Source organism: Siphateles boraxobius, unplaced genomic scaffold, assembly GCF_051911475.1.
Source record: "Siphateles boraxobius isolate OS27281-9 unplaced genomic scaffold, OSU_SipBor_1 12, whole genome shotgun sequence".
Lineage (NCBI taxonomy): Eukaryota > Metazoa > Chordata > Actinopteri > Cypriniformes > Leuciscidae > Siphateles > Siphateles boraxobius.
Genome location: NW_027508722.1, coordinates 27584526 through 27728704, shown reverse-complemented (window position 1 = coordinate 27728704; position 144179 = coordinate 27584526). Strand labels below are relative to the sequence as shown.

At 38.5% G+C, this 144179-nt stretch overlaps 8 protein-coding genes across 15 annotated transcripts; 1 reads left to right on the top strand and 7 right to left on the bottom strand.

The window, feature by feature from the left end:
• Positions 1–8439: 8439 nt before the first annotated feature.
• tent5ba (terminal nucleotidyltransferase 5ba) lies at positions 8440–14411 on the bottom strand. Of its 2 annotated transcripts, XR_013197307.1 has the most exons (3): positions 14006–14394; positions 8862–10114; positions 8440–8824 (listed from the first exon to the last, which is right to left on the bottom strand). XR_013197307.1 is itself a non-coding variant. In XM_077217248.1 (2 exons), the coding sequence occupies exons 1-2, from the start codon at positions 14159–14161 to the stop codon at positions 9089–9091; spliced, it is 1182 nt and encodes a 393-aa protein (XP_077073363.1). In that variant the 5' UTR covers positions 14162–14411; the 3' UTR covers positions 8440–9088. The 2 variants fall into 2 exon arrangements, 1 of the variants encoding a protein (XP_077073363.1); XM_077217248.1 differs by having other exon boundaries at positions 8440–10114; positions 14006–14411.
• Positions 14412–27619: 13208 nt separating this feature from the next.
• zdhhc18a (zDHHC palmitoyltransferase 18a) lies at positions 27620–38435 on the bottom strand. Of its 4 annotated transcripts, XM_077217243.1 has the most exons (11): positions 38352–38430; positions 37493–37757; positions 37110–37270; positions 36870–37019; positions 35989–36126; positions 32498–32549; positions 31960–32062; positions 31737–31846; positions 31413–31515; positions 30514–30581; positions 27620–29775 (listed from the first exon to the last, which is right to left on the bottom strand). In XM_077217243.1, exons 2-10 carry the CDS (start codon positions 37732–37734, stop codon positions 30540–30542), a joined length of 1101 nt encoding a protein of 366 aa, XP_077073358.1. In that variant the 5' UTR covers positions 37735–37757; positions 38352–38430; the 3' UTR covers positions 27620–29775; positions 30514–30539. The 4 variants fall into 4 exon arrangements, with proteins under 4 accessions (XP_077073358.1, XP_077073351.1, XP_077073343.1 ...); XM_077217236.1 differs by having other exon boundaries at positions 37493–38435; XM_077217228.1 differs by lacking the exon at positions 30514–30581 and having other exon boundaries at positions 38352–38382.
• A 943-nt stretch (positions 38436–39378) lies between these two features.
• On the bottom strand, positions 39379–41673 carry pigv (phosphatidylinositol glycan anchor biosynthesis, class V). The gene is made up of 3 exons (XM_077217215.1): positions 41313–41673; positions 39965–41110; positions 39379–39883 (listed from the first exon to the last, which is right to left on the bottom strand). Exons 1-3 carry the CDS (start codon positions 41400–41402, stop codon positions 39581–39583), a joined length of 1539 nt encoding a protein of 512 aa, XP_077073330.1. The 5' UTR covers positions 41403–41673; the 3' UTR covers positions 39379–39580.
• A 414-nt stretch (positions 41674–42087) lies between these two features.
• arid1aa (AT-rich interaction domain 1Aa) lies at positions 42088–75369 on the bottom strand. Of its 3 annotated transcripts, none has more exons than XM_077217192.1 (20): positions 74161–75369; positions 62939–63136; positions 61073–61705; positions 60169–60279; positions 58525–58732; positions 58164–58253; positions 57885–58055; positions 56952–57288; positions 48937–49085; positions 48707–48810; positions 48412–48621; positions 48104–48308; positions 47473–47605; positions 47236–47399; positions 46952–47093; positions 46720–46842; positions 46528–46624; positions 45598–46432; positions 45369–45499; positions 42088–45283 (listed from the first exon to the last, which is right to left on the bottom strand). In XM_077217192.1, exons 1-20 carry the CDS (start codon positions 75058–75060, stop codon positions 43346–43348), a joined length of 6879 nt encoding a protein of 2292 aa, XP_077073307.1. In that variant the 5' UTR covers positions 75061–75369; the 3' UTR covers positions 42088–43345. The 3 variants fall into 3 exon arrangements, with proteins under 3 accessions (XP_077073307.1, XP_077073313.1, XP_077073319.1); XM_077217198.1 differs by having other exon boundaries at positions 47236–47393; XM_077217204.1 differs by lacking the exon at positions 62939–63136.
• A 6509-nt stretch (positions 75370–81878) lies between these two features.
• On the bottom strand, positions 81879–85225 carry gpn2 (GPN-loop GTPase 2). 2 transcript variants are annotated; one of them, XM_077217190.1, is made up of 6 exons: positions 85151–85225; positions 84213–84679; positions 83971–84127; positions 83717–83877; positions 82183–82313; positions 81879–82082 (listed from the first exon to the last, which is right to left on the bottom strand). In XM_077217190.1, exons 2-6 carry the CDS (start codon positions 84630–84632, stop codon positions 82010–82012), a joined length of 942 nt encoding a protein of 313 aa, XP_077073305.1. In that variant the 5' UTR covers positions 84633–84679; positions 85151–85225; the 3' UTR covers positions 81879–82009. The 2 variants fall into 2 exon arrangements, with proteins under 2 accessions (XP_077073305.1, XP_077073306.1); XM_077217191.1 differs by having other exon boundaries at positions 84213–84651; positions 85151–85218.
• Positions 85226–85588: 363 nt separating this feature from the next.
• Positions 85589–91220, bottom strand: snip1 (Smad nuclear interacting protein). The gene is made up of 4 exons (XM_077217189.1): positions 90901–91220; positions 90592–90721; positions 88617–89188; positions 85589–86416 (listed from the first exon to the last, which is right to left on the bottom strand). Exons 1-4 carry the CDS (start codon positions 91059–91061, stop codon positions 86161–86163), a joined length of 1119 nt encoding a protein of 372 aa, XP_077073304.1. The 5' UTR covers positions 91062–91220; the 3' UTR covers positions 85589–86160.
• A 571-nt stretch (positions 91221–91791) lies between these two features.
• dnali1 (dynein, axonemal, light intermediate chain 1) lies at positions 91792–93820 on the top strand. The gene is made up of 6 exons (XM_077217188.1): positions 91792–91970; positions 92106–92242; positions 92704–92873; positions 93001–93179; positions 93476–93640; positions 93716–93820. The coding sequence occupies exons 1-6, from the start codon at positions 91890–91892 to the stop codon at positions 93755–93757; spliced, it is 774 nt and encodes a 257-aa protein (XP_077073303.1). The 5' UTR covers positions 91792–91889; the 3' UTR covers positions 93758–93820.
• gnl2 (G protein nucleolar 2) lies at positions 93821–109401 on the bottom strand. Its single transcript, XM_077217187.1, has 16 exons — positions 109188–109401; positions 107798–107882; positions 107343–107437; positions 107052–107191; positions 104201–104385; positions 103988–104054; positions 103725–103883; positions 100505–100618; positions 99650–99778; positions 98042–98146; positions 97792–97950; positions 97352–97459; positions 96578–97047; positions 96388–96467; positions 94398–94474; positions 93821–94302 (listed from the first exon to the last, which is right to left on the bottom strand). Exons 1-16 carry the CDS (start codon positions 109249–109251, stop codon positions 94168–94170), a joined length of 2172 nt encoding a protein of 723 aa, XP_077073302.1. The 5' UTR covers positions 109252–109401; the 3' UTR covers positions 93821–94167.
• Between the last annotated feature and the right edge of the window lie 34778 nt (positions 109402–144179).

The following is a 144179-nucleotide window of genomic DNA, read 5'->3' as shown; positions in this document are numbered from 1 at the left end:
TTGCAGGAGAGAAAACCTGTGTCTCGCGTGTTTTGCTCCTGGTCACTGGAAGAAGGACTGTGACAAGTATGGACGGAAGCGGGTGGGCCAGGCTGATGCCAGACGAGGGCCGCCGGCGGGAAACTAGAGAGCCCACACTTGGAGAGGGGCAGTGTGGGGGATCAACACGAAACCCTCATTGAAGACGAGGACTTGGAGCTACTTTACGTTAATGTCTGTTCGGCCGTACCAGAAGGTCTTCAGGTCGTGGTTCAAGGGTCTAGAGAGGTGCCAGCTTTCAGTGAATTATTCTAAGTCCAGGTTGTGGTTAATGACAAGGTGGAACTGAAGGGCATGATTGACTCAGGATCCATGGCTTGTACGATGAGTGAGGAGGCTGAAGCATTACTCAAGGTGGCAGGAGTCCTTATTAAAGAGCCTGAATCAGCCGAAAGAATTGTGCTTGTGGGTTGTGGGGGAAAGCAGACACGTCCCAGAGGTGTTTATGACTTGACGCTGTCTGTGTATGGAGTGAAGTGCGCTGTTCCTGTTCTGCTTGTGCCGGGCCAGCGTGATGATCTCATCATCGGTTCAAACGTCCTCAAGCACCTCGCACGTACCATGAAGAACGATGAAAACTACTGGAGACTCATATCAGCTGGAGGCAAGGAAGTACCGTCAGACTGTGACCTGTTCCTTGATATGCTGTCCTGCTCCACAAGATGGAAGAGTGAGGATGTCCCAGACAAGATCGGCCCTTTGAAGCTGCCTCATGCTGTCACACTGGAACTGCAGCACGAACACCTAGTGTGGGGTAGGCTGTCCAGCAAGGTGCAGATGTCTCCAGGCAGCACAGTCATTGTGGAGCCATGTGGTTCCAGGTCAGGTCCACGGGATGTCCTTGTGGGTCGTGTCATCACTGCGGTGTGGGCTGACAGGTGGGTGCCCTTGAAGATGACGAATCTCTCGCCGAAGCCAATCACATTGAGACGGAATGCCATCATCGCTGATGTGTTCCCGTGTCTTGCTGTGGAGGACTTCAACGTTCAGCAAGGTTTGTGTGAGATGGAGGGCTTGGAGCCAGAGAGTGTTATAGTTTCAGCTGTCACGGATGCTGACCTCAAAGAACGCCTGTCCAACCTGGGGTTGAGCGATTTGGACATTGACTCATGCCAAGCCAGCTTTTGGGCGAAGAAACGTCTTGTCGAACTGGTTCAAGAGTATGAAGACATCTTCTCCAGACACTCACTTGATTGTGGCGAGGCGAGAGAGTTTGTGCACAGCATTTGCCTGACAGACGATCGCCCATTTCGCATGCCATACAGGAGAGTCCCTCCTGCACATTACCAACAGCTACGACGCGTGCTCTCAGACATGGAGGAGAGGAGGATCATCCGCAAGTCCATAAGTGAATATGCATCCCCTCTCGTCATGGTGTGGAAGAAAGATGGGGGGCTCAGAATCTGCACAGACTTCAGGTGGCTGAATGCACGGACTTTAAAAGATGCGCACCCACTGCCTCATCAGGCCGACTGTCTAGCTGCACTGGGAGGTAATGCTGTTTTCAGTACAATGCATCTGACCTCGGGCTTCTATAATGTTCCGATGTGTGAAGACCACAAGAAGTATACAGCCTTCACGACACCTGTTGGTTTGTATGAGTACAACAGGATGCCGCAAGGGCTTTGTAACAGCCCAGCATCGTTCATGCGTATGATGCTGAGCATCTTTGGTAGCCTTAACTTCACCAGCCTGCTCTGCTACTTAGACGACCTACTTGTCTTTGCGCCCACTGAAGAGGAAGCACTAAACAGGCTCCAAGTGGTCTTCGGTAAGCTCAGAGACAACAACCTCAAACTGAGCCCCAAGAAATGCCACCTTATGATGAGGTCAGTGAGGTTCCTTGGTCACGTCATTGACCAAAGTGGGGTTGCGGTGGATCCCAACAAAGTTGATGTCATCTACAAGATGCCAAAGGAGGCTTTGATGGAGGAGGATGGTCGTACCCCATCTGTAAAGAGGCTGAAGTCATTTCTTGGCATGGTGTTCTTCTACCAGTCTTTCATTCCTGGCTGCTCAGCCATTGCCAAGCCCCTGTTTGCTTTGACGGCAGGCCAGAAGAGGAGAGGCCGGACTGGTCGGAGTGGTGGAGGTGCGGGTATGTACAGGAAATTGACTGCAGCGGATTGGACTCCTGAATGCGAGAAGGCTTTCCGGAAGCTCAAGACAGATCTGCTCAACTGTGTTGTATTGGCCCATCCTGATTTCTCGAGACCATTCATCCTGTCCGTTGATGCATCCCTGGACGGGCTCGGGGCTGTGTTGTCTCAATTGCCAGTAGGGGAGCACAAGGCTCGCCCCATTGCTTTTGCCAGTAAGACCCTCAGCAAGTCACAGCAAAGATATCCCGCTCATCGTCTTGAGTTTATGGCACTGAAGTGGAGCGTCTCTGAGAAGTTCAGTCACTGGCTGAAAGGGCATGACTTTACTGTGTGGACGGACAACAACCCGCTGACCCACATCATGACCAAGCCCAAGCTCGATGCATACGAACAGAGGTGGGTAGCCAAAGTGTCTTCATACAACATCGACCTGAAATACATCACAGGCCCAAAAAATGTTGTAGCAGACGCACTCAGTCGGGATCCCTTTACCACTTCAGTTAGCAGGCGTCTGATCCAAGAGCCATATGGTAGCCTAGTGCAGGAGGCTGAAGGTGCAGAGGCTGCGGAGGTGCAACAGACATTCAGACTGGGCGTCCAACACCTCCAAGCGGTTCAACAGCACGAGCCACCACATTACACTGCAGGCTCCTACAGTGCAGCTGAAGTCAAAGCTGCTCTAGCCTCTCACAGCTCTTGGAGGAGTGGTGTGGAGAACAGGGCTCTCTGTCTTGGCCAACATGTCCAACAGCTGCAACCTGCAGGCCAGTGTACCCTGCCCTCGCTCACTCTGCGCGAATTGGAAGATAAGCAGCTTCACGATCCCACGATATCTTCGGTACTCCCGTTTGTGGTCCGCAGACGTCGCCCATCCAGACGAGAAAGGCACAATATGGGCCCCAGTTCGTTGGCATTACTGAAACACTGGGAGAGGCTAGTCATTCGGAATGGTGTCTTGTACCGAGAAACGAAGGACCCTGTGAGTAGGATGTGAAGATTCCAGTTGCTACTGCCAGCCAGTTTGAGGGGTGAGGCCTTGAAGGGAGTTCATGACTTGGCAGGACATCAAGGACAGGCGAGGACGCTCCATCTGGCGAGACAGCGATTCTTCTGGCCCAGTATGGAGAGAGACACGAGAGAGCATGTGCGATGCTGTGAGAGGTGTGTACTTGCAAAATCTCCGGAGCCCTCAGCACGAGCCCCCTTGGAAAGTATTAAAACTTCCGCTGCCATGGAACTGGTCTGCATTGATTTTTGGTCAGCAGAGGATAAGAACAAGAACTCTGTTGATGTGCTGGTGGCGACTGACCTGATGTTAATCTCCTCTGCCCAGTCAGGGCGCTGAGAGTTTACATTACGCGCTCCGCCCCTTTCAGGCGCGCCGAGCAGCTTTTCGTTTTGTTTCGTTTGGTGGGCGCACCAAAGGTCTCGCTGCCTCGAAACACAGTCTATCCAGATGGATAATAGATGCGATTGCAGCTGCTTATACAGCAAAAGGTCTGCAATGCCCCTTGGGCGTCAGGGCTCATTCTACCAGAGGCGTAGCCTCTTCGTGGGCATGGTCCAGTGGAATTTCTATCCATGACATATGTGTGGCGGCGGGCTGGGCCTCCCCGTCCACCTTTGTCAGATTCTACAATCTGGAAGTTCCCGCCCTGCAGGCGAAACTACTATCAGTCTAAGTGAGAGGTCAGTTCTGCCCAGGTACTATCGTGCGCAAACTACTCTCATGTGATTAGCTCTTCTGGTTGAGCTGCACTGTATCAGGTTATGTGCTATGCATCGCCGCTCTGTATTCCCTGTGAGTGCTTTTACTGCGCTTATATTACATGCGCTTATTCCCGCTGATCTGGGATCCCCGTATCTTTCTGTTTCTGGGACTCATAAGTGGATGCTGGCGCGCGCAGCGTAACCTCGGTTCTCCCTGGAAGAGGGAACGAGTATTGCGTAACCTGCCGTGCTTGCGCCACGAGAGTTTTTTCGCTTCAGTCAATGAAAACCAGAGAATTCAGCCTCCGAGCCTGCTTATATACGCTAAGCCACGCCCATTCTGGCGGGCTTCGACGCTGTGAAGGCGCGAGCGCCCTTCGTTGGACGTGACGTCACGTCGGGCTCAGTGGAAGGCTGCAGCAGTTCCCGCAGGGAAGCCTATGAGCACGCTAGACAGCCTGCTCAAGGTCTGATGGCTGCGGCACTGCGTTGACAATGGATACAAAAATTAAGGATAATTTTTTGGCTTCAATATCTCGAAAAGATAAATCTTTCCCGTAGCGTAAGCTATACTTACGCAACACTCGTTCCCTCTTAGAGAACCGAGGTTACGTTAGGTAACCGAGTACGTTTTATTGTAATGTAAACATTTATCTTTTATTTCTTCAGTTGTGCCATGAAAATAGCATTTGATGCTAATAGGGCAGTAAAATAAATATGATCATTGCTCAAAAAATTTAACAAGAATCTTCTGACATTTGAAAATCAGATTACACCGATTAAAATGGAAAGAAAAAAGGAAGAGATACTTCATAACTTTAAGGAACACAAGAGAGAGAAAAAAGGTCAACGAATTGTAATGAGTGACCTACCTTTTGTGGTCTGCACATCTTCAAGTTACAACATTATAGCATTCCTTCAAAAAATAGGACTTATTTGGTTTCTTCCTATTGAAAAGAGGCTCGCCCTGTTCATTTTTCCATTCTTTTCTCTGCCCTGATTCGAATAACGAAACATGTGATAAGTTTGTCTTTCCCCCCTGAGGCTTCAGTATCGTGCATTCCAGTCATGAATTTATGGTTTCATCGTGCTGTTTTCCCAACACTTTTCTGGATACTTATTTCAGTGATGGTTGATTTATAACAATGGTGTTAGATTTGACACAAAGATTTAATGTCAAGATACTCCATATCGAAAAGAGCAGTCGTGCTTGAGGGAAAACTTGTCTTGATTGTTTGGTGTTGAACGTGTGTGATCTTTTTAAATGAATTGGGAACCGCATTGTGTGCTACATACACTTTTTAGGATGTTTTAGACAGGTTGTAATTTAAAATCCTCATTTATTGAGATTGATTCGGCTATTTTGTGTTACACACCATCAGAATCATCCATCTCAGGTGCTGCATGAATGTTGAATGTTTCAGACGTTTTAATTTAAATGGTCCATTAATGGAGATTGAGTCATCTTTTTAGTAACACATGATTAAAACCATTAGTTTAATTTTTTATTGACCTAAATTTGGTATGAGATCACTGTCAACAGGACTGCACAAGATCAAGAAATTATCCTTGGTGAGTATATGGATGAGTTCTCTGAAATAGAATAAACACATCTATTAAATTCAAACTTAATTTGTGCTCCTTCCAAATGTCAGCCTGTCAGGTTTATGAATACCATGAACCTAATTATCTAAACAGTGAATATTGCACTTTCCCAGTGTTGCGGCAGCGGTCCGGTTGACCAAGGATCCTTGTGTGATTCAAGGATGAAGACAAGGAGTGTCATTGTTCCAGGGGAAGCAAGACAGACAGGTGTGACTCACGCACATAGATGTTATTGGCATGGACAGGGGAGACATATTTCCCAGCCCAACCAAAATATTAAACATTAAATTCATTTTCCTTTAAAGCTTTTTTTTTTTTTTTTTACATGAGCCTCACACTTTTTGCTGTGCAGAATGTAGGCCTACAATTGACACAAAAAGTATTTGGACACTTTTGGACATTCAAGTCTCACAAAATATTTAAATATTGCATTGGACACAAAATATCAAACAAATTTGACATTTTATTTTAAATAACTGATGTCAAAAGTGATTTTTATTGGATTTGTTACACATGATCCTTCAGAAATCATTCTATTATGATAATATGCTGCTCAAGAAACATTTTTTAATATTATCAATGCTGAAAACAGTTGTGCTGCTTAATACTTTTGTGGAAACCGTGATTCATTCTTTATTAGGATTCTTTAATGAAAATAAAGTTTTAGCAACAATGTAAAAGTCTTTACTGTCACTTCTAATTCTAATAAAAGTTGTAACCCCAAACTTTGAATTGTAGTTCATCTACACTAACTAAAGCTGTATAATATTTTCATCTTACATTTGAACAATATATTTATTGTTCTATCATTTAAAACCAAACTGGCTTATTTTTTTGTTAAATGATTGCTTGAAAAGTGTGTTTGTTCTTTACTTTTAAGCATTATCTTGGTGTCCAAACTACTTTTTGTGATTGCTGTATCTTTTTAGCCAAGGTTTTTCATAATAACATCATATATGACATATTATATTACCATTTTGTGCCATGAAATGACATTGTCATGAAAGTAAGCATGAGGTGTTGACCTCAATTTGAAGGCTGGCGTATTAAGTTACTGGTTACATGTTTTGCATTTTATGTTCTTTTGTGAACACAATTCTGTTATGACATTTTCTATTTTTGTTTTTCTGAGGTCAAATACTGGTTTCATCTGCAGTTACACTTGAGGAAAAGGGTAACGAAAACTCTCTTACAGATAACTGGTGCAGATAACAGAAAATAGCTGATATAAATGAAATCATAGCTTGTCCCCTCTTGTCCAAAACGTGTCTCAACATGTTCGAGCATGTCCTTATATATCCCTGAATGTCTGTTTCACAACCCACTGAATGAAATAGCACTACCTCATCCTAATTTTTTAAGCCACTGTCTGCAGTGTTTCACTGCACTGGGCCGGGACATTACACATGGTTTACCAATGGCTGTGCTTTTCTTTAAGGTTCCTTGGTCATTTAACTAGGCGGGTATATTTATATCCTTATAATGTGAGAGCTAACATGAGGGAAGTGTATTATTCCCCTGTTGTTCTACTTCAGCTTGATGGTGCATGCTCCACTGATGCCTTTTGAATAGCATGGGCCAAAAATGTCTCTCCCTGACACATTGCAATGAAATATCACCTTCACTTCACAGGGTTAGTTCACTAAAGGATGTACATTTAACCATTATTTATATACATGTTCTTAAAACATCATACATTTACTTGAGAATCAAAACTGTGTACAATAAAACTTGTTTTCAAAGTTTAAGTTTGATATGACTTTTTTTTATCCCATTGGCAAGTGTCTATCCCATCTCTTTAATGTCATAAGAATATTAAAATCTTAAATTAAATAATAATAATAAATACTTATAATTAATTTAAAAAAGCATATTCTCAGAAAAAAAGCTTTAATATTTTTTAAGGATGCTTTTTATATTCCAAAACTGCAAGAACATAAATCAGATGAGCTCTAAATAAAAGCAAAACATACATGTTCTAGTATACTTCTAAAAGTTGTGCGGAAGAAAACAGTTTATATTTTTTAACCTATTTAATCTCAGGGATCTTTTTAATTGGATGAATTTTTAAATAGACACTTTATTGATTGATTCCCAAAAAGCAATGGCACAAAAAGACTCAAGAGCACATTTTTTATGGAATTTATGGATCATCCCACTTCTCTGAACCTATAGTTACCAATCCTGACGATTAACTACTATGCTAGCAGCACAAGAAATCTGATTTAGGGCTCTTTAAATTGACCCAAAAAAAAAATGAACCTGTTGCAGTGACAACTTTAGAATTAAATAATTAATGCCAGGTTTCACATCAACACTCAGACTAAAATTTATGTTTTTCTGAGACACATTTATACAAGCTACTTAAATGTCCTAATTTAACTATGGCCTACTTCTGGCTTTATCTAAGCCTTGTATGTGAAACCCAGCCGAAGACTATTTAAACTTTGAGCATAAAGCAATTCACAATGGTAAATTACAGTATATATTATTCGACTAATCAGTAGTAATATTTTTAACATCACATCCCTTGATCAGTTAGCTTACAATGCAATACCAGCTCCTTGATGTTTACAAAAACAATGACATGGATATGGATTTATGAAAGGAAATAGGATTCTATGTCCAGGGGCAGCATGGGTGGGTTAACAAAACAGCCTTTGTCTGTTACCTTTAGTGTCACACTAAAAGAGAGGCCATTGTGCTTTAGAAAAGATCCTTATGGTTCATGTTCTGGAACTGCAATGGATCCATTTCCTCAGATTAAGTCAGCACACATTCAGACCACAACAGTGCTAGACTTGAAGTTTCATCACTGACCACTTTCACCTCTGCCCTGTTGATATGGGAAATAATGTCAAATGGTAGGGATTTTCTAACACGAATTGAAATATGCCTATAAATATACACTTGAATTATAATAATTACAAAAATGTAACCACTACAACTTCAAAAGGTAAAAGAGGTCTAGAACACATGAAGATGGGTTTTGTGCTTTTTAATCACATGGAAATGACATGCCTCCATCCCTGAAAATAGTGTTTTACAATTAACAAGGAGACTGAAAAATGGTTTTAGAGAGAACAGGTCTCACTTTTTTTGTACAATGTTTTTAGGCACTTGGAATTACAACAGCAAACATTCCGTTTTTCATGACAAAAATAAAATGTCTTTGGTCCTTTAAAAAAACCAAAAAGCAAAACAGAGGTTGATTGAAACCACAGCCTGGCATAAAAAATCATAATTAAAAAAAAACATATAGCTTCATAACGCAGAACGCAGTCTTCTCTCCCCACTTACATAACCTGCAAAAGTTTAACTGAATCTATAATGATTTAGAGAGAAGAAAAAAAAGTTTTTTCCCCCTGCTACATGTGAAAAAGATCTTCGTTCACTCTGCAGAACAGAAAACGCAAGGATCGGCTCAAATTAGACATACAGCAGTGAACAGTCATTCTATATGTCACATTTAACAAAAACAATTGCCATTGTTTTGTAAAAGCTCTTCTTAAACGTCCATTTTTGTGTTTGAAAAAAAAAAACAAGCTTATATATTCACTTGCATATCGTCTTCACCACATGGGAAGGTACAAGGGCTGAAGTCGATTTTTATCAGATGTCCTCTGCAGGGGTCAGTTGCAGGGCAACCACGTTGGGTAGGAACTACTGCAGGTGTGCACCAGCGGCTGCACGTGTGCGATGTAGTAGTTACTAAAGTTGATGTCTCGCACGTAGGGTGCCGGCTGGTAATAGCACGTGACGTTGGTAACCGTGGGGATGGCGTTCTGTTCAGCCAGCACCCTCAGTGCGAGCATGGAGATAAGATTTAATGTCTGCCGTCGTTCGTGTCCCATCAAGCAAACCGTACTCTCATTGACCACGTGGTATAACGTGACCAGACAGTCATACCGTTTGTGCTCCATTCCGGCGAAGTGATTCTGCAGGTACGCCTCGAGCTTTCGCTGTTGCTCGCCTATGTCTGGAAAGTCAATGAAGAACCGAGAGCACATGTACCGCTGGAGCGATTTCATCTCCGATTCGGAGGTCGGCCGAAACCCTCGCACCAAAAGGTGGCAGTATTTTAAGAGACCACCTCCCCGGATCTCCTCCGGGTTTCGTGTTGCGATGACCTTGTTGCACAGATGGCCGAGAGAGTCCTCAAAGTCCCCGTACATGCTCTCGCCCAACACCGTCGGATGGAAGCACTCTGACATGGGTGTCTCTGAACAACGGTCGAAAAGAAGAAGGGAGTCCAAGACTATGTGGAAGGAGTCCACGCTGAACTCAAATTGCCGCCTCAGAGAGTCTACAAACTTAAGCTCGACGTTCTTGCCGGTGTTGTTGGAGAGGGAAATGAGGCTCCAGCGGTCGGTGTCATTGCAAACCTTCACCAACTTCTGCACATAGGCCTCCTTCAAAGTAAGGGGTGAGATTCTTTCCTTGCTGACGCCCTCGGGTAGGAAGTCCAGAAGGCTGTCGAGAACCACATCCTTAACCACACGGAAAGCCTGATCATCTGACAGTGAAACGCCAAAAATCAGGTCCAAGTCCTTGTATCCGAGCCCTGTGTCCTGGTGCAGAACGTGACTGGCAGCAGAGCCGTTCAGCCTCACATCTCGAACCGTGATGCCTCGCTCCTCCAAACGCGCTCGAACCACCTGCAGGAATAGGTTAAGATCAGAGATTGTTTCATTTATTGGTCAATATTTAAATGTACATATTTCCCCCTATTTTTACATTTAGATCACCTTTGCTGTCATAATGCTCACTTCAAGTTACTCTTTAAAAATGCTAATAATTTAATTTAATCTTTAGCAAATCTCAAAATCATTAATGTTGTGATTCCTACACACACTTCATGTAGCTTTTAAAACAATTGATTTTATTTTTTATTTATTTAGAAAAATATAGAATTTTAATATCAGCCAGGTAATGGTTATTCACAATAACATAAAAATAATTTTCATCTTACATATCAGCCAAAATTTAAATATCACTAATTAGTACCATCTAAGAAGCACTATGTGAACACGTAAACCCTGGAAAACGCAATACCGCACCAAGTACTGCCCTTTTTGAACAATTTGAGGATACTTTGTTCTGCCACCACTGCTATTAGATAGTTATCTTATTAGCTAAAAAGCCTAATAAGACAAGCTAGGCTTCAATGTTGTATAGTGTGTGGACTCACAGATTTCTTGTATTTTTCCCCCTCACACTGAGAACAATCACAGTTGGTCTATAGTCAGTGATCAAGAACACAATTCACTAGTTTGCAGCCGCTGTCATTTTTTCTCTTTGTTGCTGTGATTCAGGCTGTCGAAATGTAGAATACTGACAGCCATATGCTCCAACTAAACCACCCCTGAGAGAATTTTTGAACATGCCACATACGCACATTTGAAGTTATTTACTATATTTGGCCTTTTAGTGTTAATCTTCTGTACTGAATGCATTTATTTGCAAATGGGAAGTTATTATACGTAAATGCACTTCAAAAACAAAAAAACTAGCCTACACCTCACCAAATTAACAAAAATCTTCATTTTACTTTTCACTACCAAGCACGTTAATAAAGTTCCCAGTATACATTAGACAACAGACTACAGCTGAAGCTGATTGTAAAGACCAGTGTTAATGTATTTATAAGGAATGTGCACTGACACATCTGTGCATCGGCAGGAATACATCCACTGAAACTTGGAAATATACACAACTGTGTAGGCTACAGCTGCACATTATACAACACTACTCGCTTAAGAATTCGTGAAACTACAGAGGCAGCTGTAAGATTTCACATTCACATGAAGGCCTTATAAATCTTGAATGTGAAATTGGAAAACGCATTCATAAATGCCTAATTCAATAAAGGCAAAAATGTTGATTTTGGCACGGACCACATTTTATGCATGCCAAGCAGATTTAAATGCTTTTTATATTGTTCCGCAACCATTCAGAGATTATAATGTGCTTAAATCAAACTCATTATCTCCGTCCAGAATGCACGTAACCTTTTTCCACAGCTCTGTCGGATTAATGTCAATCAGCGCACATACCCTCACTCCTGTCAATCAAATCATTAGCCTTCTATTTTTACACATTAGGTCAGATTGCAGCAATTGACCAAGTGAATGCAGTGTAACCAAGCACACATGCTGAGAACATATTACACAGTTATACATATTTGAAGCACAATTAATCAACAAGCAAATCGCAATAGGGCCAGTTGCAATTAATTAAACTACAAAGGGTGTGATTTATTTAAACAAAAAGTCAGTTTACTTTATTTTATAATGGACTATTGTCAATATGAACTTAAGTCAATAGAGATGTTGCCAATGCAAACAGAAACTCAAAGGTTCTTTGAAACTCAAAGTTTCCACCAATGGATTGAGGGTTTAACCAGATCGCCTTGCAGTGCATGTGAATATTATAATATTAAGATGATGCCAAGTCAGGTTCATAATTGCATTCAAAACCTACATTTTATGGTTCAACTGTACATCACAGCCCAAAGCACAAGGTGCAACTGTGCAATCATGACATGGTTATGATGATAATGAAAACAGCCACATAGTCCATGTATCGACATCATCATGGTGCCGTGGCAAATCATTAGGGTTAAGGAAAACGACTAACAGTGAATGAGCGGCCATCTTTTGTCAATTTTGCAATGGCATGTGGAGGCTGTGCAATAAAACATCAAAGTTGTTTTTTACAGGTTTTCCATTAAATATAATGGGCTTCCTAGTTGGGTTTTATTGACAGGACATTACTATCTGTTCAAACCCCGGCAGATGGAGTATTATGTAACAGAGATTGTCAAAAGCTTGACCATTTATCACGGCCCACTCCATGAGGAGCAAAACTGGATCAAAGGAGGGAAAACTGACTGATTCCACAGTTCATAGTTAGTTTCAATCTTCATTTAATTAGAACCAATATGGGTGAATCTTAGGCCAGTTTCTAAGATCTAAGAAATGTCACTGTATAACGCATTTTTGAGAACACTGAAATAAAAGATGTCAGATGTACATATGTTATTAACGGGCAACTTCCCTAAAACTGCTTTCATATGGGATCATACACATGAAATGCTGAAACGTACACATTTACTGTTCAACTGCAAGCACATTCTCCCTAAAGAACTTAAAACAAACCCTCTCTTGTTGGATGAAACCATACTACAGGAAGTGATCTGGAGAAAAGCTCAATATCTGCTTGCATGTGTAGATGCAAACCACCACTGCTTGTGTATGAGAACAAGAATTCTTTTCATTAAAAAGGGGGGCATTGGTGCTGGTTATCACTGGACTACCTCAAGTAGTGTTACACTGCATGGGATTAGGGTCGGTTATGAGTCACACTGAGTGTAGGATTCGTGAGAATGTCCAAGTCATTAACAAGTCACTTAAATTTGCTAAGTGCACAGTTTTCTGTATCTGCTGGAGGGCCAAAGGCTAAGAATGTTTTGCTTATCCTAGGGGGGTTGAGACATTAGACATCAACTATATACACCAATAGTTGGCCATGCAGTGACAGGCCAGAGATTGAAAGGGGGGATTATTTATTTATTCCTTAAAATTAACTAGTATTTATTTTTCTAGGACTACAACTTTTTTCTACAAGTAATCCAATAGTGACTAGCGTATTTTATAATTGCACTTGTTTTTTTAATTATACTTCCACATATTACTTGGCTCCTAAACTATCAGTATAGTGAAAAATACCTATTCCATTACACATTTTTGTCACTGAATTCTGTGTGGATCTGTGATTCAGATATTAACTATTCTCTTTCGATTAGTAGTTAATTAGGTAAAGAAGTTTGGTAAATAATTTAATTAGTAAATTAGGTTCTAGTAGTCCCCGTTGTATTATCTATTCCAGCTTTACTAGTATTTATGATATATACTAGTATCTATCCTAGTTATAAGTAGTTGCTTTTACTTTATAGTTCAACAAAACATCTTACAAATCGGATTTAAATGTTAGTAACACTTTAAATACGCACTAGTGTCTAATAGAACCTAGTGTATATTCATTTAGTACTGGGGCAACTACATTATATATATTAGTTACTACCATAACTTAGTTTACAACTAAGAAATAAATACTATTAGCAAATGAAAAGTTAGTAGTAGCCTAAAACTGGAGGGTACCGGTTATGTCCACAACACACTAGATCTAAACGAATAGCTGATATTGACTTGGTATAGTGACTAGCAAGAGTCCTAGTGACTAAATGAATAGATATTAATCACTACTGGAATACTTAGTATCCGTATGTAATGAAGAATAACCAGCGAAACAGAAATAAGCAATACTAATCACTTTTGATTACTTGCTAGTAATTCAAAAATAGGTAAGAGCAACATAAAACAATAGCGTGCTAGTTTTAAATAATACATTTTAAAACATCTAACCATATGTAGTATCATTATAAAAGTGAAATGTTATATAGAAACGTAAAAATGTATATGCCTAAATTAATTAAACTATAGTAATGTGCAGAAAAAGTATTCAGAGATATACGCTTTCATAATAACCTGAACAATCTGTCGCGGTTTCACCGAAAGCGTCGGGAAGTTTCCACGTCCGTGAACGGGAACAGTCTCGCCAAGAATAGAGTCCAAACGTTGCACCTGCTCCCAAGACAACACGCAAAACCGCCGACACTGCTCTGACACATCACCGGAGGACATGTCGATGGAAAGAACAACTAGCTTTAAAAAGGCAAAAACTGCTATACTCCCGCACAGATATCGCTGTCTTTCCAAACAGATAAAGCTCCAACGCAAAATCGTCCGTGAAAAGCTCAGTTATTTCACAGTTGCCCTCGTTATCAGCTATTTATAAATCGAGACGGTTCGTTATGTTATCCAGCTGCGTTAGTGATTCACTTTTCCCAATCTACGCACAAGCAATAGCCACTGTAAGTATTGCAGTTATGCTAGAAACGCACCATCTGAATGGTATTTATACCTATTAGATTTGCATACATGCGTATTATTGGTTGAATATCTGCTCATGAATAATGTTATAGCACCTTTGGATTGGATTGGCGGAAGCGTGGAGCTGTGACACACCCATCGGCCTCGGTTATCACATCAGTGCGTATGAGCTTTGTAATAGTCAATGACTCACTTTTAAAGAGATGAAACAGAAACAAAACAGCAAAATAGAAACACAAACACACACACTTGTAACTTATCTGTATCTGTGAATTTTAACCTAGTCTTGCTTGGTACATTTATATTATGCAAAATTGGTAAATTTATATTATGTTGTAGTCAAAGTAGGCCTATGTTTTTTTCCAGCAGGAGAGCTTATTTTTTTGCATAGTAAAATAAAATCTGTAGCTGTAATGTGCTGAGTAATTTTGTCAGATAATTACTTTAACCAGGTTTAACAAGTGTTTTTTTCTTCCCTCATATTTAAAAAATATATAAAATATTCTGGAGGTTTTACTGAACTTGTAGGTCATTAGAAAAAGCAAATATCTCCACTGGACATGCCTTTTGGCCACTACTCTTACCATGCATGCCTTTAGGCCATTATTAACTATAAATGTTTTACATTTTATTTTTTTATTATATAAACATTTACAATTATTATTTTTAATGATATGAGCCAAAGAATTGAATTAGCTTTTTTTTCACAATAAAATAAATTTGACATGCTCCAGTGGCATAAGCAAAGATTGTAAGATAAAACAGGATTTTTCTTCACTGGTCCCAAAATGAAAAGAAAAGAGAAAACATAAACCCCATAAATCAGGAGGAAGCATCTGAACAAAAGGATGTTTAGGGAGCCAAATCAGACTCAAACATCTAAAAAAAAAAAAATACATCTGGAACCATAAACTCCTACTGATGTTAACTGCAAATACACAGCTTATCACAACTGGGACTGTCCTAAATCTGAATTTATGAGTCTACTCTGTTTTGGTGAATGACGAATACATGGTTAAATATGTCTTAATTCCCAATTACATAATAATGATTACTGTGTAACGTTAACTGCCTGGTGTGAACTGCCTAAGAAAACACCCAAACATCTGTTCAGATTGAATTTATTTGGCTACACAGAGAATGAAAAGAAAGGCTGCTACGCACGATTCTCTGCAGCGTGGCATTTGTGGATGACTCACAGCTCGCAAGCTGTTGATTAGTCTTGGGGGCAACAGCAGCGGGGGTTTGTCATAATAGATGAATGTGTATGTGATCAGAGAGCTGAACTACATACCATTTCAATAGGGGACGTCCTGACGGTATGTGTGTGTGATGTCAATATCAGTTCCCCTGGCAACAGCATCCCCCGTCGCCAGGCAGCACGGAAGAGGGAGCCCTCATCTGTGTTCTGAGCGAGTGGTGATATGAGACACCTGCGTCATTGGCCTAAAAATAGCTTGCCTTAAGGTAGGAAAGCATTGTTGGTGAAAATCCAGGGCTGGAATGATTTAGAAGGGTCACAGAACATTCAAAGTGAAAGCTGGGAAATACTTTGAATTCACCTCGTCGTCACCGAAGGCCCTGCTGGGTGGACTGGTTCTGTAATAGTAATCTGTGAAGCACACTTCTGGGTGTATCCATTCTGAATGTAGACAAATACCTTTAGCTTAAGAAAAGTATCTTTTTTGCAAACAACCAGATAGGCTGTTCCCAGTTTCACACCCAAGTAAGTGTGCATCTAAATCCCGAAAATGTTTATAAAGGATTCACAAGTAGTCTTTTTTTGTTTGGAAAGCATTCTTAACAACACATCGCCCATGACAGCTTAAGGTCATATTGAATTTTACAAACTGCATTCTGGTGTAATTGTGCTTTTCCGGGTAGGTTCTGACAATGACTTTGTCAAATCATCAAAATAATAAACACAAAGGGCTCAATAAAGCACCATAAAATGTGTTGTACCATAACTAGTTTGCAGTATGGAATGCATCAGACCACATCAGTCACTTGATTGGTGGATTGATTGTCATTACAAGCGGCTGATAATAAAGAGAGAGCATAAATAAGGCCATTCTTGAAGGCAAAATGCCTATAAAAGAGCATACAGCTCCCTCACTAGAATGACAAATCCTAAAGAATGTCACAAGACTGACATCTCAATGTGACTTAGCAGGGTTTGACATGATGCTAATGAGTACATTTTATCTATATTTCATTAGAGCTCGGGTGAGGCATAAGGCTTTGTGAATAGGATAGAAACAACAGAGTTATGACGTACATTAAATAACACTGCAAGCTAATAGTTGGCTGAAAGAAAGAAATTCATACAGGTTTGGAACAATTTGAGGGTGATGGATCACATGATCCTTCAGATATTATTCTTATATGCTGATTTGGTTCTCAAGAAACATTTCTTATTATTATCAATGTTAAAAACAGGTGATAAAACAGCAAAATTTGAAAATGGAAATCCTTGCTGAATAAAAATATTAATTAATTTAAAAAAAAAAATCTGACTGTCCCCAGTAGAACAGTACTGTACTGGTGAACATTAGTGTTCTTTTTGTAGATTATTGGTGCAGACACTTTTACCTCTGAATTAGGTACCTGAGAGATTCCCTATGATGACAATGCCGTTTGTCTTTTAGTTTTGGTGTTACTAGGCAATTCTTTTAACTATTGTAGGGCCTGCTCCTGTTAATGTTTGATAGGATCCACAGGTTCTTATCTAGAAGTCCCATGAGACTGTTCAATTACTGGAATCACGTTATGTAAGCTTATCTGTGATGTAAAACATCCTTGCTGACTGAGGGACTTTCACGTAACATAACCATGTAGTTTAAGTCAAAGTGAACACATCATTTTTACACATTTGCTGCAGAGCTTATTATGATCAGTTTGAACATGTATCTTATCTCAGGTTTGCTTTCATTTCCATTTTGTTACATTTCCAGATGTCATAGCTCATTGTTGCATAAGTACAGGACACAGGCCTCTTGTCTACCTGGTCATGGTGTACAAAATGCTAATTCTCCATTAAACCACACAGACAAAGGAACAGCCCAACCCATGATAATCTCCCTTCAGGCCCTGTAACACTTTGCACTTAAAGTGGACACTCTATTTGATTGATTAAAAGCTTATTTTTTGTCATGTTTGCTTTACATTTGCGTCATAGACAACAAGGTGTGCCACCTGCAAACTTCCTTCAATTAACTAATCTTATGTATTTATTTATGTAACTAAGAATGATTTTCTTCAATTAACAGAATGCTTAGCACTGGTTTTATAAAACATTATAATTTGTAGTTCAGCCCTATATCATATTCAGTTTTGGTGGGAGGGGTGGATGCCTTGTAACAGTTGCTCTTTTAAGCACAAGTGTCAAATTTACTGCAGGCCACTTGTTGCATAAGGATATCTGCATTTGTCACTGGAGAAATGAAAAGTGTGGGTGGATATTCACAGATGAAAAAAACTACTGGATTTATGAGCATTGTTTCTCTCTCACGGCAAACCATATGTAAAAAGATTGTTTATGTAATACAGTTTAGGAATCCAACTGGTTATATATCATTCATAAACAGTGAGACTGCAAATCTCAGGAGTGACATGAATTGATTTTGTACCACATATCACATTTGACAGCACACTTCCTAAGAGAGAAGGAAAAGCGAACCTAAGATTACAGGACCTCCCCTGAATGGAACATCCCAGATCAGGGAGAGAACCCCAGCCTTAAAAGGAATATCAGAGTTACACAGCAAGCACACATCTGTCCTCATGTATTCAAGCTGGTTCTCTGTAGCCAGCCTACCTCATCAGTGAAACGGAAGAAGCAATGATGCATACTAAAGGCCAGAATTGTGCCCTGACACACCAGAGGAATCCTCTAGCAGGCAAGAAACTCCGGCAACTGTCACTGCCAGTCCGGACGTCATGTAAGCTCCTATCTCAGCAATATTGTCCTGGTATGGTGCTATTAGATTAGATTTGGATGGATGGATGGATGGATGGATGGATGGATGGATGGATGTTATTTAGTGTTTCTCCTCAGATCCTAAAGGGCACATCCATCTTTGTGCAGCTTCAACTCTCAACGCTACTGCCAAAGTCCATAATGACAACGCATTGTCTTCCAATAAAAACAGATGCTATGATTATAGAACTAAGTTCCATCTTTAGTGCTCACAAGTAAAGAGCAGTGACAAGAGATCCAAGAAAAACCACAATGATTTACAGCAGTTGCTTGGCCAATTGAATGCTTAGTAAATCTTCATAAGGCATCTATTTGTGTAGTTCTGTGCTATCCATTCCTGAAATCTTCAACCACCATGGATTGAATAAATTAGATAATACATACCTTCATAATCTTATTCATGAAACCATGAGCTTTCCAAGACAACAGAATATAGATTTCTAAATCAGAAATTTTGACTTTAGTAATTGGCTCTCAAGTAAATGTATCTTATTTTCGGGATTTTAGGGATTTCTACTGGAAAACGAGACAAAAACACTTTTTGTTTTGCAGTGAAGTTTCAGGTTCGGTGAAACTATGGTAATTCTGTTGATAATTTTATACCATGCTACAGTCCCCAACCTACATCACATCAAATTTAATCAGGAAGATATGATTATGTGACTCAGAATCTGTTTGCTATGCCATGAGGTAATTTTATGAGTCCTGGTAGACATGCACTCTATTTAGATTCATTTAGCATCTTTGCTGGCATATGAACCTCTGTTTTGAATGAATCAGATACTGTGTGCATATACACAAATAGAGCTAAATACACTCACCATGTGTAAGACATGTGGTTTTACGTTTTTTTTTGGGATATTTGTTCACATATTGCACAAAGGGATCCAGCAACCACATTACTGGACGATAGCCTAAATCTCCTGTTACCTAGATAAACACAACAAGGTGTATGGAAACACTTATCAGGCCTTTCTTTATTGTTATTGTTACATAACCTTTAATGTCTCTCTTCATGAAAACATACCTCTTAGTCATTGTAAACAGATGTGCTGTAAAAATTATTTTATCGCATATGTTCTTAAAGTAATAGGGAAATAACCAGATAAACAATGATGCCATAATGCACGTTGGGGAATTCACTCCCACGTACACAATTGTTTGTGGACACTGACCTTTTAACTGTGGTTTTATGGCGATTTTACATGGTTTTATAAAGATAAGCAAGTTGGTTTGGACGTCAAAAGGACGTCAAAAGTCACTACGCTCTCAGATTTATGGGTTCTCATCACAGAACTGTTTCTGTTCTCCATGAGAAAAATTCAGGAGTTTATCATCCTGATCATTTGCCGACAACATCTCGCACCCAAAAATGAAAATTCTGTCATTTACTCACCCTCATGTCGTTCCAAACCGGTATGACTTACTTTCGTCTCTGAATCACAAAGGGAAACAATTTTAATGTGCTGGGTGCCGTTTTTTTAAATAATGAAAGGATGTGAGGGGGTATGAAACTCCAAAAATGACAAAAAATATCTCATAAAAGTACCAAAAAAGTGTTCAGAAGTCATTTGATAGTTTTGTATGAGTAACAGACTGTATAAGTACCAAGTCAGGTTGGGAACAAAAAGAAAAATATGACAGAATGTTCATTTTTACATTCAGAGACACAAATTGTAACAATTGTATTTACAGTTACCGTGCAGAGAAATAAGTGCTAATGAGTTCAAATGAACGTTTTACCAGGGATATTAAGCAATGAACACATTAGAGATGGAGAGAAAGCATATCACCAGGACTCTGATAAGATCAGACCTGCTAACAAACCAAAGGTACGAAGTCACGATTCTGCTGAGAGTCCAGTACAATGGATCACGGAACCCTTTGTCCTTAAAAAAAGAAGTTTGTTCAGTCTTTTTTGTACTCGTTTAAGTAAAATTCCACAATCTATCACAATTTATCACAATCACAGATGATCGAAAGGCCATTTAAAAATATTCACAGTGTCATCACACAAAAGCACTTCAAACAGTAGTACACTTAAAAATTAAAGGTTCTTTTTCCACTTTCGGGCTGAACGCTTCTAAGAATATATACTCAAATTTCTACTAAAGTTTGGTTCAGCAATGCACGATTACAAACCGTTCTCGGCCCAATTGTCAGCGAATCATGCTTGTAGAATGCGTGTAATGACATCGGCACTCAGGATTGGTAACTTTTCTTTTGCTTAGCTACCAGTTTATCTGTAGCTGGCCAAAATTGCTATTTTAGCAAAGTAAACAAGTTAATAATAAAATTAAAATAAATATCTGATCATCTTAATGCAGTCACTATTTACATTTCATACTGTCTGTGAACTCTTGTGTTACACCAAGGCAACAACTGATGCATTTGTATTACATTTCAAAGAGTTTTGTTTTCAGCCCCACAATGAAACCGGATCGGCACAGAATAGAACAGTTAAAGGATTTGTTCACTTCAAAATGAAAATTCTGTCATCATTTACTCCCCCTTAAGTTGTTTCAAACCTGTATGAATTTCTTTCTTCTGCTGAACACAAAAGATTTTGAAGAATGTCGGTGACCAAAAAGTTGATGTACCCCATTGACTTATAGTATTTTTTTCATAGTATTTTTTTTTTCCCGTACTATGGAAGTCAATGGGGTCCATCAACTGCCTGGTTACGGAAATTCTTAAAAATACATTATTTTGTGTTCAGCAGAGGAAAGAAATACATAAAACAACTTGAGGGTGAGTACATGATGACCAAATTTTCATTTTGAAGTGAACTATTTCTTTAAGCAATGAGAACAGTTTGGCCCTGGTGAAAAAGCAGCTTATGGTTCCATGAAGGTTTAGCATCAATGGAACCTTTCCATTGTATACAAGGTTCTTTATAGTGAAAAAGAGTTATTCAGATTATTAAAATGTAAAAAAAAAAAAAAAAAAAGTGTATGTGGTCAATTTAGTCCAAATCTTTGAATAAATCTCTTGATGTACTTACGGAAAAGAGCAGCATGAACATTCTTCAAAATTTGAATGTTTTGTGTTCCACACAGTTTTACAACTGTTTTTGAATGAACAAATGAGAATGTTTTAAGAGAGCTAAAGAAAAGAGGTTACACTTTATTTTAAGGTGTCCTTGTTACAGTTTACACATTTAAGAGTAATATTAATTAATAACATGTACTTACTATTGGGTTAGGATTAGATTTGGGTTTAGGGTAAATTGCATGAAATGATGCATAATTTGCTGTTATTACTATTACTAAGTACATGCAGCATGTTCATATCAGGTGAGGACAGTGGAGTCAAAACCTCAATGTAATTATTTGACTTAAAACAAGCCTGGAACCTTCACCCTTGAACAGTATGTCACAGCGGCATGTGTGTACATTGTGTGTGGGTGGTCTATAGCGCTACAAGGAGTAAAGGGTTCACATTTGACGCATCATTTGGGAAATTTATCAGTGATTCATGGTGAATTTATTTGTTAACACAAGTTTTTCATTAACATCCAATATTATTTAAGGGTCTGTTCAAGTTTGATCGTCACTGCAACATTAGAATGCAAATGATAACTAATTGCGAGTAAATGCAACTCACTGTCTATTAGCGAGCTTTGTCTAATCCTTCACCTGTCAGGCTACTGATCCAATTACAAGTGACGGGTAATTTGGACTTACCTTTTCCCCATATCTTGTCCCATTGATTAGCATAAACAGCTGATTGAGCAGAGACTGAACGACTTCTTATGGAGGGCACAGTAAATGTGAAGTGAATGAAAACTGATAAGAGTAACGAGACCGTATTTGCTTTCACTGAGGAGAAAATAGAATTAGGACCATTTTCAGTGAATGATTTGATAAGCAACGCAGTGGCTGTAACTGTGAGGAAATACCATAAGCACACATTCCCTTTTAATTTTTACCATGTGTTTGAAGTGAGTGCTCTCCAAACGCTTTTAACACGTGAACACACAATGAAGTGATACTTTACCCTTCGGTGATTTATTGTATTTCCCTCTAGGCACTCTCACTCAGGGAAACTAATTTAAAACTCTTCAGAAAAAAACATGCCTGAAAGCAATGGTATAACAATATGTTGCTACAGTAAATGAGAGGGTTGTAATAGTTTTTGAGGTTCTGGCAAGCAAAATGCTTTCAAACAAACAGTTTTACTTTAAAATAAATAAAAGCCTCCTGTTTAAACCATGAACATTCTTCAGAATTGTGTTCCACAGAAGATATGATTACAGTTGAAAGGACATGGTTGGTGTGACAGAATTTTCATTTTTGGGGCAATTTTGAAATACACCCTGCCATTTTCATAAGCTTATAATTTATGTAATATGTCACGACTTTGGATTTCCTTCACTAGACTGGCAGCTGTGCAATATTTTTTGCCTCTTGTTTGCATGAAGTTCAATATGTTCTAACTTTTTGAGGAAGTTTAGGGGTCACATTTTTTTAAAAGAAATCAATTCTTTTATTAAGCAAGGGCGCTGTAAATCGATCACGTGCAAAAACCCAGAACCTGATTTCTCCAAGAAGTACAACATGTTCCTGGATCAACATCTTTGTTGATATTGGAACAACATTCCAATCCACCAATCAGATTTAAGGGACAAGTTTACAGTTTATGTCAAGTTTAAGCTTACAATCACTCTGGGAGTGGTGCTTTGTGTGTCACATCAGTGTTATTCACCTATCATTTTCATCTGATTTTAGTGTAACTTATGGGTAGGGTTAGGTGTAAAGACATGGTTAGGACAACATTTTCAGACAAGGGATGTTGAATGAACGCAAATGCTAACTCTGCAAAAACAGGATCGTGCAGTAAAACAGTAAAGATATTTCTATTGTATATTTATTATATATGTATATTTCTATTCTATTGATACGATTTCTAAATAAAAATATATTCTTTTGAACTTTCTATTTACCACAGTTCCCGCAGAAAAGCATAAAAAAACTACTACTAATATTCAGACACATAAGCCATGTCTAAATCAATGCAGGCCTGTTTTTCTGGCTCAAAAAATGAGAGCATGAACTCAGGTCTTTGAAGAACTATACCTCCAAACCTCTGCATAGGACAAGATGTCCATCTGAAGAGCATTATGTTTTTACCTTATCAATCACTGGCCTTGACATCTGCAATAAAATCTGCAATAAAATACTGCCCTCTTCATCTGACCTGTGCCAGCAAACCAGTACTCAAAAGACTAATACCATCACGAGATGAAGCATAAAAGCACTGGTATATGATGTCTTGACTGTTGATTAACCAAGAATCACCTTACATGATATCCGACGTATGAAAACAGAAGAACCACTCGCAATGACAAAGTTTCAAAAATGAACAACTCAAACATAAATGTCTGGTGCATGTTAAATAATTATATTCCAAATAGAATTCAGGGGCCTTACTGGCACAATTAAGCTAAACTGACACGAGAAACAAAAAAAAGAATAAAAAAAAAAACAGGAAGAACACAAAAATAAAATATGCAAAGATTAATGCAAAAAAGGCTCTTCGTCAGATCAATCTGACATGTAGCACTTTTAATATTGGACACAGATGCTGACTGCTGAGAAACCTTGGCTTCATCTTCTTAGATGAATAAACCTAACCCAGACTAATAAATCTAAGACTGTAAACCTGCTTTTAGAGCTAAGGTAAAAAAGAAAAAGAAAAAAAATAAGTATGACATGCTTCATGGGGTGAGCTTTTGAAGTCAAAATTCGAATAAACAATGCGTCACTGATACAAACACTGACATGCCAATGAGATTCGTAATTAAAAACAACAATGAATAACCTTTAATAACAAACTAGATTTGTACTTGATTGCGCAAAACTCACTACCACAATGTTAGGGAGTTGTTGGTAGTTGCCAGGGCGTGGCTACGGTATTCTGGGTGATTTAGTGCCTTGCACGTTTACAAGACCAAAACTGTGTTCCGGTTGACAGGGTCCCTACGATGTTCACTGCTCCCTATTCCCCTACGCAAAAGATATCGCATGATATCTAAAGTTCAACTTGTCAAAATTCGTTTATTCAGAACACCCTGGAACATCATCCTACACAGATGAGGCTACAGTATAGTTCCTATTAGAGGGAACATGTTGCACCTATTCTTGCAGCTCTCCATTGGCTACCTGTGAAACAAAGAATTGATTTTAAGGTTTTAACTTATGTGTTTAAAGCTCTAAATGGATTGGCCCCTATTTATATATCTGAACTTTTAAGTTTATATTCTCCACAAAGATCACTTAGATCGTCATCGAAGTTATTATTAAACGTCCCGAAAACCCGCCTAAAAACAAAGGGTGATAGGTCTTTCTCAGTTTATGCGCCAAAACATACACTTCCACTATCGATTAGAGTTTCCCCTATACATTAAAAGTTTTTAAAACATCGATTAAAACTTACCTTTTTGCACAAGCATATTAAAATGTGTCTAAATGCTGTATGTATTTCTGTAAAGATTATATAATTTGTCCTTTTTTAAATGTTGCTACTAGTTTCTTATTTTATTTATGATTTGTGTGTTTTTTGGTTTAAATTCTTTGATATGTTATGGTTTACCTGTATGTGCAGCTGTGCTGAGACTGTGAAGCACTTTGGTCAACATTCGTGTTGTTTTAAGGTGCTATAGAAATAAACTTGACCTTGACCTATTAGAGTTTGAGGTATAATGACATAATATGCTTATGTAAATACATGAAATATAAATTCCCATGCTTATTTTTAATATATATGAAGTCATTATTAATTTTTAATAATATAAAAATCGTCATATTTGATAGCATTAAATTGATTGATAAATGTATGTTACTGTGATTAATATGAAAATAAATGTCATTTAGTTATGTGCATTTTATCTTTTTTTAACACTAATCATGATAGCTGCGCTGCAACAAACACTTGTGACCAACCCTGTACAAAACACCTTGGACTAATAAAAAGTGGAGCCTCAACTCATTTTCAATGAGTTCATTTTATTCAAACCTCTTTAGTACCTGAGAGACGTGCAATGACTAGTGGGTAATTTCCCCTAAGCCAGTCGAGCCCGTTCTCATCCTTTGGCGGCATATGTGACGCCATATGACAAAACGGCGAAATACTACGCACATGGCACCCTTTAGCGTGAATATAACACGCGAACCCAAGGCGTCATAAAGTTGACTGGCATCCTTTAGCGTGAATATGAGACGCAGACCCTACCCCACACCCTAAACCTACCCATCACAGTGCGTGTTATATTGACGATAAAGGGTGCCATGTGCGTAGTATTTCGCCGTTTTGTCATATGGCGTCACATATGACGCCAAAGGATGAGAATGCGTTAGCCAGTCGCAGTGCCTGTCATGTGGTTGAAGGAGAGAACCAAAACGCAGACGATATGCAGATACACAGGATTTATTGAGGCACAAAACAGTAAACAAAAACCCACAAGGGGGCAAAACAGAACTGAAAGGCAGTACACCAAGACTAAGACAAGAAAATAAACTAGGACTAGACACTGACTTGAAGACTGGAACAAAAGAAACAAACAGCTACACAAACTCACAATACTTATCACGAGATTCAGACAAAGTACTCACAAAGAGTTACACGCATTGGTTGACAATGTACCGACCCTGGACAGCAAACACAAGGGGATTAAATAGGGAGAAACTAATGAGGGGAACAGGTGACACAGACTAGGTAAGGAAAAGACAAGGATAACAAGGGGGCGGGGTATCTAACGAGACAACACAAGCACATGGCCCAAACAACAGGCCATGCGCTAGTACACAAAACATGGTTCTGTCATGATCCTGCCACAAGACTAGGAAAATCAAGAACATGATGGCAGAATCATGACAGTATCTTTCATATTGGAATCTCATTTAAGATGGCGAAAAACCCAGTGAGGGCCACTTCGCAAGGCACTCATGGTTGATTAGAAAGTGACTCTAGTATCTAGTCCCTTCTATGTTCCTTAAATTTTTCTTGCCCATTTTATCATCTGTCAAATGAAAACTGAAATGTATCACTTAAAAAAGAGATTGCAGTCCAATTTGAGATATAAACACCTGTAATTTCCACAATATTAAAGTGTCTGAGGAAGAATGTTTTGCGTCTGAGATGCAAAAGAAGGTACAAATTACTACATGCTGACAGTGTTCATTTTTGCTTAATTGAAATCAGCGTAGGTGGAAAAATAGCAACTTGTTATATCTTCAAGCCAATGTAAAGCGGTCCAGACAAAAGCTGCCGTCTATGTGATGCTTTTGAATATCTTCCAGTTGGATAAGATGATGTGGTCTAGGCCAAACACCATTTCATGGCTTTGCAATGACAGACACTTTTCCTTCGCTATAACCACATTTGATGTTATTTTTAAAATTGTCAATCAAAATGAGTGGATATTTTCTCTGTTTAAAGCAAATTATTCAAATACAATCTAAATGACTTGGACTGTTGTGTTCAAGTTGTCAACAATTAATTCTATATACAAAGGAAGAGCTTCTTAAACATGCAAACCATAGTCGCTCCAAATGACACGTAACAACAAAGCAAACCTCATATCAACTTCTGGGACATGGGTACATTTTCATCTGGAGCCATTTGGTTGAACGATGGGTTGTTAAATTTGTATGATAGAATAGAATCTAACAAGCAAGGGTTGCATGATTGTAATTGTGGTTAATGCTGGGCTAAATGTAAAACACTATTTAAAGAAATCGGGATGCTAAATATCAATAGAAAGGTAAGAAGCTCCTTGTACTAGCTGCAAATAAGAAAAAGCACTGCTTCAAACTCAGCTGACGATTTTGTTCTTCTCTATTGTTGTTGCCACATCTTTTTGTAACTCTAGACTAGCTTACACAAAGAGAGAGGATGCAGCAACCCCGCTATTATGCATTTCATCATTTCCCATATCCAAACTAGAATGTATGTCAGCTTGATGGCACTGTGGTAAAGCAAAATATCACATCCAAAAAAGCTCCAGTACTGTGAATGCAAATCCTTGAATCAATCAAACAGGTAATCAATGCCTCCAGGAGAAACAAATTCCTCATCTCATGCATGCAAACAAGAAGTGGAAAACTGTGCCATCTACTGTTTAAATGAATGTGCCCTGTCTGGCATGCAGCAGATCATAGAAGGCAACAAAAGATGTTATGATTGTGTCCATCAAAGATCAAAGCATTCATACAAATAAATAAATAACATTTGGAAAGAACATTTGTTTATTACTTTAAGTCTTCAGGTGAAAAAGGATAGTAACACAAAACAAGAAAAGTTATACATTCTTTTACTTTCCCTCAAACACTGCTGGCAGTGATAAACTTCTATTTAAGGTCTAGTTCTTAGATGTGCAAGACATTTCTGCAACTTATACAGTCAACTTTATTAATGTGCCAAACTCTTTACAAAAAAGATAATGATGATGTACATGTAAATGACTCATAATTCATCATTAATTAGTCTCAAGGCAAAAGGTTTCAGTTATAACAGTTCTTTGAACAAGTTTAGTAAAAACACTTTAATAATAACAATCAGAAAACAATTTTTGACCCACTAATGAAAAGTCTGAAATACTACAGGGTTTTTCCTAGATTAAAAGTGATTTTCGGTGACATCTTACATATACATTTGATTGATTACACTAAATGCAAATAACTAATTATAATTATATACATATATATACACAAGCATCAGATTCTAATTGTTATTATATTTACATAGGATATAAGAGATCTAAGCATCTGGAAATTCATGAATTTGACAATTTTCGGTGACACTTTAAAACAAGGTTCAATTTCTTAGGCTTAAAATGAAAAACTAATCTAAGTTGTAGTTAATGTTTGTTCATAATACATTAACTAATGTTAGTTTATACAACTCAAAATGTTTAAGTATTATTATATGTAGAATTTAACGTAACAAATGCAGTACAAATATTTTTCATTGTTAGTTCATGAGGCACTAACAAATGAATGCATTATGTAAAACTTAACAACAGAGTGTTACCAATTTTCCGACCTCAAAATGCTCTGGGAAGTCAAACTAAAGTTTAGAACTTTCAGAATTGCAAGAAGGAAAAAAGTTTACTTCCACATTTGTATGCCAGAGATTATGGATTATGAATTTAGGGCTAACTAGTTGTTTAAGGTGTTTGACTCCTCAATGGGTCACACAGGTTTTATGGTCTGTGGCTCATGTTGTGCTGTTACACTTTCCATTTTAAGACGTAGAACTCAAAATAGAGAGACAACGATCTTATGGGGAAAATACCACATCAAAGGCTAATAGAATTTGCTTTAGGAAATCCAAATTTTCACGTGGGTGGCCACCGAAACATTTTCAAAGGAGGAAAAACCCTGTATTATAAAAGAGCATAAAATAAAGAGAAATATAAAAGTTGTTAATTCACAAGCTGTCTGAAAGTCACAACATTATACAGGAGATGATACGCTCTGGATCAACAGTAACAGTGTATCAAGTACATAGATAACTCTATAACACTCAAATCCTGAGCTCTCCGATACTGTTGGTGCAAATATTTTTAAACCAATGACTTTATTGTAGGAGGTCTTTAACACCACACAAAATAAACAGAAATGAAACCAGTGACTCTGAAGTAAGGCTTTTTAAGACCCAAGTGACCTTTCAAAGCATATAATTATTGCATAAATGGCAAAAGGCTGAAAAAATGGCTTGAGGTTCTGTAAAACACTGCTCATCTGATATTTCTGTGCAAAAGGACTGAAAACCAAAACCATCTACTAAAGATGCTTTGCAGTTCTCTTCAACAAGTGTGTTGATGATGACAATGGAACAAAAATCTTGAACTACCTGTTATTAAAAAAAAAAATAATAATAATCAATGCAGGCTTATTCTCATTTGTTGAAAGATGGCATGTTTCCTGAGAGGATCCTGAGTATAGTACGTCACAGTTCTTAAAAGGTGTGACTCTGTTGTCAAAGTGATAACAGAGAGGAGAATATTTGCACAAGGCTGCTGGTGGCAGAGATACTGCGCTCAGTTCAGTGGGATAAAGCCCATGTCGGGAGCGTCACTAAAAATGAGCGGACTGTGGCCGAGGGAGTACGGGGAGCTGGGTAGATGCAACACGGGTTTATGGGTGTGAAGAGCAGCCCGTTTGTTCCCTCTCTGGGGGCAAGGCATGTCTGTGGGGCGTCGGGCCTGGCGGCCTGAGCAGCCGGTAGAAGGCTTGCTGGGGGGAGAGACCATGATGGAGACGGTACTTAATAGACTCTTTTGGGTAACCGGGGCGGTTTTGGGTGTGCCCGGTGTGCAGGTGCTCTGGATCACTGTAGAGTGTGCCATTGATTCTATAAGCTCCTTTGTGCCCTGTGAGCACTGCAAAAGAATGGCAACAAAAAAGGGTAAGAGACTAAAAACACTAACATATTAGATCACAGTCATACTTATGGGGTACGCAAGTGCGAACTGATGTTAAGACAGCAGAGCGAGTATGAGAAGCTAGCCAAATTAGAATAAAGATAGGTTAGTACTGCCAGAAAAATTATGAGAAGAAAACGTGGAAACTAAGCATCTCGTTTTACGGTTTCCGATGAGCTCAGGATGAAGCGGTGCAGCTGATTTTATAAGGGGTTCTCCAGGGATCACAAAAGGATGAAAACACCTCCTTAACATCAGGATAAACATCCATCATGAGAAGAGGTGGAAAAGAACACGTGCGCATGATAACTAGCATGACCTCAGTCGACAGAATCCCAAGACTGGATGAAAGTGAGATAAGCACAGACGAATCTTGATGATGATCATTAAGTAGGAAACAATGACATAATGGAGGAAAAACAAAACAACTGCAGACCTCTGGTGAGCACTAATATATGAACACATGACCATTATAAAATGGAGTAAAAACAGAGGTCAGCTAAAACACTGAAGAGCTCATCCAGGAGAAAGTAGGAACAGAGAATGGACGACGATATTAATGATTTCCGCTCTCATGACGGACATGTTTTATGATAGTGGTTTCAAGGCAAAGAAATGGAAGCCAAGCAGACGGCCAACGAGTCATGAGAAGGTAGTCACGAATGGCATGCAAGCAGCCCCATAACACACCCTTACCATTGAACGTCACTGAGCTGCAGGATTCAGGCAGTGCAGGAGAGAGCAAACTCCTGACAGTTCTCCTCCTGTGTAAGGTTTATAACTTCAAACATCAGGGCTTGATGCAGGTCAATATAAAAATAGCACAATAAAGTAATATAGTTTGTATTTGTGGACTTCAATATTTTCCAAGCTAAAAGCATTAAAAACATACATTTTTACAATACTATCCTCCTAATTTACACCACTCTAGATTTGTAACTCAAGAGATTTTTCCATGTGCACAATCATATCTTCACACAACAGGTGCAAGCCTCATTAACTGTAACTCTTTCCCAGCAAGACATCATTAGCCAGGGTTTACATTAAATATGATTAAAACTGGATAACCTCACATGCATTTTCACATGCTTTTCTGTGTCAAACCTTAGGTTTCAGATCTGTTAAAATCGTGGTTTCTGTTTATATTTGCACTACTGTTTAAAAGTTTGGGGACATTAAGACTATGTTTTTGAAAGCAGTCTCTTATGCTCACCAAGGATGCATTTATTTGATTAAAAATTCAGTAAAAAAACTGTAACTGAAAGATTAATAAAATTGAAAATTAGTATTTAAAATTAAATTAGTAATTAGTATTTCTTACTCCAGTATTCAGTGTCACATGATCCTTCATAAATCATTCTAATATGCTAATTTGGTGCTCAAGAAACATTTATTATTATTATCAATGTTGAAAACAGTTGTGTCTGTTTATTTATTTGAAATTCTATGTAAAAAAAATTAAAATTAAATTAAAAAAAAAAAATGGAACATACAGCCCTGGCTACAATGCTAACTATTAAAAAAATCGTCTATGTTATCATGATTTTGGAACTAATGCTCCGACTTGAAGATATCACATGACGAGGCACTCTTACCATGTTTGTGTCATTCTTGGCCATGAAAGGAGGGAGCTCAGCATCAGAGGTCACCGTTTGAGGTGCGTCATCTGGAGGTAAAAAGCCTCTTCGGTCAATCAAGCTGTAAAAGATGAAAAGGATGAGTGCGTGACCTATTGTGAAATGACTTTCAAAACACAGCATAGACTGAACTCGGAAAGAAGTCAAAGAATTGCACAATTAACATGTCATAGCTGAGAAACTGTACATCAGTCTGAAGCTGAATGACAAGCAGTTGACATCCTTCACTTACTCATTAACAAACTCAGATATTTATCGTTTTTAAACATCTGCGGTACTTACCTGGGTGGCATCGGCCCACACAGCACCACACAACAGTTTGTGAAGATGTTGTTATAGGTGTAGGGATTCCCTGAATCTTCCCCTCTTTTACTGGACCAAGAGCCTTTGATCTGCATTGTACAAAAACACTTATTTAATTGCAGTGTGACTGCATTATTAAATAATTAATTATATAGCTTTTTGATATTATTGATTAAATTTAAGCATTCATGGTGATATTTACATCTTCGTTGGTTGTGAGGTTGGAGGCCACAAGATAAGTATGGAAACCTGACAGACCCAGAATGGACCAGATGGAGAAGAAGCAAATGACCAGCTCCACAACAGTGCAGGAAGGGTTAAGGGTGCAAATCTGTTGTAAATGTGTGTCAGTGTCCAGATAAACATTATAAATGCCCATCCACACCAGCAACAAGATAATATTGTTTCGTTTATTCTAAGCATGAGCAGCAATTTTCTTTTCTGTCTTTGTTTTTATCGTTAACCAGTTGAAAAAAATTATTTCTGAAAAATTATTTCAGTTTCTCTTTCCCGATATCATTATAGGTGTGATGTAGACTCTGCCACAAACTTAAAAGGGGGCTGCATCTAGCGGCAGCGGTTGGTGTCCTGACAGGAAAGCAGGGCGTGGTGGAATCCTTGAGCCAATTAGGGATGAATGGGATTAGGAAATAGGCGGAACTAACGGCAGTTTAAACATATAGTGAACTCTGTCAGCCATGCTATTGTGTGCTTACTGTTGCCACAGTAAAAAAGGATATCTGGCTGGCCTGTCCTGTATTGCCTGGATGATACCGCCTCCAACTTGTGATCCTGTTGATAAGAGTAACTGATCAGAGAACAAAACTGCTTCAAAATTGACTCAGAAAAAGTCAGTCAAAACACAATCTCTAAAATTTAACTTGATCCAAAATACACTAAAAACAAGGGCTGGGTATTGAGTTTGATACTTTTTAGGCACCCACCGAATTGCCTTGATTCCACAGAGTATAACAAAAATGTCAAGATTTCGATACCTGAAGGCTATATCTTGTCAACATCAGTGAAACAATAAGCATGCAGCATGTATGATGTGCCCAAATCAAGTGCTGGTGATTGGCTGTGGCGAGGCATCAAAGAAAAACACTAGTATATTCGACTCGATAGCAAAAGCGCGCAATGCAATGAATGGCACAGACGAGCACCGCCGTTGATTAACACAAAGACATGCAGAAGGATTCATATTTAACCCTTCGGAGTCTTGGGCTATTTTGGCCGTTTTTGAGTACTTTTATTTGTTTTAAATTTTGCAACATAAACAAATGTTTACCATACCAATGTTTGGTATAATTTTTTTCAGCACAACATCACCTATATAATCAGACAATTAGTTTTTCACTTTGATGTACTCTATCAACATACTGGACCCAAAATCACACAAAAAACACAAAATCCAAATAGAAAAATTATAGCTTTTCTACTACAAAAAACACAAACATGCTCAATGAAGCATTTTAAAAGGTTTAAAATGTAAACACAAGTTGTAAATGTCAACATATACAGGTACAATTCAGATATAATCAACCTATATACAAAAAAAATATGATTTACAAAAAAAAGGGGGTGTAGCCATAGGCTTTTTTTCTTTCTTTTTAGCTCAGCCACTTTTTAAAAAATGTTGTGCACACAATTATTCAGAGAGCTATATTTAAGGCCTTGCATTCCCAGAGTATGAGGGTTCGCAAATAGTGCAAATACAACATAAAAAATGTAAAATTGAGATAAAATTAAACTATATGCAGCAAAAAGCAGGTGTGGCAATAGGCGTTTTTTCTTTTCTTTTTTGCTTAGAAACTCCACAAAACACTTCATGTACAATTACACAGATAGCTACATTACAGGGATTTCATTCCTTGAGTAAGAGGGGTTCCTCAATAGTGCAAATATACCATACAATAGGTAAAATGAACACAAAATCAAATTATACATACAACTATTTACAACAAATATCAGGTGTTTTTTATTTTTATTTTTTATCTGTGCCTCTCCTCAAAACAGTTTATCTAAATCTACTCCTAAACTACCTAAACTACTCCTAAACTACCTAAACTATCTACACTACTCCTAAACTATCTACACTACTCCTAAACTATCTACACTACTCCTAAACTATTCTCAAAATCTACTCAAACTCTTCCAAAAACTAGCAATAATCTCTCTCTCTATATATAACGTATATATGTCTCTCTTTATCAACTCCGTAAATCCTCTGCCTTTCAATTTTGCGTCTTAGCTCAGTTGGCTCCTCCTCCATTCCCTAAAATGTGCAGCCTGAAGAGCAGAGTCAGCAGATTCACACATTTTTCTCCGTTTTGTTTTATGACAAAAACCGACGAAGTTATTAGAATAAATGCAACGCCTGTCGCATCCCATCTGGCGTTCTTTTACGAACGCGTCAGTATTTTTTTATATAAAGTTTAAATGAGCATATCTCCGTTTTTACTTTGTCTATCAACACAAAACAAAAAGTAAAATAGAATTTCAAGCCAGCACTTTCGACAGAATTGGACAGCAGCGCTCAACGTGACTTTGTTTTTATGCTTCGACGTCTTAAACTGGTCATGTAACTTGATCACGCCGGCGTGATCGGCGACCCCGAAGAGTTAAATAGTCCTTTTGCGGATTAATATTCTCACTTTGACAACATTTCATTTGAGAGAAACTATCATCACATCACAGAAGAAGGTCTACACGGCAACCAGTCAAAATAAAAGTTTGGCTTAACCTAAATGGCAATAGAAATATATTACTCTTGTACAGTATAATGTACAAATTTATGTACTACTACTACTACTAATAATAATAATAATAATACAATTATTTTTAAAACAAATTTTAATGCTACAGCCTCTGCTATAACATAAAATTGGTATCGAAAAAGGTATCGGTCAAGAACCGGTATCGATATCTTTTTTTTTTTTTATACTCAGCCCAAATAAAAACTGTATAACGTGATATATTTTTGTATAGAAAAATTTCATATTATTATCACTGTTGAACAACTGTTAAACAGCTGTGCTATTCTTGTGGAAACTGTGATGCATTCCTTTCTATAATTCTTTCAGCCGAGCAAGTTCAAAACAGAGGAAGTTCAAAAGAACAGCTTTTTTAAATAGAAATGTATTGTTTCATCATTAATGACTTTCCTGTCACTCTTGATCAAATTAATTTGTCCTTGCTGAATAATAGGACTGGGTAAAAAATATCGATTTCTCGATTTTAATCGATTCTCATTTTTACGAACCGATATCGATTCTTAAATCCCAAGAATCGATTAGTCATCCTGTTTTCAGTTGATGAATGAATGGAACATTGTAGCACACATAATCTTCTCTTCCGCCTTAATATTACCAGTTACAGCGTGAAATAAACATGAATGAGCATCTGAAAGTGTGTTAAAAGATAGAGTATAACTTATCGAAATCCTTGTTGTCACATGGAATCGCTCAATCATTGTTTCAACCGAGGAAAGACGTCAGTGAAACAGCATGTAAACAATGTCATGTAACGTCACATTTACCTCAGAAAAACCATATCCAGTGACCATGAACTCGTTAGTCAGCTAGAAAAATTAACTCTAGAGAGGAGCATTTTGCTAAATATATGCACCATATTACATATGCATTTTATGTTATTTTATAATTATTTTATGTTTTTCAATATTTAATGCATGTTTGAATAAATCTGGCAAGTTTTTATGACAGCCACCATTTAAATATTTATATTTCATATAACTTTATTATTAGAAAAATAAATAAAAGTGTAATTGTTTGTATACAAATCAGTAAATCTTTACCTTTAATATTAGGCTATAGTAGGCTAATGAAACAATTTTAATGATACAACTGACTCCCATAGTTTACAGCATTGGTTAAGAGATTTGTTTTCCTTGAGAAAATTTGCCATGTATTGTACCTGATATCCAAAATAATCAATATTGAATCGAATCGTAATCGAATCGAATTGCAAGCTTGTGAATCGAAATCGAATCGAATTGTGAAATTTGTGTCAATACCCAGCCCTACTGAATAACAATATTAATTTCTCTAAAAAAGATTTTTACTGACTTAACTTTTGAACAGAATTGTACATTATTTGAACAAACCCGATTTCACTGTAGAGGCATGCATTCAAATCACATCTCCCCACTGACAAATATCATACACAATCACCAAGGCTGTTTTGGAGTGAAAGTGACTGTGGTAAAACTTACGTAAAGTGAGGTGAGTAATCACACAGCCAAAGATAAAGGAGGTCAGAAATGATAGTGACACTATAAAGGCATAGAAAAAGCGATAGTTGCGCTTTCCAACACAGTTCCCGACCCAAGGACAGTGATGGTCGAACCGCTCTACAAGGGGAAAAGAGGCAGAACATTCTGAGAAACAAGGCTTACAAGAAACCTCCGTGCATTCTCATGCAATGATTATAAATAAAGGAATTTGTGTTATGGGTTAAACTATTACACATTCATTATCACAGCAGATGCAACATGACATTTTGTAGCATTTAAAGAAAGAGTTCACCCCAAAAAAATCTGTCATTATTTACTCACCGCAATGGGTTTTCAAACCAGTATGACTTCCTTCCATGGACTTATGAGTTTATAAAAGTATATATGAGTTTTTAAAGTTCAAAAAAGAAAAAGCACAGTAAAAGTTTCATACAAATTAACCATATGACTTGTGGTTTCTTCGTTTTTTGTTTTGTTCAGCACTTTGGTCAGCTGTGTTTGCCGTTTTTAAATGTGCTATATAAATAAAACAAACTTTAAAAAAAAATATTCCATGGACAAAAAAACAAAACGAAAAACACAGAAACTTCTCAAAATATCTTCTTTTATGTTCCCAGAGAAGAGAAAGTAAGTCATACAGGTTTGGAACAACATGTGGGTGAGTAAATCATGACAGAATTTCCATTTAATAACTGCATGACAAAACAGCAAACAAGTCATCATGTCATCATTTCATTTGGGGTTTAGAATAAAATGCAGGTGAATGTGAGATAACATTTGAATATCTCAATGAAATAAAAAAAATAATAAATATTATTATTTAAATGCAGAAACTTTGTATGCTGAAACTCCTGCCTTACCGACACAGTTGTCACACAGGCTGCAGTGGGATGTCCGGGGCGGACGGAACATCTTGCATGTGAAACAATATTTAAGCTTTACCACCTGGTCATTTATAAGGATCTCTTTAGTGCGGGGAGGTGGACGATATGTTGAAGATCCAGAATTATCTTGGAAGAAATCAACAATTTTATTAGAAACATACACAAGTTAGGAGGCAAAATTAGGACAAATAACAAAGTACATATTCAAAGCCTCACCAATCTGTCTCTCGATGTCCGCAGCCTCATCCGGCAAAGCCCTGGGTAAGATCCCTGGGTCTGTAAAACTGGTTTGAAGGAGGGTGAAGATGACAAATACAAATAACACCCCACCGATTACTGGAATGAAGATTGTGAGGTGATGCACCAGAAAGGGGCAACTGTTATGAATCAAGCACAAAGACAAGGACAAAGTTATCAGCTTATACAAACATGGTTTAAAAAGCTTACTTTCTGATGAAAAACCATGACCATGTGGATTCAACTCTTTCAGATTGACATGATGTCAAGAAGGGCGGTGGAGATGTCTCTATTGTCAAAAGTAGTAGTATTGTCTAGCAGTGTGAACACTGGTGTCTCTGTGAGTAGTGCATTCTACTCACTCAAATGTGAAGAATAAGCCACTGGTGATGACAATAAGGACGATGGTCAGCGGGAGCACACCGCACTGCCTGGCCAACATAATACGACCATCACAGTAGAAGCGATTTTTCCCAGGGAAAATCTCCCATTTTCTCCTCAGTCGCTGGGAGCTTTTCCTCCCACAGGGCAGGGTGGAGGACGTTCGGGTGGTTGATGTTCTGAGCGCTCGTGGGTCTATTTGTTGATACTCACAGTTTTTCATTTTCAGAAAATGTAACTGACGGTCTAGAGTTCGGAGAGTAGATGTAACCTTAAGAACAGGTTAAGTTAACTTGTAACAAACCAAGCCCTAACAACGAGGAAGCTAGATCGAAACTATGTATCAGCTGTGAAGCTCCGCCACATATTACTAAAGATACCGTCAGAAATGTTCTGACAATTCACTTGGGCGCTAATATTAAAAGGTCAACACAACTAACTTACTTAACTAATTTATGTTAACGTTAACTGAAAGTCCACAAAGCACATAATACGTTGCTCAATGCATTTGTTTGCAACTAAACATCCCCTATAGGGATTATACCGACGAACAATTGTTATATTATCATGCCATGTTGTTGCTTTCAATAACTTAGAGGAGTCTTAGCTAAGCTAATTACGTTAGCTTTTTGACTAACGTTAGCTGTCTCAGCGGACGTCATTAACGTTACTCCTCACGCGCTGTTCAACCGTCATTTGTACGATACTCGGCTCCTCGCGCTGCCCAACCGTAATGAGTCTGCTGGCAATTGAAAATTAGATCAGACCATGTTGTTTATAATTCTCTAAGAGCTAATATAACCCAGCGCTAAGCTACGGTTGAGATACAACAATATTTACCTCAGGACGCTCACTTCTCTAGCCGAGGACTACCTGAAGAAAGCGACCAATGACTCGTAAGGGATGCGTCATCTCAGTCAGACCAATGAAAGATCACTTCCGAGACACTACGCCACATCCTCTGTTGTTCACACAAATTTCAAATGTACCAAATATATGAAAAATATCCACAATATGAATGTAACACAATATGTATGCATTAGGGGGAGAACATACAAAACTTTATAAAATATTAAAGAAATAAATACATTTTAATTACCTTTTGTGGGCCAAAGTGATCGAACTTGGTGTTCTCCTTTTTTCTTTAAAAAACATTATAGCAAAGAGCACTTCTTTTTTTTTTTTTTTTTTTGTAAAGCTGGTCCAGTGTTGGCATTGTTAACCAAAACAAATGTTTGTGTATATATATATATATACTGTATATATATATATATTTTTTTTTTAAGTCAGTAACTTGAAATAAAATCTAACTTAAATATTAGATGGGGAAAAAAATAAGCCTAAAAAACATTAACGATAATTAGAAATGCTACTTTGGCAACTAACTGGAATAAGTTTAATTTGAAACACTAAAATTACTTAGAAAAAATAAAGCTAAATAGAAATAAAAAAACTATTTAAGATGGTATTTACTAAACAAAATTACTAAAACGTACGAACTAAAAAAAAATAGAAAAAAATAAAGGCCAACTAAAAATATGAATCAATACTATAACAGTAAAGAAATAATATTAAAAATAACATTGGAGCTGTCACAGACTTATTTTAAATTTTTTGTCTGAACAGACCACTTATGACACTTTGTACCCACTAGATGGTGATACAATACAATATAACAGGGGTCTTGTGATGTGACCACGTGCAACCTTTTTTTCATACAAACTACAGACCAATTTAATGAAGGTCTATTATTTTTATGGATATCAAAAGTAACGTAGCATTCAAGCACAGCATATAGTTTGGCTAAGGTTTTTTTTTACCAATGTTTTTTTTTTCTGTAATAGAAAAGAAAAAAACACAGGACTAATTTGTAAATGATCCAATAAGGATATTTATTAAATATTTATCCAATACAAAAATATATATTAGCCCTTTAAGGAACACCAGAAATGTCTTAAAATAATAAAATGCATTAATTACAGCATTTGCCAAGCAGCAATAATATTATTCAAAACCAGGCCAGAGGAATGTTATGAAGACTGAAATGAGCTCAATGTATTCCTGTAAAGTTATGTCCAGGGAAGGAAGTTACAGTGCAGAGCCAGACCTAAAACCCAGTATGATATGAAATACCCTAGGATGCATTGTGTATAAAACGAGCAAGACTGCCATTGCATCAAGAGGTAAAGGACTTGATTATTTCTGCACATTCCCACAGCACATCTTAGGCAAGGTTTGTGATCCTTTTGTTGTTGTATTTGGTCAGGTCTGAACAGCCTCTCATCTTGCAGCAGAGGTTCATACTGAAAAAGCAGGTGGCCACTGATCCAGTAGAGCACAGGCGAGGAGGAAGCAAGAAACCGTGTCAACACCTGAGAGGACACAATAAAACAAGGCATGTTGAGCAAGTATACCACACGTCACATGATAATGATCAATTTCAAGAATCTTACCTGCACATGCATAGAGAAAATTCCAAACAGAAGAAGGACAGAGCTGTGCACAATGTAAACAAAGACTTTTGGGTTACAGAAGCCATGCGTTTTTCTGTCTTTTCCTCTATGTCCCAAACCCAAATACATACAAAACACTGGGTTAGCCAGTATGTACATATATGAGGCGATGAATCCCAGAATTGCAACAGGCAGCGCCAAAATAAAGTTAGGTATCTGCTTCCATTGAAAGTATCGAAGGAAGCCCACATCCCAATAAGCATCTTGTATGTACAAATACAAAAGTGGTATTCGCCATTGGCACCATCTTGGTGTTGGAGATGCTGCATCAGCCACACGGTATCCTTTGTCCCGGGCCAAATTAAGCAGCACTGGGGGAACTTCAGTAGCAGTTGGATGGCAAAATGTTTGGTAACCATAGAACTGAAACAGGCAAAAAGGCAGTGCTACAAGAGCTGCATAAAATGCTCCTGTGAGCACAAAACGAATAATCTCCCAGACATAGTAATTATATCGAAAGCACCCTTCTCCTTTGCTAAAGGCCCGGGTACAGGCAAGACCCCATTGCAAAGAGAGATACAGAAAAAATCCAGCATTCACAAGCCCATTGGCACGAGCACCTGTAGCAAACCCCAGCAGAAGGCAAGCTCCTATTGTGAATCTTTTCTCTAGTAACCAGAGGCCTGAGAAAGTAAGAGCTGCAAAGAGAGTCTCTGAATAGCCTGCAACCATAAAAACATTAGCTGGTGTCAGACAGTACATTAACACTGCAACAATGGCATGTTTTCTGTCCTGCACCACCAAACGACTCAGTTTGTATAGTGCCACAGCACTTATGACAAAAAGAATACTATTCCCTATAGCCACAGCTAAAAGTAATCGGCCATGCATTGTGAGAAAACCACACAAAGGCCACAGAGTCGTGGCTGCCAGTAACCTCAGGATGATAGGAAACAGAGGAAAGAATGCAAAATTGTGTTCATATAAGTATCCACGTTCTGCAATGAAGATGAAATGCTCTGCATCCCAGTGACTAAGGCCGCCAAATAATGCTTCTATGACAGGGTCAAGCAGGAGAGGGGTCTCTGATCGCGGAGGGCTAAATGCATCTGCCACATGGTCTGGAATCACTGCATTCAGTACAGCCTGCAAAAGGGCACAAAATAAACAAACAGCAATTTTTCATATGCCCAGTTCTACAATAGGTGTCATTCTAATCTCAATTTCGCAAAAAGCGCTAGCGCTTATTTTATATCAATAAGTAATCAAGGAAGACATCATGCAGAATACAAGTACAAATACATAATTTTATTCTAGTTTATTTCAGTCGTTCATGTCAGTTGCTTACCTGTAAAAATAGGGAAAGCAGTCGCGTGAACGACGCAAACTGTACAACTGTCCATACGTCTTGATTTATACAATTGTTTGAAGGTGACATGTTTTACAGAAACTTTCATGAACGAAAACAGAACATTTCCCTCACTGAAAATAATTATAAAAAATAGGCTCAGTAAATTAGCAGATAAGTTACGATAAGCGAGGCATCCATAAAACAAAAGGAGTCAAAAAAGGCAGTATTGTTTTTTTCATTGAGTTTGTAACAACAGCAAAAACATCGCTGTCGCAGTCGAATAACAAAAAAGTAGATTGTATTCACGGTTTCCAAATTCGTCTCATAAAACCACTAAATGGAACGACAGGAGACACGAACTTCCGTCATGCAGTCTAATAAATGTCAAAATAAAAGTCCCATTATCTTAACCAATACAATAGACCTGCTTTATATAAACCATTATATTATATTACTTATCTTGCCCTGGCAATGAATACCTTCTAAATAGTTAGCTATTCAATTATTTTTCTACTGCATAAACGCAGGAAATATTTATATTTTGCTTCAGCTTTTCATGGTCTCACTAAATATTTTCATTCCTTTCAATTGATACTGTACTATTAAACATTAGTATTAGAATAATATTGAATCTTGCTCATTAAACTAGTACAAAGATGTTATATTCAAAAAAAATGTAAACTTTGAATTGATTTAACCTTCCATTCATAATTCTATGATAAATGGGTATTGAATAAAATAAATCATCTAAATGAAAATAATCACAAACATCTTACCAAGATTTAATGTACATTTATTCTTACCACGTGGAACATATAGTATAAAGATTTCATAGTGAATAAATGATATTCATTGAGCCAAAAAGGGGGGAAAAACAAGGAATTTACATTAAGCTACATAGTCTGAAATACAAATATGCAGAATTCATATCACTGGAGAAAAAATATCTCAACTGTGTTCTTCATCTAGAGTTATTTTGTTGTACCAGGAGACAAAATTAAAATATTTCAGTTGTTTGCTGCACTATATAGGAACCGTGGAGGCCAAAAGATGGTTCAGTTTATATACCTAGGGATTTTGATGCAATCAACCCAACTTAAGTGTCCGCTCTTATTCTTCAAGGATAAAAAGGGATAAGAAGCAATAGTGTGTGAAAGATAGAGAGAGAAAAGGAGGTGTAAATGTACAACATCTTATATACAGTACAGCCTCAGCTGCATCTTAAGTTGAAAACCAGTCCTAGGAGGTGATTTCTTTATAGGGGTCAATTCATACAATCAAGGGTTAAAGAGAAGAGGTCAGGGTGTTGTACGTCCTTGATACTTTGGGGGTTATTCTCCTCACCAGCAAACTAATGGTTTAAAAACGGTTTAAAAACGGAGCTGACTGAACCAACATTTTCCCCATGTGGAACAGTGCAGTACGTTTGCAGTATGATTACAATTGTGGAGTAATGTACAGAAAATGATAACTCATTTCTGCTGTACACGCCAGAAAGTTTGACCGTGTAGCATCAAAATACAACCACCAAACAATGAAGAGTCTACCTGTTAATGTGAACAAGAGCTGTGTATTATTTGCACCCTCTGGGGGAGAACAAAAGAACAATTAACCCCAAAACTCACTGTAAACAAGACAGTAACTTTGGTAAATAGTTTGTTTTTTCAAGCTATTTATTTTATTCATTTATTTATTTATTTTATTATAAAAAGTTATTTCACCTCAGACAAGGACACAAAAGTTGGGGTCCCTGTCCATGTCATCTAGTTGGCATCAGTATTACAGATTGTGTCAGTGTGTTGAGGCTCTGGTTCATGAACCACAGCAAATTTGTGACAACCTTCCCAAAGTGAGACACGGAGAAAAGGGGGACCAGTGGGTGTAATATGAAAGGGCTTGCATAAATTAAAAAAACAAAAACAAGAAACAGTCAATTTTCTCTGCTTTCAATCCCCACTCGCAAATGGGGAGGACAGGCAAGGGGGAAGTACGAAAACCAGAGAAGGTGGAGCCATAGCTCCGCACAGCTGTCATGACTGGCCTATCAAAAAGAGTACATCACAGATGACATGGGACACCAATGAGTTCATGAGTGGGGAGACAGAAAGGTCCAGTAGCCGCGATTCATAGAGCGTAAACTCAGAGTGGTTCTCCTCCACCTTAGCGAGGGCAAGCAGAGCCCGAGCAGCCCGCCGCATCATGTCCACACTTGTTGGCTCAAAGTGTGACCCCTGCATGTGCAGTAAGGAACCTTGGCTCTGCTGGAACTGTGTAGCCGCTAAGCTGTCCTCCAAGAAACCCAACAGATTCCCTACACTGGCCTTCTGTACCGCAATGGCACGGGCCGCCAGGCTGTCACCCTGTGCAAGATTGGCCAGCAGCACGACCGCCATCTCCCGACAAACAGGCACCTTTCGCTCTCCAACTAGACGCACAAGGTTCCCAAAGAGCTTCTCTAATCTACTAAAAGGTGGCGTTGCCAGAATTAGGTCCACATTGTTGTCCTGAATGCTGAGCTTACAGAGGGTCTCCAGGACTAGTCTCTGGGGGGACAAGGCGCCATTAAGCCCGAGACTAGGGAAGGGGTCTAGGGCTTCGGCTGACGGACAAACAGCCCAATGTAGCAAGCCATCCAGCAGAGGCAGGCAGATACTCTCAGTGTAGACTGAGAAGTCAAGCTGGCCTGAGATGTTGGCAAGAATGACTAAGCAATTTTCCCGCAGTAGCTCCAGACAGTCCCACCACCATTCGTCTTTCTTGCTACCAAGACTCTCATCCACCTCTTCTTCTTTTTCGTAGGTTAAAGGCGCCTGCTTTCGCTCTGGATGCAGATGGTGGAGAAGCAACAGGCGGCCCAGCAATAGCAACAGACCTGGGTGCTTGGACATCTCCGAGTCATTGCCCGGGATGAACGAGAGACTACGGACGATGTTGGAGACACAAAGGCAGCGACGGGCAAGGGAATCTTGCCAGTCTGAGAGCGTGACAAGAGGAGCTTCATCCTTGCTGTGTGGCTCATCTTCTAAAATGGCAATGCAGCGCTGACCCTGTAATGATGGGCTTGGAGGTGCTGGCTTAATGTTTTCTGGAGTTGTCGCCTCTGACAATTTTTTTTCTTGATCTTTCTCTAGGTGTGATGTCCCCTCAGAGGCAGTTTCTAAGCAGTCAGCAGGTCTGTCCTCCCTCAAATCTGAAATTCCGTTGGTCACTTTCTCAGTTGATGACTCTGGAGAGGCTGCCGGATGACTCTGCAGAGACTGCCGGTCCACTTCTTTTTGGTGCTCTTCACTGGATGAGGGAAGTGAAGGTGCCTGGCTGTCCTTCTGAGCTCCTCTCTTCCTGTCTGGGACCTGGGCAGGTAGATTCTTCTGTTGGTGCAACAGGTCCATCTTGCTTTCAAAGTGGGTCTGGATGTGTTCTGTAGTATCACCTCCACCGATACTCCAGTGCAGAAGGCCACTGTCAAATTCCTGTAATCGGCCAAGCTTATTAGAGAAGTCCACCACAAACGGATCCTTCTTTCGCACAATCTTCAAGGGAAGCTTATCAAACTTGCTAGCCTGTTTAGGCTTCTCTTGAGCCACAGCCAACTCGAGACAAGGTGGCTCCGAAGTCTTGGGTTCTGCAGATGACTCCCCTTCAATCCCATGGCAATCTTCTTTCTTCACGGAGTCATCAAGCATCCTTGGCTTTTCTTCTTGTTTTATCTGGAGCGGTGCTGAATGTTGTTCTTGATGTTTTAACCTGTGCATTTCTTCTCCTTCATCTTCCTCCTCTGTTTCTCCATCTTCCTCCATGCCCTCCACCAATACCTCGTCATCCACAGTGTCTTCATCTTTTTTGAGCACGCTGGGATCCAACAGAGCTCTTTGTCCTGGACTACCAACTTCATATTCCCTCAGAATCCCAAAGATCTCAATGAGACAACGGCGGAAATACTCAACGATTAATTCCAGGAAACCAGGGAGCTACAAAAGAAAAGATGAATATGTTATTTAGGATGAAAACTTAAGTAATGGAAAATATATTTGTCATTTCCCCAAAACGACTCACCTGTATAAGGTTGAAATTCGAAATACTATTGTCATCATATAACAAGATGTTGATGGTGTCTAAAGCCCATGTGCTCTCTGCCAACAGTCCTGATTTTAGGGACATCATGACTCTCCATGCTTCTGGAGTGCCTACAAAAGTTGTATACAGTTATCTTTACATATCTCACAGGTCTAAGCCATATAAATGACAAAAATGTAATTCACTACAACAAATAATGCACTCTTACCAATTTCTTTCATGGTAAGACGCCTACGTGATTTGAGAACTGGCGGCGTAGCCTCAATTGATCCTGGAGGGAAGGATAGGTCTCTTCTCATCATTGGAGGCTGTACTGAGGGAGGTACAATGTGAGATGCAGGGACAGGAGGTCCCACCTTCTGCATTTTGATATTGCTGGGCATGTAGGGTGATTTGCTGGGGGAAGTCCTACTCTCCATGGGGCGAGGCATGGGCGTGGGGCTTGACACCTGTGGAATGTGATTTTGCATGTTTTGAGGAGACTGGTAGTTGGACTGCAAGGGTCTGCTCATTGGTGGACCTGCGCTACCAGGACCATATGGGGGCTGTCGTGGCCCAGGCCACTGCCCATCATGATTCATGCGTGGTTCAGACGACATCATATCTTCAGATCGGTTCATTGTATGGTAGCCAGGTCCCTGGCCAGGACCAGCAGGTGGTCCTTGACGGTTAGGGTAACTGTAGCCCATATCACCTCGGCCCGGCCACATGCCAGCTTGAGGACCGTCAGGACCAGACTGCATTGGACTGCCCATCATTTGAGGTGGAATGGAACCCTGGGAGTTTGGGCCTGTCCCTGCTTGCATCCGATCTCTTACAAAAGGGAAAGTGAACTGATTCTGAGGACCGGGTGGACGGCGCTCTGAACCAGGGTAAGAACTGTTATACTGGTTAAACATTTCCTGCTGACCACTTGAGGGACCACTAGGGGGAGCCTGTGTTGGTGGCTGTGGCTGCTGAGTATTGTATGGCCCACTGAACATCTCACCATCATGATGCCGTTTAGCTGGTGGGTAGCTGCCATCACCAGGCCTTTTGTAGTTCTAAATGCAAACAAATTATATAAAATATATGTCAAGGCTTTTAGTTACATTTATTCATTATACTAGCGTCAAAAAGAAAAATAATGCTTTCCTACCAATTGTTGTTGCGCGTACATTCCAGGCTGCTGATTCGGATAGGAACCACCAGGAGGCACACCCTGCCCAGGATACTGATTACTATAGGAATCATGTCTGCACAAGCACCATACGTAAGAGAAATCAGTATAAAAGATATAGTAGATATACAAATACAATCTCCATAAAAACGAATGGAGTACTCGACTGACCGCTGCTGCTGTGGAGGGTAACGATTTGGTGAGTACATCCCAGATTCAGCATTGGAAGGCATTATATTTGGCTGTGGCACTCCAGGCCCCATGCTGCCATCTGTGCCCATCCCTGACTCTGGTCTACGCAATGCAGGAGAGGTTAGAGTTTATTGCATAATTTACATAGCACCAAAAAAAAAAGGGGAAAAAAAGGATGAGTTTATATACAAAAAGTAAAGATTTTGTATACCTTCTGTCATAGCCGGGGCCATATGGATACTGGTGCCGTTGGCCCATAGGTATGTTTCCCATAGGGCCTTGTGGTCCCCGGTTGCACTGATCACCGAGACTGCTGTTGGGACCCTGTCCACTAGACATAAACTGTTCTCCAACTAGGACCACAATCACACAGCTCATTACACCATGTAGCTAACCATGAACTACAATGCCTTGTGACCCTATTATACGATATGAACTGATATACAAGGTGTACAGGACAAATTATGTAACAGAAATAAAACAAACAATACAAACCTTTACGCATACCACTGAAGTGGTCTTTATTGGGTTCATAGGGTCCCATGCGAACAGGCATTTCCGGGGTGCTCATGCCTGACTGGTAGCCAGAGTTTGGGGTCATAGTACTTCTCCGTGAGAAGTCACTATCAGCAAATGGATCTTGCAAGTTCACACTGCTCCTAAGAAACAGGTCTGATAAGAAGCGGTTCACAGTCAAATGACACAGGCAGTAGACAAACAAACAAAACTCACCTGCCACTTGGCATTGGGGGCATCTGGCTGTGTGGGGTGGAGGCAGGAGTAGGGGGCTTCAAGTCTCCGCTTTCCGCCATGGAGCTGCTGGTGGACTGTGGTGTCTGGGGCCCCTGGAGAGAGCCAGAACCAGCTGTGCCATGCAACAAAAAAAGAAGAGAGGTTTTGGAACATTATACTTTTATTTTCTAAATTTATATGCAAGTCCTACAACATCAATATTACCACAAAACTAATTCTTGGGCGGGATAGTGTCAAAAATGCTCCAGTTTCATAAAGGATTTTTCTCACAAATAATGTGGAGAAATGCTCAGAATCTAATGTTGTAGACTCTTATTCTCCAACCTGCAATCATATCTGCTAACATCAACAAATAAAAAAACGTGTTTTAAGGTTTCATGACGCTTTAAAGGTATAATTTAAGACTTCTGCTACCGGTCATTAGTGATAATGCTTAAATACATTAGCTCAAACAAAGAGCTTAATTGAACCTGCAATATTAATTGATGAACTTATAATGGTGCTGCTTCAATGACAGTAATTTTTTAAACTGCTGCAGTTTAATTGTTAAGATTTACCTGTACTTGCTTCAATACATGGCATGAGACAAATCCAAGTCACCAGCACTCACCTGGGGAGGGAGGCTGAATTTTGGCCTGGTTCTTTTTGCTATCTCCAGACATAATTTCAGGTGGTGGGTCCTCTCCACGCTCAATCTTACATTCAAAAGCATACAGACATTGGATGTACTGCTTTTTCAGAGAGCTGGCGGCACTGCTGGAAGTCCCCACATTTAGATTTGTGGCCAGCTCCCTCCATTTTTTGTTCTTATTAACCTGCAATTACAAGGATGCCAAAGCATATAAGCAAACACCCTTGAGAGAAAATAAGTTGATACCTTCAACATTATCAAAATGTGTATGGTCAAGCTGTATGTACCTGTGTAAGACCTCCAATCTCCTTGACGGACATGTAAAGGCGGAAGAGATCAAGGGGCTTACGTCCCACAGCTGGCAGGTTACTCATGGCCATGGCTTTTTCCTCTATGAAACCCAAGTAACGGTCTACCCACATCTTTCTTTCTGGCTCTGGGCCTAGCTCATACAACCGAGTGATCTTCTCATTGGTAGTTGTGGAGGAACTTGACTTCTAGAAAGAAGCAATTTATATGGAAGGAATTACACATGATTTCTGCTGTAAAGGCATTATACTTCCATCTAAATGTTAAACTAACCTTGGATTTTGATTCTGTCTTAGGTGTACCCTCAACTTTGTTATTTATTTTCTGGGCTTGGTTAAGTTTCCCATCCATAGCAAAATCTGGACCAGGGGACATGCCTAGGAGAGAAACAGATATGTTAACTGTGATTTTAACCTGGCATAAGATTTGACTTTACAATTAAAGTAGTTTAATTTCTGCAAGGTTATGTAGTAAACAAATATAAACTTTTGTAATTATCTTACCACTAGTGTTATTAGACATATTTCCACCCATAGGGTAGGGAGAACCCTGAGTGTTCATCATCCCAGGCATGTTGTTCATAGAGGAGCCATACGGAGGTCCTGAGCCCATCATACCAGGACCAGGAGACATATTGGTGTAACCTGGTAGTCTGTGAGGCAAAACACAACATTTCAATTCAAATAGACTCGTACCACCAGTTTGTATAAAAAAGAGAAAAGGCTAACAAATCACATTTAAAATATAACGGTACATGTTTTCGTCCCGAACTGTCGCGGTTCGGTGCATACAGTCAGACGACGAATACAGTCATAGGCGATCCACACTCCAATCCAGAAGGGGGCACGTGCAGTAGTGCAACGCTGTTTGCTAACCGCCACAACAGGAAAAAGACCAGAAGAAGTGACGATCTATGCACCAACCCAAAACAAGAGTTCAGATGCCAAAGAGCCTACTAGTTGCCGATATGTGGAGGTTTTCCTTTTTTGTGACACGTTCCACAAATTTCAAGAAAAGAAAACCGGGACGACAGAAAGCAAAATCCTGTTTGCTTTCTTTATTTTACAAATGCACAATGTTTTGTTGTGTTTTATTGCGAGTACACAAAAACTTTAGTTTCTAATGAGGTCTTTCTCTTATATGTATGACCATAAATGAGTTTTTTAATTTGTTTTTGCTGTTATAATGAGACAAAATCATTTGACATTGTGCCAATTTGTGTCGTGGAAGCATTATATTGAACTGTGCATCCACCATTGTCACCGCATGTTAATGAACTCTCATGTGTAAAGAAAACTAATCTCTGCGCAAGTTTTATTTTTCATTATTCTATTTATTTTGTACTTTTATAACACAAAGAGATTCTTTACAGTTTCTTGATCAGCGGTTTATTTTTCCACCTAAGATTGCCACCACTAACCTCCGACCAGATATTGTTTTGTGGTCTGGATCAGCACGCATTGTAGATGAGGCATATGAGAGGAAGAAACTGCGGTATGCTCAGCTGGCCACTGAAGGAGAACAGCGAGGATGGAGAGTCGGGGTTTATCCAGTGGAAGTGGGTTGTCGAGGATTTGTGGCACACTCTACAACCCGGTTCCTCAGAGACATCTGATTCAGTGGCCAAGAGTTGCGTCGCACAGTAAAGAACTTATCTGAAGCAGCAGAGAGGAGCAGCAACTGGCTGTGGTTGAGACGGAAAGATTCTGGCTGGCTGTGTACAGGCCGCCACGCTACGGTTTCGAAGAATTCTTGAAAACTCGAAGAGTCTGTTGGTTTATTTGTATAGTTAGGATTGTAATATTATGTTCCTGTGTATTTTGCGTGAATGAGGATTGGTGTCTGGACAGGTAGTATGCCATACGGAACCGTTGCCACTGAACCTGCTTTAATGACGGCAGTGGGGCTCGACAGCCTTAGTCAAACGGGTTGGCGCGTATGGTCGGGTTGCGGAGAGATTGTGGTTAGATCACATGTGAACTATGAGGAAGGAGCAACCTCAGCAGCAGGAGGGAGGTAAAGGTCAGTAAGCTGGGCTGAGTTGAGTGGGGGACGGAGGGGGGTGACTCTGGGTGAGTCACTGTCGAGCCCTCTTGAGGTTTCGTAGGATAGTAGACTAAACACTGAGGACGGAAGGTGCCCACTTGAAGACCCTAGAGATGTGCCCTACTCATTGTTGTTATGGGGGGACCGCACTGTGGTTGCAGCCGTTGTGCGCAAATACACTGCAGCTATTAACACCAGACAGAAGGAGATTCACATCAGCATATGGAAAGAAGCGTAAATGGATGGAGAAGCATAGGTTACTGTAAAGCCACGTCTTAGTTGGTGCTTATCTTGGCGAAAGCGGAGTACAAATCAGCATGAAGTTTTAACATCTACTCTCGTCTAATGGAAATCATGTTTCGTAGCTGATTGTGAATTTTTGTTTTTTTATCAGCCATACAAAAAAATAGGACTCAAGCAAGAGTGCATTCTGTTTACTGCTTAGTACTTAAAGTACAAAAAATCTGTTTATATTAATGTTGTTTATATGTCTGTGTGGTGTTTTTAATATGCTTTCAGACATGTACAAATTCATAAGTCAACATCATTGCTGAGTATTTCCTCCTTAAAAATGCAGTGCATCAAAGACAGTCTTAAAAACGCGGTTTGAAATCACTGGTGTTTCTTACGTCACAAACTACTTTGTAGCCAATCACGTCAACGTGTGGGCGGGGCTATATCATTAACTATGCTGCAAAGCAGGGGAGTCTCAAGAGAAGCCAGGTTATCCCAATATATTTTTCTGTTGATATGAAAAATTGGGTACTTTTAGCAATATAGTGTGTGAATTATGTATATGATGTATATTATGATGTTATGATGAACTATATGCCTTTCTCCACTGACGTTCTAAGTTCTTCAAAGCGTTTCTATTTTTAGAAGGCAGCTGTCTGACTCTGAGATGGCGAAAGGGAACATGGTTTGTGTAACATTAGGAACACATTATTAGCTGTTAGATAAGGTAGTCAAGTAAAAAAGGCTAATCATATTAATTACCATTATGTGTCCGGCATTCTAAGAAGTGATACCAATGTGCAGCGTTTACTATAGTTAGTTGAGTAAAGTTACGAGTAATGCGAGTGGATCTCTGAGCTTTTGTGAGTGAGTGGAGGCAGGGCTAATTTGCATATTTATGGTTCCACGCATACTAAATGAAGCAAGTGTTAATTACATTCAAGCTATTTTAAGGCATGAAGATTTTTTTTCCAGTGGAAAATAAACGTTTAAATATGTCATTTCGGTGATCAAAAATGAGTTTTAAGGGATACATTTATTGACTACAGGGAGATATGAACACACTAAAGGAGGCTACCTAAGGGGGAACTAAATGCCGCTAGGTGGAACAAACTGTAATTTGTTTGCACAACTGTCTGTTCAAAATGAATGAAAAGAAACCTAGCATTGGGGATTTGTTGCTTTTTCCTGTTGTACCGAAATTGTATCGAACCGTGACCTCAAAACCGAGGTACAACCCGAATCGTGATTTCTGTGTATCGTTACACACCTAGTATTAGTACTTAATAATATTGTGAAACTTCAGTCAGGGTTTTCCGCAGCACTTTGAAACTAAGGCGGCCGCCTAAGCAACACACGCCTGCCGCCGGGATCTTAAAAGCATTGAAAAATAATCTCAAATTAAGGCCTTAAAAGCCTTGAATTTGGTATACAAAGTCTTGGATTTTGTTACAAAGGTATTATATATTTTTTGCTTTTACTAGGATTAAGTTCATACCATAACAAAATTAACTGTTACTAATGCAGGCTAAATAAAAATTCATACAACGTTGAGTGCACCTCGCACTCCACGTCATAGCAGAAAGCGCAAAAGCGTGCGCACTGTTACTATGGTTACTAGGCAAGTGAGTTACAGAAGAAGATAGTAGCCAAGCGTAGTTTGTTGTCTGAAATGGGAAAGTTTCAGTTTAATCAGCTGTGGCCACAAATGCCAGAATTCAATAATTTAAACCCCAAATCAGAGCTTTTCTGTTGAAAGAACATGTTTTCTACCCGGTCTTTTCAATAGTATCTAGCAACCATGCGCGGGCGCTCTCTACACTGCTCAAGAAGCACGGATGATCTGAAAACACAGACAAGCTGGAGATCAGCAATCTTCATTTGAGATTTTCAACTTAAATTGAAGTGTCATTCAGTCGGTCTATGTTGTGTCACGAGCCGCTTGCGCAGTTTGTCGGAACAAAATGCAGGCTGATATCCAGCAGTGTTTTTTAATGTTGATGCAATGTTTCCCGAACATCCACAAGATTTCAAATGTGACATTGATTTTATACAACAGTTAAAAAACAAAACAAAAGGTTAACTAAGTGATTTACTACATTTAAAACAGTATAGTCAGGCTTATTGCTCTATTTTGCGACGAAATCTGTGACTTTGAACGAATCGTGAGATTCAATGAATGACTCAATGAATGACTCGATGACTCACACATAAAGACAATGAGTTACCGCCACCTACTGGCAAATTTTAATATAATATTTTTATTAATATTAAACGATTTTTAACATTGCCTATTTTTTGAACATTGGTCTATTTAAGCCATTATTTATTTTTTAAAGGTATTACAAAAGGTAAAAAATTGAATGGAAAAATTGATTAAAGGGGCAAATATTGTCCCTTAATGGAAAAGGTGTGACTGCAGTCTAAGTGGAAGAGAGGGGGTTCCAGGGCGTACAGAACTAAGGAAAAGGGATATGTAGAATACAGGGCTCGAGACTAACGCCGTCCTATCGTCCTGGGGACGATAGAAAATGTGTTTAGGACGAGCAGAAATATTCTCCAGGACGCCTACAGGACGAAAGACATTTTTGTATGTGTGTTCATTTATTACTATCCTATTAGGCTAATTTACTTAGAAAATGCCAAAATTAACCGACCAAACGCTGACTAACAGTTACAACGGAGCGCGTCTTCTCATGCTGTTACTATAGTTACTATCACTGGCCGCTACTCACCCGGAGACGTGTTCCGCAGTACCGGGTGCATATGGGTGCATCTATCAAATGACCTAATGACATCGCAAATATGTTGCGCTGGTTAAACAACGGTAACTTTAAACAGATTGCTTTGCTTTTCATATTTGCTAAATAATAGCTACCGTCTGTGTCCGTCTCAATGGGGCTGTTTACACCTGGCCACTTCATGCGTTTTCTCAGATCGGATAGCTATCTGATTTATCAAAACGATTCCATTTACATCTGGACACACAAATGTGTTTTTCACAAAACGGAAATAAATCCGATCTTCAATTCCCGCGCTATATGCAGATTTAATATAGTTCACGTCACCGAAAGCAACAGATATGAGCTACATTTTATTGATCATCAGCTAAAATCAAAATCAAAGACCGCAATGAGAGAGTGGCAACAGCACTGGTGAGATTATTCCGTTTCTTTACTTTTAATGAAGATGATTATGTCTTAAGCGTCTGCAACTTTGATTTGTGGTAATTTGCACGCTGGCTCAGGGTTCCTGCACACTTTTTAAAGTCAAATTTAAGGCTTTTTAAGACCTTTTTAAGACTTGAAGAAATCAAAATTAAGACCGTACATTAGAGGTGTGCAATATTGACAAAAATATATCTCGATATTTTAAACGTTTTGTTGATAATAATTAGATGATATTTTACTGATTGTGTTTTTGTGCTGGTGCAATGGCTGGTTTAGGCCTGTTGTTGACAGCAGACTCACGAAGATATTCATATTTTTCATATTCTATGCAGTGGTCAGTTCACAGCAGTGACAGAAAGGATTAATTAACGTGCAATATTTGCCACCTTAAATTGATTTCCAGGGGCATTTTCACCTACATATGGACATTTTTTCTAAACTTATTTAGAGTTCTGCATCACCTTTTATGTCAAATACTAACATTCAAATTATTCAAATTAAATTATACAGTAATTAATTATACTTATTTATGCAATAATACTTAATTACACAATAATTATACAGTACCACCGTTACCAGTCAAATTAAATCATTCAATCAAAATCCATCTTTGCAGTGCAGAGGTGACACAGAAGCAGCATCATAAGAGGCATTAATATTTACACTCCATTTACAATTGCATAAATAAAGCTATGAGATAGTTTAAAAAAAAATCCATATTCAATATTTAAATATGAAATGATTTCTAATTTTAACGTTTTAATTAAAGGGTACTTTAAATATGAAACTAAAACCGCCAGTAGGCGTTCGTTCATTCACGAATGAACGAACATTCGTTCATTCAACCGATTTGTTCAAACGGCTGATTCATTCGGGAAAGAAACAAGTGATTGTTCATTGAATCGTTAAAATGACTCGTTTAAAACGTGGATTTCAGTCAAGAAATCATCGGTGTCTGTTGCATTGAGACTCTGCTACGGTTTCATTTTGAAATTCTCGTCAGCGAAATAAAGGAAAAACAAATAATATTGTCAATATGGTATCTAAAAAGTAACTCACAATGTTAATTTATTTTTAATTTAACTATTGTATAACAAAATATCACACTTGTGCACGGGAAAACGGCACTCTTACTGATGTGATATTCTAATATAAGAACATAATATAAATATAAGACAAAAACTAATTTGGGGACATAGGCCTACCTATAACTGCACTGACACATCACGCAGTGAAAGCACGAGAGACAAATGCGATGTCAGCTCACAGTGCCTCGTACATCGTTAAAACAATGATTACAATATCATAGTAGACAATACACATCGCACACCCCTACGCACAAAGAATGAACTTACTACTGAACTGACATTTGCCAACTTTCTTCTTCTCTCCTCTCTCGTGTGCAGGAGACAGACGTTATTCTGCCGGCCGCGAATGTGATGCGCATTGTCACGTGAACAAGCAAATCCACAAAGATAGAATAATAAAAAATAATACTACGCTAATTAGATAGTTTTAATTTGGAAAACATTTAGATATGTCTAAGTCGAAGTGTCATCTAAAATTTAAGACCTTTCATAAGTAAAAATAAGACTTTATAAGACTTTTTATGGCCTTAAATTTTAAAAATCTAATTTAAGACTTTTTAAGACTTTTTAAGGATCCGCGGGAACCCTGTGGCTTGATGAGCAATTTGCACACCGCTCATCTGCGGTGATGCTGAAGTAGCGCCGTCATATCTGGCTATAACATGACATATAACCTATCACACGTTTATTTTTTAAGCATGGTTGAGAGGAGTTAAATCTACATGTGCTTTCAAAAACCAGATGCATTTACACTTGTCCAGTTTCGTCTGGAATGAGTCTCAGATCTCCTCCTGAAGTGGTTTGAGTGATCGGATTTAAATCCGTCTCGAATGCGTTTTGGAGGGCATTTACAGCTGGTCTTTTCACGATCGGAGAGCTATCCGATCACAGAAAACGTATGAAGTGGCCAGGTGTAAACAGCACCATAGAGCTTGCTTTGAAAAGCTTGCGCGCCAACGACATTCATGCCATTGGATCACTTGTGGTGACGATGCAGTGTGGGCAGGCTTAAGAGTCCACACGTGGGGTAGAAGCCGCTGATTGGCTGAGAAGCTTTCACTCAAAGCTTTCCTCAGGCTGCTTATTGGATGAACTGCTAAAATGAAAATGACTCACTAGTCACCATAGGCCTGGGTCAAAATGGACGAGCCCAGTATTTATTTGTTATTGTTTAATTCAACCAACTCAAAAACGTTTTGAGCTGTATGTATTTTTCTCTTAATTTTTGTATATGTAAAAAAAAGAAAAAAAGAAGAAAAAAAGATTTGTTCTGCATGAATACAAAAAAGCATTTAACTCCTGATATTTTTTATTAAATCTGTTTTTTACCTGTTTACAGATAACTACTTTGAATGGAGCTAAATAAATATAATAATATATATCATAAAGATGGTGTTTTTTAATGGTGTTTTTATTATGTGACTAACAACTATAGACGATAATAACAAAGTACAGAAACAACATTTTGATTTTGGGACGGTTGACATTCACTTTAGGACGGTTCATATTGTTTTTCAGGACGGTTCCAGGACGTAGGTGAAAAAAGTTAGTCTGAATCCCTGGTAGAATAGCACAAGTGCTACTGCTAAAGAGTGCAATGTCAATAATTTCTCAATCTTAATGGAATTGGCCAAAAGAGAATAATTATTATGACATTTTCTCTCTAAAGACTACATATAAAATAGCTACCAAAAGTAAAGTAACTGAAGTTTGGCTAAAAGTAATGACTAAAAGTTGACAAAAAATGCAAAGACTTTTCGTCAACTAAAACTATGAAAGACAGAATGACTCAAATGTGACTAAGACCAATAAGCATTTTCGAGCAAGAAATATATACTATATTGTCTTTGTGTCAGGAGTTATGCAATTCCAACCCCGCCCCCCCACACACACACACCCTAACCCCCACCACCACCACCACCTTAACTAACACATTTTCTGTGAGAAACCCTGTTCAGTTGTATTTCATTTCTTGCGTACCTGTTGTGTATCGAGTTGGAAGGTCCGTGCTGCATTGCTGCGGCCTCCTGCGGCTTTCTGTTGAGGCCTGGAGGTGGGCACATCCCTGTTCCCACTTGAGGGGGTATGTTGCCCATATTAGGGCCCATACTGGGACTCATGTTTGGACCCATGTTGGGACCCATGTTGGGGCCAAAGGGGCGTGCACCCATCTGGCCATGAGGCATCCTCCCAGAAGCCATGCCAGCAAACAGTGGTCCTCCTCCTTGCCCAGACATGGGATTCAAGGATCCGCCCATGGCAGGGCCTGGGTAATTGGCATTAGGCATGCCACTGTAACCAGGCTGCCTGGGGTAACCTGAAGAGGAGATGGGAAGTTATAAACAATGCTATATAAATAATAGTTTTACAGTGACAGTAAAGCCAGTTAAGTTGCTCAACACAGCACATTGCTTATGCCAGCTTTTTGTAGAGAAAAATTAATATATTTAATAAGAAATCTAACCCAGGGTTACATTTTCTGCAATGAAACAAAAAGTCTGAAAACCACAATAACAGAATTAGCAGTTTGGTCAATTAAAAGTCAGCATTGGCGTAATGTGGAGGGATCTGGAAGCCTCATTGGTGGACTTCCAGCCCCTTGAGTGCTCTAGCAGCATGTAGCGCTGCTGTAACCCACAGTCACTGTAGCTGCTCAACTGACGTGAGCCATGCTACGTCAACTCCCTTTTTTCACCAATGCTAAAAATAACCACACTGTGATCCACTGGTCGCACAAAGAGAAAAAGAGGGAGAGTGAGAAGGATTTGGAGGGACAGCAAGAAGAGAAAGAAAGAGAAAGACTAAAATAAAAGTCCAATATCTGCACCTCCACTACAGTCATTACTCTTAAAATTTGCATTTTTCGTAATTTTTTTTAAGATGGTGTGAAATATTTAGCACTATTCCACATACCTTGTGGTCCATATTGACCACCCTGAGGCCCATAGTTCGCCACAGAGTTGTTCTGCTGATAAGGAACCATTCCAGCATGCACCTGGCCTCCAGATGACTGACGAGGAGACAAAGCAGAGCTAGACTGTGGAGACCCATAGGGTGCCATCTGAGGGTTTCTCTGCATATATCCTGTGCAGACAACAAGATTGATGTATCGATACAATAAATAAAAAGTGAGCATGAAGATGGAAAACGAGTCCTGTCATTGTAAAGTAGGACTTATACAGACTGAACTACCTCTCTCTTGGCCCATGCCAGGTTGATTCATGGAAGAGAGCATGATCCCATCAGACTGTCCACTTGAAGGGCGGGGAGGCATCTGGTTCCCTACAAATGAAAAATTTACAGATTGTGGAAAAAAGAAACAAGAAGAAGCACATTCTATACCTTTGAGATCAAAACAAAAATATTTTGTGTGACATTGTGCATACATTTAGCATTTTGTGTTAAAACTGGAGACAAATATATTGCAAATGGGACTACAAAAATACATTTTATATTTAATTTTGGTAAATATTCCAAATCCTCTGCATGATGACTCCAAGTGGTATTAACACATTTTAGGATTTCTAAATAATTTAAAGTTTACTGGCTCTACCTGGCATAGTGGCAGGAGACAGAGGCCCAGAGCGAGATGCTGAGGCGCTGGCAGGCGAGCCCACCGGGGGAGAAGTGTGGGGGGAGAAGGGTGACTGTGCTGGATTGCTCTGTTCTCCTTGACTGCTAGATACTCCAGATGTGCTGACTCCAGGACTCAGAGCGCCCTCCGTACCAGTAGGTAGGTCATCGATAGAACCAGATAGGTCCTAAGCAAATAAAACCGTAAAGGTCAGAAAAACTGAAACTAAAGCAGCGATGGAAGAAATTATCTGTTGCTATTTCCCATACATATTGTGATGTACATCTAAATAAAGCAGATTATTGAAAAAGAAAAAAAAAGTAGTGTGGGGACTTAGTTCTGTCGAATTGTTTTTGATTGGATGGAAGCAGATACAAATGCAAGCTTGCAGTCGATCGTAAGAAAGGTGCGGGATTAAGCACACTAAATAATTGGAGAAGTCTGGCATGTGTCACCAGAGAGAGGTCTATCATTTCACCGGAAGATCAAGTTATGATATTTAACAAAACAAAAAAAACATGGACAGATGAATCCTTCACAGTAATGCATTTATAAAATGTATATTTGAATGTATAATTTCAAAATCACTGCTTGTTATTTAAATTCCCTTAGGAAGACAAAATGTAAGAGTACAACAAACAAACAAAACAGACTCTGTTAGGACTTCAAAATGAAGCGGTCAGCTGACTCAAACAATTCTTCACATCATTATCTTCAGCTTTCACAGATTTTTAAAGAATAATCGCTAAAAAATAAATCCACATTCAGCAGCACAAGAACATTTTGCAGCCTCTGGATAAGTTGTGTTGCTTAATTGTTAGGACAAGGCAAGATATAGTACATACACCGTACTGAAAATTAGCCCAAGGACTCACAAAAACAAAAAAGAATCTTAAATCAGCAGCACAATAGCCAATTTAATTGTACAACAAAACTTTTTATCTTCTTTAGAATAAATCTCCCAGTGGCAGCTTCTTCCACTCTGCAACAATGAACTCTGGCACACATTTTTTCCTCTCTCTGACACACACACACACACACACACACACACACACACTCTCTCAAGTGCTCTTGTACACATACAAATCACACAGCCACAGGCTGCTGGCCTTATTTATCTCATCTGGGAGGGGAGAAAAAAAAAAGTGAGATCACAGCGTCCCTGAGGTTGCCATGGCTACGGCGGTCGGCTGCACGTGTGCTGAGTCAGCGCAGCTGGGTGTCTCTCCATGTATCCTTTTCAGACACAGTCTCACAGGTCACAACACACACTCAAATGCAATTATATCTCGGTGACAGAGAGGCAGAATTCACAAGGAAAGTAGAAAAAAGGTACAGAGAGAACAAATGGCATATATTATGTGACAGACCACATGAAGTTCTCCATTTGGCAACAATCGCAAAGGTCCTACATAATCACTCCTGAGATAAAGGTGCAGCTGAGGCTGAATTATGTTCACATATTCCAGCTAATTACCTTAAAATAAAAGTCAACATAAAATAGAACGCCTTTGACTGAAACAACTTGATTGTGCATTTGTGAATCCGTCAAATTCACAATGCATCTTTAAATGCGTCTGGACGCAGTCAACAGCCTGTGTGAAATGAAAGTGTCAGACTCACTGGTAGACTGGAGGGTCTGCCCTGCATGTCCTCTGTGCTGCTCTTCGATGCCAGAGGCGGGCCGGAGGTTGGAGCGCTGGACTGGGAGCTAAAAGACTCCTGGGAAATCTCCTGTTGGGGAAAAAGCCATCCCAGGTCAGTTGATATAGGTATTAAGGACAGAGGATGCATTCACAGATGCTTTTGCTTACAGACATTATGGGTGTGTTTAGGTCAGTCTCAATGTTAATAATTAAAGTTTCTGTTTTTGTACTTAAGAATAACCAGTTACAATACTACTTTTATTACCATATAAGTCTGTGAATGCACTGTGAAATGAAATGCATTCCAGATTTTAAAATAAATTAAAAAGCAGTCATCCACTTTAGTTCAAACACACAAAGTGAATATTAAACATCCAATTCACATCCCACTTTTACATAGTAAATAGGTTGACAAAACATCATCCAGTGTAGAAAACGCATGCATTTACACTTGTTATTTGGCAGATACATTGAACACTTTACAATAAGGTTAACTACATTCGTTAATGCATTGTGTATAAACTAACAACGAACAACCATTTTCATGTTTTTTATAGCATTTCCTAATCATTCTTAATTCATGTACATTCATAATACATTATAATATATACTATAAAATATAGACTAAAATTAAAAGATTTATTTTTTCAAATTTTTGAAAGTAGTCTCTTATGCTCACCAAGGCTGTTTTTTTCTTATAAAAAATACAGTAAAAGTAGTAATATTGTGAAATATTTTTTACAATTTAAAGAACTGCTTTCTATTTTGATATTTCAAAATGTAATTTATTTCTGTGGTGAAAAAGCTGAAGACTAGAGTAATTGAGACTGGAGTCCTTTCATTTTCATCCGCCACATAAAAAAGCAGAAAGCTTAAGTTACCTGAGGAGGAGGAGGAAAGCGCTGATACGGTGATTGTTGTTGTTGTTGCTGCTGCTGTTGAGGGGGATTCTGGGAGTATGACGTGGGCTGTCCCTGCGGCATCTGTCCGTGTCCCGCGGGCTGCTGAGTAGCAGGTGTGGGCGTCTGCGGTGGCTGCTGTGATGGTGTTGGTGGTTGCGGCTGCTGCTGGGGACCTTGGCCGGGTGGGTAGCTGGGCTGGGGCTGGGATGCAGGAGGGGCCTGGGAGCTCCCCTGCTGTGAGGGCTGGGACTGAGGCACCTGTTGCTGTGGATAGGGAGACTGGCTAGACTGGGATGCTGCTGAGGACTGAGAGTACGGGGACTGGGACTGGGACTGGGATGGGCCCGGCGTGGAGCTGGCCATTTGCCCCTGAGGCTGCTGGGGCATGTGGGGTTGTTGGTAAGAAGGGCCAGTCTGTACATGCGGGCCAGATGACTGGGGTGCATGAGGTTGCTGTGAATAAGGTGCCTGACTTCCTGGTTGCCCAGGGGAAGGCTGGGGGTATGGCGACTGCTGCTGCCCGGAGTGAGGCCCCTGACCATGCTGGCCATAATAAGGCTGCTGCCCCTGCTGCACGTAACTCCCTGGTCCCTGCTGTCCGTATGATGACATCTGCGAAAACAAGTAGGATGGCACTAAAGATCATTACACTCATGGCATTTCCTACACTGATTTAAATCATGTGGGTAAATGGACAAAAAAGAAACTTCTTTTCACATGCAATAGACAAGGTTCCCACTTCTTTTGACAAATGAATTTGCAACACTGACGCTTTTATTCCTGTTAATTACTGTAAAGCTGCTTTGAAGCAATCTGTATTGTATTAAGCGCAATAAAACTAAACTTGGATTTCCATTACTTTTCCAGTCGTTCTTGATTAAAGGATTAAAAGATTTGAATTGCTACTTCAAATTTTTTTTTTAAATACAAATGTCATCAGCGAGGCCAAAAATGTCCTTAGATTTGAATGTTGCAAACCAGAGAATAGCTCAAAATGTTTTAACACACAGCGTAAGAAAAATTGATATTTCCACATCAGAAATTTCCATGACCCTACCAGGCCTAAAAATCACAATTTTCAGATTCCCGATATTGTTAATATGAGTTTAAATGGACAAATATTGAGTTTATTGCTAAAGTAACAATATCAGATGGGTTTTATTTATAACCTGTACATAACCTTTTATCCTTCATATTCCCTAAATAATAAGAAATTGATAAAAATGTAGCTTTTTTACAAGTGTGACCTTGTCTGGAATCACATTTGTAATAATTTTTTAAGGCTAGGAAAGACTAGAGATACCATGACCCACCTCAGATCCCACCAGGGACACAATATGCTACATATTGTTATTTTTGTCATGTTTTGTAAGACCAAGAATGAGCCAAGAATTAAACCATTTTAATTCAAATTAAGAATATAATTATTTTTAATCTGTCTTTTTTTCCTCACAAGAGCATGGATTCTGGGAGTTAAACATTTTGTTTGGTGCTGCTAAACTAACTTTAGAAGCGTAAAAATCTTGCTAAAGTACTAAAAAATGACATAGATACCAGTACATCGAAACCACAATTGAAGAACACTGCAAAACAATTCAGTATTTCCCCCAACATCAATTTTGTATCCAAATGAGTGAGTGCATTGCAGTTTTACAAAATATGCATTATGAGTTACAACATTTCCAGAATATTGTCATTTAATAACAAGAGTCCAGCACATAAAGCAAAAAACAGTATCAATGGGGGGGGGGGGGGGGGGGGGGCAGTATAAATGCCGTAACATACGCCATCCCTGAAAGCCAAGTCAAAGTGTGAACCCTTAAAACACTGAGAAAGAGCAATGACCTGTTGGCCGTACTGCATACGTCCTTGCATGCCCATAGGGTATCTCTGAGGGCCAGGGGGCCCATAGCCCTGGCCTGGGTAAGCAGGGCCCTGCTGGGGCCCTGAAGGAGGCCCTTGATGGGGCTGCTGGGAGTAAGGCCCACCTGACCCATATGGCTGACCGCGCATTTTCCCCATTTGATCCATGGAGCCTGGAGTCTGTGGAACGAGAGTGACAAAGAGGTTTTGAGCAAAGGAAACTCAGATAATGACAGAAAAGCATAAACTGAGTTATACACAAAGACATCTACAAAGCCTTCAAAAACTCAAGGACACATCTTCCAAAACCATAAAATCAAACTATTATACTGTGCTACTGCACTCCCACACTGGAGAATTTGCTTTTAAAAAGCCAGGGTGGAAATGAAAGAATAGCAAGGACAGAATAGAAATGCAAGAAACCACAAGAGAAGAAGAGAGAGAAGAAAACAGCCAGAGGGGGAAACGATAGTGGAAAAAGGAGAAGGAAAATGAGAGACAGCAAATAACCCTCTGCAGCCGATTCCCACGGTTATTAACCTGACCGTTACCTTGCTCAGCCTTAGTTAAGGAAGTCAACAGTGCTATATATAACTCATTTCAAATGGAGGGCAGTCTGCCGAATATTTAACACATCCCAGCTGTAGCTCTGCTTGAGCCGCGGCCAACCCAGCTTTTCCTTTTTTCAGAAAAAGACGGCAATCTTGGCACAGAATGAATTACACAGGGCTTAATGACATGAGTGGAGAAGTCCAGCTTGACTTGCAATGAGATGAGTGCTGTTGCATAAAAGTCCAAAATGAGGGGTCATGTAAATATTGGAGTTGGAATAGCAGTCATGTTTTTGTAAGCTAGCAAATATTGGGAACAAAACAACTGCAAAAACATGGAACAAAACAACTGCACAAACATTGATGAACTAGGGCTGTGCAATATATCGAGTTTATAGAATATATATATTGATATAACATACAAACGCCATAGGATGAGACAATACCATTTATATCGATATACAGTAGTATTATATTACGAGCGTATCTGAAAAACTGTGGAGGACACGCAGTGAGCTGCTGTGGGGAAAGTGGATAATCCAATTTGTCCCAAACATGAGACATGCTTGATGTCAAGGGCTTCAAAATAACTCGTAAGATATAGTTAACACGGCTTGCCCCATCAGATGCTCTGACAGATACGTGTGCCGTTTAATGCGCTTGAGATGTTGCGTTTTCCTCAGTGCGCAACTTACATTTCACAGGTACTTTTGTTTTTATTTTTAATTTGTTTGTTTTAACTTGTTTTTAGATTGTAATGTTGTTACAATGTTAGAATGTAATGTGATTCTAACCTTTTTTTGCACATAATATATATAGCATAGCCTACATGTAGGGCTGCACGATTATGACAAAAATCATAATTGTTGATTATTCCCTTGAAATTGTAATTGCGATTATTTATTACGATTATCACAATTTACATTGAATGATGTTTTGAATAGCTTTATACCAGTGGTTCTCAACTGGTTTGGCCATGGGACCCATATTTTTCCATGGTCATCAAGCTGTGAACTACTTGTTTGGGAATTTAATAGACCTATCCATCTATATGCCTATTGTAATAAATGTGTTTACACAGAAATTGTTGACACACACACACAAGTACCGTCCCCCTTTACTTAACATACACATAAATTGTAAGAATATGACTAATACCGATAAATAAACAGTAGGCCTATGAGGTTCAGTTATTAAATAGCAGTCCCAAACTAGTTTTTGTTAATACAGTTTTGGTATGAGCCACCACAGTCATTTACAAATACACAAACTAACCCAAAGTGAAAATAAAGTGGCATTTTGGGGTTACGGAAACAACAGTTACCATGATGAATTGAACCGTTAAATTAAACCGTTTTTTCACGGCTAGGGGTCGCTAAACTCTTACAATAACAAAGGCGTAGGTTGATGACGCATAGCGGAATTATGGAACTTGTCGTCATGCTGATGGATCAAATAATGTTTATGGATGAGTGAATACATTGATGTTTTTAACATTACTATGGTATGAGGCATGGCACGATTGCTAATGAGAGACAGATATCAGTGCCATAAGCGAGTCCAGCGGATATAAAGGAATAAGGACATTTCATTCTACCAAACAACCCACAAGTGCAGAATTACTACTTGCACACAGGTCAATTTATTTGACGAATTAAACTTGTGAGGTAACACAGCGCTGCTCTACTTGGTGTACACTATCACACTAAACTGCCTATGAGTGTGTTGAAAGTTATAATGTTATTCTATGTGTTAGTTTGTTGGCAGTATGAGACTAGCAGTGAGCTAGATCAACATTAGAATAACATACTGATCATATTCTAACATTGCATCAGGTTGAGCTATATAACTAGGGCTGGGCGATATGGCCCAGCCCTAAAAAAATCCCCGATTTTTTCACAAAAAATCCGATTTACGATTTAAATCGATTTTTTTCTCTCCCTACTTAAAATCAATCTGCAGATGACAAAGAAATTGTTCAAAACAAGTTTTAACTTTATTTTGTTTTAATATTCCCTTCTGGGATTTGATCTCCATTAAAGTGCAATCAGAAACAACAAGCCAAAAAGACAAGAGGACAGGCCCTGTCTTTGAAAACAATGAAAATGTAACATAAAATAAAATGGGTGGATTGGGATTGGGGGGATGTGTAAAAAAAACAAAAAAACTTGCATCACAATAAGTGTATTGTGATTGTCAAATTATTTGGTAACTAAACATAATTTTATGAAGTTTACTGGTATGCTACTGTTTTTATTATTGCTTAACACAAATTTCACAATTTCAATTCAATTCTTGTGATTTGATTCTGATCTTGATTCAATATAAATTCCTTTGGATAAATAGGTACAGTAGATACGTTAATGTGTTAATTGTTCTCCCAAAAAAAAAAAAATCCCCTAATGCTGTAAACATACAGAGAGCCCTGTTAGCTGGTATTATTAAAGGTTAAAACTAACTCAAATTAAATATAATGCGTTTTTTATTTTATAATGCGTCTAACTAACATGCGTGCTATGGGTCATTAAAAGGCATCCTGAGGTAAATGTAACGTTACGTGACATGTTGTTCTCCAGCTGTTATATGGACATCTTTCCGCGGTTGAAAAACACTGATCGATCGATTTTATTACATTTCGGTAAGTTGGTACTAAAGATTAACAGATGTTCGGTTCACGTGCCGCTTGAACTGAGATCTGCCAGCGTTCTTTCACGTCACATTTACAAGCGCCAAAACTGTGTTTATTGTTTGAATTTTGTAATAAAATTGACAGAATCTGAGAGCTGAGAATCTGTTTCATATCGATAGTAACCTGCTCTGTCTTGTCTGTCGGTGTCAGTGTCCTCTTTGCTTCGCGATTTTTCTCTGCGTGAGAAAATGGATGTGTGGCGTGAGAGCGTGTAAAAAGTGACAGAATTGCGTCTCTCACAGTGAACTCGTGAGAGTTGGCAGCCCTGCAGATTCAGCTTGTAACCTAAATGTTACAAGTAAATGTTCGGCGGGTGTGCTTCTGCTGCCGCGGTCTTGCTCATTTGCCATGTTGTTTGTGTATCTCTATCATGCCAAGTGCTGAGCCCGGTCGGAACTACGGGAGCCAAGATGGGAGCGTCGGCGGTTGTTAAAGAGAAAACCGATTTTCATTAAAAAAAAAATCGGCGTAAACTGCACATTCGAGTTAATCGATAAAATCGATTTATCGCCCAGCCCTATATATAACATTGATTAGTTTCACGTACATTTGCAAAGCTGTCTAATAAAGTACACGCAAGAGCTCTGTCAAGTCGAAGTTAGTCACGGACGTGGAGCTCTCGGCTTCTCGAAAACGCCACGCTGATATTGATCCTCGTTTTAGTTCTCCTTTTGTCCCAAAGTCTACCATGGTCCATAATGTTTGAACAAAACAACAACAACAACAACATGGAAACTACTCCTGATGATTAGAATGAACATCATACCTGCATGCAAATCCTTTTTAGCTAACACATGACGAACCAGTTACGTGATTTATTGGCATTTTACTTTTAATTCGTGACTCACTAATTTTCAATGTAACCACGTTTCATGCTTGTAGATTCTTTTGCGCTTTATAGGCTATAGTGAAGCGATATCCAGCACGCGCCGTCGCATTTGCGCGTTTAATTGAAGACTGCGCGCTATAGCGCAGTACGGCTGACAGGACCGTTTTTCTAAGCGTTCACTTACGTCACAGGTAGTTCCTATTGTGCGGGGTTCTCTGAAGTAGTCATGATTCGCCTCTCACAACATAACATACTTCAAACACACCTCTTAAAGGACAAGTTCGGTATTTTACACTTAAAGCCCTGTTTTAAGATTGTTTCTGATTAAATAGAACGGTTAAGATTGAAATTTAGACAAATGCTGCTGTCCCGAGAATTTTAGGTTTCTGTGGTAACACCCCCACCCCCCACAATGGTTTCATAGGGGCGCTGGAAGAATCATTCATAAAATGCATTAAACTTTATTTTACAAAGACGTGAAACCCACCGAGTGGTCTGGGGTGTTCACTGATATGCTCACACAAAAATCGCTGCAAAAGATGCTAATGTAAGTTAACTTTTTTTTGTAATCGCGATTAGAAATTCAATTAATTGTGCAGCCGTACCTACATGGTTACATTAAATCGGGTTTCATAGAATTAAATACGAACATCATTTGTATGACATTGTGCAGGATGTGAAATCATATTTTTTTAATACAGAATTTATCCAAACAGAAAGCCTGCTGTATGTATGTATATATATATATATATATATATATATATATATATCACTAGATGAACTTTTGGCCACATCACCCAGCCCTAGGATGAACAACAAAATACAGCCAGTTTCCAACATCCACTCCTGCTGAATGCAGAACATGGCAGTACGTTAATAATAATCTGAATTATTCAAACATCACTGCCTAACACTTTTAACGCAAAAAAGTGTTAAATCTTGCCTTTTAGATGCTGAACTTCATTTCCCACAAGCAATTACAATTTTATTGCATGTACATGCAGTTATATTCATAATATTATATTGTGTCCTCACAACATTTATTAATTTTACTACAAGTGTATTTAAATAACAACAACAAGTGAATGTTAATTTAATTAATAACATCGTTATGACTTAACATTAGTGGTCCACAATCCGGTTCTCTTCCAGGTGAAAAATAAATGCCTTGTTGCATTCAATTATAGTATTTCATACTAGTAATAGAATTACTCACACTTCAACAAACTCAATCACATTAGACAGAAAATCACATCAGACTGTTTTTTCTATCATAATTCTCCCTGTACATTCACAAAAAAAACAATCCGAAGCATGAAATATTAAGCATACATTCATCCATATTGTCTGTTGTTGTTTCATGATATGAAATCTATCCAACATGAAAAATTAAATCCTGAAGGTCAGCTTAATACTGTACATGGTGATGGCGCACCCGGCTTTGAAACCACTGAGAGACACCAATGTGTCCCTGAGCAAGACACATAACCCCTAGTTGCTCCAGAGGCGTGCGACCTCTGAAATATAGCAATTGTAAGTCGCTTTGGATAGAAGCGTCAGCTAAATGGATAAATGTACATGATTCAGGGCACCAGACTGCGACCAAATTGGTCGCATATGCGACCATTTTTTGAGAATGTGCGAGTTAAAATGTTATGTGGTCGCATTTGTGCGAGTGGACGGTTGAACAACAGAACGCCGTTGTATCAGCTGCTGCAGTCCGTAACTTATATTCAAAATGAACGAGTTAGGCTACATCATGAATCCATTTTCCAAACCGTGTTCTTGACTTATTCTGAATCACTACGGTATGCCTGTAATAAGTGTTTATATTCGGACTATTTTATCCCGGGGTCGTCTCGGCTGCGGAGTAGCCCAGTGCCTGCGTGACTCGCCATAGACATTAACGGAGAGAAGTTCCGTCTACAATGTTCTTCCGCAAGACACGTGCAGTTTATTTATTGACAAACGTAGACGTCACGTGCATTGCACACTGATGGTGAAACTCGCCAATTACGAATTCACGAATTAAGGCATATAAAAATGATAAAAATGGTCTCACGAAACACAGAGCCCCTTCCTCCTACGTCTTTTCAGCGGTTATATTTTCCTCTGTCGAGTGATTACTCTCATGATCGCTCGACAGAGGAAAAGGAAATTATTATAAAATGCAGAAGGTAAGGAGTGTGAGATTTCTGCTTTTTGTTACAACTATAAACTTTGATAACGAAAAATCTGTATCCGTTTATTATAATACTCTAATCTTTTAAAATGTAATGCATACATTTGAATGCTTAATGATTTTTAAAAGATGGAAAGATGATAATAAATAGATAGATAGATAGAATATGATTCAAATGTAAATAGATAGATTGTATATAGCCTAATTCAAATGTAAAATGCTTAAAATTACAGATTAAAATTACTGTCCAAAATCCATGAAAATCCTGAAATTTGGCAATGATAATTAATATATTACAGGTATTTCTGCTGCAACCCAGAAAAGCCTTTGCTAGCCTTGGTCAATTAAAACCACTATTCAGCAGCATGCATTGATTAATCCCATGGCATGTAGCAAAAAAATAAAAAAATAAAAGTGCAACCAAATCATATGCTGGTGCGCCCAACTGAGAAAGCTGGTAGCACCAGTGCAACCAGTGGAGAAGTTAGTCTGGAGCCCTGTAATTACAAAGCAGCCAAATAAATACTCCTCACCTACACAATATTTGATATACAGTATGAAATACAGTTCAGTAAATTAAGATATGTTTTATTCAGTAAGGATCCATTAAATTGTTAAAGAGTGATAGTAAAGGCATGTATAATTTTATAAAAGATTTCTAAATGCTAAATTATGTTCTGGTTTCCACAAAAATATTAAGAAGCACAAATAGTTTCAACATCGATAAGAATGTTTTCTTGAGTACCAAATCAGCATTTTAGAATGATTTCGGAAGGATCATGTGACTGAAGGCTGGAAAAATGATGCTGAAAATTCAGCTTTGCCTTCACAGGAATAAAGGACATAAAATATATAAAAATAGGTGATCAAATAAATTTGGCCTTGGTGAGCATGAGACTTCTTTCAAAAACAAAAAAAACTTATTTACCCCAAACTTTTGAGCAGTGTACCATATTACAGCACGTAAAACATATTGCTGGGTGATAGATTGAATATAAACAATAATAAAATTAAGCAAATGTGTGTATATGGTAATGATTTTAATGAGCTTTTTAATTGGCCATTCATTTTCCTAAAGAGTAGAGTCAAACAGATTCCTGATCCCCTTTTTAACTCAAAGGATGAAAGTGATGAAAAACGTTTTTAAAAAAAAAATTAAAAAAACTTTATTGTATGCATAAAACATTATCAAATGGCTAGGGGGGAAATCAAGATATACCATGATAGGTTTAGCTATTATTGCCCAGATTCTGTCATACATTATGTTTTTAAAATTTCAACATTTATCTTGATTCATGCTGCTGGTACGATTATGACACTATATTAAGCATCAGGTGATAATTATTACGATAATAAAATATACTCCAGTCCTTTAGGCAACAGATCAATCAATGTAATATTAATGTGATTTTTTGACATAATTATATATTAGCTTCCGTTTAGAAGATATGTGAGCAACATAACTTGTAGAACACCATAAGTGTAGTTGCACACATTCATATTACATTTGAATCTCACACTGATATCACAAAGCCCTTCTTATCATCTTTGTATCCGATGTTACAGAACATAAAAACAAACACTGATTTGGGTTTCACAAAGTCAAATGACATGTAGAAATGACGCATTTATGCAATGCTGACAATAAAGTGCTACTGTGACAAATTTGAAATGCATATTTTGATATAAAGTGTTAAATGTCTGATGGAAGGAAAACTAGGAAACAAATTGACAACAGTAATTTTCAGTGAACACTTTTAAATGACCCTTTGTTTAGTCTTTTTTTTTAAATTTAGCTTTTAAACAATTTTTTTCTGGTGAATTCAAGTCAGATTTTGTAATAATGGATTGGCACAATCTGTTTGTTCTTCACAGATGACCACTGACTCAAACATGACCGAAGCTTAAACATCATCACTGAATGACACAACATGAAAAATAAATAGACAAGAAAGTATACTGTGTTGTCCTATCAAATTTGGACCAGTGAAACCTAATCTAAGATGCATGTCTAATATCTAAGGCTTGTTTTGAATTTAGCTTGAGTTCAAACCTTGAAAGGTATATGGCTGTAAACGCTCTAGAGTGTGAAATGACTGAGGGCAAGCTGCTCTTGACAGTTTCCAGTGTCCATAAGGGAAAATAAAATAAATAAAAGCAGCACATGGCTAATCTGCATAAGATAAAGTGAGGGCTCCCTTGGCAGGAGAGGCTGCTGGACGGGCGCTGTGATTGGCCACGCGGGGACGGGGTGGACACTAGAAGACTTACAGATCGACTGAAGCTGCAGTAAGCATAACTCTGATTGAGATTCAATAAGGACAGACAGAGTCAGAGTTCAAAGCTACAGCAAAATGAATCAAGCTAATATAAAACAAATTCTGTACAAATTCTAAATGACCTACACTACTGTTCAAAAGTCAGTACGATTTTATAATTAATGCTTTTAGTCTGCATTAAATTGATTAAAAGTGAGAGACAGTAAATACTTTTTACATTGTTACCAAAAATATATATTTCAAATAAATGCTGCTCTATAAAAGAATACGAAAAAGTAGCAGTTTCCACAAAAATATTAAGCAAAATAACTTTGATCATTATAATAAATGTTTCTTGAGCAGCAAATCAGCATATTAGAATGATTTCTGAAGAATCATGCCATACTGAAGACTGAAGTAATGATGCTGAAAATTCAGAAGAATAAGTTACATTTTAAAATATATAATATTAGATTAAAAAAAATGCATTACATACATATTTCAATAAGATTTGTTTTAAATACCAACCCCAAACTTTGTGAACGATATCTAATATGTGGGTTTTAGTTAATGTGGTTGGCTGCTCACATTATAAATGGTTTGAAAAATAATCAACAGATTTTTCATCATGATACCTGGAATATTTTTGGCACATTTACAGATGCTGTGGAAATTGAGGACCAAACAATCAAACAGCTCTTCTTTGGCACTAACTTAAACTCACATATCATACTTCACTTTGCCAAGAAAGAACTTGTCTAATAAACTGATATTTTCCAAGGAAAAAAGTGAGCAATCCCATAGAGATCTAATATAGTTAACAGAAAGCATTATCCATGCTCATATTACTAAGGACATCATAAAAACAGGGGGGGGGGGGGGGAGCCCATTGATTTTGGGTTTGTTTTTTTCCACACACAGGTTCTCATACTTCACAATACCATAATATTACTTCCGATTAATTTTCTTCAATGAAGAAAATTAAGAAATTGCAAAAAGAAAAACTTGCAAATCACCAAGTTTCAACCCCTCAGATGCACAGTTTGCACAGCGACAAAACTGAAGCACGTGTAGCCTCAACTTAGTATTAGAAACTAAGTTAACTGTGGTAAACAGATGTAGTTCAACCTTGAAATTACACTTAAAAGTGTTTGGACATATCTATCCAAGAGTAACAATCATGATAGGGACCACATGAACAAGAATTTAGCATGCAGTGAATGACCAGACAGGAAATGGTGCACAGCATCATACTGTAAACAACTGGCATGAATTAAAGAGTTCAAAAAGGGTTTCTAGCTCAATATCTAACAGGCTAGAGAAATAAGACAGGCTATTCAAGCGTCTTCAATAATCAAAACTTCAAAACCGCACTAAAACATGAGTGACAAAGTTTGAATTACAATTTTTGCTGTTACTGACATTTTAAAACAAGTTTTGAAAAAAAAATCTTGGTCTAGCACACCCACCATCACAACAGATAAGAGCAACAAGACTTGCAAAAATTAGAAATGAATTGCCATCTATATTATCTTTTCTCAAATATGAAATATTAATAAGGAGAACTGACATGAATCCTTTATATAAATGCATTTATATTTATTTATAAATGCAAACTTCATATACGTTTTATAAAAGTTTATAAAATATTAACTGACAACATACGATTAAAAGTATCAGTGTCTGAATACAAATCTTAGTTATTAAATTAATAAACTCCTACTTCCCAACATGTAGAATTCACCTTAAATGTGCGCATCTCATTCATTTCACATACATTACATGACTGAAAGAGTGAGGGAGGTGAGGAACATGAACTAATCAACAAGTGTTTCAGTTACATCATATGCAATTATAAATGGCCAAGAGCACAGGATGCAGAGCCAATCAGATCTCAGCGAGCATGTCAACCCAAGACCAACTGTCTCCTGCCTTTGACAGGAGGATTTTACCTCCACAATTCAAATCCCACTGCAAACCAATCTGCACTTACTCAAATCACTGGGCTTGTGTTTACAAGCTGCGCGCATAGAGACCGACGTTCGGTTGGAGTCTACGCTTTAAAACTAAAGCTTTTCCTCGTCAAATGTATTAGTAACGTAGTTTTAAAGTGCGTTTAAACACACTTTAGTTCAAAATAAGGCTAATTAGTCTGTTTTTCTCGACCATAGAAGAGTGACACGCACGTATCGGTTTACACAACACGGGTTTTTCCACATATATTCGCTGATTTTATGTTAATAGCTCTCCTAATTAACATCAGAACTGACAAACAATACACATATCGGATACATCTTACATATTAGGTAAATATACAGAAGAATAACGCATGTAAAACTCAGAAAGGCCTAAGATGGAAAAGCTAAATGCGTTTAAGCCTCCTTGATGGAGAAGTAGCTTGCGCTAAATAGGCATTTTCAACCGGAGATCTACCTTCGACTCATCCAATAATACCAAACCGTTTTCGTCTCACAACACACGTCCAGCCACGAACCTAGTGGATTTTCGAAAGTTTCGTTATTTAAACTAAAAATAAAGAGTTAAATGATGAGCTGCTATGGAAAACCAAGGAGGCAGCCATTTTATAGAGTCTCTTCCTCAGACAATAGCAAGCACAGTGCGTTTCAACCACTCATATGACTTGAGCAAAGCCAGAGAGATGCAGTTTTACGAAGCCGTAGGGTTGTAATTTTACCTGATTTCTACCCAGGGGCTGCCCGGTACTTCCAGGACTCATAGGTGGAGGGTGATGGGTCCTTTGTTGCCAACCCGGATGGCCCCCACCGTACTGCCCGCTGCTGCCTATATCTGCTGGTCCCTTAACACCGTCCTGGCTGTTGAAGTCGCTCGGTGGGTAATTCGGGTAGCCCCGGCCACCGCTCGGGGAGGTGAGGAGCTGGTTGAGAGTCGGGGTGGATGTTGGCTGCGGGTTTCCCATGTTATACCGCTGATTGCTGTAAGATGCAGCCGCTGCTGGCTGCTGCTGTTGCTTGGCTGACTGCCCCCCTACCGCCTGAGCTTGAGGAGCGCTGCGCGGAGAGTTCATGCCGTAGCTCTGGCCCGGGTACGGGCTCCGGTTCCCGAACGGACTGTAGTTGTTGTACTGGTGGTTCGGGAAGCTGTGATCATGGGAGTTGGGTTGATATGAGTCCATCATGTTGCTCGACAGCGCGCCTGGCCCCGCTGCAGCTGCCATGCCAGGGCTTTGTTGTCCGCCATGTTGATGAAAAGGGGCCCGGCCGTAGTGCTGCGCGTAGCTATAGGAAGCAGGCTGAAACCCGGGCGCGTGATGGTGTACCATCCCGGGGTGGTTGTTCCCCTCCGGTCCGGTGGTCTCATTTTGATTATTGTTCACCCTCGACGGATTCCCGTTGCCGTTCTTCATCTCCGACTCCCCTCCTCCCCCAGCATTTCCCACATCGGCCCGGTCCTGCAGTTCCCCGCGAGCCGGAGATCCGCTGTCTAGTCCCGGTTCCTTATTTTCCTGCTGCTTCTCCCCCGGTACCGACTCCTCCTTTGGGTCTCGATCCGGTTTTTTCAGCTCGGAAGGCGGGCTGGTGTTGAGAGAGGTAGCGCTGGCGACCTGAGCGGCCATGATCCCCCCCCTCTCCCTCTCGGCGAGTCGGTCACAATCAAACGCGAAACATTGAATGTAAATACAATAGTTTTACAACAATTTACCCGTGTCCCGACTCATCCCCACCCCTTACGCCGGACCGAATCCGGACTCCACCGTAGCCCCCGTTTTTTAGACTCTCTCACCGAGTTCCCGGGAAATGAAATTTATCCGACACGGAATTTGTGGGGGTTCTGTTGCAGAAGTAGACTACAGCCGAGGAACGGATCACACCAGCACGAGGCTCACTTAGATACAGCCATTTTACCGAGGTGCGCTGAGAACAGTAAAATATGGCTCGGAGTCTCTTCGGAGTGCGGAATGGATTCGGAGAAGGGGGGCTGGTGGGGAGGGAGGGAGGGAGGGGGGTGTTAAATTGACGTTGCATAACGGCAAGGTTGAAAACGGCTACTCGAACAGATTTTGGTGGGAAAACTGTGGCTGTAGTGAACTGAATGTAACCATATAGTCAGGCTGGCATTACCATGGCACTGGTTGTATGCATTCTCCCCATGAAGTAAGCTTGTCTTACTGGTTTTCTCTAGTAATTACCAAAGTCTGCAGAGTGACATACTCAAAAGAGAAAATGCTTCTCATATCTTTTGAGGTTGTCAAAGACTGTGTATCTTGTATTTTGGCTCAAATTCATCTGTCAATTGGTAGAAGCTGGTCAAAATATGCATATGTCAACATCATCATAAAAAAACATGAAAAACCTATGCAAGATAAATGTAAATACACTCCATTTTAATTCACATTTATTTGTCTAGCAATTTTGTCCAATTAATGGATTTCAGAAATGTACATACAAATTGCGTGGTTAGCTAACAATGTATTCATTTAAACAATGTATTGATTTATGGCAGAAATTGAATTAAATACATGTTTTTAACAAAATGATTAGGATACATAGAAAAAAATTGCATTAAATACAGATTACTGCGGGTGTTTATGCATTTTAAAATTGCATTAAGCTGATGTTAGGTTAATAATTTTCATATTGTATGGGCTATAAAGTAAATGTCAATACGTTTAATTTATCAGTACATTTCATTTATTATTTTATATAAAAAAAACTATTTGGGTTTTCACTTGATGCAAAAGAAAGGCCTATAAGAGTCCTGAAGTCAAACCGGTTAAGAAACTGTTTAGGGGGTTGTGCTGATTGAAATGCGTTAGGAAAGTAAGAGAAGGGAGGGCTGGTGGTGGGTTGAGCTAGTCTGCAAGCAGGAAGTGAAAATGAAAAATGAGGGAGGGAGAGAGTACGAGTAAAGAAGAAAATCAGATAAACCACACAAAGTGTTTGAAAGGCAGAATACATTATCATCAGAAAATAAGCCCATCTATTTATACTGTGGTTCAGTTTGGTATCTAAAAAGAGATAGAGAAAGGACCTCTGGGGAAAAATATCTTTTTAGGAGAGAATAACACACCGTCTCTCGTTCTCTGCTCTCCCCACCCCCTCTCTCCCTGCCTGCCTCTCACTCTAGCTGAAGCTTTGCTGCTTGCAAAAGCAGCACAACTCTGCTTTGGTATCTCAGTATGGGGGATGGGCAGAGCAGCACAGCACAACCTTAATGCAATGCAGAGCCGCTAGCGTTGCTGGCCAACTCTAGTTGTGTCCTGTAAAGTAGCGAGATCCTCTCTGGCACTTTTTAACAGTATATTGAATTTGGGAAATCTAATTCTCCCTAGTGAAATGTATACATATTTCATCTTAAAACAAAGAATATGGAAATCAGATTAATAATTTATGGAAACTGTGATATAGTGTTTCATATGTTTGATTTGGAGATCTAAAATCTCTTTGTTCATATTTATTTGAAACCGTCAGTTAATGATAGAAAGGTTAAGTATATATATATATTTTAAAATTTATGGATAATATGGATAGTATAATACATATTTAAAGCATACAAATATTATAAATTATGCTGTTATTTTAAACAACAAAATAGCTGAAACAATTGTGAAGATAAAGTTAATTTATGATAATATACATTTTTTGGAGAGAGAAGAACAGCTAATAAAAACGATTTCATGTCAGTCCCATCATTTTCTTTCTATACATTAGTAAATTCTTTTTTACATTAGCAGATTTTTTTCATTTTATGCCTTTTACCAGATGCTTTTATCAAAGTAGCATTTTAACAGTGCATTCAAGGCTGTGTTATTTTAGCATCATTGATATATACATGGGGTTGGACAATGAAACTGAAACACCGGCCGATAGTGTTGAAGGGTTTACTCCTGTATTCTCACTGATTTTACATTCTATCAATAAGAGCAGAGTGTGAAGGTTGAATTAGCAGAGCAGTGGCACAGCTGTACATACAATATTGCAATCCACACAACATAATGAGAGACATATTAGAGTTCAAAAGAGGACAAATTGTTGCTGTGTGTCTCGCTGGCTCATCTGTGACCAGGACAGCAAGTCTTTGTGGTGTATCGAGACCTATGTCGGCATACCACCACGCGACGAACCCAGTGTTGGGGGTTACGCATTACAAGTAACGGGAGTTACATAATCAATTACTTTTTTAAATAAGTAACACAAGTTTTGGCATTTATTTACTGACACCTCTCTTGTGGGGAGAAATGCAGAGGCATTGTGTGCGCTCGGTAAACATGATGTTATTGTAGTTCTAGACTAAATGTAAGCGGCCCTTTGTACTCATCTCACAGGCACTAAAACAGATTCAATATTCCTCAAAAGGAATAAAAATAAATAAATAAAAAACAGTGAATTGCAAACCCAGAATATTAAGCAAATGTGTTAAATAACACACATACACTTTATGTATAATCTTACTTTATTAATCAATGTCTTTGCTGCTGCGTCCGTAGCTTCGATGATCCAATTCAACCATACGAATCAGCAAAAATTACTTTTAAACATCATATTTGTTTCATTTTTTTTATTTCTGAAGATTTTGTTACTAAAAACAAACAAGCAACCAAAGCCTATAGGTGAGAAAAAGTAACGCAAAAGTAATGTAATGCATTACTTTATGTAAAAAGTAACTAAGTAACACAAATAGTTACTTTTTTAGAGAGTAATGCAGTATTGTAATGCATTATTTTAAAGAAAGTAACTTTGCCCAACACTGGACGACGCACATCCAACAGAGTAACTGTCGACACAAGAGGAAGCTGTCGGAAAGGGATGTCCAGTACTAACCAAACGACATAAAACCACAGCTGCCCAATTCACTGTAAATACTCTCCCGTTTCTGTTCACCGGGAGCTGAACCTTTGGTCACTCGTGCTAATGCCAAACGTCACTTTCAATGGTGCCAGCGGGGGAAATCTTGGGCTGTGGACAACGTGAAACATGTATTGTTCTCTCTCTCTCTGAGTCCATGTCCACTGTCCTTCCCAGATCCGTGGGAGTTATGGTGTGGAGAAGCCTCAAAGAGGCTTAACATTCGGCTTGTTGCGTGTCCAAAGATCAGTGAAGGTTTGAGCTGCAATATCATAGCATTCCCTACTGTGCTTGATGGGCACTTCACTGCCAAGGACTACTGAACCATTCTGGAGGACCATAATGGTTCAAACATTGTATCTTGAAAAGGATGAGGTGTATCAGCATGATAATGCATCAATACACACAGCAAGACTTGTGACAGAATGCTTTAATGAACATGAAAGTGAAGTTGAAAATTATCCCGTATATGTGCCTATATAGTTTTTTTTAGTATTAGTTATTTTAGTAGGCTATATTTTAAATTAAACTAAATGAAAATGAAAAATGTTGCTCTGGCAACCAGCTAAAACATGTTATTTTTTTAAGTTAATGTTTATTTATTTTAAATAATGAAAGGGTTTTGCGGTTTTAGTTTTAGTACTTTACAATAATAACCTCGATTCAAGGTATACATTTTGCTATCTTGTGTATTCCTATTTACACTTTGGCGATTCGGTGGCTGATTGGTATGAATTTTACATTGTACAGTTTTAAATGGTACATTGCATAGATTCATACAAAATCATCTACTAGTTAAATGTTTTTCTGTGAGATCAGTTTGGTATTCTGGATCAAACCCATGACCTTGGTGTTGCAAGCATCAAATCTGTTTTGAACTGTGATATTTACTGTAAGTAAACTTGTAAATGATCCACATATTTAAAAAAATTTTTACATTTAGTTAAAAACAACAAGTTATTAAATCCAATAAATCGTGAAAATGTAATGGTTGCAGATTTTCCGTCTAAACACTGTCATTTCAAATATGTCGCTCTTTGCCTAAAATGTTTGAGAGCAAATGAAATCTGAAAGACGTATAATGATTTTGCTGAGATTTGCAAGCGAAAAATGAAAGCCAAACAAGTACAGCTTTCATCTGTCCTTGTTTGTCAACAGTTTTAATGAGGCAGAGTACAAATGCCACATTTTCTGTGTAAACAAAACCATGTGTACTGAAACCCTTTCATGACCCTTGGTGCGCCAATAAGCCACATGTATACACTGCTGGTAAAGGGAGGAAACTGCTCAGCAGAGCCCTTCATTCAATCAGAGTTTCATTCAATCCCTTGTTCTCAGACACACCCCCACATGGGAATCCATAAAGTAGCAAGAGCAGACACAAGGAAGCTGGTCCTCAGCCAGCAAGTTGCTGGGCAGCCGTCACACACACAAAATTACTCTCTGAAGTGTGCTAGGGAAGGAAGTGCCACTCCAGAGAGCCATAGGAAACCATAACTGTGGCATACACTCATGACACTTATAACAACACTAATATTTATGGTGACTTCATGATGAATTCATTTGCCTGAGAAAAAAAAACAGGCTTATATATATATATATATATAAGCCTGTTTTAAAAAAATATATATATAAAATATATATATTTGGTAGCTTTTGTATTGCCTTCTTTTTCAAGTTTTTGAGAAAGCTCCCAAGGATTTCATGTGATTTTCAGATCATTCCATTTCAATTTAGCATAATTTTTGTTTTTTTGCCAAAATATATAGTTTTTTTGTCTCCGTCAATTTATTTTATCAACGGAATTTAAAGATCATGAAATTATAGACCCAAATTGAAAGAAAATATGCAAAATAAAATATTTCCTATACAGCAGCATCTTTTTTTTTAGCCCAGTGTCCACACACCAACTAGTTCCTGTCAGACTGAAATATCTAAACTTCTATCGTCACCGTATATGATGCCTAGAGCAAATAAAGTGTCAAGCTTGAACATACTCAGAACCTGTTAAGCAGAAACAGATTTCACATTGCCAACTCCATTCCCTGTCTGTCTCCTGTTTTTACCCTGCGGATTCGACTAAAATGTGAACTGGATCATGAACCGACATGGATAACGCTGGTGTGCAATAGCATAGTCCACTCCCGTCCCCACACAAGAATATTATAATCTGTACATTCTTTTTAAGTTATATATAACAGTATATCAGAGCATTGATAGATATATAGTTAACTTATAAATGATACCAAGTCATCTGACTGACACAAGCGTTTTGAGCAGTCTATGGTTTTGAGACAGCAATGTAATTGCTTTATTCCATCCCGCGTTTTCCATGGTTCCCAAACCGAGTGCGCTAAGAGGCGAAGCACTTCTTTCTGGTTCCCGGAATACTTCCGTGGCTCGCACAAGTAGCCTATGTGTTAAGGTGACTGTTGTGTAGATTTATTCCTGCGAGGGTATTCCTTTTATACACAAGCTCAAATTACTAGATCATATTGTACTGCTATTAGCAAGAAACACCTGACCAAAGACAAGTTCTACAAACACCGAGCACAAGTAGTCTGTGTTAAGGTGATTGTTGTGCAGATTTATTCCTGAGGAATGCTGTGACACATCTATACATAAGTTTAAATTACTATATCATATTTTATATTAGCAAGAAAAACCTGGCCAAAAGACAAGTTCTACAAACACCGAGCACTATCTAACATAGTTGTCATGTCTCCCTCTCGTGTACAATGCATTCCTGTATTCTTCCGCGGGTGAGAAGGCCTTTTCAAGGTCCAGACTTCACATGATATGAAAGGTGTTCCGACTCTGCCACAAGTTCGCAAAATACGCGCCCTGTATCATGAGAGCGAGTGAGAAAATCTGGGCAAATTATTAAACTAAATCGGAACCTTTTATACTTTTTTTTTACGAGGGTGTTACCAATAATAAAATAATCAGCCGTTCATTGATTTCCAAATGAATTGTTGCCAATTTCACAGATTTAAGCACGACAAAAACGTGTTACTTTAATGTGAGCCATATGAATTATACGGTTTTTAATACTGTCAGAGTATTAAAAATAAGGCGACTGCAGTTTCCGAAAATTCAATAACAAACGAGGAAAAGCTGACTACTATATTGTGTGAAGAAGTAGCCGTTACGACTGTGACCTCTAGTGGTGATACTTTCATTGCGTTTACACACTCATAAAAGGAAGTCCATGCATCTATTTATGGATCATATTTTTTAAACCCGAAAACAAGTTGTAGATCTACAAAACTGAGAACTCAGTTCCCTTATATCTGTGCCACTTAAATTGAGATAAGGATTCATTTTTACTGTGGATCAACAGTACTTTGGTTAGACATCCATTATTTCGTTGATATTTCTTTTTTCATAAAAAAATTGAATTAGAAAAGTTATTACAAAATAAATTTTTATTTAATGGTTTACCTTGTGAACTCACATCTAATAAACTGAATGGTCTAGTTATTGCTTATGTTGCTTAATTTTGAGTCTATTTTAAGTGCTCAAAACAATGATCTCATTGTTGTTACTAATGCAAATCAATATTTTAATGTAGGGAACAAAACAATCATTTATTTATTCAATGTTTTTATTTTATGCATTTTATTTGCTCCTTTGTGGAATTTCAACATGTCTACAGTGTTTTAATTTGTGAAGAAAGACAGCTCTGCTATTCTTTTTTTTATCAATATAAAAAAAGGGTTACAAATCCATGACTTCATCCTCCACAGTTTTCCTAGTGGCCTCCACATATTTCTCCTGTACACCAAGAGTTCTGAGATAAATTGTTAAGGACAATCTTACAAGATTGCGATTGCATAAATGAATGGAAGTGTTTCACAAAAACAGAAAACTAAGCAGTATGATAAGGATACGCGCTGAACTGGAAGTCTGCTCCAACAGCAGCAGACATCATGGCCTGCATGTTCATCTCCTCCAGGTCTCCAAAGCAGTAGCCATTGGCTTTGTCCACAGTTCTCAAAAGTTGCATCATGCTTTCCTTGTCCTGTAGAAAAATAATATTCAAAAAATATACATTTACATTCATGTATTTGGCAGGTGCTTTTATCCAAAGTGACTAGGGGTGTTTTCACACTTGCCAGGTTTGGTTAGATTAAAACGAACTATGGTGAGATTGATCTGTTAGTGTGGTTCATTTGAATACGTGTGAACAAGCAGACCGAGATCCCTGTAAACGAACTATGGCGCGGTTCGACTGAAATATGAATGCAACACAGAGCAAAGACATCTAAACAAACCAAAAATCAGGACATGAGGTCACATGATGTGACCCTAAAAGGTTTAGCCCAGCACACAGCATTGTTTGGGATGTTCGGTAAGTTCCATCACAAAATACTTTTAAAAAATATATATATATATTTGGGGTCGGTGTTAAAAATGACAGTGTGAATGCTAAGCAAAACAAGACTGTTTTAACTGAAAGCAACTTGCACTGGAATATTATCTTAAATCATTTTGTTATTTGTTATTGTAATTATTTTATTTTGTCTCAAGATGCACAGAAGTAATGTTTTTTAATGCACATATATAAAAGCTACTTAAATTTCCTAATTGAACTAAGGTCTAATCCTGGCTTAATCTAAGCACTGTATGTGAAACTAGGCCAAAATGTATCATTTTCTTTTTTGGTTCGGACCAAAAGAACCAAGACAACCGAACTATAACTGTGAACACACCATAAGGGTTTGGTTTGATCAAAACACACTTTGGTGGATTTGCTCTGAACCTTGAAATGCACCAAACAAGTGGACTGAAAGTCACTTTTTCCAGGGGTTACAGAGGTTCTTGTGCTATTTTGGGCAAAAAAAGGGCAAAGCTAAAAATGGCAAAATATTTAGTGGTCTTTTAATGGTCTTAACCATTTTAATCACAAATCACTGGTCAGGAAATTAGCAAGAATTGCACAAATTCTGTAGATAAAGTAACAAAGGATACAAGTTCCCCAACTTGTAGACAGCTTTTTACAGGACGAAGAGTCTGTGTTGTTCCACTCAATGTTAATGGCTTCAAACAGTTCATAAGCAGTTGAAAAATGTTTCCCAGTTCATTTGAGTTTAATATGAGACCAATTATTTACTATAGGATTCAAATCTGGACTCTGACCAGGAAAAAACATGAGCCTGATGGACTTGTTCTCAAGCCACTTGTTGGTTGTCTTTGCAATTTAGGCAGGAGGATTGTCCTGAACTATTTTTTTTTAGGTCCGGACCAAAAGAACAAAGACAACCTAAACTACAAATGTGAACACACCCTTACATTGCATTCAGATACACATTTTATCAGTTCTAGCTTTCCCTGGGAATCGAACCCATGAACTTGGCGTTGCTAGCGCCATACTCTACTGTTTGAGTTACAGGAAAAATTACAATTACAAAAGTGTGCACTAGCCTGGACGTTAAGAGGTACAAAAGACACCAAGCTGTAGTCCTGGATCACTTCAGCTAACTTCACATTAAGGTGGTGAAACTTCTTGAAGAAAGGGTCCAAAGCAAGGTGCTCCACCAAATACGACAGGTCAAGAACCTCAGTGTAGAAGTCCAGATTGAATGCTTGTAAAAGAGAGTTGGTATTAAAGGAAAAGTTCAACCACAAATGATTCTTTATTCAGACATTATGCATCAGTGTGGACTATTTCATCTTACCAAGTCTGCCATATTGCTCAATGAGGTCCATTTTTGAGAGCACATTGACATGTGGTAATTCAACCTGCAGCATGGTGGACAGGGATGTACACAGCACAGAGATGAACTTGGCCGGATCAGCACAGTAATGGGAATCCACCAGATGCACTGAAGTCAGCTGCAAATATCAGAAGAAATCAGACAGGAAATACATCTTTATAAAAAAGAGAGAAGTTCAGGAAAGGTACCCACCATGTACTTACCCTAATATTCCACTTCGACAGCTTTGCAAATATATTCTTCACCGAATTATGATGTGTGTAGAGTTCCACCTGACCTGGGCAGTCAAAAAGGAAGTAGCAGTCATGGTGGTTCTTCAGCTTGTTCTCTAACCAGTCCAAATTTGCCTCTAAATATTCCATACAGTAGATGAGGCCACCATTGGGGCCAAGTTTTAGACCGTCCATCACATCATCCAGAGTGATAAGCTCGGATATGTCCACGGCACATGGATAAGGCAACGTTTCATTGGCAGGATCCAGGTTTACAACAACCACCTTGCGTCCAAGGTGGCTCAGGAACTCCTGCATGCCCCGGCAATAAGTGGTTTTACCTGAACCAGGTGGACCAATCACAACCTGGCCAAAATGTAGAGCTGGTTTTGAAGGATGTGATGACATCATGATGAAGAGAGGTTCACCACTATGCAAACGGACAAACTAGGTTACATCTAAAAGAGAAAATGACAACTTTTAGAAAAATAGTGCGAATTCAAAAGTTAAATGATAATTGATAATGTTTTTACAAATGAACCATGTTCTAATTAAAAAATAAATAAATTCTGTCATCAAGTCTCAGTCACCATTTACTTGCATTGTAAGGACAGAGCTGTCATTCCGGCTTGGAACAACATGAACGTGAGTAAATATAGAATGAATATGATATCTTTAAGAGAATTTGAAGATTATAAACTAGCTACAGCTAAATTTAATTTGACATTTATTTTTGAATTACTGGTAATCGTTAGTTATTATTATCAGATATTGACTATGTAGATTTGCTCGGGAATAAATCTGTACAGGCACCCGTAAACAAAATATTTTAAACAGATAAGACAAATGGATGAACTAGAATTAACGTATATTGAAAATTAAATATGTATAATATCGTAAGACAAACATACATAAAACAAAACGCAAACCTTTAAAAGTCAGTGAATTATTTCGCTGCATCACACCGCCATAGACATGCTGTGTGAACCGGATGTTGATTATTCCAAAATAAAAGTCCCATAAAACTGACTTGATGCTTTAAGTGAATTCAGAAACAATACAAAACTTGATTAATCGGGCGAAATCAGGGTAAAATACCATAAGCTCGTCAATTTTTTGTCACTAAAAATCTGAGCACTGCTTATTTTGTGATAGTCATTATAATATCAGTTTCCTTCTGTTAACTGAGACATAAAACATATAACATTATATAATCACTGCATATAGAATTTAAAAAATCTTGGTTTTCTTAACTCAATGCACATTTGACAAAGAAATAACGTTTGGCTCATCAGAGTGATCATCAATTTCAAATACCCTACATTGCTCTCACAACGTGCGCAGTCAATCAAAAGGCAAAACATTCATTATTATTTATCCATATTTATTTTACAATACAAAACATCTAAAAATCAAATATGAATGTACTGTGAGAGAATAGAAAATATCTAAAGAAAGATGGCATCTTTTGTATAGCAATATTCAAATTAGTCTCATTATTTCTGAATAACCATGAGAGTGATTAACTTGCTGGCACTAACTACCAGCACACAGTATAACTCTAATCACAGACTACAAACTAAACACATGAAACAAGCACACATCAAATACATCCAGTATATTTACAGTAACCAAATCTGGACATTATATGCACTTCTTCAAGAGTATCCAAAATATATGTTTTTTTGAAGATAGATTAATTAGTTCTGGCTTTGAGCACTTGCTTTGAGGGACAACACTGTACACAGTTTGACGGGATACAAGAGCTATCCACCTGAGAATAGTCATAGACAACTTGGGCAGGCTGAAGCATGATTGTTTCATTGTCCACAAGGAAATTACGAATTGAGCAATTCATGCTCGCCCTGTTCCTACGGAGGAAATTCTTTCGAAGAGTCCAGCACAAAACAGTTAACTTTGGTAAACGCAGAGGCGAGAACTACTCATCCAGGCCCTCATCCTCTTCTTCTTCCTTCTTTGCGTCAACCTCGGCTGTGTCGGAAAACTCATGAAGGAGCACGTACTCTCTGCTACTGAAGCCAAACTTCAGCACATCCTTTTCTTTGAGCTCATAGTAACGCTGAGATTCTATACGCTGATTGTTCAGGTAGGTGCCATTACCAGAACCCAGATCAATGATGTACGGCTTCACTCTCCTGCCTGAGGTGCCGTCCGCCCGTGTGAACTCCACTAATCTGGAGATGATAAGTCAAAGAGAAAAGGACACTTAGCATGGGAAGAAATTTCCACATAAATTCAGTAAATAAATTAGTCAAGTTAAGGGATGTGACGGTATCAAAAACTAAGTTACCAAAAACGTCCTAACAGGTCCAACTTTTTCATTTAACAAAAAGAACATTTAAATACAATAAAACAACACACAAAAATTTATAAACTAAAATGTTTCAAACAGATTAAAGTGCAAAAGAACTATAGAGAACAATAGGTTAGTTAACATTCCATTAACTAACAATGAGCAATATCTACATTTATTACAGTAGTTATTATTCTTTGACATGTTAATGTTAGTTAATAAAAATACAACTGTTCATTACTAGTTCATGTTACTTCAGGTCCATTAAAAAAATATAACAGATACAACTTTTGATTTTGATACAGTATTAGTAAATGTTGAAATTAACTAAGATTAATAAATGATTTAGAAGTATTTTTAGTGTTAGTTAATGTTAACAAATAAATTGACTAATGGAACCTTATTTACTAAAATGTTACGACAAATAATAAAGAGTCAGAACATTTTCAATCGATGTCTAAGACAGGTTCAGTCCAAAATAATATCTAAAAATGTTTACGTTTGCAAATAAATAGCCTATCTTTAAGTATTTGGTGCTGAGATAAACACCATAGCAAATACAAACTGAATGTCTCTTTGAAACATTTAAATACTTTTTAAAATAACATTTAAATCTTATTTGGTGACATTATGGAAAAGTGAAAAAATGTAGGGCAGGGACTTGGTTCCATCCATCATCATGGTTGATTGGATGGAGGCAGATCTGAAAGCAAGTTTGCAGTCAATGGGCCTTTTCCCAATTTCTGGGGTTCTCAGAAGCAGAAGTCATCATAGATGGGTAATAGGGTTGTGCCGATAGACGATATCATCGTCCATCGTGATGGCTGACAGACATCATGATGTTAAGCCAGCATCGCGATACCCCCCCCCCCATGTCTCCATGGTTACGCGTCATGATTCACCACAGCCAAAATAGCGCTGTATGAATATTGTAACGTTAGCGCTTTTATTTCTAAATATTAACAAACCTGGTTACCATGTCATCGACTATCTTCTATTCCGATTCTCAAATACGTGTAAGTGAGTTTGTTTTGTCGTTTAAAAAACCTTTATAAATGATTTTGATCTGTAACGTGAGATGGGCGCCGTCATGTTTGTTTGGGCCGCAGTTCAGAGATTCCTGTCTTTTGGGTTTATTACAGCACGTGAATTCATCAGTTTCCCCCTGAAATACATGGCCGGTGACCTGGCAGAAGAATAGAGTTAACTTTATAGTTAACGTTACTTACACTGTGAGTCTGAAATCAATAAAGTCCGTCGGAAAAATATATTTGAATGGGTTGTTATTGCTGCTTCCATAGACACCATTGTGTATTTTACAAACTATAAATGTATTGTTTTGCTATAAATCATATGTATTTAAATGTCTGAAACCTAAAAAAAAACATTATGTGGTTAAAAACATTGAATAGTTGTGTGATGACAAGCGTTGCGCGTCCGTCTCTGGCTCAGCGCCAGCCACAGAGCGAAAGCACAGTTTGAATCTGTCACGTCACTGTACATTCGCTCGTGGTCAGCTGCTGCAGCGTGCCGAAATCAAAATTGCTGATGAGATGTAGAGGAAAATATCTCTGCGTTGTGCCTACGCCCCTTAGCTGTTCTAAATCCACTGTAAACGCCCGTTTCACACATACTCCGTTTGCAGTACGTATGCGGTGCGTATTTTTTACGTACCCATGTTAACAGGTTAGAGCTTTCACACTGCACGTGGGTGCGGTCCAGCGATCCGTGTGATATGTGTGAAACGGGCGTAAAACACGGATTTGCCGATTTTTAATCGGCCCCTCCTCCCGATATCATCGTCCATCGCGATGTTTCACTGTACACATCGTCTGATGCAAAATTGGTAGACATCGCACAACCCTAATGGGTAACCCTATAGGGGTGAACGGAAACTACAACATATATCATTTTTGCGTTCCCATTTGCTCTAATAAAAAATCCACGATAGCATTTCTAGGTGAGTGAATGCTGTAGAAATATTGTTCATTGTTAGTTTATGTTAACTGGTGTAGTTAACTAATGCTAACAAACGAAACCTTATTGCAAAGTGTTACCAAAATATCTTTTGTTGTTCTGACCTGTACTGAAAAACAGCATGCTGTTTGGAACAAGAAGGGTGGTCGATAGGAATGTCTGCAATCTTCCTCTGTCGTCCAAGTAGATACGCACTCTGTCTGTGGATGTACATGACTGGGAGCGGCTCGTCGTTCTTAAAGGGGTACAAACGCCATCTTCTTTTGGGTATACGGGCCTCGGGAGGCTCATTATACTTGATCACCACCCCCCTGAATGTATTTGTATCTTCCACCAAGGCACCTGATAGTTCAAAGTTGGGCTTTTCCTTCTCAGCTGCAGGGGCGGAATCACTATCCTGTTGACCACCAAAGTCCTGTTCCTCGTCGTCACCACTGCCACTCTGAGCCTCCTGCCTGAGGCGATTCTCTCGCCGCCGTTCGTTTTGTCGTTCCCTCTCAGCCTGCTGTTGCTGTTGCAAGTGGGCATCACGTTCTCTTCCCCTATTTCTGTCCTGTTCTCTGTCTCGCTCTCTTAGCCGTGGACGCTCTCCCTCCCTTTTCATTCTGCGGTCATTTGAATCATCCCTTCTCTCACGAGGCCGATGACTTTCGGATCCTCTGTGATCATCTTGCTCCTATAATAAGAACAAAATCTCCTTAAAACCTCAAATTAGTACGCCTTTTTAGCAGCGTGTAATATATATATATATTTATATATAAATAACTTTATTACAAAATAAATATAGAAATATAACATTGGGCCTGTAAAGAACATTTTTAAAGTTATAAAAAGTTATAAAGCAAGCTAACAGAACTAAACCTATATAGAGTAACTTGTATTTTAAACTTCTATTAAAGAAAACAATTCACTGCATATAAAATGTGTCATTTCATGTTTTATTTTTGAAGTTTTTGTGCAAAAACATTGGGTCAAATATAGTTTTATAACAGCCCCTTTGATTCCTGAAAACTTGATTCCTCATGGCATGACCCCTTTAAAGACAGCTTTCCCATCAATTCATGATCAAGATTATGATATACAATTTTTGATGCTGGTATAATGTTGGTTCTGTAATGCTGTTATATAATTGTAAATAACATTTTTATAAACAATGAAAATGACTTTATTCTAAAATACTACAATAACAACAATGTAACATATTTTAAAAAACTTGTATTTTAAATTCCTATAAAATAAATTAATATAGTCAACTATATTATTATGACTTTATTGGGTGTGTAAAGGCCTGTTCACACCAAGAACGATAACTAATTAGTATCCACTCCAGCACACAATATCGTTCTGTTGATCATAAGCGCACTGCAGTTTTGTCGTCTGCCACTTTAAATGTTTGAGCTCTTTAAAACAGAATGAATTCTGATTTGCTGACAATATTCTTATCGTTCATCATCTGAAAAAATAAATCATGATTCCAATAATATTGATTCTTTCTGCAGTTATAGTTATAGTTGTGTTCACTGCCATTGTTTTACATTTACAACGATTTTAAAAACTATATCTTTATTGTTATGTCATTGTCCTTGGGTGTGAACAGGCCTTAATTCTGTAATGTAACTGTAAATAATATCTCTTGTAAACAACAATGAAACTCAACATGTGTGTTAATATTCTAAAATTTCCACAAATTAACATAAAACAAAACAAAAAATCCAATAACTTGTATTTTAAATTCCAATTAAAGAAAAGAATATAGCCTAATATACATGTATGACTATATTGAGTCTGTAATGCTGCAATGTAACTATAAATAAGTAAATGTGTAAACCATAATAAAATATGACATATTCCAAAATACAAAATATCCACAATTTAACATATTAATAACAATTTAAAAGAAATAATATAGCCTAATATATTAAGGGTCAAATAGTGTTTTATAATCAGTTTTTCCCATTGAAGTCCTGACAAGTTTTAGAGCCAAAACCCTATGTGGCTTTTAATCAATTCAAATACAGTTTTCTCTTTAGTTCATGATATAACTCGGTACAAGTTGATCTGTTTCTGTATTGAGCTCACCCGCTTTAACCTGACGTCAGTGCTGCGATGCGGGCTTCTGCTGGTCCGTGGTCGAGGTGACCTCTCCTGCTGTCTGCCCGATGAACGGTCTCTTCTCGCTGGCGATCTATCCTTTCTTCTGACTGGTGTTCTACAAATACAATTCAGGAAACATTCTGTAAGAAACCACTGGCTAAGTTACATAACGTTATAAAATAACCTGTTGATCCTCCCCATATACTACAATATTTTTTTTCGGGCCAATCTCTTTATTCGGCTGAGCTTTCATTTAAGATAAACAGAGTGTGAGGTATAAGGCTGCTTATATACCTGCTGTCTCTTCGTCTCGGTGGAGGGCTGTTGCTGCCGCGGCTGGACCCAGAGCTGGATCGGCGAGCCCGCGGAGGCCGCGCGGGACTAACTTTTTCTTGCTTGATTTTTGTCTTTACAACCCGGCCAGGAGATTCTCTGTGTCGTCTCCTGTTATCCATTATGAAATAAGCTTGCCTATTAGCTTCGTAAAAAAGTAAGAGTCGTTCATACCAGAGGAGAGTATGAGGAGAACATGAAAACAGATTCAAACCACATTTACGAAACTCCCATGTACACTTCCGGTCCGATGATTGTACGCTGAAGAAATCTGTCCCTCCTTCTATGGAAAGCAATTTGGTTCCGCTTTCTTCAGGGCATCAATGTACCGAGTTTAAAAAAAAAAAAAAAAGAGATTATAGAGAAATGAAATAAGAAACATTTTAATAATATACAATAAACAATATGTTACAATTTTAACAGGCATTAACATTGCGCAAATAGTTAAATACAAATAAGAAAAATGGAAATAGATTAATAAAAAGTGTCAAAGCGTAATAAAAACCAAAAACAAGTATATAACGAGTAAAAGGATGCCTGTTCACTTATCAATCATAATCAGAATTAATATTACATGCGCCAAAATTCTTTTTTGCTTTAACGTGTAACGTTTGTGCCACCAAGTGGCGAGTTCTGTCTTGTGTTTTAGGACAGAAATATCAGAAAAATAAAATACCACAATATATTTGTGTAATTTACTTTAAAATGCTTTAAAGTCATAAATATTTAATTGGTCAATTTAGCAGTATAGTTTGTAAAGAATTTATTTCCTACCAATTATTGTGACTGGTTCACTCCTGCGGACTGAAGAACCTTGATGACAAGCCAAGGTTGTTATAGCAACGTAAACGAAACTTTTACAGCGCTACCGAGGGAATTTGAAGTCTTCCTAAAACAAAACGCAACGCAGACTTCTTTCATTTTTATTTCTGCACTTTATCATTATAAGCATGATTACTCCGTCTGACTCCTTGTTGAAGTATGATTATCCGGTGTTAGTGAGAAAAAATACAGAGAAGAAGTCTCCAAAGGTAACTTAAGCACAGTTATTGACTGTTTGTAACGTTATCGTTATTCGAATAAAAACAAACCTGCTAAAGTATACATTGTTGTTGTAATAAAGCGTTAACAGTTTATTTGCATCTCTTACTTCACATTTGACACAGAGTCGCCCTTTGAAAGTGAGTCCCCTACAGATGGTTGACACCGGCCCGGTCCCACCTCCACCCAAACCCAAGAGTCCCTCAGCGGATGCCAGCAAGCAGCAAACCGAAGAGATCCTAAATGCCATTCTACCACCAAAGTAAAATAAACCTCTTACAATGATAAGTAGAAGTTTTGTTCAATTGGGTGCTGATACCTAACATTAATCACATCACACACTAACGTTTAAAATGTTGGGCTCAGTAAGATAAATAATAATAATAATAATGGGCTAATACTTCTATTCAGTAAGGGCACATTAAATTGATCAAATGTGACAGTAAAGACATTTATAATTTACAGAAGATAAATGCTGTTTCTATTCATCAAAGAATCCTGAAATAAATGCATCACGGTTTCCTCAAAAATATTAAGCAGCACAAATGTTTTCAACATTGATGATAATCAGAAGAAATGTTTCTTGAATAGCAAATCAACATATTAGAATGATTTCTGAAGGATCATATGACACTGAAGACTGGAGTAATGATGCTGAAAATTCAGCTTTTAAAAAAACGTTTGAATGGAACTGTATAAATTATACTAATGGTTCTGTTGCAGGGAATGGATGGAGGATAACCAGTTATGGGTGCAGCCAGTGTCCAGCGCTCCATGCACACGAATGGATGTTATTCATTTGCAAGAACAGCTGGACAAAACCCTGCAGGAGAGGCAGGCCAGAGAGACCGGCATCTGCCCAGTCCGCAGGGAGCTCTACTCTCAGTGCTTTGGTAAAAATACATACTACATTCTAAATGAAGTGTCATGTTAATAGCTCTTGACATTGATTTACATGGCATTCCCCTCTTTCAATCTCTTAGATGATTTACATGGCATTCCCCTCTTTCAATCTCTTAGATGAGTTAATCAGACAAGTCACCATTAACTGTGCCGAGCGGGGCCTCCTGCTGCTGCAAGTAAGAGATGAGATTCGCATGACCATTGCTGCCTATCAGACACTGTACGAGAGCAGTGTGGCCTTTGGCATGAGGAAAGCACTTCAGGGGGAGCAGGGAAAGTCTGACATGGAGAACAAGGTCCTTATAGGGATAGTTAAATCAAAAACTTGCTTTGTTTTTGTCTGCGGAACACACAAGAAGATGTTTCAAATGTTTTATTTTATTTTTTTGTCCATGTAATGAAAGTCAATGGCATCCAAACTGACATTTTTTTTTTACTTTTATGGGGGGGGGGGGGGGGGCGACGACACAAGAGACATTATTCAAAATATCTTTTTTTGTGTGTGTGTGTTCTGCAGAAGAAAAATCTTTATCTTTAAAGCAAAACTGGACAATTACCATTTTCTACTCATTGAGATAAAAACTCTTGGTAGATTTCAGAGTTGGAGAGCGAGAAGCAAGATTTGGAGAGGCTATTGAATGAGCAAAAGGCTAAATGTGAAGCAATCGAGAGACGGGAAGCAGAACGGCGGGAAATTGAGGAAAAGAAGCATGCCGATGAGGTCCAGTTCCTCAAACGAACCAACCAGCAACTCAAGGTAAAGCAAAGATCATCATAATGAGGATTTCTGACATTACTTTTTCAGACTCTAATGTGTCCATTTATTTTTTAGGCACAACTGGAGGGCATAATTACCTTGAAGAATAAAGCCTAGATGTTATTAGAGTATTAATACGCAAACTATTCAGTTTCAAAGAATAAAACATTTATAAAAGCATCTGTTCTGAGTATTTATTCTTTCTTTTTTTTCTCCAAACAAAAGAAAAAGATCAGACATAGAAACACGGGTACATTATCCACCATTCAACACTGCTGAATCAGGACACACTGTCTTAAGTTAAAAACTTTGAAAATGCACAGTGCTGAAATGAATTGTAGTCATAATTGTTCATGAGGATGGCTGGAACCACAGTATGAATAAAGTGCATTGGAACGATTGCATCACAGATCAACCAAACCTTCACCTTTACACAAATCACTATGATTCCACTCCAGATGTTCCAATTTAGCCACCGACATGACGATGGAAACGGGGATTGACGTGACTGGGTTTCTGACCAGGTCTTATCGCTTAGCTCGTTTGGATTTCTTGCCATCCAAGGGCATTTTTCGGTTCTTATTCTTGTTCTTGACATTGTGCGTCTCATAATAGCGGACCCCAACTTTCTTCACTCTCTGTGCACGCTCCAGGCTTCTTTTCTGTTTGGGTGAAGTAGATCAACAGAAAGAAAGAGATTAGTTTGGTCTCAAACTGGGAGAAGCTGGGAGCTGGGAGCTGGGAGAACAGTGCATACCTCTTTAGATGTCAGTTTGGTAGCCTGGCCAGGCTCCTCATCTTCCACAGCTTTCCTCTTTTTGCCCACTGTCACAGCTGGAAAACAAAAAGAGGTTGGGTGTCTTTTACTCACTTCTTTAAAGCACCAGACATCCCCTAATCATTGAAACATCTCTGAGGAAATATTCAGTGTATTCAACTGGGTTTGCAAGTCTTACCTTGCATTATGGAGATTTTTTAAATATTGTTTATATTGCTGTCTATATCAATATTTATTAATATTATTGTGAATATTTAAATATTGTTTAGGGTCAGTAATCATTTGTTTTGAAAAATGTAAACTACTTTTATTTAGCAATGATGCATTCAATTGTCAAAAGTGACAGTAAAGACATTTATAAAATTAAAACGATTTCTATTTTAAATAAACGCTGTCATTTTTTTTACTTTTTATTTACCAAAGAATCCTTAAAAATCTATCATGGTTTCCACAAAAAAGGTTTAATGTCAATAGGCCTGTCACGATAACAAATTTTGCTGGACGATAAATTGCCCAAGAAATTATTGCGATAAACGATAATATTGATCATAAACGATAATATTGTCGTTCTGAGACCATTTTCATCTAAAATAATGATGTCAATGGCATAATAATGCAGGTACACCTTTTCAAACATCAATAAACTTTTATTTCTAAAGACTATTTAAATGAAAAAAAAGCAAAAACAATAAAAGCAATGGACTCTGTCTCTGATAACAAAAAATGCACATGTGTGACTTCCGTTCACACTGAGAATCATATGCATCATATACTGTGTGAGCAAGCGTCTCATATGAGTATTTGCACTAGTTTGTGTGTGTGTGTGTGCTCGCGTCTCATATGAGTATGTGCGCGGACAGTTTGTGTGTGTGTGTGCTCCGTCTCTTTGAGTTTGTACATGTGTTTGCGCTCGCGTCTCATATGAGTATGCGCGAGTTTGTGTGTTTGCGCGCGTCTCATATGTGCGTGGAGAGTTTGTGTGCGCGCATCTGTTCCCGTGTGTGTAGAGTTTGAGCATTCAGACGTATACATGTATGTTTGACTACTTAATGTGTATGCAAGTGTTTCATATAGGCCTATGTGTGCGTGAATGAAGTTTGATTTAAGCCCTAGACGGCGGTATGTCGCCTCATATGAGGGTGAAAGAGCGCGCGCGCGAGAGAGAGAGGGACGCGCTACGGCGCTCAGCAATCAAATACGATTGTAAATAGGCTCAGTAAAAAAAAAATTATAATTAAAAAAAACATTCGAAAATCAATGTGTGGCGGTCAGCGTTGATATTGTCATTCAGTCTCTTTGGTAGAGAGAGAGAGAGAGAGAGAGAGAGAGAGAGAGAGAGAGAGAGACGAGGAAAACAAAACAAGCATGCAAATGTAAATTATCGCGGCCGGAAAAATTATCGAGCTAATTTTTTTTATCGTGCGATTAATTGATTTATTGATTATCGCGACAGGCCTAAATGTCAATAATAATAATAATAAGTTTAGTAGTTAATGTTGTAGAAATAATTAATTTTAGACGTTGAGTAGCAAATCAGAATATTAGAATGATTTCTAAAGGATCATGTGACACTGAAGACTGGAGTAATGTTTGCCGTCAAAAGAATAAATTACATTTTAAGATATATTAAAAAAGGAAATAGTTATTTTAAATTGTAATACTATTTCACAATATTACCTTTTCTATTGTATAAAAAATTACTGTATTTTGATTAAATAAAGGCAGCCATGGTGAGATAAGATAATTCTTAAAATTAAATTAAAAATAAAAAAAATCTTTAAAAAAATAAATAAAATATTTTTTAAAAATAAAAAATATATATATCTGAAAAATAAAAAAATATTTCTATAAAAATATACATTTATAAAACAAAAAATATAGATGTACATTAAATATGCAGTTCTAGCGGACATTTCTTTTTTAATACACAAGCATTTGGCATCAACTTGGGTTAGTTGGGTGAGTGTACCTTTCTGTTGCAGATTCTTTGTAGAATTCTGCTTTGCTGTGGCTTCAGTGAACACCTTTTCGGAAAGGCCTTTAGGAATGCTGCAGAAACATCAAGACAACCCATTAGAATATCCATAGATAAGAGCTAAACACTGAACTCAAAATCACAGAACCCTCTCATAACCTTTTCAATATGAGTTTAAACAAACCGTATGGCGGAGAAGTGCTTTGACTTTGCACGATCAAGAAACTGTTTCAATTTGGCAATCTTCATATCCATCTCTTTATTCACTTCACGTGTGCTCTTTTTCTCTGCTGTGGTCGGGGGGCCGGAAACAGAGGATTCGTCTCCCTGTAGTTCTCCACTCTGCTCTTTTTCCTCATCCTCCTCATTTTCCTCATCTTGCTCATCTTCTGAACCCAAGGGTTCCAGGATGTCAGGCATCTCGACAGGCACAAGGTCCTCCTCGCTGAACTCTGGAGCGACGTTTAATTTGCCAAAGTTCTGCTTGACATTACTGAAGATTTTCTGCATCTCCTCTTGTTTCTGTCTCAGCAGCTTTTGATCTTCCTGCTGGCTAGATGAGGCCCCCTCCACATCCTGAGCTTCAAGTCTGTTTTCTAACTCTTCCTTCTCGGTTTCCATCTCAGACATTTCCAGCATCAGTTTTGCTTTGTACTGATTGGAAAGATCAAGTGTCAGTTTAAGACTATAAATGTTTACAAGTGCATTAGGGTCTGCCAGTATAAAGACTGGCAAAATTCAAGTAATTTTGTTGGCCACAGTGACTTAAAAAGGGATTTGTACCAAGTAATTCAATATGCATTAAGGAAGTTACATATAATCAATGTCTTCTGAGGTCTTTTAGAAAACAATGCTCTAATTTTACAAAATACTTATCTTGGAACTCATTTTTGAATACAGCCTGAGCTATTGTTTTACTAAAAGAATCTAAACTTTGTCATAATTTAAGAACATTTACCTCTTCATCCATCTCGGCCCCAGGTGGCTTCACAAAAAAGGGGATGCGTCCCCTCTGCCAATCGTTCAAAACCATTTTAGACACAGTAGACAGATCTGGCTCTCCACCCTGTATTACAAGAACACCACAAAATACCAGTCGTTACAGCTCAGACATGTACAGTATTTGGAGAAAGACAAAGATGTGAACTAACCCGTGTAACCAACCTGTAGGGCAAAACCCATTTATAAAACTCAGATTTTGAATTAAATCTTAGTGGTTTTGGCATGAGAGTATCGAAAATGTGGCTATTTGAACTTTAATTTAAATGTTTTCCACCAGCTTAAAGTAAGCAAACTGCCACATCTCTATCGGTCCCTCTAGAGGAACGAATAAACAAATGTGCCGCGAGGACCGAGCTGACAGTTCATTTTATCAGTTACTCCACAATCAGGCCAGACCTTAAGCAGTTTTCCGGTGCGAAAGGCGAGCTTTTCCAGGAAATCCTCGGCGGAGCTCCAGGATGGAATGCGGTATGTCTTCTGGATGTACTCCGCTTTGGCCCTCTCCAGCACCGCTCCGATGTGATCCTCTGGAGTTCGGATCTTCTCCACTTGGACCTAAAAGCAACAGATATAAAATAAATGGATGAAGTGGCCGCTGGGATTGCAAAATCTGAACGGTTGACTTTGAGTGTCCAGGTCAACGTACCACTCCCTTCAGCACAATGTCAGTCTCGCTGTCGTCGGAGGGATAGACGACGCCGGGACAGTCGATGAGGAAAAGGCGTCTCATTAGGGTGATATACTGCCAGACCTGTCAGACAGAAACAAAACAGTTGGTTGTGGCATAAAGCTTAAGCTTGAACAAGTCCATGGATTCATCCATTTCCTCCATTTAAGAAACCACAAGACCGAAAACATTTCAATATAATGAACAGCATTTAAACAAAAGCGATTTATAATAACTTGTGTCAAGTTGGCAAGCAGTCAATTAACTTTTGAGTTAATACAAATGAAACTTAACAGGCCTAAACAGTGATTGAAGCAAATGTAACATTTCAACATTAGGAAAAACTAGTTAAAAGAGGCATAACAAAAAGTATTATAATCAATCAAATCAATCTATTTATTTCATAATCGAACTAGAAACTCTGTTTTTAAAAGAAAAGAAAATAATGGAAAGAAAATGTCTAATAATTGAAGAATCACCCATATCAGAGTACACAAGGGAGATTTTAAATTATACAATTTATCATTTAAAACATAAACAGAAGAGCGTGGAAGTCCAGATTTGTTTAGAATTTGATTTCAATCTGGCCTCTGTCAGTAATGTGTTTTTCCTTCGCCTTGAACTTTCACTCGCTCTCAGTTCCATGTTTGTAAAATGAGAGGAAAAATTTGACAACATAAAAAAGTAATTTCACACAATAACATGAATACACAAAAGTAGCAGCCAAAACCAAACTGCTGGAAACTTAAGCCATCCAAAATGTTTACACATGTCAGGAGCTGGCAGGGCAAATTCAGGATCATTTAGTGACCCTTAAAAGAATAGTCGCTCAATCGTCTGATGTTTACGATCAGTACGTAACAACTACAAGTGGATGTTATAAGAACAGATCACCAAAAATGAAAAATCTTAAATAGAAGGCGTCTTGAAATGCAGTTTAAGTGCTACATGTGGTATTGGCTGGTTGACATCCTTTCCTTTTTATTCATAGCATGGAAAAAAGCAGATTTAACATTGTGCTAAACTTCTCTTAATAACTATTAACAATAATACATTTATTTTATATATATATATATATATATATATATATATATAAAACAATTAAAATTCCAACCATGTTACTATAAACCTAAAACTTAAAATATTTTATTTTGGTTTGGAACAACTTGAGGGTGAGTAAATGACAGAATTCTCATTTTTGGGTGAACTATCCCTTTAACTTCTAAACGATTATCATTACAAATTTAACAAGATGGCAGGCGCATTCCATTTTCAAATGCATGTTATAATCGACCGAAACTCACAGCACATGCAGAGATGGAGCTTGTGTGGAGCAGCATTTACTGCAAACCAATCAAGCCATTCCCAGACACTCAAATCATATGGATCATGCGCTGTTCGCATGTAAATTAATAAAGTATCTTAAAAGTATTTGAAAACAAAAATTTATTTCTTCAGATTTACACAATGCAGGTGGGTCGAACTTTTCAGGTAGGAAAATACAGAAATCCATATGAATATGAAAAAGAAAAAGAAAGAAGAAAAAACATCCCTGAGATGAAAACAAATAAGGTTCTGAGGTCTTACCTTAGTCTCACCAGCAAGGGGTGCCACGTTACAAACTTTTTTGGAGCGCAGGGTATTGATAACAGAGCTCTTTCCAACATTGGGGTAACCAATGAAACCAACACTGATCTGCTTTTTGTCTGAGTGGAGCTGAGCAAAAATCAATATGGACATGTTAATAGTAGGCAAAAGTCATTTTGAAAGTAGCAATTAAATAGAAGAGTTACACACATATTGTCGAGTCCTCTGATATTATGTCGGTTTCACGGTATCGAGGTCAGGAAAACAAGACCTTCGAAATTCTAAGAAAAACCTTGGATCAACTCTTCCCCCAATAATTTGCACACATTGCCTCTCCAATTTCACTATTCACTTTTAAAAGGGGGCCACTGCCCAAGAAATGAAGACTTCATACACAATCTACAAAGGCCTCTCTTAAATGTCATTACACCTACTGATTTATATTGCACGCATGGTAACTGGGACATTTTTGTGCCGGTGTTTTCCAACTCCTAAAAAGTGTCGTCATATAACTCTCACAAAATTTATGTTACGTAAGCCCACTCTCCTTTTTAGAATTTCCAAGTTTTTGTTTACGGCTGTGCTCCCAAAAATAGCTCAGAGGCAGATGTGAAGACAGGAGAGGAGCCCAATACTATGGGAGGGTGGGTAGCATCTGGTACCCGATCAAACCACTGCTGTCTATATCTGTTGCCATTACGGACCAGAAAACAGGCTGATCTTGTCCTAAAACTGCGGTTTGAGTAGATAAACGTTGTGGAGCAAAACCAATGTGCATTTAAAACCTGCTGCCCCTGGTTTCCAAGGCATGATGTGTATGCACAAAAAATATGCTGTAACGGTTTAAGGTCTTACCTTTCCAAACTGCCGCAGGAGCTGGATAAGGGAGCCCTTGCCGAAGGAGTTGGTAAGACTGGCGTGAAAGGCCAAAGTGGGGTGTTCCTGAGAAAGAACTGCAACCCAGCGTTTCTACAACATACAAGAATCCGTAGAATTATTCTAAGTGAATGATCCTAGTACGAAAGTTTATATACTGATTTATTAAATGGCCATATGAAGCTTTTTTTTCCAAAATGCATCCCTGTTTATAAATCACAGTTCACCTTAAATTCAAGAGCATTTTCATATAAAATGTGTATTAATATAATTACAATTGTTTGTAGCCAGCTTCCCCAGCCGGTGAGAGGAAAGAAAGATATAAATAAATGACATAAAAATATTTAAAAAATGCAAGTAAAAAATGTATAAATGTTTTTTTAATGTTTATCTTTGATAAAAATTCTAAAAATAAATCTGGTCCTCAATCTTTTCAATAAGATTATTAAGCAGTTAAAATGCTGTGCATTTGCACAAATAAAAATTTAAATGCATATTGCGATTGCATATTTATCTTTCAAATTACATTTTCTTAATTTTACATTATTTTAATTGCTGGTACAGGAGCGCAAATAAAATGTTTTGATGAGAGAACAGATAAAAATAAATAAATAAAATGTGTGCCCAACAAGAATCACTGCAAAAGTGATTACCTCTCAACAACGAAAATAATGGATTTCCCAATAATTTTCCTGTTAGGTTTACAAAAGACCCGTCATAAATCTGAAGGAGGTAGGAGGCAAATGTTTCTTCGGCTTGAATGCAAAAGTCTGCAGCTTATAAACAGCTGCTAGAGCTCCCTCGTTTTCCTGTTGCTGCATTTCAGAATCACCAATAACACAATTTACAAACAACAAGAATTATAGATGTGAAAATTGGAAAATATCTGTCAGGGAAGGAACTTTTAACTGGTTAACTATTACAAAAGTTGGGCAAGCCAAGATAAACATGCCTGTCTGTCAGTGAAACAAACACCAGAGACGGTATAATTGAATGTACGACAGGACACATTGCAGACAGTGGCCTTTTTCCAAAAACCTAGTGAGTTGCCTTGCTGTCTACTGCCTACATACACGGTTCCATACATCCATGGGGGTGTTTTCCAAAAATCTTAATTTTTGAGATTTTAATATGCAAACGACACATTTCTGAGCGCTTTATTAAACAGAAATTTGCTGTTGGTGTATTAGCCTAAAACAACAAGCTCGCCAGATTGTTTATCTAAATAGCCCTATGTTGTTAGAAATTACTGTTTACCAGGTTTTAGGTCATTTCCTTGATTTAATTTTTTTAATTCTTTTTTAAATTAAAACTAACATCATAAAGTATGATTTTTTTTTTTACTTTGAGCAATTCTGGAGCTAATTGACTCTTCTTAGGAGCATATAAAACAAAACAGCTCCTTGGAAAAAATGAAATGTAATGTTGTAGTAGTTATAAACAAAGGTTTATTTTAGTTCAGATTAGTTTGAGGGCAGCAATTGTATTCACAATGTCAAAATAAAACCGACATAATGTTACTTGAAGGCATTATAGCCTACTATTCCTGCCAAACTTCCATGGTTGCAGTTAGTGTTACTACAGTTAATCCATGGTGAATATTGCTGATCTGTGGACACTGGATAGGTAATTCATGGCACAATGTTTCTTCCTGGTTTCCACGTTAGTGCTGTTTGATCCGTTAATAACGGAGAAATGTGAATGTTTCTCACTAGATCTCGCAGGAGTCGCAGCGATGTTATTACTTCTGTTGTAAATTCAAATGCTTCCTTTACTGGATCTCTTATTAGCGCTGTGTAGTAACAGTGTCGCTTGATCAAGATCGGCTCGCGATAATTTGGTCCAAACCACTGTTGCCAACTATTTTCAAAGGAAAGTAGCTGACGCCTTCCCTAAAAGTCGCCAAATGTCGCTAGATGACGTCATATGCTAATTAGCATATTCATGACGTCATCACGTCGTACTTGCGCTCTGCCTGCGTAATGTGTTTTCCCTCTAAATTCATGCTCACATTCTGTATTTTAATATAATATAATATAATATAGCCGAATGTCCAATAAAGCTGTTCTCATTGCCTATATTATTTTTGTCAGACAATAGAACAAGTAGCTATGATATAGTGAATGACTAAATCTTTTTATATGTGTAAAATTATCTGAATTGAGAGAGTTCGGGAACTGGGTGAAAGCTCTGTGATAGCGAGTATTACAAGTAATAAGCACAAGAAAAGAAAGTAAATTAAAATGGTCAAACAAAACTCTTTAAAAATAAAACAAAAGAGAAGCAGATAAGTGACAAGTCCGTGGGGGAAAAAAAAAACTGCCGCGCGCTGCTCGTCTCAGCCATTCACTGAACAAGGTAGACGCAGTTAGAGAGAGTGACGGCAGGGAGAAAGCAAGAGCTCGCGCTCGCAGAACAGTACTGGCAACATCTGGAGGTTACTGAGGTTTGTCTAAAAAAGTCGCTAGATTTGTCGCTAGTCGCTTTTTAAAAAAAACTTAGTTAAAAGGGGTCTGAAAAGTCGCTAAAAATAGCGACAAAGGTGCTAAGTTGGCAACACTGGTCCAAACTGATAAACGGTCCGTCAACCACACAATAACGAGCAGTTTCGTTCCGCTTGCATTACGTTTGCCATTTGATGTTGGGCAATGTTGTGGTGGCTCAGGCGCTTACCACGCGCAACGCGCCTACATTTGAAATAACGAAATTTTGGTCAGCAGGAAAAAAAAAAACTCCCCGGTTCTACACGATTCACGTAAATAACCCAATTGACCAAGAAAACGGCACGACAAGTTTCCAGGTATGCTTTCCAAAATACTGTTTTTTGCTCCTGAATAAGTAGATTTAACATAAATGAATTTCAACACAGGCTATGTTAGAATGTGGCTAAGCTAATTAAAACATACGCTGCACAAACAAATGCTGGAAATAAATATGTTTAATTATATTTTTGTCCTAGATTTAGATTTGTTTTTAATTTAGAAGTAGATTTATAATTGACATTTCTTGCACTGTTTCTGCCATTTTGGATAGACTTTTCCCCCCACTTAGATTACTGAAGTGCACTTTTCTTGCATTCTACACTGAGTTTCCCCAAGTGAAGGTATCTTAAAAAGCACCTGGAACACCATTCCAGCCTACATAGGCAGCTCAACAGGTTTTGGAACTAGTATTGAAGTATTCAGCTTTATTTTCTTACCGTAACCCATGTGGGAATGAGGTCACACTTGTTGAGCACAAAGATGAGGTGCTTCCAAGGTTTCTCTTTCTTTAGGTAGGACTCAATGCTCTGGGAACGAGTGCCCATAGGGTCCCGAGCATCTAGCACCTGGATAACGACGTCCGAAGAGTCGATCACCTGTGCAAAACATGCTCCATTTTAAGACGAGGCATCATTTGGCAGTACTGTGGTTTTTATTAAAACTTTTATAGAGCAACTGGTTGTGAGATGGTTATAGCTACCTTATACAGCTCGCCCCAGATCCTCTTTGACTGACCCTTCTTGAAGATTTCCTCCCGAGCCTCGTCCCTGCAGTGAAAGGGAAATTAACTGGCTTTGAGGCATTTATCCAGTTATTTCATAATATATTTACCATATTTGCTATAAAAACAGGGCATCATTTCTGCAGTAGGGATGTACTGAGCTATAGGAGCTTTAGAAATCACTCCACTCACTTGACTCCGCTGTCCTCAAACACCAAATCACGGTCTTTCTCAGTACTGTAGCTCTGAGCCGAGACCTCTGCCTTTTCAGCGAAGTCCTTCAGCTCTCCCACAGTCAAGTTGGGCCTCTTTCTTTGTGCCTTTGGGCCAAAAGTGGTCTCAAACGTCTCTGTGTCCAGAATGTGCACCTTGGAGTTCTACAAGAACCAGCAGAAGATAAATTGACATACATATTTCATGAGACCTGTTATCCCGAGCAGAGTGTACTCAATAACACATTTTATGGCATACAAGAGGGTGTCATAAAATTTTGTGCCATACAAAGCAACATGATCACTTCTATTAAGCATATATTAATGGGACTTTATTTATATTGCATATTAATCTATTTTTTTTTTTTAAACTGATCTTTAGGATAGACTTTCTGTTTGATAAAGTGCTGAAATCTGTTTGTTTAGACAGTGTAGTCTAGACTGTATCTACAATAGTAAAGATTTAGGCGTCAACAAGATCCTAAGAGACATAATACACTAAACAAGGTTAAATTTGTATTTGGCCACAGCTCCAGAAAGCATTGCACACTTGGTAACATCCCAAACAAAGAAAACTTTTAATCTGATCTAGACGTATTCCAAAAAAAGATCAGATTGTAAACTTTTTCAAACTAAATGCAGATGTGGTTTAAATCAGATTTGTAAACACCAGCTTTACATATTTAGAATTGTATATATACTACTGTGCTTGAGTTTGGTGCCAGTAACATTTAAAAAAACAAACTAACACTTTTATTCATGCAAGAATGCATTTCAATTGATAAAAAGTGACAGTAAGGACACTGACCTTGCTGCAAAAAATGTTATTTAAAATTAATACTTTTCTTTTTATTCTATTCTATTCTATTCTATTCATCCTGAACTGTTTCTTAAGCAGCAAATCAGCATATTAGAATGATTTCTGAAGGATCATGTGAAACTGAAGACTGGAGTAATGATGCTGAAAATTCAGCTTTGCCAACACAGGAATAAATTACATTCTAAAATATAGAAAAAAAAGTTGTTTTAAAATGTAATCATATTTCAGAATATTATTGTTTTTATTGTAATTTTGATCAAATAACTGCAGCCTTAAAACTTGTGAGCATAAAGAAATTCTAAAAAACTTTTAAAAACATTTTATAAATCTTACTAACCCCAAACATTTGAGCGGCAGTGTAGCTAGAATATAACTTACATTTTAATAAAAAGGCAGCTAATTTTACAGTGCTGATAAAAACAAATATTCCTATATCCAGATCACACAAATCCCAGGAACAATGAACAAAACATTACACGTTTAACTTCACCCGGCTAAATTGCAATCTGTAATGACCTAAAAAAAATTAAAAAAAGGGAAGCCATACCACTGTTGCAACAGAGGATGGAATAAAACGACAAGCAATTTACAGATCTTGTCAAAGCCAGTAACATTTCTCGTAAGAAATTCTACTTCTGGTAAGATTGCATTTCTTCGGAACAATTGACGTGGATGATAAAAAACAACCTGATTTGAGGCTAACCACCACATCACAACATGTTCAATATATTTCTGAGAAAGAGCAAAAATGTGCGCAAACAATGGGCATTACGGCACAGGCTGGAGGAGCTGCTCAAACACCACAAATCAAAAAGAGAGGATGAAATTATATCTGTACAATAATTGAGACAGTATTGGCAGTTCCCTTCAACCAAGGTTGAACACAAGAACAAAAACATAGTAAGTGTCACAGTTCTGAGACGCAGAATAAAGTAGAGTGGGACGTTCATTACACAAAGTCCTAAAAGGTTTTGCTCACACATGGAACAGTTTAGATCCTGAAGCGAATCAACAACAGTTGCAGAAGGAACATGAAGAACTGAGCACATATTTTTGCTCTGTTCTTTACTACTGGCAAATGGCAGGACCTCAGGTGCCAAAGAGTAAGTTCTATCGCAGGTCAGGCCTTGGCCTCACTAGTACACCGCTATTAGATTAACAAAATCATTTTGTTGTGGTTAGCACGTGTTAAACGAGGTCTACAAGTTACGAGACGTTTGGCCAAGAGGTGTCCCGAAAAACATAAATACAAATGAGCAAATGCAAATTGCCTATAAGAATTTACCGGAAATGAGCAACTGGTCATACAAGTCGGAAATGGAATTTTACCCTTTAAGTTTATGGACAGGGACATTTTTGATTTATTTTTTTCTAATCATATGATAACACACAGAAACTTTGTGCATCATAAACCAGTACTACTAACAAGCTATTATCAATCGTTTTCAGAAATTGAAACAAAACTATATGAGAATGTAATACAAAATTAATATGAAAACTTAAATGTAAACTAGAAATTGAAAAAAAACAAAACAATTATAACTATAACTAAAAATTAAAGCTAAAACCAATAAAAAATTACCAGTGAATGACACATAACTAAATTTCTAAACTTTTAAATGAAAACTGAAAATATAAAAATAAAAGCTAATTTTAAGAAATATTAATAAATACCATAATAGTGCATAAATACTAAAATAACACTACCTCATGTAAAGGCCAGAGTTAGACGTTAGCATGTTAATAAAATAGCATTATGATACTTTAAAATATGTAAAACTTTACTTTTTCGGTTTTAAGAAAATTATAAATATATTCACATTTCATGTATGTATTTATTTATTTTACAGAGCTCATCCCAATGAATTATGGGACTGGCTGCTCAGCAAATCTCAAATGGTTTCACGTAAACAGCCTAATTGTCTCCTCTCAACAGGCTGCATTGGGACTAAAAAACAGGATTTTTGTATTTAAAACAGTGGATATATACCAAGGTATCTTGCATACTCACGTGTGCCTTTATTCGGTCATGCAGCAAGGACATCGGTAGCTTGCTCTGTTTCATCACTACTCTGTACGGACTTTTCTTTACTGCGTTCATCTCTTCTTGGAATTTCTGCAATGACGACTGCTTGATGACACGTGTATTAGCTGCAAAGGGAGCATATGGGAAAAGCAAATAAATATTTATATATTCAGATCCTAATCCTACTTGGAAAAGAGGACAATTGAGGCTAATTCCCCTCAATAATCATTCTCACAGATTAGGGTTCATTAAAACGCTAAAATGGATTGCTCTTACCGAACCATTTGATGTTGGGCTCAACTCTGGCCACAGTTCCAGGAGCAACTGTGTTCTGGTACTGCAAGGGCTTTATCACCTTACCCCGATTGTTGCTGTGAGCATAATAATGAAAAAAACATGTGTGTTTTATCAATTAACTTTAGTTCTTGTCAAAACCTCATGACCCACTTCAACTATATACAATGTAAAGACATGCTTACAAATATGTAGATGTATATTGGATGTTCTGCTACTGCTAAGATGTATAGTTTGGTGATTTGATTAGAGTAATTGATTGTACTTGTGTTTTAATTTTATTTGTATGGCTTTCTGTCTTGTATTGCTTTTGTGGACCCCAGGAAGATTAGAAACCACTTTCTGGAAGCTAATGGGGATCCAAATAAAGAACTAGTGTTTGCTACAAATCTGAATCTTGTATATGTAATTTTGTAAATGACAGATCAAACTGTTACCATCTCTGCTTCTGTCTGTACATATTCAACCGTCGGATGGTGGCACGGTCCCTCATGTTGTTCCCTCCAGCTCCCTTGACTCGGTCTGTAGGGTTGGGAATATTCAAAAAAATATAGAAAAACATTGTTATACACAGGGACGTATAGTTCAATCTACTTTAATTTTGGGTGAATTGTGAAAGATTGTTCAATTTGAACACAAGGGTTAACAGAATAGGCCCTTGTGTCAGTTCAAAAGTCTACCAACTACCTTGTGAATGGATAATGCACAATTTTTGTTTTTAAATATTTTATTGAATTAATAACATGCAAAATATCACTGCTTGTGTGTACACCTAAGTTGTCTTCAGTACATTTTATTTGCCACATACATATCAACAATGAATGTTCAAAAAGTTAGGGGACAGTAAGATTTTGAAAGAAGTCTCTTATGTTCACCAAGGTTGCATTTTTTATTAAAAATACAGTAAAACAGTAATATAGTGAAATATCAAAGTAACTGTTTTCTATTTTAATAAACTTTATAATGTAATTTATTCCTGTGATGGCAAAGCTGAATTTTCACAAGCCATTTCTCCAGTATTCAGTGTCACATGATCCTTCAGAGATCATTCTAATATGCTAATTTGATGCGCAAAACATTTCTTATCCTCACTGGTGAAAACAGACCATGATATTCTGTTGTCAATTATTCTTTGAAGATTAGGCTAGTTCAAAATAACAGCATTTATTTAAATGTCTTCACTGCGACTTTTTTGATTAATTGAATGCACCCTTGCTGAACAATTTTTATTATTAATATATATGTATTATAATTTGTAGCATGTGTCCTTAAACTTTTATTTGATTACATTCAATACCTAACTTCAGATCGGTCATATGTTAAATATTTTTTACAAAAAAAGATTGCCTTTTGTTTTTAAATAGTTTTTTTTAATGAGCAGTGTAAGAAAAGATTCAGGATTTCTAGCAAAATAGCACTTAAAGTCAAATCTTTAAAAATGTGACAGCTCCATAATTGCTCAGACTGACAACTGATCCGGAACATTTTTGAAAAAAAGTCAAACATTGTGGTAGCAATTTAGTACGATTTTAATTTGATGTTATAATTGTCATGTAAAAACAAGTCACGTTTGGCACACTGACACGGTCATCACAATACAATTGCCAACAGCCTCTGATGGGACATTTAAATGCTTGACAGAAGTAACGTTAGTGATTTCACACAATCAACGAGTTACCCTGTATGAATAGAAGCAAGTTGCTTTACAACATGCAAAAGTGAAAATATAACTATATAGAATGACTTGTATACTTCTCAACAAGAGTTGGCCAATAGCCTAGCCTTGCTAGCAGTTCACATTCAAACCAGCGGTTCATTTAATCTTACCGGGATTACTGCTGGAGGTTGAGGGATTTATGGAGCTTTTCCCCTTGTATTGTGGTTTAACCATTGTGATCGATTACTCCGGTACACTCCCAATACTGTAAATATAGTAATAAAGCAGTATTTCAGTCCACTGTAGATTTCCACGTGTTACAATGAACTACACAACCCAGGAAGTACGTCATCAATCAAGCGACGGATTTTCTTTCTTTCCCGTTGAGAAAAGTCAGTACTCGGACTCATATCAAGAATATCTAAAAAGCCACAGTTTACCCATTGGTATCCAATGTACCAATGCAAATATACCAAAATGTATTTAAAATACATTTATTTTATGCTTAGTATACTGCAAATACTTTTATATGTATGTAGGCCTACTTAATATAAATACCCTGCAATTGTAGCCTATTGTTGGTATACTAAATTGATAAACTTAAAGTCTGCTAAATTGGAACAACTCATTTTGTACTTAATGCAGTTATCTGGAAATAGTGCTGAGGTCCAACTGAAGATAAACTTCAGTAAATTTGATTGTGCTACAATGTAACTATTGCAAGTATACTTTGGTACACGTTAAATATATTTAATTTAATTGATGTAGCCTACATTGATCATACTATATTTACTAAAAGTGATATTAAAAGACATTTTATGCTTAATATTGAGAAATGTATATGTGCAATAAAAAAGTACTCAAAAGTTTAATTTATATCAGTAGCTTCATGCATTATGTCAGTAAATATGTTAATGGGTTTGTATTAATCTAACGTCCTGGTTGTGTATGCAACCCACCGTTCCCTGAAGGAGGGAACGGAGGACGTAGTCGACGGTCGACTGAATTGGGATCTCGCTAGAGAGCCTGTCTTCTTCGAGTACTATTGAACGAGCCAATGTAATTGGCGTGCGTGATTCGCATCACACACTCCGCCCCCGCGGCGCGGGTATAAATACGGAACTGGATGCACGCACTAGTTGCTTTTCGCTGAGGAGCCGAGAGTCACCCGGGGTCAGCGGTGGTCCAGCGGTAGTGGCAAGGGGACTACGTCCTCCGTTCCCTCCTTCAGGGAACGGTGGGTTGCATACGCAACCAGGACGTTCAGTTTCAGTCGAGAACGTCAGACGTAGTCGACGGTCGACTGAATTGGGATCACCCATTGAACACGCCACTAACGCTGCCACCTTCCAGTGCCTAAACCAAAGCCTCCTGATGCCCCCGCAAACTTAAGGCGGGGAAGGACAGGGCTTAGGCCAGGGAAGTCACTGCTGTTCCTACAGGACCACTGGGAAAGCGTTCCCCGTACGTTGGAAGGAAGGGACGCTGCGGAAGCCACATCCAACCCAGAGGGAGGTAATGTGGAGAATACACATATGAACTGGGCGGAAACCGGGCAGTCTAACATATGGAATGTCACTGGGGTGGCTCCAGCCTAAGACGGGGGGAGACACACCGGACAGTGACGGCAGAGAGACTCTGCCGAGGGAAGACACGGGCTCACCGCAGGGAGCCGTATCGTGGAAGAATACACATATGGGGTCACCGAAGGGACCGCAACATATGGACCCAGCCTAACACAGGATCCACACTGCTTACGAGTGGAAGGCCTAACACCAGACGTTCCGCACGTCCGACGTCGGAGGGGTGTGGAGGAACTCAACAGGGTTAAATTTTAAGGGAACTCAACTGGAGTAGAAAGGCGCACGTATCCAGTCCATAGGAGGGGAATGGCGCAGCAAGCCGACACTTGAACCGGGCTCACGGTGAAACTGGCTTCATGAGAAGGGAGCCCACGTGAGGCAGCGGTTCAACTAGGTGTCGTCCAGCCCCCAACTCTAGAATCTGTTTTAGCAAAGCATATCGTCAACGCCCAGGCGGAGCACTTTACACTCATCATAGAGGAGCTCAACACCTAAGTGGACATGTTGCATCTCGGATCTTTGCCGAAATGAAGGCAAGCACTAAGTGCAACTTTGCATGGAAACAGCCTTCCCTCTCTGCTGAATTCCAACAGATATTTGAAGAGCTGCTCTGAGGTCTATGACTTGCATTCTGTACACGTCCAAGCGAACGGACAGAGAAGCCAGGGCTGGATCTGCCTCCTCCAGGGCAGCGCTCGCAGGCTCACCACCTGCTCCTATTACGGGAGAGGTAGGAACCTTGGGCACAATCCGAGCCGGGGTCTCAGCTTGTGAGAGTTAGCCGGCCCAGAATCCAGGCACAATACGTTGACCGAAAGCGAGCAAGTCCCTACCCTCTAGTAGAGACCACGCGAGCAGGAGAACTGATATAACAGAATTTTTAACTGACTGCCTGCAGTGGCTCAGGGGCGGTCTCTGCAGTGCAGTCGCACCAGGGACAAGGCCCAAGAGGATAAAGAGGGACACAAGGATTTACAAGACCTTGCTCCTCAGGAACCTGACGATCAGAACGTGCTTCTGCATACTTCTGCAACACGATGAGCGTCGTTTAAACACCGAGGCAACATCATTTTGCGGGTGAAGGAAAACAGCCTACTGCAACCCATTTTGCAGGAAAGAGAGCACTGAAGTGATCGAAAGCTTTCAGGATCTCCTCTGGAGAGAAGACGCACTCAACGACTAGGTTCCACTTCTAAAGGCGTAAGCACGCTACCCAATTCTAGGGGGTGCTCGCAGAAGTGATGGTAACTATCACATGTTCTTGTGATAGCCACCTGAACCTCCGCGTTCAGATGTAAGACCGCCCGGAATCTCCGGGGGAAGAACGCGTGTGCCATCGTGCCCCGTCCCCGAAAGAGTTTTCAGGGGAAGTCAGGAAGGCTGTTGAAGGGAGCCAGGTCTAGTTGGGCCAATAAGGGGCAACTATGAAGACCTGTTCCTCTCCTGACTTGGCACGTAGGTGCAAGCGACGGGCGCAAAAGACAGGAGCATTGCTCAACACAACATGTGAAGATCACTGGGCTTCAGGAGCATTTTCTGCTCAGCACTTGGGTGTGACAAGTTCACTGAGCTTCAGGAGCATTCCTGCTCAACACCTGAGTGTGATAAACTCACCGAGCTTCAGGAGCATTTCTGCTCAACACTTGAGTGCGAAGAACTTCACTGAGCGACAGGAGCATTTCTGCTCAGCACTTGAGTGTGACAAGTTCACTGAGCTTCAGGAGCATTACTGCTCAACACCTGAGTGTGATAAACTCACTGAGCTGCAGGAGCATTTCTGCTCAACACTTGAGTGCGAAGAACTTCACTGAGCACCAGGAGCATTTCTGCTCAGCACTGCGTGTGACGAATTCACTGAGCTACCTGTGATGAACTCACAGAGCTACAGGAGCATTGCTGCTCAACACCTGAGTGCGATGAACTTCACTGAGTTTCAGGAGCAATTCTGCTCAACATGAAGAGTGATGATTCCACTGACTTGAGCAGGCGCAAGGCGACCCTGAGTCGCAGTCACTTTTAGAAGGCTCACTGGGGTTAAACGCATTTCTGCGGGCCCTTGGGGCAGCTGAGACCCAGTGTTTGTCCAAGGGTAGTCCGCTCGGTTTACCCAAACACTGGCGGAAAAATAAAACCGGGGGGGGCAACTGAGCGGCCCCGGAATGGTCATGACCCAGCCGGACCCACGGGATGGAGTCTCCACTTGCCCTGGCTATAACTGTCGTGAGGCTCGATGGCGGCACGATTGAGTAAGCGGGAGGAGTGGAACAAGGCGCCCTCAGAAGCGTCTGACTCCAAGGAGGAGGTGACGGGTGAGTTTGTGACATGCAGGGGAAGCTTGCGCAACGGTCGCAATGTCTAACAACTCGAGGCACGAATGCCCGTGTAGTCGGGGGGCGCCCAGGCCCCCGTTAAAACACGCCCTTTGTACATGGCCCCTCTGTTGAAGAGGGTTTGGCAGCAGACCGGGATGAACTATAGTCACACAGGGTGAGCTGCTCTGCCACGGTCACCTCGGGACTCGATCGTGAAGCTAGCGCTGAAGCGGTCACATATGGAGGAAGCCAAAGGCTGCGACTACCATATACCCCAGGAGCCTCTGAAAGTTCTTTCAGTGGGACCCTTTCTCACTTCAACACCAGCTGAACACATTCTCATTGGAGAGACATGTTGGACCGAGTACCTCTCCAAAACTAAAAAAGAGATACTCAGCCCGTGGGCGAGATTACTCTCTTCCAGTTGACCTGAAGACCCAACGGGCTCTGGAGCACTCGAGGGGAAGGACACTGTACTGATACTCCACCCTTAGACGCAACACACAGGATGGCCTGCGGTGCGGGAGGTAGAGATCTGAAGCACATGTCTTTCAGGTCAAAGCTGCAGACCAATCTTGGGCCAAGATGGTCACGACCCACCACCTAGTAGCACGAAGAACGAGTTTACAACTGGCCTTCGTACCGGCTGGAGGAGCGGCTATATCAAATCCTTCGCCAGCAGGATAAGATAAGCACGCACAAGTCAGGAGCACTGCTCAACACTCAGTGTGATGAATATCACTGAATTTTCAGGAGCACGTCTGCTCAACACCTAATGTGATGACTATCACTGACTTGAGCGGGGTAGCCGAGCCTGAGGTGGGGCAGCAAAGTAGAGAGAGTGGTGTTAGTGTGCTGTGCAACACTTACCTGTCTCCACAAGCGGCAGGGGGCGCGCGAGAAGGCGGATGACCGGGTCCTCGAACGCACCAAGCTGCCTGCTGGCGACCAAGGGGGAGCTGAGGGGTGTAAGGCTATACAGGGTCACACCCGCCAGACTGGCCCTCTTGGGACCCAGGAACAGATCAAATTGCTCTCTCTTTGAAGTGTGGGTACCGCTTGCTCCGCTTTTTTTTTTTTTTTTTTTTTTTTTTAGGGAGCCAGCGGCGGAACAGACACACACACAAACAAAAGGCTCCACCCGGCCCTCACCCGGGGGGAGGGAGTGATCGTGCCACTCCAAGAGCATCTCCTCCATTCCTGGGCGGCCCGCTCCGGAATGCTTTCGCTGTCGCTTGCCACCTGGCTTGGCAGCGCCTGGAGCGGACTGGGCGTCTCTACTGCGGCCGGCTCCATGCTAAGGCCTGGGTCGAGGCTGCTGCGGCGGGCCAGCAGGAGCGGCAGCCGGGGAACGCCCACGGCGACGAGCAGGCGGAGGAGCTGCCACCGGCGGCGGGTGGAGGCAGCAGCTGGCCACCGGGGCAGGATGTGCCGGATGACCTCCGTCTGCGCTTGAGCGGCAGAGAACTGTTGGATGCAGTTCTCCACCGCGTCGCCGACCAGCCCAACCTGGGAAATTGGGGAGACCAGGAACCGAACCTTGTCCGCATCCGCCATACCAACCAGGCTGAGCCAACGAAGGCGTTACTGGACCACGAAGGTGGACATCGCCAGACCGATCACGCACGCTACGACACCCGCACCCCGGAGGGTGAGGTCGGATGCAGTGCGGTGCTCACCTATGAGCGCACGGTCTGTATTACCCTCGTGCATGCCATGGGTGTCCTAGCCTGCAGCAACGCCATGGCATGCAAGAGGAAGCGGCTTGCCCACAGGCTTTGTAAGCCCTGCCCGTCGGAACGGACAAAACCTCACAGGCCCTAGGGGGGAGACGAGGATCCCCCCAAAAGTCAGCGGCCGCCGGACACAGGTGCACCTGTGTCGACAGACCGCTCCAATTGAGGGACACCTCGCAACCCTTCGCCGTTCCTCCATCAAGGGTACTGAGGGGGAAAAGCTATTCAGGCAGTTTCTGGCAGAGAAAGATACTGTTCACCACATGATAAGCTCTCCATGCATTTCGGGAAAGAAAGGCACTGGGGCGGCGAGCTGAGAACCAGCGCGGCCCGCCCCAAGATACCAAACTCCAGATTCCAACCGAGACTGAACGGGACACGGTGGAGGTTCCACTCGAGCCCGGCAGCCTCGGCGGCCCGTTTCAGCATAGCTGATAATTCTGGATCCGGCTCGGGCAACATTGAACTCCCGGAGGGAGACAATGCAGCCGAGTCATCATCTCTAGAAGTCAGCTCACCCTCCGATGCTGCAATCGGCGTCCTGTCCTCCAGGGCAGCCCCGAGTGAAATCGCTGGCCCACCCATTACAGATGGACCAGCAGACAACACAGGAGGCTCCAGTGGTTGCAGTGGAAGGGAGGAGTGAGGAGCCCACAGGGAATGGTTACCGGGCGGGACACCCAACACTATCCTCCGGTCACCCATCCCACACAGCACCCGAGGGTGGGGCATGGTAATGGGGACTCGCTCTCCGCGAACGAAGGCGAGTCTCGCCCTCAACACTGCGACAGTCATGTTCCCACAGTGAAAACATGAGCTGTCCACAAAAGCTGTCTCAGCGTGCTGTAAGCCCAAACACGTGACACAACAGTTGTGACCATCAGAGAGAGACAGGGAACGACCGCACCCAGAAACGCACGGGCGGAATGACATCTTGAAAAAGACGCAAACGCACCCGTGTTGCTCTTTCAGAAAATAGGACCGTCACCAGTGCCGGAGCACACAGGGGAATGACCGCGGCAACACTGAACAGAGAACTGAAACAGTGAAGCACTCACTTTTCCGCCCTCTAACCAGCCATCAACACACACAAACATTTAGAAATTTGTTGCTGTTAAAACAGCAGTTGAGAGCTCAAAGCTCGCGATCACCGCTGCACTCGCGCTGTAGAACACCAGCACTGGGAGAGTCTTCCTGAAGAACACCGACACACTCGCTCGTTGTAGACAACAGCACTCTCAGAGACATCAAACGATCGGCTCCGAAGCGAAAGGCAACTAGTGCGTGCATCCACTTCCGTATTTATACCCGCGCCGCGGGGGCGGAGTGTGTGATGCGAATCACGCACGCCAATTACATTTGCTCGTTCAATAGTACTCGAAGAAGACAGGCTCTCTAGCGAGATCCCAATTCAGTCGACCGTCGACTACGTCTGACGTTCTCGACTGAAAGGGAACTATGAGATACATGTATTTTATATACATTTCGTTATAGTTTTTTTCACTAGAGATGTTATGACCTCACAACTGAGAGAGTATACAGTATTTGCATTTTTAAAAATGCTAGTATAATACTACAGGACAGTTAAACCAATGATATGACAATTTTTTTTTTTTTTACATATGATTAAAAACTAAAGAAATGGAGTTGCGGAAACCAGCCTATAAACTACTTATAAATTCATTAATAATTCAAATTAAATATTGATATTGTTAAGAAAACTGCACATATTTTGGACCAATTACTCATATTTTAAAATACCATGTTTTTTTCTCCTTTTATTTGCTCAGTTGGGTCTGAAGCAACACAAAGGTAAACCTGAGCTATTTGCAACAATATATTCTTGGACTAACACAACATCATTGCATCTTATTTGCAATAAATATCAGAATGACTATTTCTAGGCTAATACATGCATTACAATCATGTAGGACTCTGTATACCCAGAAGAGGGCATGCAGGGATAGTTATTGCTTCAGTTGCATTATCCTCTCCCATGTCTTTGAGCTTCAACCAGTGTCTGTTCGCTACATTTAATTAAGACTCTGTCTTTTGCTTTTGGACCGATTAAAGAGAGCTGTTTGAACTCTACATTTTGACGTTATAACCAGATGTAGGCGTTACCTGTTTTCTTTCAGCACATGTTCTACTCTATAAGATTACATTCCACTCAAGTTAAAGAAAACAAAGCGGAAAAAGGAACATTAAACTTAGCATATTCTCAAAATGGTATTATAGAAAACATTACACAGATGCATTTAAACAGTTTTGAGCTTGGAGCAACGATAAATTTGTGTTGTGTTGCCAGCCGGTGTATCGTGTAAACTTAAAACCTGCACAGAGCCTGTGTGGAATGCGTAGATAATGGCTTCTGGGGCGGCCAACACAGTCAATGAGAACCAGGCATACCTTGTATAATACTAGTATTCTATAGACTTAGGGTCAGATTTACTAACAGCTTGCGCCAGCGCAAACACCCAATGCAGAATAACCATAAAACATGTTTAATGTTAAAATACAATAAGGTAGAGTAAACGTGACCTCAGGACATGTTAACAACCCAAAGGCCTATTCATTTGCCCTGTTTAGTAAATCTGGCCCTAAATATCCAGAGCAATAGCCTACCAGACATCAGTTTTAATAGTTTAATAATTGACAATATTTTAGAGATTACTTTTATACATAAAAACCTGTTCTTTACCTTTTTTGTAAAAAAAACAAACTATTTTCTTTTAATTCAGCATAAAAAGAAAAAAAACCTAATTAGAACTTTCCTATATGTCGTCTTTTATTTTTGAGTCATTTTTACACTGTTTAGGAATTAAACTCAGTATAAGGAATAACTCATAGTCTTTTGAGAACAGATTTTTGCACTGCAGTTCAGACTCTGCCATGTTCTTTTTGTCATGTTTTTCTTCAGTTGTTCTCTTTCACTCAGTTAAAATCAAATGTGACAGCATCAGAAATGCTCTACAAATAGAGTTCGACCAAGAGAGAAAACAAAAACAATGCATAAATTATTTTCAGATTTAATTTTCCCTTTTAAGACGCACATTATTTTGACGTCCAGCTTGTCTTAAACAAGAAGCTGACATCATAAAAGAGAATAAGAGGCAAATCATCATGATTTCCTGAGACGTTTTCTCAGGACTGTCTCTGAAAGGCTATTAAATTGAATGGAGTTGCGGTTACGTGAAATTCTATATTTTGTTTCCAATCCCTTTATGAAAGCTCCAGACATTTTGTTCATGTTGATGATTACTTGGTATAAACCACCATAAAAACAACACTTTTCAAAATTGGATTGGATTCAAAGAGTATATTGTTGTCTATAAAAATTTGTCATCAATAATATTTGAAAATTGCTGATGGCATCTCATATATAGTATTAATTAGAGCTGAATATTTGAATAAGCGCTAACAGGAATTTTAAGTATGTCTGGAGAAGGATTTTTTTTTTATTCCAGAAACTTGAACTACTTTTGATGTGCTGTTTACATTTGCTAGATATTACCATAATAAATATATGCAAATAAATCAAAAATGGAAAAGTCAAATGAGAAAACGTTTCATGCTAAACACTTTAATAACAGCCCAGGTTTTATTAACTATTTTCAAATAATAGAATATATTGAGCTGTGTCCTAAAATAAAAATTCAACATGTCTTATCCTGTTTTATTGAGCAATTCAACAGCAGTTGCAAACAGGTGCTCCAACAACCGATGCCAGAGTGAGAGGTATTTTTAAGATGGCTTGCTGATAGGTCCACTTTGTTTTCGTCAGGGTGGGAGAATTTGCTTGTTTGATTTTTCCGTCAAGATTGGGTAAAGTTGCAGGGTCATGATATCCCTTTAGGTATTCACCTAATCTGTTCTCGGCATTGCCAGTAAACAGGCAGCCACATGAGAAAGTAATGATGGATCAAGACCAAAGCCTTTGCTGGATTTTGGATGTGGCTGGTGGGAAATGCACGAAGCAAGCAATTTGTTCAGGGCCTCCGTCACCTTTATCATTCAGGTGTACGCTTGACTGTGATCAATAACTCATACTTCTTACGTCAATAAAATTCTTTGCATTTCCTATTTCTAAAGCAGAAAAGGAAAGTTAAAAAACATCATAGCATCACACATTAATTTTGCAAAGACGAATATTTTCTTTGTTTGTCATATACAACCAAATCTGTCTGAATATATCTCCATGAGTAGGTGAACAATTCTGCATTTTTTTTTTTGACTGATAAGAATTTTAATGTTACGGACTATAATCTGCTTAATTATGAAATTCAAGATTAATTTGTATCTGATTTATTTTTATAATACCAAATATTAATAAAAAAGAATATTATAATTGAATGCATTCATATTTTTTAAATGTAACTTGTAAAAGTCATATTGGTTTTAGCTCTTACAATAAGGTTTCATTTCGTTAACATTAGTTAACTAAATTGGTAAACATGAACTAACAATGAACAATACTTCTCCAGTTCTCCATTAATCTTAATGTTAATCTCAACATTTACTAATATCAAAAGTTGTATTTATTAACATTAGTTAACACACTGAACTAACATGACAATTAAGTATTAACATTAACGTAGGTTAATAAATGCTGTACAAATATGTCATTGTTAATGTAGTTAATTAATTAATTAATTAATTAACATTAACTAATGTTAACAAATGAGCCCTTATTGTAAAGTGTTACTGACATATTTAATAAAATAAAGTGTGCATTAACAAATATATTATAATATATATTACAATAAATGTATAATTATACTTATAATATTTAATATGAATATTGTGTTCATGAATTAATAATCTTTACAAATATTTCAGTTTTTCCTTTTTAATAAATTTGCTAAGCTGTCACAGATCTGTTTTTTGTAAATTAATCAGATGATTATTAGAAATGACCATAACAAAGCCAATGCAGGTTACATGTTACACATCAAGAAATCTTTCTTTTTTTTATGTCAGCACATTTAGAATTATAAAGGAAATGCACTAAAGATGAAAGCTGAAGCACAACTACATGTGTCATATAATCATCTGTAGTGCAGAGACGGATCTCTACCTCCAGAATTACCTTTCAGCAGTCAGTCATCATGGCCTACAGACTCGTCACCCCTTTTGCACTGAGCAAATCATAGCTGAGTCACTGGTAAATGATACAAGATTAAAGTTAAAAAAAAGAATTGAAAGCAGACAGTTTGTCCTTTTAAAAGACCAAATGATATCAATTATTCTCATCAGCAAAGGGAAGTACATGCAGCTATACTTAAAGCAGGATTTAGGCTAAACTGGTCATTTGACCATCAAGATAAATTCCCTATTGGCAACACTTGACTACTGGCAAAACAGATAGGCAAAATACTAACAGACTAAAGACACAAAACAGTTGCTCTTTTATACAAAAGTAAAAGGATAAAGGCACAAGTGCAGGCAAATTAACACAGTTTGACCTCACATTTATTATCTACATTTTATTCATTTATTTTAAGATCCTGCAAAGGAAATGATAATATCTGTTTGCACACTTCGTGAATTTTTACTTTAATACAGGAAGTCATATAGACAGTTCTCAAACAGTGAATACTTTAAGTCATTACAAAAGCCAAAATCTTTGTTTATTAAATTAGTTGTTTTTCTGGCATTCAAAGACATTCAGCAGTTTGATTGAAACAGCTTTCGTGGCAAACATGTTATTGGTAACATGTGGAAATGCAATATGACCATCATCTGTATCTCAACAAGTGATGCCACAATTCATTCCTGACAATCATGGAGGCTTTCTAGAGACTTCACACTTGTAACAAGACTTCACACTTTAACATTGTTTAAAAGGGTTAGCAATGCTATAAAACTTTTGCTGGATAGTAGTTATATTAAGGATATCATAAGAATGTAAGTCGATAACACTTTTCAATAAGGTTTAATTTGTTAACATGAATTAATAATGAACTGCACTTCTACAAAATTTAATAATCTTTGCTAATGTTAATTTCAAAATTACTAATACATTATTAAAATCAAAAGTTGTATTTGTTAACATTAGTTAATGCACTGTGAACTAACATGAACAAACAATGAAGAACTATTTGTATTAACACATATTAATAAATACAGTAACAAATGTATTACTTATGGTTAGTTCATGTTAATTAATACATTATTGTAAAGTGTCACCGAAAAGTCCAAACATTACTTTATGTAAATATGAATTTTACCTGATTAACATGTTTCTGAGTGTAAAAACTATGACAAACACTTAAAAACATAAGTGATACGAGACCGAAGAGGACTTTTTCCCGGGTTTATAAATGTAAACCAGCTTCTGGTTAAACAAAAAGAATCCCACATTCACAATGATCTTTTATAAACACTGTTCTTTGGTCAGACCATAATATGCTGTGGCAGAAATCATAAACAATTTTTTTTTTACTAAAAAATTTGAGCTCCCACTTTGTCACTAGACACATTCCAGATCCAGAAGATGCTATTCTAAAAGGTACGTCTCTTTCAAATCGAAACCACGCCGCTGGATAATCAAAACATGCCTCATGACAGATATTCCATTACACTGCACGTAGAGTCGAGTTGAATTGCTGTGTCTTATGATTTCATATGTGCAACTCTGGATAATATTTCAGCAGGACATGTTGCTCATCTTTATTGGACAGCAATGTACAGTTAGCATGAAGCACTGCAGCCTTCAAATGAAATAAAATACTTTTTATGTTGTCAGCACAGCCATTTTTTAAAACAAATGGTTTCTACTTGTCTATAACCTTTGCCAATTATACAATGAAAGAAGAAATGTGTTTGTTAATAAAATTAAGAAGCCAGAGTTATAACACAATAAGTTTGTATAATACAAAATAAATGATTTTCTGATAATATATATTTTTAATTGCTTTAGTATAATGCCATTAAAAAAGCCAATGGCTATTTAATTGAGTAAATTTAGTATTTCATTTATCATTATTGTTGTACTTTATATATAAAAAATTATTGCCTTTATACTGTCATTTTAACTGTAAAATATTGTAAAAATGATATGGGAAAAAAATGTTAATAGGTCAACAGTATTACCATAAACATGGTAAAAGATCTTACCGGACATTTCATGTAATTTTACAGTAAAATGCTGTTAAAAGTATAGTTTTTATAAGTAAAGCAGAACAAATGAAATTATAATTTACAGAGAAAAACTGTAAACTGACATTCCCAACATTCTCTGTGTGACTTCATATTTCAAGGTATTTTTTTCTTTGCGTATTGTGTATCACTTATGCACATTTGGGTTTTATTTTACATCTCTGTTAATGAATTTAACAGAATGAATGCTGTTAACATTTAATGAATGATTATTGCGTTGTTTAAGTGTCATGTTTTACCATGATGGTGTTTTGTGTTTGCGTGAAAGACTCTTGTGCACCTTCTAGTATAATTCTGCTAGTGGAAAACTGAACTTCTTCATGGTTCATCATGCGGCTTCCTCTTTTAGCACTTGCATATTATGTTAAAGGTACAAAATAGATTTTAGTAGCAGTGTCTAGCCTTAAGTTGCAAATTTTCCTGTTTGTAAATTACAGTTTTATAAAATGTACAGGTTGTTCTGTTACATCTGTTTCAATGTTAAATTTTTACTGTATTTTTGTTTTTACAGAATTTTTATGGCAACCACAGCTTCCAGGATGTTTTTGTTGTTGTTTTTTACAGTGGGCAGTCCCTCGCATGCAGACCATCATATTTGGGGGTCTTTATGTGCATCAAAAATGTGAATACACACTGCTCAATGCAAATAGGCACATCTGAGCCAGGACTTGTGTGTGTGTGTCTTTTGTTCTTTTTTGTGTGTGGTGTTAAATTAATAATCTAATGTGTTTATCCTCTGATAAGTTACTCCTTAAGCTTCCACTTGTTTAGCTCTTCGCTCCCTGGAGCCTCAGTTTTCGCACCACATAAATCACAGGGCAGCATTATCTGCTGGCAGCAGCTGATGGAGATAGTGCCAGGAACACGCTCCTTAAACCACTAGTGTTTATGAGGACCCCTCTCCTATGTAATTCACCATAGCTGTAGACAAGGAAATAATATGGTTAATATTTTGATCCTAAAATAGTGCGTAGCGAACCCAATGAACTTTGCCGTATTCTTTTTTTGGCCCTCTCGGTGGGCCTCTTTATACTGTGTGTCAGCACTGTGTCTGTTTTAAGAAGATCAGCCAGAAGCTCTTCTACTTGTTTCACAGCAAGAGACAGGAAAACATCTATCTGTAAACCGACTAGCCAGGAGCACAAGAGCCATCTGAAAAGTGTGGGGGGCGGTGGGAATGCACATTATAGCTTTTATATATTACACATTATATTATACATTATAGCTTTTATTATAGCTTTCTTATATAACTAAATTTATTATAAGCTTAGCAGGAATTAAAGCTTGGCTTATGAATATTTATTATATGGAGTTACTTTTACATTACTAAACATGTAAATGGTTTGCATGACTAAAGAAAGAATTTTTTTTTTCTTTTTCAATTTACTTCATTAAAATGAGCTAAAGTAACACACTTCTTGAAGATTTTATCACAATTTAATTTCTGTCATGACAGCTCTCTGAGTGTTTGGCATGGTAATGGATATGACAATGTTGATATGGTTGGTCTTGGTGGAATAGATCTGCTATGCTCCTGCTGTTATTGATGCTGAGCATGTATGGGAATTGCTACTGCCAATACATACACGACACACTGCTGTGAACAAGCAAGACATGATGATGCTGTACAATATAACATGCATGAATTACCAGTAGCAGATCTATACAGGTGGAGCGGGGGAAGGTGGAGGGTTTTCTGAAAGCGCGCTGCAACTGTTACAGCAAATGTCAAACCAGGTTTTTGAAGGTTGAGCAGCGAGCTCATTGGCTACTGATACAGCAGGAACCAATCAGCTGTGCCTTACAGAGAATGATGTGATTGCAAGCAGATTGAGTTATAGACCGATCAGCCTACGCCATCTAGATTTTCATGATAGAATTTTGTATTTCATCACATTCAATTTGTACAATGGAAGTTAAAGTTGCATGAAACGGAAATTGCAGGAAGTTTTCTTCCCTATTGTAATGCATTTCTTAGTGAAACTGCATCTCGAACAAGAAAAAATGTAGGGCAGGAATTGTCTATCGGGAATTGATTGGATCGTTGGATCATTGTGGTTTGCAATTGTTGTGATATCATGTGAGTGACATGTTGAACGGGGATGGACGTGTTTGCTGTGTGTGCAGTCGTGCAAGTGGTGTGAAGAATGTAATTTTACGCTCTTTCTCAGCTTCTATGTTTGTCTAAAACCAGTGAATTAACTTGGACATATTGTAGAAGGCAAGTAAATAAGCTAGTCCATGCTATTTCAACATTCAGTACCATTTTGCCTGGTATCCTCGGTAATGGATAGTCTGTTCGTAAAGTGACTTTGTAGTGTCTTTGTAGTGATGGCACAACTAATGTTGAGAAAAATATCTACACGCTGGTTTTCTTCAAGACTTGTGCTAATCTAACCCACAATCTCAGTTTCATGAACCTCTAGTCCTGCCAGACCAAGTCTGTTTTAAGTCTAGCCAAAACAAACAAGCTCTTCCATCTCAAAAAAGTCGGACAAGCTGTCATGAACTTCTAGTCTCTCTCTGCATCACGTAAGTGCATCTGGTTTGCCGATATTCTTCAGGTATTTGAAGGGGGATTGGATGTGCTTTGGATGGTCAGGCATCAAATTCTGGATCTTAAACAATAATCAACTGCTGAATAGCTAAATACCTTACCTGGAAAATAAAACATGTCAAAAAGATTAACAATTTATGAGATTTTTAATTTATTAAACAAATACATATGGATTCAGTAACATTTAGATTCAATGTAGAATCATTAGCTGGGGAATCATAAGTGAATTTATTTCTTTAAATTTCTTATTTACTCATAAAAAGCTCACATCACAGGGCAACCCGGGAGCCTCTGACTCCAGTGGTTATCTTTTGCCCTTTAACATAGATAGGGACAACAGTGAATGCCATTTAGCTCTCAGTCATGTTCTTTCTGACTTAGGCTTCTGTTCTTTGTTCACTACCTAGACTGTATAGACCTCAGACCCATCTCTCCAGAGGAAGTAAAGTAAAGATCAAAAGAGGGCACACTACTAATCCATTCTATCTCCTGGAAAACATTCAGTTTCCACCATTTCACTTAGAGGTTAGAGGAAAAAAAATCAGCTCACACGTGAGCTTTAGAGAAAAATACTTTGCTGGATGTTGATGCATAATGTTCAAAATGTCCAAACTTTGTGAATTATAAACCAATGCTTTAAAGGTTTCCAAGGGAACACATCTGTGGTCAGTTCTGATCACTGGCACGCCTGTCTGGCCGAGGAAGAGCAGGTTGAAAATAACCACTAAATTACGGAAAAGTTGTATAATCTCATTTAATTGTAAGAAGTAAATGTTAGCTGTGTAACTGTGTTACAGAGAAGCCACAGAATATAACATCTCGAAAATTAAATTGCTCATGGAATAATTGTTGGCTGTGCCTTATTAAAATATTTTGATAACCTGAACCAAAACTGTTGTTATTTTTCAGGACAGCAGTTAGCCAACTATTCTTGGATTCCTTGCCTCCTTTGACCAAGAAATTGAATGACTTTTCCTGTTTCTCTTCTCTGCTCTTTACTCAGGCCCATGTCTGTTTGACATCAAACTGCCCAGAGATGATTAGTGTTTGGGGCTGATGATGTTTATTCAGAAAATGGCCTTGACTTTTCATCAGCTGTTTCCAAGAGAATTCTATGTGGTTTCAGTAAACTTCAGAGTCTATGACTTGTCAAATGTCAGCCTCAATCCCACCTTTAAATGCTTTTCTGGCTGATATAGAGCCATCATGGATTTGTTTAAGACCAGGCAGTTGCATTTGCAAGATGAAAATATCACAATTTACTCATTCTGGGTCAGTGTTACAGGGTAGGCATGTTGTTTGTGTGCCCTCAAACTTGTGTAGCATACACCATACCTAATGGAATTAGCCTTGTTCTATGATGTATAGATTCTTCTGATGCACCTATACGACATGGTTCATCAATCCATCACACTTGAAGTTATGGATGCACTTTAGATTCAGTATGTTGATACCCAGGCATGGGCACTTGGTAACCACAATCCAGCAATGTAACATACCATCTCCATGGTGCTTCTTCTGGTTACACATTCACTCTCTGTTGTGCGTTTTCATGCTACCTCTCCATAAACGGGTCATAATGTCTAACCTGCATCAACCACAGTCAAAACAAGAGGCCAGAAATTGGTTTTAATGTTTAACACACATGACATGTTTACCCAGCACAATCCAGCAAAAAAAAACAACAAAAAACCCCCCACTGCTTTCAAATATTTTAATGATCTCTGCCAAGGTGGTCATAAAAAACAAATCTTGAAACTGTGTTTATTTCTGTTTCTGTCTTTTTTCTTCTTTTACCAACAATGATTTTTGGGTTCTCATGATCAGCATGATGTTCAAACTTAAACACTTTTAAATAAAATTAAATGAAAGACTGTTTTTTTGTATTAAATAAAGTTGCCTAAGAAATTAACTCAAGGTTTATTGACTTTGATCAAAAGAAACACAATGAACTTCTGTTTGCACAGAAAAGACTATGTTAACATATAATAGTATTTATAATGTTGACGCCTAAGATATGCACAAAACAAAAATATATACAAATGTTTAATGTAGAAATGACAAGAAATGCTTTATGTGATACATATTTTTTCCAGAATATTTAAAAAGATAGGTCACCCAAAATATACAAATATTATTTACTCAATATCATTTGTGCCAAACCCATTTGACTTTCCTTTGTGGAACATAAAAAGGGTGTTTTGAAGACTGTTTATGCTTCTTTTTAACCATTTGATGAAAAGGAATGGAGGCTGAACCTGTAAAGCTCGAATAATGACAAAAAGTCACCATAAAACAAATCCAAATTAAACTATATTTATATACAAAGAACAAACTGAAATTTAAGATATTCTCTGATAATATTCAAAATGTCAGACATTTCTGAATTTTCAATTGGGATCTTTTCCTCACACAACATCTCATTTTATGTTCCACAGAAGAAAGAAAGCCATACAGGTTTGTAACGACATATAGATGATGACATATTTTAAAATTTTGGGTGAACAATCCCTTTAAACTTTCAGATGGGTCAAGATGACCTCCAGTATTAATGGAGGGTTACCAGACATTCAGCTGTTTGAGAAAATGTTCTTAATTTGCAGCCAGCTTTTAGTAGAGATGAGGTTTTCAGCCAAATATAACATTCAATCTGATGCATGCTCCAGGACCTGTAAATTAGAGTAAGGTCCCCCATTCTCATCTGATGAATGAGCCTTGCCAGATATAATGGTGTTCTCTAGCCGGGACGGCATCTGCGCAGGAACTCGCACTGCCAAAACTGTCTTACTAAACTTCCTTCCATAAATTTGCTGAAACCGAGGTCACACCATTTCTGTGTGTCCAGGCTTCATGTCAAGTGAAATAAAAGAAGTTAAAGGATTAGTTCACCTCATAATGAAAATTTCCTAATAATTTACTCACCCCAATGCCATCCAAGATATCCATGTCTTTCTTTCCTCAGTGGAAGAGATATTAAGTTTTTGAAATTAATAAAAAAACATTTCTGGATTTTTCGTTAAATAATGGACTTCAATGGCAACCGCTGTTTTGAAGTCCAAATCAATGGAGTTTCAAAGGTCTTTGAAGTGCTCCAACAGACTGTGCACGATCGCAGTTGAGGAAGACAAAAATGATAGCAAAACGATAGGTCATTTAAAAAAAAAAAAAAAAAAACATATAAATACTTTTTAACTACAATTGTTCGGATTGAGCTGATCTGCAACGCGCCGGGAACTACGTCATCACGTTGAAAGGTCACGCTCAATGTCGCCGGCGGAAGTACCACCCTACTGTTTACAAAGCGACCAATACAATTTGAACTATCTTCCTTTGCACGGTCACTTTGTAAACAGTAGGGCGGGTCTTCCGCCAGTGCCGGCAACATCGAGCGTGACCTTTCAACGTGATGACGTAGTTCCCGGCGCTTTGCAGATCAGCTCAATTCAAACAATTGTAGTTAAAAAGTACAGGTCCTTCTCAAAAAATTAGCATATTGTGATAAAGTTCATTATTTTCAAATAATATAATGATAAAAATTAAACTTTCTTATATTTTATATTCATTGCACACCAACTGAAATATTTCAGGTCTTTTATTGTTTTAATACTGATGATTTTGGCATACAGCTCATGAAAACCCAAAATTCCTATCTCAAAAAATTAGCATATCATGAAAAGGGTCTCTAAACGAGCTATTAACCTAATCATCTGAATCAACTAATTAACTCTAAACACCTGCATAAGATTCCTGAGGCTTTTAAAAACTCCCAGCCTGTTTCATGACTCAAAACCGCAATCATGAGTAACACTGCCGACCTGACTGCTGTCCAGAAGGCCATCATTGACACCCTCAAGCAAAAGGGTAAGACACAGAAAGAAATATCTGAACAAATAGGCTGTTCCCAGAGTGCTGTATCAAGGCACCTCAGTGGGAAGTCTGTGGGAAGGAAAAAGTGTGGCAAAAAACGCTGCACAACGAGAAGAGGTGACCGGACCCTGAGGAAGATTGTGGAGAAGGACCGATTCCAGACCTTGGGGGACCTGCGGAAGCAGTGGACTGAGTCTGGAGTAGAAACATCCAGAGCCACCGTGCACAGGCGTGTGCAGGAAATGGGCTACAGGTGCCGCATTCCCCAGGTCAAGCCACTTTTGAACCAGAAACAGCGGCAGAAGCGCCTGACCTGGGCTACAGGTCCTTCTCAAAAAATTAGCACATTGTGATAAAGTTCATTATTTTCTATAATGTAATGATAAAAATGAAACTTTCATATATTTTTGATTCATTGCACACCAACTGAAATATTTCAGGTCTTTTACTGTTTTAATACTGATGATTTTGGCATACAGCTCATGAAAACCCAAAATTCCTATCTAAAAAAATTAGCATATCATGAAAAGTGTCTCTAAACGAGCTATTAACCTAATCATCTGAATCAACTAATTAACTCTAAACACCTGCAAAAGATTCCTGAGGCTTTTAAAAACTCCCAGCCTGTTTCATGACTCAAAACCGCAATCATGGGTAAGACTGCCGACCTGACTGCTGTCCAGAAGGCCATCATTGACACCCTCAAGCAAGAGGGCAAGACACAGAAAGACATTTCTGAATAAATAGGCTGTTCCCAGAGTGCTGTATCAAGGCACCTCAGTGGGAAGTCTGTGGGAAGGAAAAAGTGTGGCAAAAAACGCTGCACAACGAGAAGAGGTGACCGGACCCTGAGGAAGATTGTGGAGAAGGACCGATTTTTTGAAAATGACCTATCATTTCGCTGGATGAGACCCTCTTCCTCAGCTGCGATCGTGCACAGTCCTTTAAAGGGATAGTTCACCCAAAAATGAAAATTCTGTCAGTATACTCTCCCTCATGTTGTTCCAACCCCGTAAGACCTTAGTTCATCTTCGAAACACGAATTAAGATATTTTTGATGAAATCTGAGAGCTGGATCATTCCTCCATACTAGTCCATAGGCTTCTTGAGGGATTGAACTTTCCGGCCTTGAAAAGTTATTAAAGACATCATTAAAATAGTCCAAGTGACTACAGTGGCTCAATCTTAAGTTTATCAAACGACGAGAACACTTTTTGTGCGCAAAAATAAAAATTTCGACTTTATTTCAACTATTCATTTCCTTCTCTCTGGGCCTCGAGTCAGGTTACTAGTTTAACAGCGTATGATCTGTTGTTGTACGTCACACGCATCACCCACATGACCAGCGTCGGCCAATAGTGAGCCTACGTGTGACGTAGCTCTACGCAGTTACACTAGTTTAACTGAGTAGAGGCCCAAAGCGAAGGAAAAGTACTAAAAGTAGTAAAAAAAAGTACTAAATTGCTCATAACTCCTAGACTGTTGGTCCTAGCCTCAAGCTTTTTACACCACTGTGATCCTTGGCTCAAGACGGACAAGATATATATCTCCGATTTCGATTTAAGCGCGAAAAAAAAAGTTATGTCTGATTTTGTCCAAAACCTACTTTTGCGAACTAGTCCCTGGTTTTTTGCCCGATCGGGATTTGAAATTTTGCAATTGGGTGGCTCTAACAGGGTCATTTAGAAAAGGGGCGTGGCAAAATACAGTCAAAAGCTTATAAATCATAAATAAAAACTCAGAACTTCACAAAAATTGATGAGCATATGTGTCATAACATGGTGAAAAAGCATGCAAAGTTTCATGGAGATCGGACAATAGGTGGCGCTATAACTGTCAAAAAGGTCTCATTATTATTAGGTGTTCAAGCACAAAGTGCTGAAAACCTATTGTAATTGCTATTTGAAAAAAAAATCTCCTAAAACGCATCGTGCATTCCAAACAAAATTTATATCTCCAATTTCGATTTAGGCTAGAAAAATGTTCTGCTATGTCGAATTTTGTCCAAAACCTACTTTTGCGAACTAGTCCCTGGTTTTTCGCCCGATCGGAACCAAAACTTCACAAAAATTGACTTTAGTTTAACTGTTAAGAAGCTTCAAAACCATGTATTTCCTATGGTAAATTGCCTTTATTAGCTGTAAATGGTCTTTTCCATCTGCGATCATATAATGTTCATATCATAATGTTCAAAACCATCATAAATCATTATAGAATATGGCATATCATGGTAAATCCTCCTATAACATGGTAAATCAAGGTAAACTAAGATAAATCATGGTGAACCATGGTAAATCATGCTAGAATCATATTGAATCATACTAGAATGTGTTCAATTGTGGTAAACCTTGCTAGAACAGGGTAAATCATGGTGAATCATACTAGAACTTGGTATATCATGGTAAACTATGGCAAAGCATGCTAGATTCATGGTAAATCATACCAGAACATGGTAAATCATGAAAAATCAAACTAAAATGTGGGATATCATGGTAAATCATGCTAAAACGTGGTCTATTCCATCTATGATGTCAGTGGTTAAATGCTTGAAACTTAATGTCTTTTGATGCTTTTGAGCTTAACTTCCTATAACTGCTTGAACACCGATAAATGCTGCTTGCAGCTTTAATTTATGTTTGTTTTTGCGCACAAAAAGTATTCTCGTCGCTTGATCAAGAATCAAGAATCAAGAATCAAGAATTTTTATTGCCAAGTAGTGTTGTGCACATACAAGGAATTTGCTTTGGTAATAAGGTGTTACCGAGGCTGCTATATTCAGCGCCAACTTGAGAAAAACAAAAAAACAGCATGACATGAGGAGAGGTGAGGAGAAAAAAAAAAAGCGACCCCCAGACTATGCTCCTGTAAGGAGAACAGTCTGGGAACAGGAAAAAACACCTCAGCAGCATTAGCACATAAACAGTACACTCTACAAACAAGACATTGCAACATGGTGGGGAGTGGGGGATGGAGGTAGTCCAGCCCAGGCAAGCAGCATCCGGTCCTGCAGCCATTATGGCGCTGGTCACAGACCCGCCTGTCAGACTGGGGGTACGAAGCGGCGAAGGCGTGGGATGGGGTGTGGGTTAGGTGCATATCTGTGTATGTGTAAGTTCATGTGTGTGTAGGCCTGGAGAGAGTCGCTAAGCCAGCACCATAATCTAGGAGCCTCAGTCCGCAGGATTGTCATAGCGATACACAGCAAGTTGCCATGGAGACAACCTTGATCATGTCCCAGGCAGAGTCAACAATCAGCAGGTGTCTGAGGAGTCGGGGAAGGAATGCAAGAGCGGCTCACTGCAGTGCTCTTCCGGGAGAGTTGTTGTTCCAGCAGCGGCCTTGGCCAAGGCCAGTGCTGGTAGGGGGGTGCCGAAACAGATAAGATTGGGATTGTTTGGTCTTCGGGCGAGTAGCCGCATTCAATTTATGCAGGCTATTCTCCTGGTCCGTTTTGGTCTCTGAAACGATCCATTTGCCTTTGCAAAGCTGTGAGCTTCTCCATGATGTTATCCATATTGTGGTTCATAGACCCAGTCTGAGTGCAGACAGCTCTGCCCACCGCTTCAATCATCACGGGCAGCCTTGCGGGGCTTTTGACAGCTGTCACCGTCTCCTTAGTTCCTCGGTAAACCAGGGCAATGCCTAATCCAATCAGCAGAAGACCTGTTATCATGGTGCCGAATAGGTAGATATCTTCAACGTCCTCCACGGAAAGAGCCGCCAGACACACGACCCGCCACCTCTCCCACGCGTCCATCGTGTAGCCAGCTGCGAACGTCCCGGCAGGGCAGTCAGGTTCCCCCGAACCCAAGCTTCTCGTCGAGAAGATGGTGTCAATTGCGTTGAGAGACCAGTTGATCAAATCCATAATTTCTTGGTTTTGGAGAGCAGTGTAGCGAGGGTCTCTCAAAGTACAAGACAGTAGACGTGACGAGAGAAGCAAGCAGGAGAGGCGAGGGGAGGGAGAGGGAGAGAAAATGCGACCGCCTTCGTTGAGAGCCAAGAGGGAAAATTGATAGGCTTAATATTGAGCCACTGTAGTCACTTGGACTATTTTAACGATGTCTTTAATAACTTTTCGAGGCCGGCAAGTTTCAATCCCTCAAGAAGCCTATGGACTAGTATGGAGGAGTGATCCAGCTCTCAGAATTCATCAATAATATCTTAATTTGTGTTCCGAAGATAAACGAAGGTCTTACGGGGTTGGAACAACATGAGGGTGAGTAAATACTGACAGAATTTTTATTTTTGGGTGAACTATCCCTTTAAAGCACTTCAAAGACCTATGAAACTGCATTGATTTGGACTTCAAAACAGTGGTTGCCATTGAAGTCCATTATTCGAAGAAAAATCCAGAAATGTTTTCCTCAAAATACTTAATTTCTCTTCCACTGAGGAAAGAAAGACATGGATATCTTGGATGGCATTGGGGTGAGTAAATTCTTAGGAAATTTTCATTTTTAGGTGAACTAATCCTTTAACACTAACGTACAGGCAGAGAGGGGAAGATGAGTTGCATCACCGTGGAAAGGTCAACCCTGAAAAATTTATGTGTCCTTGCTCTTTATTTCAGAACTTTTGTAAACTTCCAATGAAGTGATATAAAATGTAACTACTGAGTTCTGACAGAAAGTCATGTCTTGCACCTCATTACAGAGTCCGTACTCTTTTGTGTGTTGAGTAAATGGGGCTTTTACCAGCACATAACCAACAGCCCAATGATATAATTTGGAACACAGCACCAAATGTTCTCTGTTATGAATTAGTCTTGTCTGTTCTTCCCTGTGAGTCGTCTTTATTCATAATGCATGCCAATATTTGTACCTACAATTGCCTTAGTAGACTGTGGTCAATTGCATATTTGAAAATTGTTTTTTTCTTGATTTAAAATTTTCATCAAAATCTCCACAATATTGTAGAGAAAACATATGACATCAACAAAGTGATCTACTCATCTTCATTAAAATTTTCCTTAGATTCCAACTAAATGTTTTTCTTCCTTTTCAGCTCAGCACTTCTAAATGTCCATTCAGAAGAAAGCAAAACAAGTGGCACAGAAACAGCCCTTGACAGAGACACAGCACTCACAGCACTTTGAAGTGCCTGATGAATTTCTTTGAACAGTTAGACAAACAACACTTCAGATCACCCTCTCAAATTTACGGTGGCCATGAAGTGCAAGGAAATCCATAGTCAATTTGTTGCCCATATACACTCACCTAAAGGATTATTAGGAACACCTGTTCAATTTCTCCTTAATGCAATTATCTAATCAACCAATCACATGGTAGTTGCTTAAATGCATTTAGGGGTGTTGTCCGGGTCAAGACAATCTCCTGAACTCCAAACTGAATGTCAGAATGGGAAAGAAAGGTGATTTAAACAATTTTGAGCGTGGCATGGTTGTTGGTGCCAGACGGGCCTGTCTGAGTATTTCACAATCTGCTCAGTTACTTGGATTTTCACGCACAACCATTTCTAGGTTTTACAAAGAATGGTGTGAAAAGGAAAAAAAACATCCAGTATGCGGCAGTCCTGTGGGCGAAAATGCCTTGTTGATGCTAGAGGTCAGAGGACAATGGGCCAACTGATTCAAGCTGATAGAAGAGCAACTTAGACTCAAATAACCACTCGTTACAACCGAGGTATGCAGCAGAGCATTTGTGAAGCCACAACACGCACAACCTTGAGGCGGATAGGCTACAACAGCAGAAGACCCCACCGGGTACCACTCATCTCCACTACAAATAGGAAAAAGAGGCTACAATTTGCAAGAGCTCACCAGAATTGGACAATTGAATGTTGCCAGGTCTGATGAGTCTCGATTTCTGTTGAGAGATTCAGATGGTAGAGTTAGAATTTGGCATAAACAGAATGAGAACATGGATCCATCATGCCTTGTTACCACTGTGCAGGCTGGTGGTGGTGGTTTCATGGTGTGGGGGATGTTTTCTTGGCACATTTTAGCCCCCTTAGTGCCAATTGGGCATCGTTTAAATGCCACTGCCTACCTGAGCATTGTTTCTGACCATGTCCATCCCATTATGGCCACCATGTACCCATCCTCTGATGGCAACTTCCAGCAGGATAATGCACCATGTCACAGAGTTCGAATCATTTCAAATTGGTTTCTTGAACATTACAATGAGTTCACTGTACTACAATGGTCCCCACAGTCACCAGACCTCAACCTAATAGAGCATCTTTGGGATGTGGTGGAACGGGAGCTTCGTGCCCTGGTTGTGCATCCCACAAATCTCCATCAACTGCAAGATGCTATCCTATCAATATGGGCCAACATTTCTAAAGAATGCTTTCAGCACCTTGTTGAATCAATGTCACGTAGAATTAAGGCAGTTCTGAAGGCGAAAGGGGATCAAACACAGTATTAGTATGGTGTTCCTAATAATCCTTTAGGTGAGTGTATTTCTTCATAGAAAACAGGGTTCAAGATTTTGACGACAGAGCCTTGTTTGTTATAGCCTACCTTGTTTCGCTGCCTAGGCTAAATATAGAAATAGCTGTTTTTCTTCTTCTCACTAACATTTGAATATTAAAAGTCTCCCTGCCACCCCCTGCAGCTGCCTTTATTGGGGCGTTAGCCCCCAGCCTTTCTCCTTCCTCCGGAGCCCCAGCCAAAAGCTGGCTTTCTTTGCCTTCTCCTCAAGCTACTTCAACGTCTTCCGAAAGGTTTAACCCCCCCATGCCAGACTCACGGAGGAGTTGCTCCATTGCTCTCCTAAAAAAGCCCCAGCATCCGACCTCCACGGGGGAAACATTGGCATTCCAGCCTGCCTCCTGGCACTCCACTGCCATCTTGGAACACTTTCCTTTCATGGGCTGCTGAAGCGTTTCCTTCCCATGGGATGGTAAGTTCAATGATAATGACTATCTTATTCTCAGCTGACCACATACCGATGTCTGGCCAGAAAGTGGTTATTGTTATCTCTCTTGGGAAGACCAGCTGCTTTTTGAGGTCCACCAACATTTGCCACTCCCTCCCGGATTTGAGGAAGGTATTTCTTTATTGTGCTGGTACTCGGTAGATGTCATCTGGTCTGGCAAAGGATGATAGTGTTAACTTTCTCAGGCGTGTAATTTGCCGCTATCCTACTCTTCTCCAAGACTTCAGCCAGCTTAGTGGGGACTTGATCGTGACACCACCTAAATCGTACCTGTGTCAACGCACCCTTTCTTCTTGAGAGGATGTGCTGCAGGCTTGCCTTGATGTTACCACACAGGGGACAGCCGACCTCATCACCAAACCACTGGGTGAGGTTTAAAGGGCTTGGGAGGGTCTCGTATACTGCCCTTATCTGAAAGCTGAGTCTTGCTTACAGAGTTCTCCAGATGTCTGCCCAGCTAATATGCTTATTCACCATAGCTTCCCATTGGGTACAGGCACCTTGTTGACCCAGGGACACTGCCTTAATGTGGAAGCGCTCCTGCTCAACCCCGGTGACTTCCTCCACCAGACTTCTGCTGCGTCTTGGAGGCTTTTGACCAGAACTGTTGTGGTGTTCCCCAGCCTAAGCCCACTCAGTCTGGACCAACCCCTGACCTCTCTATGCTTCAGGCTGGAGATGGCAAAATTTACCTTGTCCTGCACCTTCCACTTACAGCCTGTGCGGATGTAGACATATATTGTGTGTGTGCATTGTGTGTGTATCTTATTCATACATCTCTATACTTATTTTTTAAATCTGTGTACTGGAAGCTTCTTGGCAATAAAGCTCTTTTTGATTCTGATTTAGCAATAATAAGCTATTTTCCTGCACAAAAAAAAAATATATAATTGTAATGTAACAATATATGTAACAATAATGTTTACAGTGGCTTCATAAATTAATTAAAAACATAAAAAAGCAAAACACACCTGATGCACATTCTATGTTTTTCATTAGAAGTAGAGTTTAAAAACCTTGCTGTACAATTCATCTTGCATCGGCGATAGTGACTGAAGGCACCTGACATCACAGTGTTGGGATAGTTACTTTAAAAAAGTAATTAGTTACTAGTTACTTCTGCAAATTGTAATGAGATTACTGTAGTTACTGCATTTGAAAAGTAACTTCACTACTTATTACTTTATTTTCCTGTTTCTTAATTTACCGTCTAGACAAACATCATAGCCCTATCATCACTTAGACTGTTGGCATATGTTTATTGTATAAATTTATACCAAATTTTATGTAAAACCATATGAAATAACAATATCTCTGTCTGCACAAAAAAATATGCCTCACTGTAAAATCCACAAACAACAGGATAAAGGAGCTATGGTGGGGTCATTTTAAAATGGGGTCAACACACAAGTTTCAAAACACAGGCTTTGGGAAACAAAACTCTTCTCCTGAGAACAAAAGCAGCTTTTTATTAGATTCAAGGCAAAAAAATATATAAAATAAAATGAAGTTGTCAATGAAAAATACAAAAATAAAGGTCACTTAAGGTCACTTACTGGAGATGTGGCTGCCAGAGGCGGTAACATACCAAGTCACAAACTCTTGAACCTATTAATGACTAATTGTGTGTTGCAATTATCACAATGCACAAAACTTGAGAAAAGCTTAGCTTGTTTAGGCGGGGTCGGCTGCTGAGTGACTCCTTAAAATGACCGGCGAGCAGGCTCTTTCGCTACAAGTTTTGTATTGCCATGCTGGGCTGACAAATGCTTAGACAGATTGCTCATTGAGTTGGCAGCAGTTGAAAGACACTTGTTGCCTGGGCATAGAGTGCATTTCACTCTAATATTTCTGTGCTTTCGAGCAATAAACTGAAAGTAATGTGAATTTCGCCACTGGCCGAAACCCCCTCTCTCCTTCGCACCAGCAGCTACGTCACTCAAATCGATCTCTATGGCAACGGTGCCCAGGCAAGCACACACACAGGCAGCACGCATGCACGCACCACTTAAACAGATCAGAACTTTACACACAGGCAAACACGGCTTGGGTAACGCAGGAAAGCGCGTTCCTATAGTCTAGTAAAGTAGTGCAGTTACCGATATTTTTAGTGTAATGCGTTGCTTTACTTTGTTACCCAAAAAAGTAATATCGTTACTGTAATCCGTTACTTTGTAACTTGTTACCCCTAAGACTGTAAATACGACTTTCCAAATCGGAACTTCTCAGGAAGACCAATGCTGCCTTCACAAGTTATCAGAATTATCATAAATACGAGTTTCCAATTTAAAAATTGGACACCCTCTCAAGTTGTGTTTACCACTGGGAAGTTTAGGGATAATTTTCATATATACCCAAGTTCCCAAGATGGGTGATCGCCACAAACCTTACGAAGGATTGCTGCTGAGACTGCTGTTCTTTAGGCTGATTTGTTTCATTGCCTTGTCTTGTTATTAAAGTTGTGCATATTTACATATATGAATAATCATTTAAAGCATATTGTATGTATCAGTGAAAATAGCCTGTTATTTGACCGAAATTCCAGAATCATCAGCAAGCTGACTATATAGCTGGTGAATGTTTATGGTGGTCAATGAATGGGACACTAAATATAATTTTGGATTTAATAATTCCCAATTAATAGGCAAGAATAAACCTGGTGTGCTCCATGGTTCCTGTTCTTGCAGACAACAAAGCACTTGAATGTGCCAAGCTCGTAATCACCACTTCAGAAGTGGGAAGTAGGAAATTTCTGATAGCATGTGAAAGCAGCATCGTAATCATCGTAAATACAAGTTTCCTAGTTAGAAATTGGACATGAACGCCCTCTCAAGTGGCATTTAAATATCCGCAAGTGGAAACTTTGGGATCATTTTGATACCGAAGTTCCCGAGTTGGGTGTTTCAAATGGCAATATTCTGCATAAGTCATGCACAACATTTACAGTACCTTTATAGAATTTTGCTTGTAAGTTCACACCTAGAAAAAAAAGCAGCACCCCTAATACATATCCTTGTGTTCATTTACCAAGAAAACAGGGTTTGTAATGACATGAGGGTGAGTAAATGATGGCAGAATGCTCATTTTAGGGTGAACTATCCCTTCAAGGATGAGGGGATTTTAAAGTTCATCCATGTTCTGCCTTGGTTGGGGCAGAACAAAATAAGAGGTGTCTGGTGCCATAACTTCATAAGCAACTATTTGAAGTCTGGCTTTATGAGGGCAGAGTCCATCTGGTACAGCAATATTATGATTTCTCCATAGAATAAGAAGCATTTACTATTGTGTTTATTTACTGTACTGTGTGTTCTTCACACACAGCCGGTGTGTGACGAGAACATAAGTGTGCAATTTACTGCCACCTCTCTTAGCCTGTGGCTAGCACATCTGGAATGGATCAGGTGAGAAGGTTGAAGAAAAATTAAGAAGCAGTTTAAACAGCAAAATATTTAAATTGAGCCAGCTGATAGGATGTGTGAACTCACACTCCTGCTGTACAGAATGCAGGTTGTGAGACCATCTGGTGCAGAGGATTCATTTCAAGCAGACATAAGAGGGATGCACAAAGAAAAGCCATATAACACAGGTCATTCAATCTTCATATTATAAAGCTCTTTCATCAAGAGGCCTCTTCATCATATGAAGTGTTTGTCATTGCAGTGTTTTTAATTTGGCGACCATTTGCTAATTTAGACACACTGGCAGCATTTGCGTGTGTGCTGAAAGCAAAGGGGCTTTGGTGTATTTTAGTAGAACAATTAGGAGAACAAAAACATAGTTCAGTTAGTTTATAGGTTCACAAGATAAGTGTTTTTGATGTATTAATGAGACGGCGGGTCCATATGGTTGCCTGCGAACTTTACCTCGTCACTTCATCACACAGCGTGAAAATAGAAAACGTAGGAAATCCCTAGTGGCATTCAATTTATATGGCCTGTGTGTGGAAATGCCAAATTAATTGTGTGACACGTCCAGACACATGTGCATTATGATAGGTTTGTGGCTTATGGTACATGTCTATTATTTATGTTGGACAGTATGCCTGAAAAGTTCTGATTTAAGAAAAAACAAATCAGATTTGCCTGCAGTCTGAACAAAGGCTTACTGACCCAAAACTTTTGAACAGAAGTGTCTGTATAACATTAAACCAAATATTAAATTAACTTCAGCCAAAGCTAACGTTTTTAATGCATCATCATGACAAACCAATGATTAAGTAGCTCCAGTTTTCAGATTAATGTCACCAATCAAAGCCATTGTGACAATATTAAAAAAAAATGTAGTCAAGCAAATGACATAATTTGTGTTAAGAGATTATTATAGAGGGCCAATCAGTGGTGAACTCAGTGTTTTTACTGAGAGCTACTTGCCAAGAGATGAGCTCATCTAAACTCCCAAAGATTACAGCTATGTGAATGTAAGTGTGAGCGTGTATATCTTCCCTGAGAAATTTATTTGCTTTATTTCAAGGAAATAAAACCACTTTTAAAACAATCTTAAAACACTTAAGATTTATTTCAGACAAGGACATTTGGCAGTAATTAAGATGGAAAAACAAGCTACATTAATGTGTCATATAGGAAACATGTTAAATTATTACCTGAATTTTACTATTTCTCCACAGTAAGGGATCGTATTTCTTGGCTGGATTTTCTGAAAATGATAAAAAAAAACTGAACTAACATTCATTATTTTATGATGAAGTTCTGCTGTTTTACACTGCATGTATAAGAGATACATTATTATTTCAGCACCTTAACAAGTTACAGCAATCTCGTCTGATTATATGATATAGATCCTTTTTAGCTTTCTTGTTTTTCTGCAAACTTAACAGATGCACTCAGAAAAGCATTACAATGACAGGCCTATGGAGTAGTTGAATTATGATCTATATATCTTGATAAAGAGAGACACTTTGTATATTCATAAATCATCTGTTTTGAGGGCGGCACACTTGTATCTTCCATTATGCAACATGCAATATGTTACTGCTTTGCTACTGGAGTAGATTTGAACCTGACATTGGTGATGGAAAAGAGAGAGAAAGCACTCATCAAAACTCTTTGTAATTTATGAAATTTTTTTCATGCTACTAAGATAACAATGCTTTTGGAAAATGTGGCATGGAGATTAAGTATGCAACTAATATACCAGCTTTGTCTCATCTGACAAGAAATTTGATTTTTGATTCATGGTGTTTACTGCAAATGACAGACTAATTACTAACACATTGACATTTCCATCACAGGCTGTGTGTAAGCCAAGGTCACAGATGTACACAGCTCACAGCTCTGATTTCAATTGAATGACCACCATTTTGACATTAGCAGGTTCAAAGGCTTAATGCAAAGTAGAGACATTGCCTCTGCACATTTACACTTCCATTTAGATATCCGACACAAAAAGAGACAAAATTTTGTAATGAGGTGATAAAAAAAGTCAGAACATCTTCTGGTAATTTGTTTCTTTTGGCACAAATAAACCATTAAAGAGGGTTCTGACATCACCAACAAGAAGGTGGCACAAATAAATACACAAATCAAATTAGATCTTTACACTATTTATCAGCACTGCACTATTGGTTCCAATATATCTTTAAGAAGTAACAAAATAGAGTGAACTTCTGTGAGGCTAGATTCAAGTTCCACAGTCTGTAACTATGGAAGCTTAATTGTTTCTGCCAGAGAATAAAATGTTTTAAAAAGATAATTGTGACTTTTTATCTCACAATTGCGAGTTTATATCTCGCAATTCTGACTTCTTTTTTCAGAACTGTGAGATATCAACTTACAATTGCAAGTTATATGTCCAATTTTTAAGGGGAAAAACAATTTTTTTTCTCAGAATTGCGATTATATTGCGTTATAAAGTTAGAATTGCGAGATACAAACTAAAAATTGTGAGAAAAAAAGTTAGAATTGTGAGATTAAATGTCGCAATTACTTCTCTCTCTCACTGGTGGAAACAAGCCTCCATACTGTAACAGACACTCCAATATCACTTATTTAAATCGGAAAGAATACAGACAGTTTGGAGCAGCTAGATTTCTAGCTCTGGAGAAATTTTAATTTTGAAAGAATATTGTTAGGCTTATACCTGACCTAAGTGACCTGAATCTTCTTTTTTTTTTTTTCACAAAAGCAAATGAAACCATGGAAGTGTTTATTTGAAAGTTTGAACATGTTTATTTGAACATTGAGAAAGTGTTGAACTTGCCCTTTCCATTCCTAATGGTTTAATTGGTTGTTTTTTATTTGTTCTTTCTCTTTGCTAATGCAATGTTAATTTCATTTATTGAACTTTGGGGATTACTGTCTTAACCGACTGTACCCTGTTTGATGAATTAATCCATTTTTGATAAAATTGTTATAAAAAATCCCACTTTTATTGTAATGATTCCATCTGTAATTTAGTATGTGTATCTTCTGCTCGTATTTTGGTCATAAGCAATATATATGACTGTATCAGTACACCAAATCTTAAATTGCTTTGAATAAAAAGTAAGTAACTTTAACTTTAAAAATGTCTGTTTTTAAGCACAGAGGTTAAATCTGGTTCCATGACCCAGAGGGTTTAGAATAAAACACATTTTATTTCTGTCAAATTAAAGTTAAATCATGCAATCATTTAGATGTTTTTGTCCATATACTTTAAAGTCCATAAGAAAGTATTTATTTGTACAATAAACAAACAAACATGGTATAATAAAACTGTCAGGTGCAACACTTCCTCACCATGAGACAAGACTGGCAAACATGTTGCTGCTGCTTCTTCTTCTTATTGTTTTTTTTTTCTGGATCTCACACTAAATGTTGAAAGGTATATTTATGGAGCAAGATTGTAAGAGTTGTTTCAGATGGTTTCAATTCATCAGCTGGATCATAGATCTGTTCCTGCTTCAGACAGTAAAAAAATGCTTAACATACAAAAAAAAAAAAAAAATGTTTATTTTGGATTACGTTTGCATCAGCCTCTCCAGTCCTAACAACTTGTCAAATATGTCCAGATGTATTTGTGTATTTTCAGATGCTGAAATCTGGACAAAGGACTTAATTTGCAGTTGACTAGCACAAATCAAGTACATTGATCAACGAAAGCTTGTGCCTTCTTGTCATTATTCATTTATATATTTTTTGAACATCAAAATCTCCATTGTGATAATTACACAAATAACTTTTAAAATGTATCTTGATTTAAACGATGAAATAATGGTTTTCACATACTCAATCATGAAGAAATATCAGCTATAGGTGCAGTGTGATATTTTTAGCGGCATCTAGTGGTGAGGTTACGAATTGCAACCAACAAAAGTTACGGTGTCCGACAGGAAAAGATGTCATCGTCTGAGACAGCAGAGAGTAGCCAGTTAAGCAATGAGGTTTCTTTATAAAGATAAATTAAGAAATTATGCGTACACTTAAAAAAAATTGGAGTAGGATTTACTTGAAAAAAGCTAGCTAACTTTTTTCACTCAGAAAATGTTAGTAAATTTACAACGATTTGCTAAGTAAAAACCTAAACATATTTATCAGTAGCTTTAATTAGAAATATTTAAGTTTAATTTACTTGGAATATGGAATTAAGTAAACTTTACTTGACCTAGTCAAGTGAAAGTAACAAAGAAAATAAGAAATTTTAACGTGGCTAGTAAAAGGTTGAGTAATATCAATTTAATTGAAATTTCCTTTGCATTACATTTCACTCAAACAATAATATTGAAATACACCGTAAAATCTAACATTGTTCTTACTAACTATTGTTTAGTTAACTTTAATTAATCTCCGACAATGTGTTGAACTTACTTAAAAAAAATTAGTAATCTGTACTGTTTGCATGCTATGCCTTCATTACTCAGAAAACCCTATTAAACATTACTTGACTGGTTTGAGTACCATTTTGCAAAAAAAAAAAAAAGCAGCCGGGGCAAATGGTTTTTGATGCGGGGCAATTCTTAATAGACTTTTCACTAATTTCTTCCACTTCTGCCATCATCATTCTTCTTAGTTGCATACGCTCATTTTCCAGTCTTGTTTAATGTCATTTTTCAATACAACTAAACATTTTGGGAGAACGTCACATAAGTTGACTTCATAAATTCATGTTGATTTCCTAAAATCAACCTAAAATTCCTCACCATTATTGTGATAAGTGTTCCCTTTGGTTGGGCACTTGGAACTTCATTTATATCATTCTGATTCTCTTCCAATTGATGCAGTGATGCAACATGAAATCACAGTTATTTGATTTCAAAGGAAGTGAAGTAATAAATATTATCTATACAGTATTTATACTTAAATTATTTCCATGTTCTTAATGAATGTATTTATGATGTATAACATGATTATCATGTTAAATAATTATCTTTTTACAATTTAATTGCAAACACTTATGGCATAAACTTTTAATTGTGTTGATATAATCCCTCTATTTGTGGCAATATCTTGCAATTTTGTTTCACACAGACTTCAACATTCAGCATGCAAACCACAACAATGGTAACAAGTTTTTTTTAAATGACTTTAATTAATTAGACCATTGCAATTTTATTTGCTGTCTCTTGTCAGTATAACCCCAATAACGATAGTAAATACAATTTTAATGGTTAAATAAAGCCAAAAATGGTAAAACAAAGCAATTCATTTATTCATGCCGCAATGCACTCTGGGAGTACACTTCCTCAGATCACAGATAGAATTAAGTTAACAAAACTTAAATAGATTAAGTAAGAAGAACTTGATGTAATTAAGTTATGCTTACTTACTTAAATTAAGGCAATGCGTTTGCACAATTTAATTAAGTAAACTGAACTAATTAGTTTTTACGTTGTATGTGCTTTACTTAGAACTTCTAACTAATTTATACTACATCATGTCAGATGTTAAACATCATGTGAATGCAAAGACCTCAATACTTGGTAGAAAATACACAATGACGGTAACATTTGATGGATCGTTTTTGTGTTTGAATGTGTCATTTTGAGCAGAAAATTTACTCGAAATCTCACAAAATGGCAAGTTACTATAATCCTAACAACAAAAGCA

Coding starts and splice junctions, on each gene's coding strand:
- gnl2 (XM_077217187.1), bottom strand. CDS start 109,251: ATGGTTAAACCACAATACAAGGGGAAAAGCTCCATAAATCCCTCAACC. Junction 107,438..107,797: donor TACAGACAGAAGCAGAGATG/GTAACAGTTTGA, acceptor TTATGCTCACAG/CAACAATCGGGGTAAGGTGA. Junction 104,386..107,051: donor ATGACCGAATAAAGGCACAC/GTGAGTATGCAA, acceptor TGGTTCTTGTAG/AACTCCAAGGTGCACATTCT.
- dnali1 (XM_077217188.1), top strand. CDS start 91,890: ATGATTACTCCGTCTGACTCCTTGTTGAAGTATGATTATCCGGTGTTA. Junction 92,243..92,703: donor AATGCCATTCTACCACCAAA/GTAAAATAAACC, acceptor GTTCTGTTGCAG/GGAATGGATGGAGGATAACC. Junction 93,180..93,475: donor AGTCTGACATGGAGAACAAG/GTCCTTATAGGG, acceptor AACTCTTGGTAG/ATTTCAGAGTTGGAGAGCGA.
- tent5ba (XM_077217248.1), bottom strand. CDS start 14,161: ATGTCCTCCGGTGATGTGTCAGAGCAGTGTCGGCGGTTTTGCGTGTTG. Junction 10,115..14,005: donor AACCGCGACAGATTGTTCAG/GTTATTATGAAA, acceptor CTATTCCTGCAG/GTGGTTCGAGCGCGTTTGGA.
- snip1 (XM_077217189.1), bottom strand. CDS start 91,061: ATGGATAACAGGAGACGACACAGAGAATCTCCTGGCCGGGTTGTAAAG. Junction 89,189..90,591: donor CTGACGTCAGGTTAAAGCGG/GTGAGCTCAATA, acceptor TTCTTATTATAG/GAGCAAGATGATCACAGAGG. Junction 86,417..88,616: donor CATGCTGTTTTTCAGTACAG/GTCAGAACAACA, acceptor TATCATCTCCAG/ATTAGTGGAGTTCACACGGG.
- pigv (XM_077217215.1), bottom strand. CDS start 41,402: ATGTCACCTTCAAACAATTGTATAAATCAAGACGTATGGACAGTTGTA. Junction 41,111..41,312: donor TGCTTTCCCTATTTTTACAG/GTAAGCAACTGA, acceptor GCCCTTTTGCAG/GCTGTACTGAATGCAGTGAT. Junction 39,884..39,964: donor TTTTCTCTATGCATGTGCAG/GTAAGATTCTTG, acceptor GTGTCCTCTCAG/GTGTTGACACGGTTTCTTGC.
- gpn2 (XM_077217190.1), bottom strand. CDS start 84,632: ATGATGTCATCACATCCTTCAAAACCAGCTCTACATTTTGGCCAGGTT. Junction 83,878..83,970: donor TGAGCAATATGGCAGACTTG/GTAAGATGAAAT, acceptor CTCTTTTACAAG/CATTCAATCTGGACTTCTAC. Junction 82,083..82,182: donor GCAGACTTCCAGTTCAGCGC/GTATCCTTATCA, acceptor AATTTATCTCAG/AACTCTTGGTGTACAGGAGA.
- zdhhc18a (XM_077217225.1), bottom strand. CDS start 37,734: ATGAAAAACTGTGAGTATCAACAAATAGACCCACGAGCGCTCAGAACA. Junction 31,516..31,736: donor TGTGGGCCGATGCCACCCAG/GTAAGTACCGCA, acceptor CATCTTTTACAG/CTTGATTGACCGAAGAGGCT. Junction 29,776..31,412: donor CCAAGAATGACACAAACATG/GTAAGAGTGCCT, acceptor ATTCTTTTGCAG/TGCTCACAGGGCACAAAGGA.
- arid1aa (XM_077217192.1), bottom strand. CDS start 75,060: ATGGCCGCTCAGGTCGCCAGCGCTACCTCTCTCAACACCAGCCCGCCT. Junction 60,280..61,072: donor GCTTTCCTCCTCCTCCTCAG/GTAACTTAAGCT, acceptor TTTCCCCAACAG/GAGATTTCCCAGGAGTCTTT. Junction 48,309..48,411: donor AGATTGGAGGTCTTACACAG/GTACATACAGCT, acceptor TTGTAATTGCAG/GTTAATAAGAACAAAAAATG.